The 143,732-nt window shown below is 44.6% G+C and overlaps 3 protein-coding genes across 3 annotated transcripts; all 3 read left to right on the top strand.

Moving 5' to 3' along the window:
- The first annotated feature begins 3,803 nt into the window (after positions 1–3,803).
- Positions 3,804–45,415, top strand: PTP4A2 (protein tyrosine phosphatase 4A2). Its single transcript, XM_030219664.1, has 6 exons — positions 3,804–3,928; positions 30,207–30,840; positions 31,224–31,316; positions 37,754–37,884; positions 38,072–38,146; positions 43,501–45,415. Exons 2-6 carry the CDS (start codon positions 30,745–30,747, stop codon positions 43,610–43,612), a joined length of 507 nt encoding a protein of 168 aa, XP_030075524.1. The 5' UTR covers positions 3,804–3,928; positions 30,207–30,744; the 3' UTR covers positions 43,613–45,415.
- Positions 45,416–53,332: 7,917 nt separating this feature from the next.
- Positions 53,333–97,718, top strand: SPOCD1 (SPOC domain containing 1). Its single transcript, XM_030220014.1, has 13 exons — positions 53,333–54,643; positions 60,113–60,250; positions 60,832–60,952; positions 61,634–61,781; positions 68,979–69,138; positions 69,713–69,829; positions 71,382–71,507; positions 73,210–73,336; positions 74,737–74,860; positions 78,346–78,481; positions 81,188–81,277; positions 83,824–84,010; positions 96,504–97,718. The coding sequence occupies exons 1-13, from the start codon at positions 53,333–53,335 to the stop codon at positions 97,553–97,555; spliced, it is 3,837 nt and encodes a 1,278-aa protein (XP_030075874.1). The 3' UTR covers positions 97,556–97,718.
- An 11,944-nt stretch (positions 97,719–109,662) lies between these two features.
- On the top strand, positions 109,663–116,813 carry LOC115480765 (B9 domain-containing protein 2-like). Its single transcript, XM_030219662.1, has 4 exons — positions 109,663–109,739; positions 110,215–110,306; positions 113,339–113,464; positions 116,306–116,813. Exons 1-4 carry the CDS (start codon positions 109,705–109,707, stop codon positions 116,617–116,619), a joined length of 567 nt encoding a protein of 188 aa, XP_030075522.1. The 5' UTR covers positions 109,663–109,704; the 3' UTR covers positions 116,620–116,813.
- Positions 116,814–143,732: the final 26,919 nt, after the last annotated feature.

Below are 143,732 nucleotides of genomic sequence, written 5' to 3'. Positions count from 1 at the left end.
CATAGAGGGAGTTTTAGGTTTTCTTGGATCTGGAATATATGTAGTTTTGGGGGGTCGATTTGTTTTGGTATTGTTATTCCCAGATTTTTTTGTTGGATCTGGTGTCTTCTTTATTTGTAATGCTAAGGTGTTTGGTGGACCACAAGACATATGATATAACGTAACACATTTGAGTGAAAAAGTATTTCCTCCTATTTGTTTTAAACCATTTCCATGTACAGTAATTTAATTGAGTGTCCCCTGTTTATTGTACTTTTTTATTCACTTTTACCTGTTCTACACCACTCAGGATTTTGTAAACCTCAATCATATCCCCCCTTAGCCATCTCTTTTTCAAGCTGAGGAGCCCTGGGCATATTTTCAAAGCACTTAGCCTTCCAAAGTTCCTTAGAAACCTATGGAACTTTGGAAGGCTAAGTGCTTTGAAAATATGCCTCTTGAAGTAATCTGTTAATGTTTTCCTGCAGTTTGTCACATCCGTGTCATCTGCAAATTTAATCACCTCAGTACAAATCCCTGTGGCACTCCACTATTCACCCTCCTCCATTGAGAAAAATGGCCATTTAACCCTACCCTCTGTTTTCTGTCCAATAACAAATTCTTAATCCACACCAAAACCTTGCCTCCTATCCTATGACTTTTACATTTTCTCAGGAGGCTCTCATGAGAAACATTGTCAAAAGCTTTCTGAAAATCTAGATAGACTACATCAACCGGCTCACCTTTATCCACGTTTATTCACGCCTTAAAAAAATGAAGCAAATCGATGAAGCAAGACTTCCCTTGGCAGAACCTATGCTGACTCTATCCTAATAAACCATGTTTGTCTATGTGTTCCGTCATTTTATTCTTTATAGTCGTTTCAACTATTTTGCCACGGACCGAAGTCAGGCTTGCTGGTCTGTAATTTCCTGCATCTGCCCTGGAACCCTTAAAAAAATTGGTATTACATTGGCCACCCTCCAATCTTTAGGTACAATGGACAATTTTATTGACAGATCACTAACAGCAGTTCAGCAATTTAATGTTTGAGTTCTTCTATTTTTAAAGGTAAAAAATAGAAATAAAACAAAGCAAAGAGAATCAGATGATACTTTTTTTTTTTTTATTGGGCTAATTGAATACACTTTTTGATCAAACTGTTAGTGGGAAGGAGTGCTGTGGCTGGTGCCAGTAGACCTTACCTCCAAGGGGAAGTGTGATTTTAGAATCCCTTTAGTCGTTGCTCCATGAAGCAGCCTGCCATAGGAGAAACTTGGCCATGTTGGGGTATTTTAATAAAGTTTGGTCTTCATCTTTGATCCATTGTCTTCCTCACCTGCTTCTTTTGTGTCAATACTTTTTAATTTTATACACCTATGGAAGTGTCTTTTCATTGTTTTAGTTTGTATTTTTAGGGACTGCATATGTTTCCTCTGTTATCCACTTAACCTTTGGATTATGTGGAATATGAAATGATATAAATATAATAAATGAATGGTGTCTGCAGGTAGTGAGAGGGAGAGAGGGTGTGCTATGGCTGAGAGGTGAGAGATTGAGGTACGATGGGGTGTATATAGAGAATGATTGAGTGAGGGAAGACATGATGTATCTGGGGAGTGGATGAATAAGGGGAAGCACATTGTCTCTGGGCAGTAGGTGATTGAGGGTGCGCTGTGTCTGGAGAGTGGGGGTGGTTGGGTGATGAGGGAGGGCAAGCAAGCTGTGTCCAAGGAATGGGTTGCTGAATGAGGGCATGCTGTGGGAGTGGGATAGTGCATTATGTCCAGGGTGTGGGTGAATAAGGGAGCGCATACTGTTTCTTGGGCACGTGTGGAGGCATATTTTCAAAGCACTTAGTGCTTTGAAAATGAGCCCCCTTGTCAGGGGAGTGGGTGGGTGAGTGTAGGAGAGCCCACTGTGATCAGGGATTAGGTGGATGTGTGAGTGAGGGTGGGATAGTGCATTGTTGTGTCCAGGGTGTGGGAGGGTGAATGTTGGACAGCGCAGTGTGTTGTGGGAGTGGGTGAGCGAGTGTGGGATAGAGCACTGTGTCTGGGTAGTGGGGTGAGTGTGAGACAGGTAGTGGGTAGGTTAGTGTGGGCCAGAGCACTGTGTCCAAGGACTGGGGTGAATGTGGGACGGTTCGCTGTGTCGGTCCAGGAAATGGGTGGGTGAGTATCCAGGTTGTGGATGGGTTAGTGTGGGACAGTTCGCTGTGTCCATGTTGTAGGGGGGTTTGATGTGGGGCAGTACGCTGTGTCTGGGGATTGTGGGATAGAGCACCATGCAGGGAGTGGGGTGAGTGTGGCACAGACTAGTTTGCTGTATCTGGGTAGTAGGTGGGTGAGTGTGGCACAGTTTACTGTACTGGGTGGGCAAGTGCGTGACAGTTCTCTGTCTGGGGAGTGGGGTGAGTGTGGGCCAGAGCACTGTGTCCAAGGACTGGGGTGAATGTGGGACGGTTCGCTGTGTCAGTCCAGGAAATGGGTGGGTGAGTATCCAGGTTGTGGATGGGTTAGTGTGGGACAGTTCGCTGTGTCCATGTTGTAGGGGGGTTTGATGTGGGGCAGTACGCTGTGTCTGGGGATTGTGGGATAGAGCACCATGCAGGGAGTGGGGTGAGTGTGGCACAGACTAGTTTGCTGTATCTGGGTAGTAGGTGGGTGAGTGTGGCACAGTTTACTGTACTGGGTGGGCAAGTGCGTGACAGTTCTCTGTCTGGGGAGTGGGGTGAGTGTGGGACAGAGCACTGTGTCGGTCCAGGAAATGGGTGGGTGAGTATCCAGGTTGTGGATGGGTTAGTGTGGGACAGTTCGCTGTGTCCATGTTGTAGGGGGGTTTGATGTGGGGCAGTACGCTGTGTCTGGGGATTGTGGGATAGAGCACCATGCAGGGAGTGGGGTGAGTGTGGCACAGACTAGTTTGCTGTATCTGGGTAGTAGGTGGGTGAGTGTGGCACAGTTTACTGTACTGGGTGGGCAAGTGCGTGACAGTTCTCTGTCTGGGGAGTGGGGTGAGTGTGGGCCAGAGCACTGTGTCCAAGGACTGGGGTGAATGTGGGACGGTTCGCTGTGTCGGTCCAGGAAATGGGTGGGTGAGTATCCAGGTTGTGGATGGGTTAGTGTGGGACAGTTCGCTGTGTCCATGTTGTAGGGGGGTTTGATGTGGGGCAGTACGCTGTGTCTGGGGATTGTGGGATAGAGCACCATGCAGGGAGTGGGGTGAGTGTGGCACAGACTAGTTTGCTGTATCTGGGTAGTAGGTGGGTGAGTGTGGCACAGTTTACTGTACTGGGTGGGCAAGTGCGTGACAGTTCTCTGTCTGGGGAGTGGGGTGAGTGTGGGACAGAGCACTGTGTCGGTCCAGGAAATGGGTGGGTGAGTATCCAGGTTGTGGATGGGTTAGTGTGGGACAGTTCGCTGTGTCCATGTTGTAGGGGGGTTTGATGTGGGGCAGTACGCTATGTCTGGGGAGTGTGGGATAGAGCACCATGCAGGGAGTGGGGTGAGTGTGGGACAGAGCACTGTGTCCAAAGAATGGGGTCAGGTTACAAAAGTGTGGGCCAGTTCTCTTTGTCTGGGGAAAATGCGGGACAATTGCAGTCCTTCCTTGTGTGGGATCATGGGAGGGCTAGAGCAGAGCAGGGTCCGGGCAGCCAGTGAGTGTAGTAAGAGAGAGCGCGTGAGGGGGCGGAACCGGAAGTGAACGTGTCACAGGGGGCGGTCGGATGATCATAGGGCCGTTGCAGTGCTCGGTGTATCCGGACGGTGGCGCTGTGGCTCAGCCTCCTGTCAGCCTCTCTGGCCTCCACCTCTGCTCTCTTTGTCCCTCCCTCCCTCTCTCTCTCTCCGTCTGTCGGCGGTGCTCGGAGGCGGCAGCGCGGCTCCCCCGGGCCCGTGACCGGAGCGGCCTCCACCCGACGTCAATGAGCAGCCGGCGGCTTCCGGTGAGTACCGGGCCCTGGGGGGAGGGGGAGGGGGAGGAGGTTCGGTGCCGCTGACCCGCCAAGGGAGTTGGGGGGAGGGGCTTGAGGTGCGTCTCCGTCTGGCTCTTTCGGGTCAGGGGGTTGCGAGTGGCGGCCGGGGGGGGGGAGGGAGGGGAGACGGGCCGTTACTTTCCTTCTGTCCGGTAGGTGGGGGCGGGGGGAAAGGACACGGAGCCCCCCCGGACCTATTTCCGGTTTCCAGCAGCAGCAGCAGCATTTCCTGCCTCTTTCAGTGAAAGGTGTTTCGATTCTGCTGCTGTCCACGTTGCCTCTCTCTCTCTCTGTTCCTGCTTTGATCCTCTGCAGGACTGAACTGGTTCAGCCTCTTCTGCAAAGGAGACTCGGCAACCCCAGATGATCATTTGTTCCCCAAAGACAGACTTGACCGTTTTTCGGTATGAACTGGGTTTGCCACTTTAGTCTACTCAAAAAGAATTAACATGTGCATTACTTGGCTACACTCTCGCAGGTGCAGACGCAATAAATATATAGGCACCTTAGAGCAAGAGAAAAGATGTGAAAAACTCAAGAAAAATCCGATATTCCACTCTTTCTCACCCTTTAAATCGTTTTGTTTCACACGTTTTAGTTGTAAAGGATTCTGTATTCACAAAACAGGCCAAAAGTTAAGAAAACATATAGAAAAAACAGCTGTAATTAAACTCGGGAATTAATTGCCAGAGAATGTAGTAAAAGCACTTAGCTTAGCAGGGTTTAAAAAAAAAAAGCATCCTAATAGAAAAGTCCATAAGCCAGTATTAAAATGGGTTTGGGGAAAATCCACAGCTTATTTATAGAATAAGCAGCATAAAATGTGTTGTACTGTTTTGGGATCTTGCCAGGTACGTGTGACCTGGATTGGCCACTGTTGGAAACAGGATGCTGGGCTTGTTGGACCTTTGGTCTGTCCCAGTAAGGCAATACTTATGTACTGCTAATCATTTCTGTAGCGCTACTAGACGTACACCGCTGTACACTGAACATAAGAATCCCTGCTCGACAGAGTTCACAATCTAATCAAAATAGACAAACAACATTATACATCACAATGGAAAGCAAACTAAGTTCATGAAACTTTTTTGTTTGTGAACCAAACTAGGATACTTAAACACAAACAAACAAAAAAACAACCCATCAATCCGGAAATATGGGACTTTTGAAGTAAAAATAGTCAACAGTACTTTGGAACCAACACAAACAGTTTAGCAGATAATTGTGATTTTTAACTCCCTACCAGAACTAATTGCTGCCTTTCTCTTACCTTCTTATTCACTAACACACCAGCCTGCTCTCTCTTTACACTACTGTCTCTGTGCACGTGTACTCTTGTCACAGACTTCATCCATTGCGTGTGTGCCTGCAAGGAACCATACCTCTGCATGCTGTTTTCAGCACTTCTGGGCCTGAAAGAACATGCGGTGGTTTGGCTATATGAGAAAGGTCTGTGTCCAGCCTCAGTGCCATGTGGATGAAAGGTAGGGTTAGGGTGGTTCAGCTCATGGAACCTGTGCAGGCTGGAAGTGAAACACATGGGCAGAGGTAGGAAGTGGGAAAAGGCAAAGAGTGGTGAGGCTGGGCTGGAGAAAGTGGGGAGAGAGAGCGTTCTAAGGTTGGACTGGGAGGGGTCAGGAGAGTACTTGGATGGGACTGAGTTGAGGTAAAGGGAGTGCTAGGGTCTGGCAAGTTGCTTGGGAGAGGAGTAGAGAAGTAGCCTATGGGTTTGTGCAGCAGGCTGAGAATCTGGGGAACTGGGACCTATTGGTTCGCCTTGTGATCCTGGGCAAGTTGCTGAACTCTCCAGGTACAAAAAAAGGTGAGTCCACTAGGGATGTATAATACATGTAAACTTCTTTGCTTGCACCGCAGAAAGGTGAAATATAAAATCCATGAACCTTTACTTTACAGTCTGAGTTGTGCTGGGGAGAGGGGTAGGAGTGGATTGCAGTGTGGAGGGAGAGTGCTGAGCATCTGTAATCCCTAATTCTGTCGGTGTCATGTAGTTTTATGATTCCCTTGTATTTTCTGGTTTTATCATTTCTTGCTGTGACTTAGGCCTGAGGAAGGGAAGATTTACTTTTCTTTAACTTCTTAAAGTTAAGCTTTTACCTTTTTTTATGTATATATTTAATGTTTATGTGCATCATTAGCAGAAATGAACTATTAAAAAATGTTTTTAGTTTGATATCTTAGCTTCTGTAGAACCAGAGTTTTTAAGGTACATTTTCATGTGTTCCAAAATTGTACTTTGAATGGGGTTGCTAATAGCTTGCCTCTTGAATTAAGAAGCAGGTTTCAGATGATATTAAGACTTGAATATTTTTTATCAGGATATGTATTTGTGTCCCAGTAGTTTAATCCAGTTTGTTCATATGACTTTTATTTCTATTCACTTGGGTAAGTTATCACAAAAAACCTGTTGAGGGCAATCTGTATTGTCTCTGCCACCCAGTAACATGTAGGGAGGTTGAATCCGTTTCTCTACTATATATCTTTAATTTTATTTAATGTTTTATGTTCTACTTTTCTGCAAAACTATTCAAAACAGTGAACGGAAAAAGACATTCTAAAGTCATACATTATAATATGTGACATTCTGATGTTGTAAGAGGAAAACCATTGCATAAGAATTTCTGCTTGATGTTGAAATTTGGGGTCACTAACACGCTTATGATTGGTTAGTTTTCTTGTAGCCAAGAACCCCCCCCCCCCCCCCCACTTCCAATGGTATTACATAGAAAATAAGAAAAATGGCATGTGGCCCTACCGTTTTTCTGTTTTGGTTGGTTTCCCCCCACCCCACCCCCATATTCTTTGGCCAGCAATTGGTTGCTTTCTCATTGAGTGATTTTGGGTATGAGGAAAGATGGGAGCTTTTGAGTGCCTGCTATTTCTAAAATTTCTACCAACATGTTAATTCTCAAGCAGTTCTCCCTAGCTAGAATCCAAGTTGTCTTCTCTGACATGTTTGAATATTTCTGTGACTAAGAGTTCTTTCATTTTCTGTTTTCAGTTTTGGCTGCTGTTTGACTAGCAAAATGCAGAAACACAGAACAAATAGTTTTGCTCAGTGTTCACGGAAGGATCTCGGACAATGTTGCTAAAGTAATTTATTGGTATCTAAATTTTTAAAAAATAATAGTAGCAGCAGCAGTAGTAGCACTAACATTTATATACAGAGAGTCTAATAACTTTACATTTCCTGGTTCTGGCTTGCACTGTTCCTGGTCAGGTCATATTTCCTGCCTGTTGGCAGGGCTACAGCAGATCTTGCAGCTTAGAGCTGCTGTTTCCCATTCTTTCCTCCAGGATTATCCTGAGGTTTTCCTGCTCCTTCATTTGTAGGAAGCCTTTGATTTCGGTGTGGGAGATACGTACCTCTGTCTTTGTATTTGCGTCAGTGCAAGTATCTCTAGATCTGTTTCTCCAGTATTACATGCGGTGTGGTTTCACTTTTTGCTGCCTCCTGTTTCTGGCCTCTAGGAATAGGGAAATGCCTGCTGTTCCTGAATGTAACATGGTTGAGCTACGACTGAAAAAAAGGTGTGAACCAAATCCAAACAAATAAGTATTTTTTATTTTCTGAGGGTCTGTGACCAAGGTCAGATATATTGTACTTTCCTTACAAATGTTGGCAGTTATTGATGAAATATATAAGTGAAAATTGAGTTTATCATTTTTGGTGCAAAAATCATTCTTTAAGACAAATCTTCTCAGTCAAATCCTTTTGTGATCAAAAGGCCTTATGTAAATGACATCTTGACTTGATTTGCAATTTCTTATTCTCTGTTTTTTTTTTGTTTTTTTTTTAAATGACAGGCATGAAAATATTGCAGTTTATTCAGATTACAGGGGTTGGGTTGATTTCCTTATATGGTAGATGGGCCTTGCCCAGTGCTTCCCAGGATGTGCAGGGTGGGGTGTGGTGCAGCGTCACCGTTTGCAGATGACAGGGCCTGGAGGCAGGTGTGAATTGCTCCTGACTCCTTTGAGGTACAGGGTAAGTGAGAGTGGGGTTAAGCTTGGGGTCGCTGAGTGGGTGGGGAGGCCCACTAGATTACCAGGGATTTTTTTGGGGGGAGGCTGGAGGGGACTACCAGGGAATTTGTGTGTGGAGGGGGGGGGGGGCAGAGGGCCACTAGACTACCATTTTTTTTTTCATATTAGGAGGGGGGGGGGGGGTTGGTTATGCGGGGGGGTGGGCCGGGTGCCACTAGACCCCAGGGATATGGGGGGGGGGATAAGGGGCTGACGCATGCTGCAACGTGTGTGTGTTTTATTCTTTAATGTTAACTTTTGTGTCAGCGCCTGAGCCAATCACTGCTCTGACACTGACAGGAAAGTTGACATTTAGCGCTGAGTCAGAAGTTACTGCTTTGATTTTAACTCAGCAGTAATTTGCATGCTGATTAGTTTTGAGAATGCTGTGGCTATTTTTTGGCACTAATTTTGCAATAGAGTGAAGACTTTATTGCAAGCCTTTGAACATTGGCCCCTGGGTGACAGTAGGGCAGAGGGGGGAGAGAGATTTGGTGGTGAAGGCTGTGTATTTCTGCCAATGGGCCACATTAAAAGCCTTCTTTACTAAGCTTTCTCTTTTCCCCTGGACAAGGAATGGGGTGAGAGCCTTAGCGAATTAGACTTTAAAGTAGCTGTGGTAGATCTCAGAAGACCTCTCTTCAGTTTCAGTGGAGAGAATGGGGAGGGGGGGGGGGCTCAGCTACTGGCTACTAAATCCATTGAAAATTTGTCAAGGCCTGGTGTATTTTATAAAGTGTGAGTTGTAACTGCCTCAGCCTCTGCTCACTGCTGGTATGGGTGAGATGGCATTACTCACATTCTTCTATCCGTATGTAGTCCTGGCAGTTTTAAAGGAGCCATTCCTTGTCCGCCCTCCAGACTGGTCCAGTTGCTGACACATGGGTTTTGCTCACCCACCGGCAGATGGAGACTGAGAACACAATTTCTGAGATGTGTATAATATGACAGAGACATTCAAATACTTGACTGCCGGGCTTGACAAATCCTGGGTACCTGATTGATGTAGTACCTAGAAATTGCACTTTGGTTTTCTTAATCTTGTGCCTCCATTGTTTTTTTTTTTTTTTTTTTTTTAATCCTGAATTAGTTGCTGCGGAAGATGCAGAAAGTTTCCCCGCAGCCTTTGCTGCATGTCTCTCAGTGGGTTGGAGACGTGGTGCAGGAATCCACCTTGCAATAGGATTTTCTGCACCACACGGCTCAAATGGATTGCGAGCCCTGTGGCACAAAGTGCAGATCCTTGTTTTGTTGGCAGTGGTGCAAATAAGAGAGGTACATCAAGCCTGCAGGCTAGCTGAAGGAGTGCCCGAGAGGTGGGGGTGTCTGGCTTGATATGGGAGAGAGAGAGACTGCCGGGGGGGGGGGGGGGGTTGAAAGAGTACTGGCTAGCGCACAAGGTGCAGGGAATCAATGACAGTGATATGTGAAGCAGACAGTCAGTGGTTGCTGGTTTCTTCTAACAGCACGCTTGTGGGGAGAGGGGTTGGGGAAAGAAAGCATATTAAGGGCCTAATTTATTAAGCTTTGTTTTCCCTATGTGCACAGAACACAAGAACAGCCTTAGGAACACCTCTCCAGCAGCCTGATTTACTATCCAGCTTATTTTCGAAAGAGAAAAACACCTATAGTGCGACCTAAATCGGGAGATAGACGTTTGTCTCGCAAAGGCGCCCAAATCGGTATAATCGAAAAGCCGATTTTGGGCATTTCCAACTGCACTCCGTCGCGGAAACAAATAAAGTTGATGGGGGCGTGTCAGAGGCGTGGTGGAGGCAGAACTGGGGCGTGGTTATCAGCCAAGGAGAGATGGGCGTCTTTAGCTGATAATCAAATAAAAAAGGTGTTTTTACCGCGATTTTGGGTCACTTTTTTTGGACCCTTTTTTTTCACAAACAAGTCCCAAAAAAGTGCTCCAACTGCCCAGATGACCACTGGAGGGAATCGGGGATGACCTTCCTGGACTCCCCCAGTGGTCACTAACCCCCTCCCACCAAAAAAAACCCACTTTACAAACTTTTTTCCATCCTCTATGCCAGCCTCAAATGCTGTACCCACCTCCATGACAACAGAATGTGTTCGATCCTGTCACAGCCTTTCCCTGGGTCAGATGTGGCTCTTGGGTGCAGTACAGGGTCACATCAGCATTGCATTGTGGTGGGTGTAGGGTATTGGGCTCCGTGATTTCATTAGCTTGTGTTACAGTCTCACGATGTTGGTAGTTGGTAGGCTCTTCTCCCATGGTGCTTTTCCCCCTGCCTACTGGGTCAGAGTGTGCCCTGTTGTGTTTCCTGTTGTAGTCCATGCGGTAGTGGCCATTTTTGTAAGCCAGTTTTAGTTCCCTTTCCTGTGTTAGGCACGTTAGACAACTTAGTTCTTCCCTTGAATGTGGCTGAAAGAGGGCATTGTACAGCATTCTGCCAGCTCTGACCTACTGCTCATCTCAGTACAAGGGAGACTCGTTGCCAGTGGGGCACAACCTCTGATCTGCAGTTAACTGTGAGTAAAGGCGGTTATTCCAATAAAGGACGTTTTCGGAGAGATTAGTCTTCAGATGTCAACTGGTGTGCCAATGTTATATAGCAGCAACCAGTCCTAGAGGCCTGCGTGTATGCAGGTCCCTGGAGCACTTTTAGTGGGTACCGCAGTGCACTTCAGCCAGGTGGCCCCAGGCCCATCCCCCCCCACCTGTAACACTTGTGCTGGTAAATGGGAGGCCTCCTAAACCCACTGTACCCACATGTAGGTGCCCCCTTCACCCCTAAGAGCTATGGTAGTGTTGTACATTTGTGGGTTTTGGGGGAGGGGGGTTGGGAGCTCAGCACCCGTGGTAAGGGAGCTATGCATGTGGGAGCTTTTTCTGAAGTCCACCGCACTGACCTAGGGTGCCCAGTTGGTGTCCTGGCATATCAGGGGGGCCAGTGTACTACCAATCCTGGCCCCTCCCACGACCAAATGGCTTGGATTAGGACGTTATTGAGCTGGGCGTTTTTAGTTTCCATTATCGCTAAAAAAAACAAACGCCCAGCTCAAAAACGTCCATTTTTTCGAAAATTCGGTTCGGCCCCACCCCTTCACGGACCCGTTCTCTGAGATAAACGCCCATGGAGATAGGCGTTTCTGTTCGATTATGTCCCTCCATATCTCCCCCCACTTCAGTGGAGGTAAAGTAGAGTAAGAGAGGTCTCAGCCACTAGCTCCTGGATTCAAAGAAAAATTTGTCAAGGTTTGCTTTCATTAGTACATAAGAAGCTTAGTGAAGAAAGAATCTTAGGTCAAGGTAAAGCTGACTTTTCATGGGCTCTGAGGTATAACAGCAGATGGCCCTTCATAATATTTATTTACCAGTAGCTTCTCTATTAACCTTTGTTCAGTGGACTCTTCTGTTTTGACAACTAAAGTTCTGTTCTCTGGAAAGGGATGTTTTTGCCTTAGGAACTGATTAAATAACTTTTGCAATAAGTGATTGGCCTCCGTTTACTAGGCTACATTATTACAATAACACCTGTTATTGGTCATTTAGTGCAAGTTAATTGGCCCTAAGGTATGTTGTAACCTTTACAATTGAAATTCGGAACAAGAGGGCATAGGATGAAGGTGAAAGGGGATAGACTGAGGAAATACTTTGACTGGTGGATGTGTGATGTGGCCTCCTAGTGGAGGTAATAGAGAGAGATGAAGGTTGTTTTTTTTTTTTTTTTTTGGGGGGGGGGGGGGGGGGCGCAAACCTAGCCGGTTAAGCCGATATTCATCAGCTGACTGTTGGTCAGCTTGAGGGTATTTAACCGGCCAGGTGCCGTTCCTGGCCATTTAAATACTTTTGAATATCAGGCGGTTGGTCTTTTCCTGCTGTCATTTTCTCTGTTTCTATACTGCAACTTTTTTTAATGAGCCAGTTAGGTTCAACTGGTGCTAAATGCACAGCAGCTTATTAATATGGGAATGGAGTAACATGGTTTGCTTGGTGTCACTGACCTGCCTTGGTAAGTTCTGTTGTATTGCTAGGGTGCAAGGGAATAGAAATCTCATATGAGAAAAGGCTATAAAGAGATTAGGGCTCTTAGCTTGGAAAAGAGGTGGATGAGGGTGAGATATGATTGTCTACAAAATCCTGAATGATGTAGAATGAGTTGAAATGAATCTTAGGGGACACTCAAAGTTACATGGAAATACTTTTTGAACAAATGCGGGAAATATTTTTTCACTCAACAATAGTTAAGCTCTGGAACTCGTTGCCGGAGGATGTGGTAACAGCAGTTAGCGTATCTGCATTTAAAAAAAGTTTTGGACAAGTTCTTGGAGGAAACGTCCATAATCTGCTATTGAGAGAGACATGGGGAGGCCACTGCTTACCTTGGGTTTGGTAGCATGGAATGTTGCAACTGTTTGGTACTGCCAGTTGTTTCTGACCCGAATTGGCCACTGTTGGAAACAGGATACTGGGCTAGCTGGACCATTGGTTTGACGGTTGACCCAGTATGGCTATTCTTAAGTTCTTATGTCAAATAACATCTGTCACCTTGCATGATGCTTCCTGCATATATCTCGTTCTCAATGAGATGTCTAGAGTTTAGATGTCCACACATTTGCTTGTTTAGTTAGTGTTAGGTTAGCAAATTGTTTAAGGTTATTGTGTTTATTCTGAGTTTCTCCTTACTGCTTGTCTATGTAAATATTGAGGAGCTGAACTGGATGCCAAGAGAGAGATGTCTCCGCTCAGTTTTCAGTTCTCTATCTCCACCTGCTGGTTGATGGACGTAACTATCCCACAGGTTCTGGAATAGTGGGAAGGACTAATGGAAGAAAATTATCAGGTTAGAGCTAATTTACTACTACTACTTATTATTTCTATAACGCTACAAGGCATACGCAGTGCTGTACACCATACACAAAAAAGACAGTCCCTGCTCAAAGAGCTTACAATCTATCTCCATAAATAAAAACAAAATACCTTTGGGTTGGACTAACTTAATACATTTCTTTACTAGCTTTCCACAGGTCAGGAAAGGTATGTTTTCATTAATCATCTGGACATCTTCATCAGTAATTTTCAGTTTGATTTACTAACGTTCTGCACTATATTGGTGTGCATGAACACTATTTTACTTGTGTAATTTTTCCATAGGCCCTGTTTTATGAGTAAAATCTAGTTACTAATAACATATGTTGATGGCTTTTGGTTTGATCTTTCAATATATTGGCTTCACTCTTCACTTGTTTTGGTTAGTTGTTCAGTAGCTTGAAATGCACCAGCACTTGGGTTTTGTTTCAATTAGTAATGCTAGTCTATGGGGCCTATAAAAGAGGGGGGCAGTAGCTTTCTTTGTTCCTCATCCAGAGCCCAGAATGTGGCCTCACTATCATTAGTCCTTTGTTCTACAGCAGAGGCTTTTTTAGGTTGATAAGGAGATATCTTTATTGCATGAGAATTCTCTGTAGTTTATATAATTACCTTGCATCTTCAGAGGGGCATTAAAAGGATTCAGTTCTTGGTCACATGCATCTGTTGCACAATGGAAACCTTTTAAAGGGTAAAGTTCCAGTGGAAAGTGGTAATGACCTTTAAGGTGCGGCAAAGATATATCTTGTATTTAGCTTTCAAATCAGTATTTTACCATCATATACTCCTTGTATTCAGGCAGCACTTTGAAGGCTTGAGTTTGGTTACTGTTTGCATGGTATGGAGGCTTCCATTCTGTATATTCTACTGGGTAAAAGCCAAATTATTTCTGTTTTATTGTGAAACAATGTGACTAAATGAATTATGTTTTAATTGAAACTAATATAACTTTTTTTTTTCAGGTACCTAAGTCTCCAGTTGCTCCAGATTTCACCAGCTGCATAGCCAGGCATTAGGAAACTATCTGGACAGCAACTGAGTGATTTGTTGCAGGGAATTAATTTATTTATTTATTTGTTTGTTTGTTACATTTGTATCTCACATTTTCCCACATATTGTAGGCTCAATGTAGCTTACATAGTACCGGAGAGGCGTTTGCCGGCTCCGATCAGAACAAATACAAAGTGGTGGTGTGGTAGGATAATATATTTCCTAATAGCTCTGGCTTGGACCAATAGAGTAGGGGTGGGCAACCTTTATACACAGAGGGCCGCATATATATCGGTAATTGTTAGCAGCAGCAGATGAATCCAGACTTGTGGGTTATGACCACTTAACAGCAGGTGGAGGTAGAGAGCACTGAACTGAACTCTATCATAAAGGATGGTATTTTCCTTGGCCAGTTAGTATTCTTTCTCCAGCAGGCTGGTGGACGGTCTCTCGCAAGCTTTAGGCTTTATCTGTTGCTTAGCGCCTGTTTTGGGATACCTGATTCAGTTGGGTTGGGGTACAGTCTGAGTTGGTGCTTATTTTTGGGTTACACCTGGTGGTGTCAGGTCCTCCTCTCCCCCTCCTCCTCCTTCACAGAACAAAAGAGATTAAGAACAGGGAAATTTGAGAGGACAAAATCGCAGTTTGACTGCTGCTGCAGCTATAATTGGGAAGGGGAGATTTCTGCCGTGAAACGGCAGGCCTCACTTCTCTCTGGTTTGAGGAGAGTATCCCTTTAAATTTGTAATTTTTGTTGTTGGGCTGCACTCGAGGTTTTTATTCCTGATGGCTGCAGAGTTAGTGGAGCTTCTGTTGCTGTGGGGAGCGGAGAGTGGCATTGGGGCAGTGTCTAGCTGCATGGTGGGTTCCGATATGGCTGTGGTTGAGGCAGTGGCATTGGGGACTTTATTTTCCTATGCAGGAGAAGTGCAGCCGCGTTAATCTCGCCTCCTTAGTGGTGCGCTGACTCCCCCGGCCATCCTGGAAAGCCATGATTCTTTCCCTGGGCCAACGGATTGTCTCAGTTGGCAGCTGCCCCATAGTTTTCTCCATCAGGGCTGAGCTCTCCCGATATGGCTAGTTTTCAAATGGGTTCTGCTGTGCAGGAGCCCTTTTCTTCTGTTTTGTTGCTTCATCAGGCACATCTTGTTAAACAGGCTCATCGACCTGGTTCTCAATCTACTTGTCTTATGGGACAGGGGAACTCGGCTTGTAAAAGAAGGAGGGTGGAGGCCTTGTCTGAAGGGGGCAGTGTCTCCCCTCTTTCTCCTGGACCATCAGAGGGCAATGGTTTGGCTGCCTCCATGTCTTTGCCTTTCCTTGATCCATTGGAAGAAGGACAGATTGTGGCAGATGAGGCTGATAATCCCACAGCTGTCCTGGTTTTTATAAGGAAGAATTGCCTTCCTCTATCACTAAGGCTCCTTGATATTGAGTCCTCTGATAGAGGGGGTGGTGTGGTGTGATGTATTTGCCTCCTAAAGCTATGGGAGGGTGAGTGGGTGGGGGGCTTGGTGGTGTGATGTATTTGCCTCCCAAAGCTATGGGAGTGTGTGGGTGGGTGGGTAGGTAGGGGGCTTGGTGGTGTGATGTATTCGCCTCTCGATGCTAATGGGAGTATGTGTGAGAAAGAGGAGGTTGTGTGATGTATTTGCTTCCTGACGCTATGAGACATTGTGTGGTGTGATGGATTTGCCTTCTGAAGCTATGGGAGTATGTGTGAGAGAGAAGATTGTGTGGCTTGATGCATTCAGGAAAGCCTGGGCCTGTTTATGGCCGTTGCTGATGCTTTCAGCTGATAAGAATGTGTTGTATGTGTGTGAGAGGCTGCCTGGGCAAAGTCACCTTGTGTGGAAGGTATTTGATATACGGAGATAGGGTGAGGTCATGGCGGCACAGGGAAATGAACCCTTTGCTAAAGCAGATAGTTCTGCTCTGGAGCCAGCTAGTTGTGAACTGAACACGAGCTCTCTAGCTGTAGCCTTGTGTGAGGTGTTGCATGCATACAACTGCAAACCAGTAAGAAGCTGTGAGCACAGTGTTAAGGGTTTTGTTATATAAGGGTAAAAGACTCCTTGTGATTAGTCATAGCCCTTAATCACTGAAGACAGATTATTGTACCTCGCAATGACAGACCGGTGTTGGTAATGTGGGGACCAGGGTGTGTATTTGATGACCATGCCTATGAACTATTGCACATTAGAAGGGAATCCAGAATAAAGTGAATCATAGGGGTGGAAATTCCACAGGATCTGGAATCTTTTTGTTAAACTTGGCAATCCTGATGGATCTGTTCCAGGAAGGAATTGGAGAGCTATTGGCTGAAGGCCCAAGCTTATTAGGAGAGGAGGGATAGTTTGAGGATTTGAAACTTAGTTTAAAACAATACAGTAAAAGGAGGTAACTTGGTGTTAAGAATACTATTTGAGTGGGCTTTGAGTGGTGGGGTAGAAAGTTACAAAGTTTTGTTCAGTTTTGGAGTTTGTTTCTGTTATGACTGGGGATGTGTGAGCCCTTGTGCCCCACTGAGCACGTCGAGGATGGAGTGCCACCGCACTCAGGCAGCTAGACAACCCCTAGCTTCACCTGCACTTAGCCACTGTCCTCCAGGAGGTGAGCCCCTGGGTTCAAGCGGCCGGCAGGACTTCCGGAACCGGCGGGGTTGGACGACCACTGACCAGACAGGTGGGCAAATAAACACAGTCCAGGAGCCCGTAAACAGCAGAGTAAAGAATAGTCATAGAACAGTTCAAGGTCAAGGCAGGCAGCAACACAACGCGTAGTCCAGGAACAAACCGAGGTCTGGAACACAGGAACCGAAGACGAGCACCGGCATGGATCTTAAACACAATTGAGGCCGAAGGACTGGAGGTAGGGCTTTAAATAGTGTAGGAATCAATCTCAAACATGTGCAGCTGATCCAAGATGGCTGCCCCATCAGCAGAGATGCCCATCCCAAGATGGCCAACCTATCCTGGAGAAACCACATCCAAGATGGCCGGCAATCTTCGCAGCACCACAACTCGCCGGCGAATCGGCCGCGCAGGCCTGGAGCCAGGTGAGGAACGTAACAGTTTCTTCTCAAGGACATAAAAAGACTCGGTCGTACAGAGGAAAGCGACCCAGATGGCATCAGGTCTGCACCAGAAGACGTATGAGAGCAGACGACTTCAATATGTATATCCTGGAGGAGAGAGGGAGGGAGATATGGTACAAAACAACCTTTACCAAAAACAGAGATTAGATGACATGAAATGAAACTGCTTTGCTTGGAAAGGGTGGTGGATACCTGGAATAGTCTTCCAGGGGAAGTGGTGATATAGAAAACAGTAATAGAATTAAAGGCATGGGACAAACAGGTTCCCTATATGGCATGAAGATGGAATAAAAATACATATTTCCATAAAGTAAAATTTAAAATAAATTTTGCACTTTAAAGAAAAAAAAAAAGACATACGGTGAGTAGACCACTGGGCATCAGCTACAACCCTAAAGACAAGGGAGGGGATGATTCAACCCTGGTGCCTGGAGTTCTGGCCGATACTCTGGTCATAGTTCCCTTATTCCTTTTACCCTTACTTTACTTCAGCCCTATTACTTTTCAGACTGAGTGAGATGGGAATTAGAGGGACAGTATTAAAATGGTTTTCTTCATTCTTAAGTTCAAGAATGGTATAATGTCTAGTGGATGGAAATCATGCTGTGGGGTTCCTCAGGGATCTCTGTTGCCTCCATTTTTTAATGTTCATGTGAGTTACTTGGGAGGATATTTGCAATCCTTAGATTTGTTGTTTGCCCATTCAAAAAATCGTTAGACAAGACTTTTTTTGCACTGATTGAAGAATGGACATTTGCAAATTTTTTAAAAACTTAACACCCAAAAGACTAAATTAGTATGGCTTGGTGACCATCAGAAGGTTAGTTCTGAAATAATTACCCTCTCCTCAGGAATTTCTTTAGAGATCGAAGCTAGTTCTAGAGCGTTAGTAATAACGCTAGACTGTAACCTTACGTATAAACATGAGGTCAGTGTTTCAGTAAGGAAACTTTTTTTCCCGTTTACATAAACTATGGGTCATAAGATCATTATTGAGTCCATCCAGTTTTGGAACACTTGCTCAGGCCAGTCTGATTCCTCTACTTGACTACTGCAATTCATTGTATCATAATATTAGCAAACAGCATTCGAGCTATTTACAGCTTTTGCAGAACACAGCTTCTCGCATGATACATGGTTTGGGCAAATATAATGAGGCTATTCCTTTACTGCAGCAATTACATTGGTTAAGAGTAGAGGCACATATTACATTTAAAATTGCATGTTTAGTTCATACAAGTGTTTACGGGAAGAACTTGATTATGGTGGGCCAACTGTTGCCACCTTTGGGGGTTAGAGGACAATTGAGTTCGAAAAATCTAACACTAGATTTACAAATTGTAAGGAATTTCAAGTTAAAATCAGTCTGGGGACAATTTTTTTTCCTTTCCGGGGTCCTAAGGTTTGGAATTCTATTCCAGTCTCTCTATGGACTATTGCTAACTATAGTTTATTCCGTAAAGTTCTAAAATCACATCTGTTTTAATCTGTTAGATGTTTTGTGTAAAATTGTTGTTCATGGCCAACTAGGATATCTTTTAGATTATAAACTGTCTAAAGCGGTATAGAAGTATCAATATGGAATAGAATAGAATCAACGAGCATGGAGGTGAGCTAGAGAGATGGCATCCACAGCTATTGGAGATGGGAAGGCACCTTGAGAATCGATTGCAGAGATCTAATTTAAGGTTGCAGGAGATCCCACAAACTGTTGTGAAATAAGGGGGTGGGGGAGGTTTGTGTTACTAAGTTCTGAATCATATTAATGCACAATAACACAGTTTAGTAAATCAGACCCTAAATTTTTACCTTGTGGAAATCACTTTAGTCTCCATTGCTAAATGTCACAAGTAGCATCACTGGGAGAAGTGGAATTTGTACCATGCCTGTCCTGGTTCTTGGCTTGCTGCTCTAACCATTGGGCCTTTCCTCCTCTGAAGAGTTAATGTACAAATGGTTAGTCTGCGTTATTTGTCACAGGACATATTTTATGCAGCAGATAATGCTTGTGTGGGCCATTGGCAAATAACTCCCAGGTTTTTAGTGTATTTCAAAAACTTGAGATGCAGCTATTAATTTTGATTTGTCCTCATGTCCATCTGTCATTGGAGCTGACCATGGTGCTGAACAGCAGAGAACCTGGTGGAACTGAGTTGTGGATAAAGGGTTTTTGTCACAGAGAATGAAGGATGGGGGAGACTGAATGAATGTGGATCAGGCAGGGGGGGAGTTTAAGTGTGGATCAGGTTTCCTGTGGGGGAGTGGATGAGGTGGGTGAATCAAAGACAGGTATGGGGGTTTGGATTGACGGTGGGATGTGAGGGATAGGCTGGATTGGTATGCATCTAGGCTGATGGGATGGAGAGATGAAGGGAATTGGATGGGTATGTAGCAGGCTGATGGGGTGGGAGGGGATTGGATGGGTACATAGGCTGATCGAGTGGGAGATAATGGGGGAAGGGGCTTGAAATGAGTGTGGATCAGGCGGTCAAAGGATGGGGGAGAACAAAAGCTAGATAGGGGTGGATCAAGCCGTCTGGTGAGGAAGATTAAAGGATAAGGGAAGTGGGATTGGGATGGGTGTGGTGTACTGGGCTAAATGGAGCATTGGTTTGATCCAGTATGGCTACTCTTATGTATCAGGTTGATGAGGACGAGAGAGATAGGAGAAGTTGGATGAATGTGGATCAGGCTGCAATGGAAATACAACATATATTTACAGTATTAAAAATACCAGGATTTTTTTTTTTTTTTTTTTTGGGGGGGGGGGGGGGGTGATATTCAAAAGTGATTTAGCCAGGCAGGAGAGGCACCTGGCCAGGTAAATCACACCGACTGGGCCAAACCTGGATATTCAGCCATACATACCCCTGGGTGGTGCCACTGAATATTCATGGAGAATACTATCAGGCTTATTTTCGAAAGAGAAGGACGCCCATCTTCCGACACAAATCGGGAGATGGGTGTCCTTCTCTCAGGGTCGCCCAAATCGGCATAATCGAAAGCCGATTTCGGGCGTCCTCAACTGCTTTCCGTCGCGAGGACGTCCAAACTTCGCGGGGGCGTGTTGGCACCGTAGCGAAGGCCGGACTGGGGCGTGATTAAGAGATTGGCGTCCTCAGCCGATAATGGAAAAAAGAAGGGCGTCCCTGACGAGCACTTGGCTGACTTCACTTGGTCCATTTTTTCTTGCGACTAAGCCTCAAAAAGGTGCCCGAACTGACCAGTTGACCACCGGAGGGAATCAAGGATGACCTCCCCTTACTCTCCCAGTGGTCACTAACCCCCTCCCACCCTAAAAAAAAACTTAAACATTTTTTTTTTTTTTTTGCCAGCCTCTATGCTAGCCTCAAATGTCATAACCAGCTCCATGACAGCAGTATGCAGGTCCCTGGAGCAGTTTTAGTGAGTGCAGTGCACTTCAGCCAGGCGGACCCAGGCCCATTCCCCCCCCCCCCACCTGTTACACTTGTGGTAAATGTGAGCCCTCCAAATCCCACCCGAAACCCACTGTACCCACATGTAGGTGCCGCCCTTCACCCCTTAGGGTTATGGTAGTGGTGTACAGTTTTGGGGTGGCTCAGCATCAAAGGTAAGGGAGCTATGCACCTGGGAGCGTTTTCTGAAGTCCACTGCAGTGCCCCCTAGGGTGCCCAGTTGGTGTCCTGGCATGTCAGGGGGACCAGTGCACTATGAATTCTGGCTCCTCCCATGGCCAAAGGGTTTGGATTTGGTGGTTTTTGAGATGTGCGTCCTCGGTTTCCATTATGGCCGAAAACCGGGGACGACTATCTCTAAGGTTGACCATCTCAACATTTAGGTCGACCATCTCTAGGGTCAACCTAAGTGTTGAGATTTGGGCATCCCTGACCGTATTGAAACGAAAGATGGACATTCATCTTGTTTCGATAATACTGGTTTCCCCGCCCCTTCGCGGGGCCATCCTGCGAGGATGCCCTCATGAAAACTTGGATGCCCCGTTCAATTATGCCCCTCCACGACACTCAAGTACCCAGGACAGTCCAGGGTCAGGGCTGGGAGTTGTCTGGATACCACTGATAATATATGTCATGGTACTGAATAACTTATTAATTTAGGACAGCAAAAGGCTTCTGTTGGAATGGGCTGATGATCTGACTAGTTTGCACAGTGCTTTTATTCAGCATCAAAACAATTTTTATAAATTGGTGCCAGAACTCTTGTCATGTCCTTATTACTGAAATTGGGGAGATGAACCCCTTTTTTAAAAAGGTTTATTGAGTGGGCCAATCTCTGTCTTTGTATGCCCCTCAGCTAGTAACTGTAGCTTTAAGGGAATACTCTTCATATTGTTCACAGGTACCTTTTAACTGTGAAGTTTGCACCAGTTTTCAAAGGAAACCACACACGTTCTGCAACTTTGAAAATTGTTAAATGAAAAAAAATAACCAGCAGTCACTTGCACCTGTTTTCTGAGCATGCTTCTGAAAATACACAAAACACATTGTTTCATTCCGTGTTATTACCTTGTCTTTAGGAACATCTCCAGATGATTATGGGAAGGCATGAAATCAAAGGCTGCTATATAACTAAATGCATGCAAAACACCACACAAAGAGCTTATTTCTGTGAGTAAAACTCCACTTTACTCACAGGAATGGTTTTCCCCTGTTCACCTTTTTTATGTTTAAATATCTTTATTTCATTATTCACACAAACAGAACAAATTCTAAAAACAGGAAGTAGGGTACACAACAATAAACAGTTTTGAAAATTTTCTCCCCTCTCCCCCCTTTTTGAGGGGGAAAAATATATATATATGTATAAAAAAGAGAGCACTGAGACCTATGCGCAAGAAAAGAGTCAAATGTGTAGAGTGTTCAGAATAGCTGAACAGACTTGTGGAGACAAGGCATGCAAGTATGGAGTCCACATCTTTAAAAATTGCTTTTTGGCCTTCCGCCACGAATATCCAGAGGAAGGTGCTCCATAGTCAACAAAGTATACATTTGGTTTCTCCACAAAGTCGGTGGTTCACATGAATCCACTGCAGTAAGATACGACGCTTTGCCATGAAAGACGCCTTGTGAAGAAATAAATACCAGACACTCGAGTGCCCTCAACAATGTCCTGCAGTTCATCCAAAAGAGACACCTGTGGAGTTGCAATCCAAGCTAGATGGTAAAGAGAGCTCAAATAGGTCCAGACGTCCTCCCAAAATGAACGCACAGGCACACAGCCCCACGCACAATGTTTATAAGATGCGTCTTGGTCACATTTAAGACAGGACCATCTTGCATGCTCCTGATGGATGAATGTATAGACACATAAGAAATGTATAATGTAATTCCTGTAATTGTGTGCACTCCACCTAGCGTGGGCCCTGTGTTCACCTCTTTGAAAGCATACTTTGGTATTTTAAAACTGTCCATCGAGTGTAATTGTGGTACGTGGTGATCCATCATGTTCGTCTACACTCTGCAAGAGGCAGCGACACATCTATACAATAAGTTTCTACTGACCAAATGATTCTTAACTAGTCTGCGGCTGGTGACACTCGGCATTTTTTAAAACACCGTCGTTGGCTAGATTAGTCCCCAATATTCAGTGCAAGGCTGTATCTGAAAGGGCCCTGACTGCTGGAGCTTATGCTGGTTCTGGCATCTCATACCTGGTGCCTCCCCCAGTCCACTTTTGACATGGGTGGGCAGAGAGTGTATTAAGTGGCACTGCCCAGTTTAGTGCTGCTGAATATCGTTGGTTAGGCGGTTCAGAGTGAGCTTCTCCTGCCTGCTTAAGTCGCTCTGAATGTTGGCTGGTCTACTTGTAGTGCAACAGTTGTTCACAATGATGTCAACATGCTTTTTTTTTCCTTCCGCTGACTGTGTTTAAAGCTTAAACTTTTTCTGGAGTGTGAGCAGTTTAAGAGCTAGGAGCAGATGCGTTCTGATTCCAGCGCTTTTCAAAGCACTATGCTCGGACGGAAGACGACGAGTTAGAGTGGGGATGTAGATATAGTTTTGAAATTTGAAGGGCAAAGGGAAGGTGGATGAAAGTGGCAGGAAAGCAGCGTGATGCTGGATGGACCTGGACTGAGTTTCAGAGCAAGCACATTGGATTTTATTAAACTGTTAGATGTATATTAAATGGTGAGCCTTTGCTTTTTTAACATTCAACATCCCCTAAGTCAGAGACTAGCAAATACAGTTTTTCTTGGTGGCAAAACAAAATGTCTCCCCCTCCTTCTCTCCCACAAGCTGACAGTGCTCCTTTTCATGCAGGCAGGAAACACATTTCGGCTCTGGGAGACCTTCCACATCTCATGTCTTTCAGTTTGCCTGCGGTTGACGTTTTCTGACAGGGCCATGATGTGCTGTGCTAGAGATGCTCGTTACAGTTTGAATCTTCTTTTGGAAACTTGCATTATACATACGATTAAATTGTAATTCAGTTTAGCTTGAATATCTAGCAGTGATGGAAAAATCCAAAATGTAGCACCTACTGATAATTGCAGCCAGTGCCATAAGAGTAGTAGAGAGAGAGAAGAAAAAGTGGTGAGGGTGGAAGAGCAGAGCAATGACTGACAAACCCAGGGCTTTTTTTTGTGCCGGTACACACCGGTACGGCATGCCGGCACCTTTTTTTCCCCGGCGAGTCCTGCGCCCTTCCTCTCACTCCCCTACTTACTGTTTTTTTTTTTTTTACAGACTCAGCAGCGCGAACGGTGCAGCGATTGAGAGAGGCTGGCAGCGTCGGACCTTCCCTCTGCCAGTCCCGCCTACTTTGTTTCAACTTCCTGTTTCTGCATAGGCGGGACTCGCAGAGGGAAGCTCCGACGCTGCCAGCCTCTCTCAATCGCTGCACCGTTCACGCTGTTGAGTCCGACGATGGCAGCCTTTATCGCTTCACTGGCTGGCAGGCAGGCACTGGAGAAGGAAGATGGGCTGTGGGAAGAAGAATCGCTGGATATGGATGGGAGAGTAGGGGAGAGAGGAGAAGCGCTGGACATGGATGGGAGGACACGGAAGAGAATTGCTGGACATGGAGGGGAAGGCAGGGGAGAGAGGAGAAATGCTGGAAATGGATGGAGAGGAGAGCAGGAGATAGAGGAGAATTGCTGGACATGGATGGACGGGTTGGCGGGGAGAGAGGAGAAATGATGGACTTGGATGGAGAAGAGAGAATTATTGCTTTATATGGATACAGGGGAGGGAAGAAGGGAGAAATGCTTCCTAATTCTCTTCTCCTTAGCACTGTGTAGAAGTTAGGAATTTGAGCTGCTTGATTTCAGAAGTTAATGTAGGGGCTCATTTTTGAAAAACACGAAGGTCCAAAAAGTGGCAGATGTTTTTTTTTTTTTTTTTGCCAAAACGTCCAAATTGCTATTTTCGTAACCCATTTCAAGACCGTTTTTCTATGCAGTTCATCTGCAGCGCGTCCAAATCACAAGTGTTGGGGGGTGGGATTTGGGCATTCCCAAAACTTGGTTGTTTTTCTTCCATAATGGAACAAAGCAAAAATGTCCAGGTCTAAAAGATGTTTTGGTCTAGACCTGGTTCAATTACAACTAAATCACAAAAAAGTGCTCTAAATGACCAGATGACCACTGGAGAGATCAAGGCATGACCCCCTTACTTCCCCAGTGGTCAATGACCCCCTCCCATCACCCAAAAATGTGAAATAAACAGTACACATCAGCCTCTAACACCTTCAGATGTTATGACCAGTCCTGTTAGAGCATCAAGCAGGTCCCTGGAGCACCTAGTGGTTGGTGCAGTGGACTGTAGAGAAGAGGACCCAGGCCTATAACCCACTCGAACTGGTACACTTGTGGTGGAATGTATGAGCCCTAAAAAATGCTAAATGCCTACTGTTGGACCGCTAGATGACCGAGGAGTAAAAGGGGCGATCAGGGAAGACAAAGCTGTAGCGGAGAGATTAAATTATTTTCTTTGATCTTCACCGAGGAAGATTTGGGTGGGATACCGGTGTCGGAGAAACTTAATGAATTCTCTGTAAACTTGGAGGATGTAATGGGGCAGTTCTACAAACTGAAGAGTAGCAAATCTCCTGGACCGGATGGTATTCATCCCAGAGTACTGATAGAACTGAAGAATGAGCTTGCAGGGCTACTGTTAGTAATATGTAATTTATCCTTAAAATCGAGTGTGGTACCAGAAGATTGGAGGGTGGCCAATGTAACGCCCATTTTTAAAAAAGGTTCCAGAGGAGATCTGGGAAATTATAGATGGGTGAGTCTGATGTCGGTGCCGGGCAAAATGGTATTATTAAGAACAAAATTACAGAGCATATTCAAAAGCATGGATTAATGAGACAAAGTCAACATGGATTTAGTGAAGGGAAATCTTGCCTCACCAATCTACTACATTTCTTTGAAGGGGTGAACAAACATGTGGATGTGATGAAACTACAATGTAGTAAATTTAAAACGAACCAGAGAAAATGTTTATTCACTCAACGTGTAATTAAACTCTGGAATTCGTTGCCAGAGAATTTGGTAAAGGCGGTTATCTTAGCGGAGATTAAAAAAGGTTTGGACGGCTTCCGAAAGGAAAAGTCCATAGATCATTATTAAATGGACTTGGGGAAAATCCACTATTTCTGGGATAAGCAGTATACAATGTTTTTTTTACTTTTTTGGGATCTTGCCAGGTATTTGTGACCTGGATTGGCCACTGTTGGAAACAGGATGCTGGGCTTGACGGCCCTAGAATCTTGCTGCTCTTTGGGGTTCTACATGGGATGTTGCTACTCTTTGGGTTTCTGCCAGATACTTGTGACCTGGATTGGCCACTGTTGGAAACAGGATGCTGGGCTTGACGGCCCTAGAATCTTGCTGCTCTTTGGGGTTCTACATGGGATGTTGCTACTCTTTGGGTTTCTGCCAGGTACTTGTGACCTGGATTGGCCACTGTTGGAAACAGGATGCTGGGCTTGATGGACCTTTGGTCTGTCCCAGTATGGCAATACTTATGTACTTGGGATTCCGAATGGAATCTTGCTACTCTTTGGGGTTCTACATGGGATGTTGCTACACTTTGAAATTCTGCATGGAATCTTGTTATTCTTTAGAATTCTAGAATCTTGCTGCTCTTTGGGGTTCTGCCAGGTACTTGTGACCTGGATTGGCCACTGTTGGAAACAGGATGCTGGGCTTGATGGACCTTTTGTGTTTCTCAGTATGGCAATACTTATGTACTTATGTACCCACATATAGATGACACCTCAGCCATTGAGGGCTATTGTAGTGATGTACAGGTGGGTATAGTAGTTTTTTTGGAGGGCTGCCCATACAGTATAAGGGGGTAACAGTGAGATATGTACCTGGGCCCTTTTATGTGAAGTCCACTGCAGCGACCCGTAGGGTGCCCCACTGCTCAGCTGGGGTTGTCTGTGTGGCCAGTCTACTATGAATGATGGCGCTACATGTTTCCCAGTGTCTTGATTTAGACGTCTATTGAAAATGCCCCTCTTTTTCAAAGGTCATGATAACCTTTGCTTTGTACAGAATCTGTTGTATATAAATCTGGGTGAAGATTGCTTATCTGTTTTCATATTGGTGTGTGTTTAATTTGTTATTACCCCCTTTGTTAGAAAGATAAATTAGGCAGCTGATTGACTGAAAGTGTGGTGAATGTGTGGAACAGCTTCCCAGCAGATCTGGTGGAAATGAGGAGAATATCTGAATTCCAGGATGCCTGGCACATACACAGAGGATCTCTGAGGGAGAGGAAGGGGTTGTACAGCTTTGTATTTGGTATGGATGGTCTAAATACTGAAATATGTAATGTGCTGGGTCAAGCCTTCCATCTGGAGGCAGGACTGTTAAAGTGGACCTCAAGTTTCATGTGAAAACCAGCCATAGTCTTTGAATTCACCCTACTGAAATTAATCAGAATCCAGTTTATGAAAAATTGAACAGCATTGCAATATACAGGCATACAGTGGGGGAAATAAGTATTTGATCCCTTGCTGATTTTGTAAGTTTGCCCACTGACAAAGACATGAGCAGCCCATAATTGAAGGGTAGGTTATTGGTAACAGTGAGAGATAGCACATCACAAATTAAATCCGGAAAATCACATTGTGGAAAGTATATGAATTTATTTGCATTCTGCAGAGGGAAATAAGTATTTGATCCCTCTGGCAAACAAGACCTAATACTTGGTGGCAAAACCCTTGTTGGCAAGCACAGCGGTCAGACGTCTTCTGTAGTTGATGATGAGGTTTGCACACATGTCAGGAGGAATTTTGGTCCACTCCTCTTTGCAGATCATCTCTAAATCATTAAGAGTTCTGGGCTGTCGCTTGGCAACTCGCAGCTTCAGCTCCCTCCATAAGTTTTCAATGGGATTAAGGTCTGGTGACTGGCTAGGCCACTCCATGACCCTAATGTGCTTCTTCCTGAGCCACTCCTTTGTTGCCTTGGCTGTATGTTTTGGGTCATTGTCGTGCTGGAAGACCCAGCCACGACCCATTTTTAAGGCCCTGGCGGAGGGAAGGAGGTTGTCACTCAGAATTGTACGGTACATGGCCCCATCCATTCTCCCATTGATGCGGTGAAGTAGTCCTGTGCCCTTAGCAGAGAAACACCCCCAAAACATAACATTTCCACCTCCATGCTTGACAGTGGGGACGGTGTTCTTTGGGTCATAGGCAGCATTTCTCTTCCTCCAAACACGGCGAGTTGAGTTCATGCCAAAGAGCTCAATTTTTGTCTCATCTGACCACAGCACCTTCTCCCAATCACTCTCGGCATCATCCAGGTGTTCACTGGCAAACTTCAGACGGGCCGTCACATGTGCCTTCCGGAGCAGGGGGACCTTGCGGGCACTGCAGGATTGCAATCCGTTATGTCGTAATGTGTTACCAATGGTTTTCGTGGTGACAGTGGTCCCAGCTGCCTTGAGATCATTGACAAGTTCCCCCCTTGTAGTTGTAGGCTGATTTCTAACCTTCCTCATGATCAAGGATACCCCACGAGGTGAGATTTTGCGTGGAGCCCCAGATCTTTGTCGATTGACAGTCATTTTGTACTTCTTCCATTTTCTTACTATGGCACCAACAGTTGTCTCCTTCTCGCCCAGCGTCTTACTGATGGTTTTGTAGCCCATTCCAGCCTTGTGCAGGTGTATGATCTTGTCCCTGACATCCTTAGACAGCTCCTTGCTCTTGGCCATTTTGTAGAGGTTAGAGTCTGACTGATTCACTGAGTCTGTGAACAGGTGTCTTTCATACAGGTGACCATTGCCGACAGCTGTCTGTCATGCAGGTAACGAGTTGATTTGGAGCATCTACCTGGTCTGTAGGGGCCAGATCGCTTACTGGTTGGTGGGGGATCAAATACTTATTTCCCTCTGCAGAATGCAAATAAATTCATATACTTTCCACAATGTGATTTTCCGGATTTAATTTGTGATGTGCTATCTCTCACTGTTACCAATAACCTACCCTTCAATTATGGGCTGCTCATGTCTTTGTCAGTGGGCAAACTTACAAAATCAGCAAGGGATCAAATACTTATTTCCCCCACTGTATGTGTAATTTTGATTACCAGATTTTATATGTTGTTGAAGAGTTTCTAAGTACTTCCTGTAGAGCCAAGCTTTTACCCATGAGCTCTTTATAAAGGTCTGGTTTTTAATAGAACTACAGAAAATGACAGCTCACAAAGACCGTATGGCCTGTCAATATGAAGTGTATTTCAAATTTGTTGAAAAGCAGTACTAAATGCACTAAATTAAAAATCCAAAGTTGCAGTGAGTAAATATCAGTTTTAGAAGGACTGCGTTCCTTTAAGAGTTGATGATGCTTAAGTTCAAACATCTCTCCCAGCTGTGCTGCCTTCAGTCTGTTTGCTTTTGAGTTCTTGCACAAGAGTCAGAGCAGGCTCTTTCCTTCCATAACTTACCAGGTGTAAAGATTACTGTGGGCAATTCCTTGCCAGGCCTCCAGTGTTGAAGATAGGGATATTTGATATTTTGCACAAAGGTCAGTATTGAAACACAGTTAGATCGGCATCACAACCTCATGTGAGGGAGTGGGTGGTACATGGCTGGGTTTCCGTAGGTTCACTCCTTTTCTGAGGCTGAAGTTGAACCACCTTATGCCGAGTCACAGGGGTGTGGGGCTGAGGCAGGGAGGAGGTTAAACGCCCTAAAGCAGAACAATTCACCAAGGGCCCCAAGTCAAGAGGTCTCTAAGGAAGTGGCAACTGGGTGGGAAACTGTAGGCAGTCCAGTCAGCCTCCAGGAGTTAATGGTACAAGGTAGGAGAGAATCTTCCAGTGTACTGCTCAAGTGTACAAGTTTGGGGTATGTTCAGAAAGGACCTGAGATGGCATTTGTTGTCACATTGTTCAGGCCTGGCTAGGAACCAGCTCTTATGAAGAGTATAGACTGGGACTATTTTGTGAGAGAGAGGATGAAGCCTGTGACGTAACGGAGCTGACTGCAGTCTTTATGACGTACACGAATAAGTACTTTTGACTTTTACCCGGAACTGTGTGAGTCTGCCACATTTGTGTGAGGTCCTGCATCCAGCCACACTCACAAATTTCCTGATACAGCCATTCTAGAAAGAGAACTCGTGAGTCATCGGTGTAGTTGCAGTTGAACCCCTTTGCTGGAACCACCAGTATAATCCCTCTGTCCGGAATCCGTGACATTTACTCCTTGCACATATTTCAGCACTTTTCCAACCCACACACCACCATGATTGCACTGCCCCTACTTTCATGAAGGGGGATGTCCCAACGTTTGAGCCCCCATTTCTGGAACTGCAACAGGTGGGTTGATTGGGAAATTGAACCACAGACATTCATGTATACATACGCAAGAAATTCAGGGGTCCCTGGTCTACTCCATGGTGTAGTCCAAATGCTGCCTCCATTTCAGAAACTGAGATTAACACCTTCTAGTCCTGTGACTTGCAGGGCTTTTACCACTGTGAAAACCTTTGTTAAGAATACTTAATGGGAGAGGGAGAGCAAAGCCTGGCGCTTTTTAGGGATGCGAGTATTGGAAAATAGTATCTTGACCGATGCTTGGTATCATTGAGGCTCTGCTTCCTTACCTGTCAGTGATTGAAGAAACCAGTATTTATACTGAGCACATTAATGTGTCATAGAGTAGGGGCAACTCAAGATCTTTTCAAAGCATGAATCATTATATGAGTTACATGTACTGTATATCTACAGGGTATGAAATAATATTTGCACAAGCAGTGTGTGCCTCATAGCTTGTACTGATGCAACTTTTTTTTTTTCTGCCCTTTAGGATTCCTGTTGGAATATCTGTCGCACATTTATGGCGATTTTGAGCATCAGGGCAGATTTCTGCCAAGCACAGCACAGCATTGTGGCTGATAAGTGAGCTCAGGGGTCCCACGTGCCATTATTTCTCTGCCTTGAAGTTATCTCAGCGCATCAGAAGCCCTGTCAAATATCTGACGTTTTATATATTCATTTTCCCCTCTTTTGTATTTTTGGAATATTTTCCTGATTTTTTTTTTCTAAAGCTAATTAAGCATCAGGAATCGAGAGTGGAGATCTGCTATGCACTTTTTGTTGTCTCCACAGTGCCTCCCTGTTGCTCAGTCCTGCGTGCTGTAGGATTTTCAGGATCTGACAGATAATATCTACTACATTTGAGAAGTAAAAGTGGAGGTAGATCCTTTCCTAAAACCGGTCCACCCATTTGTGAAGCAAGTGAACAGAAGACAGCAGGAGGGGAAAGAGATTTTGATGTTCTCTGTTGTGAAATTTTTTGAAAGGTTTTTGATTTTCCACCTTCCTTTTTTCCCCCATTTGCCATTATGAATCGCCCAGCTCCAGTGGAGATCACTTGCGAAAGCATGAGGTTTCTAATTACCCACAATCCAACCAATGCCACGCTCAGTAAGTTCACAGAGGTAAGTGTTGCACAAGCAGCTTGGGAAGGGGGCATATAAAAATTGAAAACGAGGTGATCCGAGTGTTCAGAGAAACGTGCTCTGCAGTTCTGTTCCGCGTTTGGTGCACACAATACTGTGTAAGGCAGTGGGTGTAGTTATAAAGTGTTTGCCTCAAAATGTTTCCAGCCAGAGGTGAACTTGAGGTTTTGCAACTCTGCACTTTATTACTTAGCTTGTATGCTGGGATCCTTTCATTCTAATCTAGTAAAAGGAACCTTGCATTTTCATGGCTTTAAGAGTTTAATTTTATAATTATAAATCCATGTCTGCTTTTCTCTCCAACCCCTCAAAAAAAGACAGAGCTGCTGATTTTTGTGTGTGTCCTTATTTTTTTTTTCTAGGAGCTGAAGAAGTATGGAGTGACTACTTTGGTGCGAGTTTGCGATTCTACGTATGATAAAGCACCTGTTGAACAGGAAGGAATCCAGGTTCTTGTGAGTGTCAGCACCGACAGTGGAGTCTTGTGCCATCTTGGCACAACTGTTCTCTCATCTGACTCATTGTCCCAATGACTCTTCAGACAGGATGCTTTTGATAGCAACTTCTGTGGTTTTGGGGAAGACATCTTTAGTAGAAATCCTGTGCACTGCACTTGCAGTCAGGGCCGGTCTTAGGGTGAGGCGACCGCACTCAAGGGGGCCCTGCGCGGCGCACCTGAACTTGCCCCGCCCGCCCGAGCTCCAGTTCCCCCTCCCTCTGATTTTTAAAAGTTTACCTCGTCGACGTCGGGTTACAGCGGCCCGCAGGTAGCAGCAACAGTGAAAAGCGTGCGAGCTGCTCGGCGCTTCGGGAGCCTTCCTTTCCCTCTTTCAGCTCTGGTCCCGCCCTCGCGGAGCTGGGAGGGAGTGGGAGCCCTGGAGCTGGGGGGCCCTGGAGCTCGGAGGGGATGGCCCGGGAGCTCGGAGGGAGGGGTGGCCGCCCTGGAGCTCAGAGGGAGGGGTGGCTGGCCCTGGAGCTAGGGTGGGGCTAGGATGGGGCCTCATCAAATTGGTCTGCATAGGGCCCCGCACTTGCTAAGACCGGCCCTGCTTGCAGTGACTGGTATAAATGGAATAATTCTGCTAGGGTGACAGGATTCTCCTGCTTCCATGCCCTGTTGCTCATTCCGGCTATGAGCTGAGGTGGAAAGAAATGCACTAACCAGGATTGATATAATACTTTGGAATGTAGTACAGTTTTACAAAGAAGTAAGCTGGCATGCTTAGCATAGTCTTTGTGGGACTGGCTGTAATGGCAGAGGTTACCTATTAAGCCATCAGACATGGCAGTGTCCCTGTGGTGGAACCTGATAGCATGACATACAGTATGGGTGCAGAGTGCTGGAAAATTCGTTATAGCCCATTTTGAAGAAGGATTGATAGGCTGAGGTTTGCAGGGAAGGTAGATTACCAGAAGAAACTAGGCTAGGATTTAGAGTACAGAACGCAATGCCTGGGATTGAGGCCAGCTCTTTAAATAGTTCTAAAGCACCCTGAAAGGCACATGATGGCTCAGATGCTTTGATCACATCATTCTGTCTTGTCTCACATAGGCACAGTACCAATAGCTATCGCCCAACCTCAGTGAAAATGCATCACAGGACTGCTATTTATAGAAAGCATACCATCCTAAACTCTACAGATTAAGGAAGAAGATAAGTGAGACAGCAGTAATAACAAAAGTAATAATGCTTATAAACATTGATTCATAGGAGTGATAGGAGTGATAGGAGTGTACTACCGTCCGCCTGGCCAGGACGAACAGACGGATGCGGAAATGTTAAAGGAAATCAGGGACGCAAACAAACTGGGCAACACAATAATAATGGGGGATTTCAATTACCCGCATATAGACTGGGTTAATGTAACATCTGTACACGCAAGGGACATAAGATTTCTTGATGAAATCAAGGACAGCTTCATGGAACAGCTAGTTCAGGAGCCGACAAGAGAAGGAAAAATACTAGACTTAGTCCTTAGTGGTGCTCATGATCTAGTGCAGGGGGTAACGATACGAGGGCCGCTTGATAACAGTGATCATAATATGATCGGTTTTGATATTGGCATTGAAGGAAGTGAAACTAGGAAATCAAGTACGCTAGCGTTTAACTATAGAAAAGGTGATTACGACAAAATGAGAAAAATGGTGAAAAAAAGACTGAAAGGAGCAGCTCGCAGAGTAAAAAACTTGCATCAGGCGTGGATGCTGTTTAAAAACACCATCCTGGAGGTTCAGGACAATATATTCCACGTATTAGAAAAAAGGGAAAAAAGACTAAACGTCAGCCGGCGTGGCTAAACAGTAAGATAAAGGAAATCATTAGAGCCAAAAAACAATCCTTCAGAAAGTGGAGAAGAGAACCAACTGAAAGTAACAGGATAGATCATAAGGAATGCCAAGCCAAATGCAAAGCGGAGATAAGGAGGGCAAAAAAGGACTTTGAGAAGAAATTAGCGTTGGAAGCAAAAATACATAGTAAAAACTTTTTAGATACATTAAAAGCAGGAAACCGGCCAAAGAGTCGGTTGGGCCGCTGGACGAAAATGGTGTTAAAGGGGCGATCAAGGAGGACAAAGCCGTAGCGGAGAAATTAAATGAATTCTTTGCTTCGGTCTTCACCGAGGAGGATTTGGGGGGGACACCGGTGCCGGAAAGAATATTTGAAGCGGGGGAGTCAGAGAAACTAAACAAATTCTCTGTAACCTTGGAGGATGTAATGGGTCAGTTCAGCAAGCTGAAGAGTAGTAAATCACCGGGACCTGATGGTATTCATCCCAGAGTATTAATAGAACTAAAAAATGAACTTGCGGAGCTACTGTTAGAAATATGCAATCTGTCCCTAAAATCGAGTGTAATACCGGAAGACTGGAGGGTAGCCAATGTTACTCCGATTTTTAAGAAAGGTTCCAGAGGAGATCCGGGAAATTATAGACCGGTGAGTCTGACGTCGGTGCCGGGCAAGATGGTGGAGGCTATTATTAAGAATAAAATTGCAGAGCATATACAAAAACATGGACTGATGAGACAAAGTCAGCACGGATTTAGTGAAGGGAAGTCTTGCCTCACCAATCTAATGCATTTTTTTTTGAGGGGGTAAGCAAACATGTGGACAATGGGGAGCCGGTTGATATTGTATATCTGGATTTTCAGAAGGCGTTTGACAAAGTGCCGCACGAAAGACTCCTGAAGAAATTGCAGAGTCATGGAATCGGAGGTAGGGTATTATTATGGATTAAGAACTGGTTGAAAGATAGGAAGCAGAGAGTAGGATTGCGTGGCCAGTATTCTCAGTGGAGGAGGGTAGTTAGTGGGGTCCCGCAGGGGTCTGTGCTGGGTCCGTTGCTTTTTAATGTATTTATAAATGACCTAGAGATGGGAATAACTAGTGAGGTAATTAAATTCGCCGATGACACAAAATTATTCAGGGTCGTCAAGTCGCAGGAGGAATGTGAACGATTACAGGAGGACCTTGCGAGACTGGGAGAATGGGCGTGCAAGTGGCAGATGAAGTTCAATGTTGACAAGTGCAAAGTGATGCATGTGGGTAAGAGGAACCCGAATTATAGCTACGTCTTGCAAGGTTCCGCGTTAGGAGTTACGGATCAAGAAAGGGATCTGGGTGTCGTCGTCGATGATACGCTGAAACCTTCTGCTCAGTGTGCTGCTGCGGCTAGGAAAGCGAATAGAATGTTGGGTGTTATTAGGAAGGGTATGGAGTCCAGGTGTGCGGATGTTATAATGCCGTTGTATCGCTCCATGGTGCGACCGCAGCTGGAGTATTGTGTTCAGTACTGGTCTCCGTATCTCAAAAAGATATAGTAGAATTGGAAAAGGTACAGCGAAGGGCGACGAAAATGATAGTGGGGATGGGACGACTTTCCTATGAAGAGAGGCTGAGAAGGCTAGGGCTTTTCAGCTTGGAGAAGAGACGGCTGAGGGGAGATATGATAGAAGTGTATAAAATATTGAGTGGAATGGATCGGGTGGATGTGAAGCGACTGTTCACGCTATCCAAAAATACTAGGACTAGAGGGCATGAGTTGAAGCTACAGTGTGGTAAATTTAAAACGAATCGGAGAAAATTTTTCTTCACCCAACGTGTAATTAGACTCTGGAATTCATTGCCGGAGAACGTGGTACGGGCGGTTAGCTTGACGGAGTTTAAAAAGGGGTTAGATAGATTCCTAAAGGACAAGTCCATAGACCGCTATTAAATGGACTGGAAAAATTCCTCATTTTTAGGTATAACTTGTCTGGAATGTTTTTACGTTTGGGGAGCGTGCCAGGTGCCCTTGACCTGGATTGGCCACTGTCGGTGACAGGATGCTGGGCTAGATGGACCTTTGGTCTTTCCCAGTATGGCACTACTTATGTACTTATGTACTTATTTTATCATTCTTTTATTCCTAAGGACTGTGTAAAGTTTTTCAAAGGTCCTGCTTAACTGTTTTCACCATTTTGAGCCTAGTAAATAAGGGACACTGGGCAGATTCCCTTTGGAGTCTCATGCCATGTCTCAGGCATTAAGAGAACTCAAATGACAGATGGACAAATCTAGAGAACAGAGTTTCTAGAAATACAACTTGACCATAATTAAAGTTTGCTCTTTTATTTTAAAATGTGTGTAATAAGCTAAAGTATTAGGATGAGAAGAAATGTAGCTTTTCTTGTGGAGGTCTTGGTAAGAGCTTGAATGATGGTGACAAGGCCTGGAATGATTCTCTGCATCTGGCCCTTTCTGTTAATCGCACAAAAAGATGCAGAGCATATGTTAGACAGTTTGGTTGAAAGATAATGTCTGTCTTGAGCTTAACTGTCTTTTCAGTTACCTGGAAATCAGGAATGGGTTGTGGTTATTCTGAGGAAACTTTCAGCGTCATTTTCCAAGTAATATATCCCTTCTGTACAGGAAAGGAAGTGAGCAGTACAAGCCCTGGTTCATAATTATTAATCTAGCAGAGCCGTCTAATGTTCAGATTACCAATTTGCCTATTTCTTGTTTCTTTTCTTGCCACTTCAATCCTGCTCTTAAGTTTCCATAATTCTCCGTGTTTCAGCATGAAGGTCTTGTCTTCCTGGTGAAATACTAGCAAGAATAGTCATTTCAGGTCTAAGTAGGGCTTTCCTTGTTAAGGGTTAGGAATTGAAAAATAGGACTATATGATCAGTTTTCCTAGTAGTGGGAGGTGAACACTAGGATACCTCAAGGATCTCTACTGGGACTGGTTTTAATATTAACAAATGATTTACCATCGGAAGTCACGTGATGCCGTGGAATAGAGTGGTAGCTGTTAGGCTTAGCTTCTCTGAACCCTCCACTTAAGCTTGCTAATTAGCAACTCCCCCACAGTTTTGGACACCCCAGAGATATACCTGATTGGCTAACAGACTGGGGTCTGTAAAACGAAATTTGTTGGTTACCAACTGCAAAGATGACCACTAAGTCGACGAACAAAGAGAAGGTGCGTGACGCTGGTTCCAAGATGGCGGATGCAGGAGGCCCAGCCAGTCTCTTGGTGTGCTCACTCTGGACGGCAGAATTAACAGCTGAGATCATGGCTGTGATGGAAGCAGTGATAAAGAAGCTCCAACAGCGTTACGATATTGCCGAAGCACATGGAGCTGGAAGGAGATCTCCAACTTCTTGTGGGGAAGTGTAGGTTAAGAAAGGTGCGGGCTGATCTTTTAGCATTTCTGGGTGGTAGGTCTGCGAGGTCCAGCATGTAAGTCAGGGCATCTCCGTAAATGATTTTATGAACAATGGTGCATATCTTGAACGTGATGTGTTGTGTATGTTGCCCTACTCCAATGAAGGGGAAAAAAACACAGAATAGGGCTTAGGACTAAGAGAGATTCCATGAAACTAAGAGGTAGCAGATTTTTTAAAATATTGGAAAAAGTATTTTGTTTCCAAAGGAACAATTAAGCTGTTTGTTTTATGCCAAAGGATGAGCTCAAGGCTAGTAGTTTGAAATGAGTTTCTGGCGTCCAGGTTCATTCACAATAGTTAGCTGGATAGTCTTGGACAATCATCGCTTCTTTCTTCTGGAAAGATGGGGGTGGGTGGGAGGAATCTCCCTGCTAGGATTCACTCGCTCTTCATGGGCTTGATGGATCATTGATTTGACTCAGCTTGGCACTTCTGTTCATATTTTGAAAAGAGAGCAGAAAAGATGGAAAATGAGTGACACTGAGTGAATTACAGGTTCTAAGCATGTGACAGTGGCGTTGCTGCTGATTGGGTCCTAAGGAGCTTAGCCGAGATTGGGTGGCAGAGCCGGTGGTGGGAGGCGGGGCTGGTGGTTGGGAGGCGGGGATAGTGCTGGGCAGACTTACACAGTCTGTGCCCTGAAAAGGACAGGTACAAATCAAAGTAGGGTATACACAAAAAGTAGCACATATGAGTTTATCTTGTAGGGCAGACTGGATGGACCATGCAGGTCTTTTTCTGCCGTCATTTACTATGTTACTATGTTGTGAATTACAGTAATGGGGCTAATGCAGCTTGGGTGATGCCCTGGTCAGAGCAGGAAGGCTTCGAGTGATGTCCTGTCTTGCTGGGTCATTTTCTCAATCCCCAGTTGATTTGTTCAGTGGGACTTTGTTCACAACTGCAGTGTTGTTGCTGTAATTGGAAGTTACAATTTTTTCTTCCTTATGGACAGCAGTTTGCTTATCAAACTTCTCGTAACAAAGCTTAAGCATGGCTTAAGTTTCAACCTTTCCATTAAAATATTTTTCATATACAACTAGGTTAATTGGTTCTTTCCTTTGTGTAACTGATGAAGTTTTACAAAGAGCCGGAGATTTGATGAAGGGGAGGAGGGACACAGTATTTACTTTTTTTTTTTAATGTTGAAAACAGACAGTAATGCTCTTTTTCACCCCAAAGGACTGGCCCTTTGATGATGGAGCCCCACCCCCAACTCAAATAGTCGATGACTGGCTAAACCTCTTGAAAACCAAATTTCGTGAAGAGCCAGGATGCTGCATTGCCGTGCACTGCGTGGCGGGCTTGGGCAGGTGAGTGCTTTACTAGCTGTGTAGGTTATAGTAACGGGGTACCCGTGCTCCTTTTGTCTTTAGATTTTTTTTTACATTTACTCTAATTGCTGTGTCCATAAATTGATACGTGGATGCAGTAGTCCTCTGATGTTTGTTCTTTATTCATGACAGACTTCTTAATAAATACAACCTGGTTCTTTTCTAGGGCTCCAGTACTGGTTGCACTTGCTCTCATTGAGAGTGGCATGAAGTATGAGGATGCAGTCCAGTTTATAAGACAGTAAGTATAGGGAATCATTAACACACACTAATTCTTCCCTTAACCTCCCTCCCCCCCCCCCTCACATCCTTTGAGGAATGCAGTAAAACAGGCTGCTGGTCAGGCTTGTTAAACTGCTTATGACTTTCCTCCAAGCACTGCCAAACCCTGTAATGGGAAACATAAAATGCATGCGTAGGAGGCTGAGAACAAGTAATTTCTTTAGACAACATTTTCTTGGCTTAGTAGGGAGTAAAGCAGAGTTGCTTACCTGTAACAGGTTCTCCATTTGACACACCTGTGGGTAATGTCATCTGATAGTGCCAATGTAAAAAAAAGTTCAGAAAGACAAGAGCCTTTTCAAACACCCACAGTGCCTGCTTTTCGTCTCTGTCCACGACAGAGCTCTAGAAGCAACTCCCCCAGGAGAAGGGGTGGGTACGCGTGTTTGATTTATCTTACTCTTTGCAGAGAATCCGCATGACAGGGAAGTGAGTCTGCTTTCTCCATTGACAAGCAGGATGAAATCGGTCACACTAACGGCGAGTGCCAAGCCAATGTCCTTGTTATACAGGGAAGACTTGGAGAAGAAAACAGGAGGCAGGTTGTTGGTTGACAATTAAAGAATCCTTGTAGCATCACCTGGCCAAAGGGAACTGTCTTAGAAAGGCTGTCCAGGCAGTAGAATTCAGTAAGTATGGATCAAGGACCAGGCTGCTACATTGCAGATTTTCTGGTTTGGCGTGGAGTATATACATGGGCAGCTGAAGACTCCATAGATCTCATCTGGTGTGCTTTTACTGAATCTTCAAGACATAAACCCACTAGGGAATAGCAGTGTGAAATGTAGCCTACTAGCTAGCTGGACAAGGTGTCCTTGGACCCAGCTTATTCTGATCCACTTCAAACTGGAGCATCAAAAATGCTGAGAGGACATCTAGTTAAGGATGTGTCCTGTGTGAAGTTGTCCGGTGTTTGCATGCAGTTTTGAGAAGAACAGAGGCACAGTGCAATGGAGTGGTTGATACGGAACTTGGAGACCATTTCTGGCAAAAACTTAGGATAAGTTCAGAAACCGTTTGTTTTGGGGAAGAACTGTAGGTACAGAGACGAGGCCCTGAAGCCTACTCATTTATCAGGCTGATATAAAGAAAGCTAATAAAGGAATTAGCTGTTAAAACCAAGATGCAACAAAATGCACAATACCTTAAGAGTAAAAAGTTAGCTCACTGGTTTGGTCCAGCTGTGAAATGATGAGCAGTGCGTGTGATGGAATAAATTTATAATACCAATAATATGTGCATTTGGCATTCTCGCATCTGTGCACAGCACTGTAAGCAACTACAACACTTCTCCATGTCCAAATACAAACGTTGCACAAAATATTAATTCTGCTGCCAACACACGCCCAACATACTAGAATGTACACCTCCATGGCAGTTGGCGTGCTCTCTGTGTTTGCACGCATTTTCTTTCCATACAATTTGTTTACTGCATCAGCTGTTAAAAAAAATGTTTTTTGCCCATGTAGGTTAGGAAACTGTGCTGGACTTCAGTGCACAGCTCTTAACACACAGCTTATTACATCGACTCCTGGGTCTTTACTTGCATTCTTCTTGCTGCTGAGGAACGGTTATCACCCTATCAAGTTTTGCGGTTTGTGTTTGGGAGTTACATGCTATTACTTGTCTCCTTAATTCTCTCAGAGTCCGCTGCTTTCTCTCTTCCCTCATATTGTGGTTTAGGAGACTTTAATGCCATGGATAAGTTTTGCTATTTGTAGAAGGCATTGCTGTGTATCTTTTAGGTTTGCTTTGGCATGTGATATTAAAATTCATTAAAACCAAAGGAAGAAACACGCAGAGCATGGCTTCCAACCTCTCTGTGCACTCGTGTGTGTGTGACTCGGAGGAAAGGGGGTGGGTTGGAAGGATGGTAGTTTAGGGCATGTAGGGGGTCCGGGGGAGTGGGGTGCTGACTTGGAGAAGCTGTTCCAGCTTTATCTAAGTTTCTATGTTGCAAAAGCTGGAACTGCTTCTCCAGCAGCGGTGCATTCAGCTATTTTTCAGGAAGCTTATCAAATTCAGTGCATCTTTTCTACAGGTTTTCTCTTGTGCCATATGTGATCACATTCTATTAAATTTTGAGAGAGTTACTTTGCCCCCAACAAGATAGATGATCTCAACCCCTTATGTATAATTATTTCCAACTTCTGGTGGCTCAGATAGGAGAAAAGGTAAAAAAAGAAACAAAAAAAACAGCTTTGTGGGCGGCTGAGAGGGATGAAGGTCGACATTCTATGGGATAGAAGAAGAATACGCACTGGGTATGTATCTGGGCACCAGCACAGCCAAACCAGGACTGAAGGAACAAAACAGTCTGCGGACAGAATCCCCCGCACTCTTGACTTTCTGAGCTCTGAGACAGCGGGATCTGTAGCGGCTTTTGTGGCTGACTCATCTTGCTCGTCAATGGAGAAATATTGCTAACATCTCCATGTGTAATGACTCCACACTCTGCAGACGTCAGTCACCAGTTTCTGTACATTTGAAATAAGGCAGTGATTGACAGTCTTGCCAGCAGCTCTGCTCCCAGCACTCGGTGTGTTACCAGAGAACACAGACAAAACCCAGAAATGTATTAGTACAGTGCAGGATAAGTATTCTATTATGTTTCGTCATATATGAGGCGTTTGTGAACTTTGAGCAGCTAAGGAAAATAAGCAGATCGAATTGATTTCTCACTCATTGCGAGGAGATGTAGACGGTCACTTTGGTGGGGTTTGGGAAAGGCGACAGTGTTAGAGTGCTGGAGAGCACAGGAAAGAGCCATCTTCCTTCTACAAAACATGTGTAGGAGCATTGATAGGAGCACTCAGCGCTGCATGGATGCATGTAAGAAAGTCTCCCCGGTCTGGCTGGAATACACAGATCAGACAGAGTTTTAGTAATCCTTTAACTATTACAATACAAATGGAAGAATCGGAGTTTTTGTACTCAAAATCCCCCGTTTTTGTGATTTGGTAGGCAGGATTTTACAGTGCTGAGCAATGTGTATCTGCTCAGGAAAACTTTTCCAGGGTATGTGGTGCCACCAAGCAGAATGTGTGGAGTGTGGACAGGTAGGATCAACTTGCCTTATGGATGTCACAAGGAGGGGTGTAAAGAGGAGAATGGAGCTGTAGAACTGAAGGCAGTTGTAAGTGAGTTAACATAAAGGAAGGTAAGTCATGCAGCTGAATTTTGAGTAGGGTAACGCATTTGAGGAGCCAGGGAGGTGATGCAAGAGTAAATGATATATAAATGTTATTTATTTATTCAGAAAAGAAGAGTGGACTGGAGAAAGAAATTGCAGTGTTTTAGATGTGTGCAGAAAAGGAAGGCGAGAGAAGTTGAAGGTGACACCACAGTTCCCCTGAAATAGGAAAATATGGGAGGAGGAGACTGAGTTTAGGAGTGAAGATAAGAATTTTTGTCTTCAACCTTTTATGTTTAAGGTGGCAGTGGGACATCCAAGCAGCTATGTCAGATAAGCTGAGATGGGACTGATCCAGGTGAAAATACTGTTGCCAGAGAGAGAGCAAACTGGGCAGCACTGGCATGAAGGTGGTATTGAATTCCATTGGAGAACGTCCAAGCCCCCAGAAAATGAGTGTAAAAAGAGAAGAGGGTCCATTACGCTTTCCAGAAATACTAGGACTAGGGGGCATGCGATGAAGCTACAATGTAGTAAATTTATGTTTACAATTTTTTATTGACGAATAAACATATCAAAAAGTTGTCCAACATCTGTCATGCCTTACATAATAGAGATATCTTAATACAGTCATATAATATTTCCAATGACATCCTAGGTTGTCAAACTGTACATTCCCCCCCCTTCCCCTCCTCCCCGTCTCTAAACATTATTCATACATGTGTGTGTGCTAATTCCCATATAGTACTCCCCTATGTGGTCTTTATTTAGTAACCTGATCATAACATGTTTAGAATGAGGCTCCTGCCTCTCCAATGTAGTAAATTTAAAACGAATCTGAGAAACTTTTTCTTCACTCAACGTGTAATGGGGCTCTGGAATTTGTTGCCAGAGAACGTGGTAGGGGTGGTTAGCTTAGTGGAGTTAAAAAAAAAAAAAAAAAAAAGGTTTGGTCGGCTTCCTAAAGGAAAAGTCCATAGACCATTATTAAATGGAGTTGGGAAAATCCACTATTTCTGGGATAAGCAGTATAAAATGTTTTCTACTTTTTTGGGATTTTGCCAGGTATTTGTGATCTGGATTGGCCACTGTTGGAAACAGGATGCTGGGGTTGATGGACCTTTGGTCTTTCCCAGTATGGCAATACTTATGTACTTATGTAACAGAGCCCTGGGGCACACCAGCTGATGTAGTGGTGGAGAAAGATAAGAGATCCAAAATAGAACGGAGTCCTAGAATTCAAGTGAGGATAATGTCAAAAGATAGATGAGGAGGTCGACGACTGAGTAGTGACCTCTGGCATGAGCTATGGAGAGGTTGATGAAAAATTTGGCAACAGTAGAAGCCAGACCGTAGTGAATCAAAAATTTAAGAAAGTCAAGGCACCAGAGGTAAACAACTTGTTCCAGTGGTTTGAGTGTGAATAGGAGGGAGAAGGCTTGATGGTTAGCATGGCAAGTAGAGTCTGGTGGAGGCTTTTTGAAGAAAAATGTGATAAAAACATGTTTGAGGGCAGCAGGAATGGTTGCAGTAGAGAATGATAGACTGGACCTATGAGCGAGAACTGAGGACCTGGGTAGACAAGGCCCCTGAGTGGGAATGGAAGCTGAGCACTTTCTGTCGCTGTGACTTCAGAAACGCAAGAAAGGATAGCAGAAGGAGAATCCAGGATAGATCTTGTAAACTTTGCCGTGAAAGAAGTTGGCCAGTAACTGGATAGAGAGTAAAGGGGGGAGGCAGGAGAAGGCAGTGGTTTGAGGAGAGAGGCAAATACAGTATAAAGGCATCTGTCAGATGGACACAGTATGCTTGTTCAGTGAGGGAACTGCAGACAGGGGTACCGAGCAGAGCAGGTACAAGAATGTAGGAATGAAGTGTTGGGGGTGAGGCAAGGTTTGGTACACATTATGGGGGGGGGGGGGGGGGGGGGGGGGGGCGCTAGTGTTCTTAACATTGATGTCTGGTGGTGATGGCAGCCTCTTGTTAAAGTCTGTGAAAGGTAAAGTATGGGATTGAGCAGAGGAGAAGTTTCTGCATGAAGTGAGGTTTTCAAGAGAGGGACCTAAAGCAGCTTTAGCAGGCAGCACGCGTGCCCTGTCAAAAGTTTTAAGCTAGAACTGCAGGGATAAGTAACAGCTACTGCAAAGAGCAATAAGTCTGCTATTTGTATGTGATTTCAGGAAGCGGAGAGGAGCCTTCAATTCCAAACAGCTGCTGTACCTTGAGAAATACCGACCCAAGATGCGACTGCGCTTCAAAGACACCAATGGCAGCCACTGCTGCATCCAGTAGAAAGGAGCAAAAAGCAAAGGCTGGCTTTAACCTGGCATCTTTTTTTTGTTTGTCTGTTTTTATCTTTTAGCACCTGGAAATGTGAATCAGATCCAAATGCATTGTAAAATTGGTGGTGGAGTCAGGGCTTGCCATCTTCTGTCTCACAGACAGCATTAACATTTAGAGGAATCAACAGCCAAATGGGAAAGAGGAAAAAAAGAAATAAAATAAGTGTTATGGATGTGCTGTGGTAAAGGACTGTTTGCATCTAATGTCACTGTGGACACCACATTGTGTTTAAAAATGGAATTAGATATGTTGGATCTCAGGGTGACAGAGCAAGAAGTGAAGGGGGGAAACTCGCATGACACATGGATCCATGGTCTGGCTCCATCCAGCACAAAAACCTCCCTAGAAATGAAAGAAAAAGGAGCCGTCTGCTGTGTGTAATGTGGCAGCAGCCTTAAGCCTGAATAGGCATTTCTCCCCCGAATCCGATGTGTCTCTTATCTAAAGAATCACTGCCCAACATGTTTGTACCAGCTAAAACCTTTGAAATAGTCTAGTTGGTTTTGATGATATAGGCATACGTGTGGTTCCTGGGGGAGAGCAAGTCCTTCCTTCCCCACACTTGCATGTGGGAGAATGTGTGTTTCAGGGGTGAATAGGGCTGGGATTGCTCAAAATTAAAAAGGCACAAAACTGTCCAGCCTCTTTACAGTGAAAAACATCTTTTTAACTTGCTGAACTTACAGCACTGGCCTGATTGTGCTGCGAGAACTCCTGCAGCAGTGTACGAAGTGTGCATTGCCATCCTGCTGTCCCTCGCACCTCCTCTTACTGTCCTAGAATGAAATGAAACTAAACAAATTCCATCCCAGTGCTCTAGTTTCACATCATGACGTGTTTGCGTATTTTTTAAACTAAATTGTAAAGCAACTTTTTTGCTCCCTGATGGATGTGGAGGTCTGTCATTAGGGATCCTTGACCCAGGCCCTCGCCACCAGATTGCAGGAAGATCGTGTCCATTAAGGACTATTTCTTACCTAGTCTATATTAGAGGACATGGGGTGTGTCTTGCTTGGACACACGCTGGCTTCTTGGTACACTTGTAGTTAGTCCCGGGTGTTCAGTTTGTGTAGATTCTCCAGCAGCCAAGAGCCGTGTGGATCTCTGATGCCTCCTTATCTCCTCTGTGTTAGGTATAAGCATCAGGAAACTGTCAACAGCACATGCATTTCAGGGTTCATGCAGCTTCAACTGACTTTTTGTTTAAATCTGATACAAATTATTTGTACTTTGTTTTTTTCATACTGTAAGAACAGGTTGCTGGCATTCTCCTTGTGAGGCCAAACTTTGGGAAGTGCTTTGCTTATCGCAAGAGCTACATTCACGTGATCGAACTGACGTCCCAGCTCTGTTCATTTTGAAGAGTGCTACAGAAGGATCTGATTGTATAGCCAGACCTGTTCTTTTTATGCCTTCCTCATTTTAACATGTACGAGAATTAGGTTTTTTTTGTTCTTTAGATGCAGGAATCAAAAACAGTTGATACCACTGTCTGTTTTTTTTTTAAGACAGGCAGTATATATCAAAAACAAGCTTCCCACCTGCAAACTCATGTTCAGAAAACTGTTTTGAAAACTGGACTATTGTTGGTTTTACAAAAGGAAAGTTGTTACTGTTTGAAGTATTGAAGCTGGCTTGGCAGATAGTGAAATAAATGTCAGGTTTAAACAGATATGCAGCCCAAGAATAAAATACCAAACAAACCCTGAAACCTTTCAAAGAATAACATTAAAATATTTTACACAAAACCTGTCTAACTCTGCTTCATTTGCTGTGTTGTACCTTTAAAGGGATGCATTGCTTTGTGGTCTTGTCTGTACTGCTCTGTCAACTGTATTCACCAGAGAGCATGGAAGTTACCAGATCTCCCCTTTGGTGAAGTTTTCATCCAGGAAGCTCGCGTGCTGGTTCCTCCTTACCCCCACCCATACCTATGGACTCTGGGTGCTAGGGAGGGAAGCTTTTAAATGAATTTTGTCTCTGCCCCATATAAAGAAAGCACTACTGATGCTTTTAGATAGATCTGGTTCAAATCATTTGAAGTAACCTTACACTGCATTGCTGTTCCTTATTCCATGCTAGAGCTATGGGAGGCCAATATATGTAGGAGTGATGACATTTGCCTGATGGGGGAATTTCTCTACTGCCGTTAAGGATTATATTGTTTGTGATTGTGTATTTCTAATGCCTCCATGTAGTGTGGGGTATGTTTTGTATTTTAATGGTTTCAAAATTCGCCTAATTTTTCAATGAGTTATAAGGGCCTTTGTTTTTATATTAAACCAGCTGCTATGTAATGGCACAGTCTCATTAATAGCAGCAGCAGAGCCAGCCACATTGCTTTCATCAGTTAGGGATATGTATTCAAAATGGTTTAACTAGGCAAGAGTGACTCTTAAGGTTGGACCTGGAGGGTTAAGTGACTTGCTCAAGGTTGAAGGAGCTGCAGTAGGATTTGAATTGGGCTTTCCTGGTTCTCAGGCGTACTCTTGTACTAAAGAATTCAAATAAAGGCATAACCCTGAATAAAAAGCCTGATGGGCTAAAATTAGGATTTTTCATGTTATGTTTCACAAAGTAAGCTATACATTCTCATTGCCCACAACTCAGTGGACACTTAGGCTACTCCCTCTATTGATTAGTGTAGTGCACGAATGTGAGCCTCTTTCCAAAACTTGTGGACAGGTTCCAGGTACAGAATGTTGTGCCAAGGCTGGGCACTAGCTTTCCCTGGCAGGCTCATGTTACCAAGCCACTTTGGAAATTTCACTGGCTCCCTGTTAACAGCAACAGTTAAATTGAAGATGCTTAGTTTGTTAAAGGTCATGAGGTGTTATAAAGCATGTGGAGAACATATTAGAATGTAAGAAACCAACCTGGAGCACTACAGCTTTATTGCAATTCTATGAGGTACATAAGCTATCTTTCACCTATAAGTGTTTCCATACTGAAGCAGACCAAAGGTCCATCAAGCTCAGTATCCCGTTTCTAGTAGTGGCCAGGTCAGTCCTTGATGTGCAAGAACTGTTCTTGCTCATCGGAAATGACTACGACAATTGTTCACATGTGTAGAAGATTTATTTTATTTTTATTACATTTGTACCCCATGCTTTCCCACTCATGGCAGGCTCAATGCGGATTACATGGGGCAATGGAGGGTTAAGTGACTTGCCCAGAGTCACAAGGAGCTGCCTGTGCCTGAAGTGGGAATCGAACTCAGTTCCCCAGGACCAAAGTCCACCACCCTAACCACTAGGCCACTCCTCCACTGTACTCAGCCAAGAATTCCCCTTCTGTTTTTGTTCTTACAAATATCAGCAAAATCTTTGTTACTGAGCTGGCTAGCTCTCAAGCTGCAGAAGCTCACCCATCTGTGTCTGGAACCTGGATTGGCTTTGGCCTTCTTAAGGCTTGGTCGTTTGCTTCCTTCAGCTCTGTTGCTTATCAGCAATAAGATGCAGAGAGCATGTCTATAATCAGAGTTCCTGCAGGTGCTCAGCTCTTGGTGAGGCTGTGTATGTGCAAAGACAATATTGCTGAGCAGATCTGTAAACCAACACATCGGATTAACCTAGGCATTCTTAAAACACATACAATAGAAAGGCTGTGGAGTCAAAAAGCAGCACAAGATGAGACGTAGCTGGTGGATGGATTGCTGTGCAGCTCTGAGGGGGAGAGAAAGGAAGAATACACATTGCTTGCCCATAGAAGGTGGAAGCCATAGTGCAGACAGTGTGGATGAAGATAACACCCTGCTGTAGATAAAGGCTGCTGCTGACTTGTTCATGGACTCCTTGCAGTAGGAGATAAACTACAAATGCTAGTGAATAAGTTTGAAGATGACCATAATTAAGTGGACTCCTGCAAGGAGATAATGTACTGCAAATTTGAGAGATAGGGCTCATATTCCACACAAGAGTGAGGGTTATCTCTTGCTATATGTGCAAAACAAACCCATTTGAAGACAAGGCTGTTTACAATAGTCTAATTAAGCCTCACTAGATTTGTTATATTACCCCAAACATTGCATTCTATATTAGCCAGTTTATGTTTTCAGATACTGAGAAATACACTGCCTTGAGTGAATTCCTTCAAAACAGCAGTAACTAAATCCTAATAAATACAAATACAGCATAAATTAATTTGCCAGCTTAGCTCTAACCAAAGACATTTATTAATGGCCCATAAAGTGCAAATGCAGGCATCCAGGTCATTGCAGATGAGGAACAGCTTGCCTTTCAAAGGCAGTGGGCATGACCAAGGCTTTGGTAAAAGTAGTTAGCTTAAGAAGGTTTAAAAAAGGTGTGGACATTTTCCTAAAAGTCCATAAACCATTATTAAGATGAACTTGAGAAAATTCACTGTGTACTTATGGGATAAGCAGCATAAAATCTGTTTTACTGTTCTGGGATCTTGCCAGGTACTTGTAACCTGGATTGGTCACTGTAGGAAAGAGGATACTGGGCTTGATGAACGGTTAGTCTGTCCCAGTATGGTAACGCTTATGTTCTTCAGTGGAGAGTAGAGAACAATAACACACATAAATCATATATTCAGTTTTGTTTTGTGTCCATCACTTTGTAAAATAAGTGGTTTATATTTATGTTAAGTAAAACAAACGACACCTTCCTCTGGATTCTATATGGGTTGCCCAAAGTTGTGGATGTCAGATCTGTGCCTAATGAATGAGGATTTAGGTGTGGAACTACCCCACACCCTATTTGCACCTCCAAATGGTTGTAGCCATGGGAGGGGTATAGGCAGATCATGGGAGGGGCCTTCCCAGGAGTTACCACTTGCCTGACGTAAATGCTGGCACCCAGTGGAGAGCGTTATTGGTCCCGACCTGAACCCACCATTAAAGTTGGTGTATTTTGTGCAAAGTAACCTGTCCTAGGACTAGCCCTGGGCAAACGGTGGTTACAGTGCTATGAATATCCACAGAGATTTAACTTTTTGTAATCTTCCCTGGATAAGATTGAAAATGATGGTAAAGTACTGAATAATTCACATAAAAGAAAGAAAAGTTTGGTAAAAACAAACTACTGTCCTGGTCCTCACATCCAATACTGAATAATTCATATAAAAAAAAGGAGAAAAGTTTTGTTAACCCCCCCCCCCCCCCCCAACAAATTACTGTTCTAGTCCTCACACCCAGTCCCCCAAGAGCAGCAGGACAGGCTCTCAACAAGAAAGAAGCTGCAACATCTAATATTCTTCTGGACAAATGACCACTGGAAACAATATTGAGCATATGGTCCTTGGCCATCATCTATGGCCTTGATGCTCAAAACCTAATGCCGGCGTTAGAGACAATTAGCGCCGGACTAGTGCGCAGAATGTTCAGAGGGCTCTAATGCAGAAAACAACGTGCATGCCAGAGATGCCCGCAAATTGTATTTAAATGTACGCAAACGGATGTTGATGAGGTCATTTGGTATTCCTTCATAATGGTCAGAGAACAGTGCAGAAACAAATGCTGCCCTTAATGCTGGAAACTTACCGCCAGCTCTGGGGTGGCAATGAAGGTTTTGTAGGAAGCCCATGAAGCCTATAAACGCAGATAGTGAGAAACAAATGTGTGTGAGTCTGAGCAAAACCGCAAGTGAAAGCACACATTACCCCGTTTTTCTGCAGTTAAAAGTGAGCCTCTCCAGTGAAAACAATTTTTGAGAAGCTTATATTTAAAGGTGCAGAAGAATGGCACGATGGGAGCTTGCATGTCCGGTTTTGCCTGGGCATGCTCACGAGAGCTGCGTTTACCACAAAACTCTTGTGCCCGTGTTCCTCCCCCTAGTTTTTGGTTTCATAGTACCCATATTTCCTTTCTGCCCTGTTCTTGTGCTATGGGGTTTGTGTTGTTGGCTTTAGTGCTGCACTTTTAAGCATTGGGGCCTAATGCAGCCTTCACTGCCAGATTTACATTACATTAGGACTTCCACCCCGCTTATACCTAAATAGTTATAAGTAGATTACAATAAAGCAGTGGCGTAGCCAAGGGTGGGCTGGGGTGGGCCCAGGCCCACCCACTTTAGGTTCAGGCCCACCAAGTAGCAGCATACCTATAATGTGGCTGGCAGGGACCCCAAGCCCCACCAGCCCAAAACTCCCAACATCTTTTTGCTGCCGGTGAAAATCTGGTATTTAAAAGGTATACGGGGGAGGGGATGTTTGAAAGACCATATGGTATGCAGGCGAGAGAGGGAGAAACCAAATCACTTGTAGGACAAGGCGGAGTGCTGCCCACCCACCTTGGGTCCAGGCCCACCCAAACTTGGGTGTCTGGCTACGCCCCTGCAATAAAGATTATTTCTTTGCACAAAATACACCAACTTTAATGGTGGGTTCAGGTCGGGACCAATAACGCTCTCCACTGGGTGCCAGCATTTACGTCAGGCAAGTGGTAACTCCTGGGAAGGCCCCTCCCATGATCTGCCTATACCTCTTCCATGGCTACAACCATTAAAGTTGGTGTATTTTGTGCAAAGTAACCTGTCCTAGGACTAGCCCTGGGCAAACGGTGGTTCCAGTGCTATGAATATCCACAGAGATTTAACTTTTTGTAATCTTCCCTGGATAAGATTGAAAATGATGGTAAAGTACTGAATAATTCACATAAAAGAGAAAAGTTTGGTAAAAACAAACTATTGTCCTGGTCCTCACATCCAATACTGAATAATTCATATAATCTGGGAGCTACATGACATCAGAGTGACATTCAACATGATTTGAAAACATATCTATGAAGTAATAAAAGTTTTTATCTGCTTTCTAAAAGCTAAATAAGTAAAGGAAACTCTCACGATGTTGTTTCCCCTCCATGCTTGGCAGCTTGCTATGAAAATAAAGAATCAACTTAATTTTTTCCTTCACAGAAGGAAAACTATCATTCTAAACCTTTCAGGTTTTTTTTTTTTTAGTTTCTAGCAGTACTGGACAGAGAAAGGTGCTCATACATATATCCTGGAGCTAAGCCATACAGAATTTTCTAAAGAAAACAAAAAAATGTAAAATAAACTTTGGCTTCAATAGGAAGCCAATGCAAAATGATGTAATAGTCTGAAATGCTGTATTCTGGATCGTTTGCAGCCTCTTTGACACACTATTGCAATAATCCAATATTGAAAGGATCAAAACCTGAGTTAATAGTCTGAACTGATCAAAGGGGGAAAAATAGGCACACCCTATGAAGTTTCCCTACAAGATTAAAAGATTTTTTCGTTACAAAATGAAGATGAGCGTCAAAGTTTGATCAATAAAAAACTGCCAATATCTTTGCAGTTGATGAGAGAATATAATTATGTTGCCCTATAGAATGTGAAGTGCAATTAGGATCAGGATTGTCATCAATAAAAAGCGTCGAAGTTTAGCTGATGCCATGGGGGAAGGAGTCAAAATGTATTTAACCCCCAAGAACACATAAGTACATAAGCAATGTCCAGCATCCTGTCCACGACTGTCCATTTAGTAGCGGTTTATGGACTTGTCCTTTAGGAAACCGTCTAACTAACCCCTTTTTAAACGCACCACTAAGTGAGCTGCTAAGAGCTACTAGATCTCTCCTTACGTACATGCCACGCCTCCTGTATGCTCTCTCTGCATGCAACCAGGTGGTCTCTCCGGTGCTACTCGACCTCTCTATACTGCTCTATCTACCCACCTCAGGGCTCGCCATTGCTCTCTTTGCACCTGCTCTGCACGCTGCTCTCTCTCTCTTTCTGCACGTGCTCCTCCTCGCTGCTCTCTTTGCACGTGCTCTGCTCTCCCTCCGCACATGCGCTCCTCCACCGCTTTCTCGGCACGTGCTCTCCTAGAGCCCCGCCCTGCGACTTGACGCATGCGCAGACGGAAGGCGGGAAGGAAGGGACGGGCGTGGGGTGGTGTGGGGCCTTGTTTCAGCCGGTGGTAGGTGAGTGGGAGCGGCCCGGAAGGGGGGATGCAGCGCGGTCAGAGTAAGAGCAGCTCAGCCTTTTGTTGTGAAGAGGAGACTTGTCTGTCTTGGGTTTTCCTTTTCATCCGTCAATATGCGGGGGGGGGGAGGATACAGGGTGCAGGTGGTGGATGGAGGGCTCAGAGACACCCTATTACTGTTCTCCGAAGATTCAGTCACACTGGTCTTTTCCTTTCAGGGTGTCACGTGCTCCGTCCGCTCTGAGCCTCAAGTACTTGCTTTTCATCTTGGTATGGACTTCTCTAGGCAAGCTGGGTGGTTCGCCTGGGTAAAGGGTAGATGAGGGCAGAGCTGGTGGTTGGGAGGCGGGGCTAGTGCTGGGCAGACTTATACGGTCTGTGCCGGGGCTGGTGGTTGGGAGGCGGGAGGCGGGACTAGTGCTGGGCAGACTTATATATACTGTCTGTGCCAGAGCAGGTGGTGGGAGGCAGGGCTGGTGGTTGGGAGGCGGGGATAGGGCTGGCCAGACTTATATGGTCTGTGCCAGAGCTGGTGGTGGGAGGCGGGGTTGGTGATTGGGAGGCGGGGATAGGGCTGGCCAGACTTATACGGTCTGTGCCCTGAAGAGGACAGTACAAATAAAAAAGTAGCACATATGAATTTATCTTCTTGGGCAGACTGGATGGACCGTGCAGGTCTTTTTCTGCCGTCATCTACTATGTTACTATGAGGGAGTATGTGGAAGCAGAAAGTGCTGGGTTCATCTGCAAAGTGTAATCTTTGGAAAGTGCTGTGTGTTTTCTAACATTATCCTTCTTTTCCTTCACTTTGTTAGCATTTTTTTTGGCCAATGATTTGGACTTTAAAGGGCATTGGTCGTAGATTGTTCAAGCAGGTTGTAGAAGGCTTCACAAAAGAAAATGAGAAGGAAACAGAAAACTACGAAGACGAGCCCGGATTACTCGACTAGTCCTCAGTCTAAGGAGACCGAGTTAGCTAGTGAAATGACATCAGATCTAGAGCACAAGCCAGTGTTACACAATTTTGAAGCATCGATGGAAACAAACAGTAGTGACATTTCTCAAATGCAGAATACTGGTATGGTGAGTGGACCTCCAGTGTGCAAAACCTCACCAATAAGAAAAGGGACAAGGCGAATGAAAAATGGAAAAGGTACATCCGTGCCATGCCTATCTTTGTCTCCGAATAGCATAAAGACCAGAGGCCCCAAAAGATCTTGTGTCTTTAGAAACCATAATGCAACCCTGGAAAGTCAGGTGAAGGTGAAAGGAGATGGAACACAACATATTGGGCTTTGTGCTGGTGCGACTGCCATCATCTCAGTATTAGAAAAAAAATCTATCACATTTGTTTCTAATGTGGATTCAAATCAAAACATGCTATCAGGCGAGAAGTGCAATGAGTCAAAGCCTAATATGTCTGGTGCAGGTTCTGAAATCAGATCTATAAAGAAAGAGCAGAGTGAGGTACCTCTAGGGACTTATGAAGACAATCAAGTTATGGTGAAGAGCTGTAGAGAAAACGAGTCTGAAAACACTGCACATTCAATAGAGACAACTTGCATGTCTTCTGAAAAAAGCTGCAAAACTGAGAGAGAAATACAGTCAGCCAGTCAAAAGGATAGAAAAGAATCACATCCAAATGAAGCTATAACTGGGAAGGGAAATCTGGCAGATACATTTCCAGAACAGCACTGTGACATACTTCCTCATGCGATATGTACACATCTTGTTGAAAGTTGTGGGAACATTATAAAGATGGAAAATTTGGAGCTGTTGGGGATAGAGGGGATACCTGCTAATACAGAAACCAAGAACATCAATCATTCAAAAGAAGGCAACACACCTAAAAGAGTACTTGAGCTGAAGCCGTCCCAGCAGACAGAATCCTGCAACCAAGTGAAAGGTCTTTCAGAAGAATTTTCAGATACAGCTCAGCAAAGTGTTCTTTATAGGTTTTCACATTTTCTTGGAGTTGATCCATCTGATGATGCTTGTCCCATTTTATCCAAGATACAAGATGATGTAGGAGCACAAAAGTTAGACTTGGTCTCTCCAATTGAAAAGAATGAAAAACAGTCCCTTCCCAGCAGCAATATGAAGATAAATAAGCAAAAGAAACAAATAGATAAAGGGACAGTGTGGAGTGCTGCACCAGAACATCAGTTTCCAGAAGGGCTTGAATCAGACAGTCTGGGAGACTTCCCCTCTTGTAGCATTCTGTTAAGGGAAAATAGCCAGGATCCCACCCTTAATATGAGCTCTGTGCAACCAGTAGTAACTGCAGCGGATTCAGTAGCAGAGAGTGAAACTGTATCCAACAAAGAATCTAGTGCCAGAAAAAAGTCAGTCTTTTGTCCACCCATGTGTTTTGACCCTTTTGTCTGTATGTTTCCACTGAACAAGATCGAGTCTGGAACCGGGAAACTTAATTGCAATGAATCTGCAGTAGAAAGACCTAAGATAACAGAGGCTGAACTGCCCAAACAGATACCAAATCTAGAGGCAAATCATTTGCAACCCTCTCTTCAGAGCCTATCAGGTTGTAGGGTGCTTGGCTCAGCTTCATTGGAAGAAGCCACCCAGAAGCAGCCAGATGCCAAAGAACAGGATGCATCAGATAACCAAGCAGACGGAGTGAGTGGTGACAGTTCTGATTCCTGGTGTTTGACAGACATTACTCAGAATTTGCAGGTTATAGATGTGGGGGACCAAGTCTCTCAGAATGGTGATAGTGCTGTGCATCATCTGCTCTCTAGCAACCCAGAGTTGGTGCAGGCTAATGAGTCTGGAAGAGCCACTAGTAGAAATGGCCTGTACACGGTGCCTGCTGAGACGGGGAATGTATCTCTAGAAGTAGCTGATACCGAGGAAGCCCATGCAGATGTGGAAATGTTTCTCAGTTTCATGTCCCTGGGAAGTGACAACACAACAGGGGAGACTGGAGACAGTGAGATACAGGAAGCGTTAACACTGGGTCTTCTGAAGCAGCAGACCAGGGATGGAAATGTCTTTAATGTAGGAGAAACATGGATGACCAATATAGTCAAAGACACAGATGGTGCACAGGTATGTCTGCAACTTTTCTGCTGTTGTTTTCCTTCAAATATGCACATAGGGAATTCAGTGGGATGCAGATTTATTTATTTATTTGTTACATTTGTATCCCACATTTTCCCACATATTTGCAGGCTTAATGTGGCTTACATAATACCGTGAAGGCATTCGCCAATTCCGGTACGGGATTAGTACAAAATGTTGTATTGGGATAGGGAAGATGTTTATACTTTTTTATTTTATTTTATTCTTTTTTATTTTATATGAAGATGTTCATACTTTTTTATTTTTTTTTATGATACAGATTTTTAAATCAAGAAAAGGTAAACTGTTGTTTCACTACATGTAAGCAAGCAAATAAAAATTCAGAGGAAATACTCCAGAGCCCAGCAATGGCAAAACAATTCTATAACTGTGTGCACTCACTTACACACAACTAGGCACACCTTTATATGCGAATATGTTTATTGATTTCAAATAAATACAAAAACAGAAGGTGCAACAAACATCAATAGACCCAACCAAAACACCTTTACAAGTGCTGTTAGAGTCCAGTTCTCAGATCCTACACGGGCCAGAAAGGAAATAAGTGACAACAGAGGAATATTTATATCCAGGTTTAACATACCATTGAATTACACAAATCCCAATCTGGGTTAGTGAAGAAACAAAAGCAATGGAGGAGGAACCCTTATCAAAAGGAAAGTTGCACATTTTCTGTTCAGCATTCACGAGTCAGGTATAGGAGTTTGCTTCTCCCCTTTCTCAGAAACCCAGTTGCATTTGTGCTTTCTCCACATTCTGTTAGAAATATAAATCTGGGACATTAGAGTACGGAAAGTTGCACATTTTCTGTTCAGCATTCACGAGTCAGGCATAGGAGTTTGCTTCTCCCCTTTCTCAGAAACCCAGTTGCATTTGTGCTTTCTCCACATTCTGTTAGAAATATAAATCTGGGACATTAGAGTACGGAAAGTTGCACATTTTCTGTTCAGCATTCACGAGTCAGGCATAGGAGTTTGCTTCTCCCCTTTCTCAGAAACCCAGTTGCATTTGTGCTTTCTCCACATTCTGTTAGAAATATAAATCTGGGACATTAGAGTAACCTGTGTAACTTTGTAAGTCTATGTGCTTTGAAAATGAGTGTCTCTATTAATTTTGCTTCGTGACACAAGTATTCCCAGCTAGGAGTGTTCAGTTGGAACTCTGAAGAAAGTGATGCATAAGACAGTAGAACGATGAATTGGCTACACCCAGTCTGCCCTGTTATGAAGGTGATAGCAGTATGTGAGCATGGCACCAGTCTAATATGGTTCCCCATTTCAGTATCTTAGTTTTGTTTTTTTAATTTCAGTATATTTATCACTTTTAACCATGCAACCACAGTAACAAAAACAGTGTAAGAGCTTAATGTGCCAAGCATATTACAATCATCCTTTCTCAGAAAGCAATCAATGCAAGAAACTCTGTTCCCTGAGTGACTTATTTTTAGAAAAATAGTAGCTGCAAGGCACATTTGATTGTGGACTTCTTACAGTCTATGTGAGGTTGGTTTGCTTTATAGTTATGTAACTGTAACAGTGCAAAAGTATTTTTCTTGTACAGTAAGATAAATAGCTTGCTATAGATATAGTAGCTTTGTTCATTGATGTACTTCTGGAGGTTTTATTAAATATTAATAGTTGCATTTTTTTCATATCAAAGGATGAAGAGGGACCTTTTGCCCATCAACCTTTTGGTGTCAAGCTTGTGTATTATGTATGTTTCCAGTTTCTGTTACTCCTCATTTTCTCATTTGAATTTTGCATTTATTATGAAACTTTTGTTAGTGATTTAGTGGGGGATGCTGTCTGTTTTCATTCTCCTCTACAGGCATATTGCTGGAGCTCAGTTTATACCTCTGTTTTCTTGAAAGTGGGGATGGGGTGCCCTGCTGCAGATTCCTTTCTTGCTAGTATTTATTTATTTATTGCATTTGTATCCCACATTTTCCCACCTATTTGCAGGCTCAATGTGGCTTACATAGTATTGCACTTGGAAATATGATAGAGGACAGCAGATACATTGTCAGGGTTACTGAGTGGCCACAGTGGTGGTGGGAAGTTGGAGAGAAGAGTTAGGAAGAGGGTTTGGTTGGTACTACAGTCTGTTTCTGTAGGTACCCTGTAAATTATGTGTACATGTTCCTTCTTTGATCAGCTACACTGTGAGCCCTTGCCCATGGGCAAGGAAGAGAAGAGGATATTAAGAATCACTTGGCAACAGGCACACAAATGCCTTTTCTCAATTTTGTGGCCTGCAAAATGTATACGTTTTGGCCATATAAATCACTATAAAGACAAAACATATACAGTTTAAATGGAGCAGCATGTGGGGTGAGCTTTGAGTAAAGCAAACTGTTCTACAGTTAACAGTAGTATTATCTCCTACCTATAATGAAGTGATGATGCATGAATAGATATAACTTTGTATGGCTCAGATATCCCTACAAAGTAAAAAATGTGTATTGCACTGAAACTGCTTCTGAGCATATATATAAGTTTATATGTGGATCATATTCAGAAAATTATATGACTAATGCCATGCTGAAAATTTGCCTTGTGCTTTTTTTTTTTTCATTACCTGGGTTAGGAATGGTCAAAATAAGGTTGTGATTTTTTCTCACCTGTAGGTTGAATATGGTCAGAGGAAGATTGCATTTTCTGCATCTACAAGCAGGATCCATACAGCCACACAAGTGATGATGTCAATAGCAGTGTTGTGCTAGTTACTCTTCAAAAGTAATTAATTACTGCTCAGCTTAAAGTAATTAGTTATGGTAGTTAAATTACTGATTTAGGAAAGTAGTTGATTACTAATTACAATTACCTGCTTAGATTAACTAATTGCTTTTTCTTTATTGATGCCACATCCAAGAATACTTATGGGAGAAGCATTATGGTATTGCAAAGAGGTAAAATATCCATTTTATACGTAACCTCAATGTGAATAATTGCATAACCTCATCTCTTGATGCTTATTTCAAGGAGGTTTGACCAACGGCACAGGAACCTTCCAACCGTGTTCCTACTAATGAGGTGGTGTATCAGTATCACATTATCATGAGGGACTGGAGGATTCTGCAAGACCCCTGTCCGCCTTTCATGATTAAAAATATGATATTGATGTCTCACCTCTGCAGCTTAGAGGGAATGTTGCATCACCTGAGGTCTCTCCTGAACTGTGCTTATCAGTCTCTTCCCTCCTATCTGGTACATCTCCTTTGGATTCTACATCTTAAGGGCATCACTGCACTTCTTCACATTAAATTTTAACTGCCAGAGCTTAGATAATTCTAATTTTTGTAGTTTAGTTTAGCTTATTTATATTTGATATACCGCTTTTGCTGGCACGCAGATCAAAGCGGTTTACGTAAAATAAAATACAAATTAGAAGAAGAAAGAAAGGAACTACATTAATGACAGGAAAGCAATAACATCCATATAAGGAGAAAGAGAGATAATATTGGAAAAGGGGTTAGGAGGAAGGAAGGGAGGAAGGGAGATCTCATTTCATGTTTTCTACTCTTTCTGTGATGTCCACTTTGTTGGATATCTTTGTGTCATCCTAGGAATGACAAACTTTTCCTTCTAAGCCTTCAGCAATGTCACTTAGAAATATATTAAATGGAATCTTGTTTCCATCATGTATCTGCTCTTGGTCCCTCAGCTATATGGTGAGCCGTATTGTAGAAAATCTTTAGCATCATATCTATGTTAGTTGAATGTTCTAATGCTGCTTATTAGGTGTATCATTAGTAGTATGCTAAGATTGTAGTATATTTCTGATATTTGGACCTGGATTGGCCACTGTCGGTGACAGGATGCTGGGCTAGATGGACCTTTGGTCTTTCCCAGTATGGCACTACTTATGTACTTATGAATTCCAGTGCTGTTGTGTGTATATTTTTGATACTGTTTCACGGTAGTTCTATTATTAGGTTTCGATTTACTGTTTTTAATTTTACCTCATATATTGTATTTAGTTTATTCTTGATTATTTTACTATTGTTATGCTGTTAACAAAATTGTAAGTTTTATGTTAAACTGTATCTGTTGTACACTGCCTTGGGTGAATCTCTTCATAAAGGCGGTTAATAAATCTCAGTAAATAAATCAGTCCCAGGTCCGATTCCTGAGGCACTCTTTTACTCACCTTCCTTACCTCTGAGCAAACTTCACCGCCACCCTCTATGATCTAACCAGTTTCCATTCCAGTTCACCACTTTTGGTCCTAACTTCAGCCCACTCAGCTTATTTAGGAGCCTCCTGTGAGGAACCATATCAAAGGTTTTGTAGAAATCCAAGTAGTGCATGTCCTTTGTCCAGTTCTCTGGTCTCCTAGTCAAAGAAATCAATCAGATTCATTTGGAAGGATTTTCCTTTGGTAAAACCATGCGGTCTCAGATCTTGCAACCCATTGGATTCTAGGAAGTTCATTATCCTTTCCTTTAGAAGCATCTCCATCACTTTTCCAGCAACCAAAATGAGGCTTACTGGACTGTAGTTTTCTACTTCTTTCCAATGCCTAGTTTTGTGAAGTAGGGACCACATTCACTTGTCTCCAATACCAACCTCTCCTGACTAAGAAACTATTACATCCCTGGGAGGTCCCACCATCATTTTTCTGAGTTCCTTCAATATTCTGGGATGTGTTCCATTCGGCTCGTTGACTTTGTCCACCTTTTTACACAAGGGGATCAACTCTCTAAGCAAACAAGCGTGAACTATGTCAGATTAGGTATGACATTGTATTGTCTTCTGTTATTGTCAGGTAGATATTCCATCTCACACTAGAATAAAGGACACCAACTGTGAGCACCAGAAGCTTCCAATGCCCATTTGAGGATGTCAGCCCTTTTGGAAATAATGCAAGGCAGTGACCTGATTGTCTTTTCACACAGTCACCAAGCATTACTGTCTCAATGAGTCTTCATGGAAGGATAGTGCTTTCCTCCAAGCTACTTTTAGAACCTGTTTGCAAGATAATGGGTTTTTGCACTTCAATTTTATCCACCCTCATCAGTACCCTTCAGTTGCATCATCTTTGGCAACTTTCAGCACTGAAGTCACTGCTTATTTGGCTGCATAGATCCTGTTTGTCAACAGAGAAAGCTTGCTTACCTATAACAGGGGTTTTCCATAGAAAGCCAGATCATTTAGCCTCACAATCCCTTCCATCAACCTCTTGTCTGAAGTGCATATTAGCTGTGTACAAATTGAAGGACAGAGGAAACATATACATACCCATGAAAATCATCCAGGATTTTTGGACTCTGGAGAGCAAATTCGTCTGAGATTCAGTACAGTGACTTCACCATCTGTGCGACTCCATGATGTTGCTGTCTGTTGAGAGCCCTTGTTACAAGTAAGGAACTCTGCTTTATTCTTTTGTTGGAGTACATTGCATTGTATATTAAATATATTTTTCTCTTCTCTGCAGAGTCTGGTTGGAGCAGTTTGTAGACTCCATGGAGCCATTACACTAGGACAGCAAAAGCTGTGCAGGTTGGAAGAACTGGAAGCAGTGTCACATGAGAATGAATCTGATCTAGACGCACAGACTCCTTACTTGGATGAGGTAGGCGTAGATCCCTTGCTGCCTTTTTTCTGGATCTTATCCTGCTTACCTATAACAGAGGTTCTTCACAGAGAGCAGGATAAATCTGTCATACAGTAAGAGATGCATATATTCAGGAAAACCTTGTTCTGTAGGATGACTTGTACGGCTGAGTTATCCAGCTATTATGAAGAACCCCTGCTACCAGTAAGAAGCTTTGCCTTCTGTCTCGCTGCACCCTACGCCTGGAATAAACTTCCTGAGCCCCTACGTCTTGCCCCATCCTTGACCACCTTTAAATCTAGACTGAAAGCCCACCTCTTTAACATTGCTTTTGACTCGTAACCACTTGTAACCACTCGCCTCCACCTACCCTCCTCTCCTCCTTCCTGTACACATTAATTGATTTGATTTGCTTACTTTATTTTTTGTCTATTAGATTGTAAGCTCTTTGAGCAGGGACTGTCTTTCTTCTATGTTTGTGTAGCACTATAGAAATGCTAAATAGTAGTAGTAGTAATATGTAGTTGCTTACAAAGTAAAGTTATTTTCCTTTCTTTTGTTTTTCTTATTGACATCGTTCATTGTCACTGTGAAACTAGGCGAGTGAAGGCTGTGATTCCATCTCTTGCAATAAGAAAGCAAAGCTGCTCCTGAGGCCATATGGTGCTAGCTTGTTATTTAAAACGACAGTGAAGTCAGCCCTGGACACTGAGACACAACGTAAGTGATGCTAGGTTTGATAGCCCCCCCTTAGAGGTGCATACACAATACATATAGAGAGAACACCAGAGCTCTGCCTTATAGCACCCTGTATAGCAGCCTCGCTCTCAGTAATGTGTGTCTCAGATGGATGGTAATCCCTGTACAGCTTGCTGGTGTTGGCTCCTGGCCTTATCAACGGGCTCAGTTAAGCTTGGGGTTGAGCTGTGGCTGTCTTGGGCTTTAGGTTACACCTGGTGGTGCCAGGTCCCTTCCCCGCCACCGCTTCATCTGCTCTATTTTTCCTTGAGTAGGATTTATTCTCACAGTCTCTCTCCTGCCTCTTAACAAAAAAAAAATTTGTTTGCAACTGCAGTTAAAAAAAAAAAGAAACAAGGAAAAGAACACAGAGTGTGACAGACTTTTCCGCAGCCTGTTGTCTATTTCCTTGCAGTTGTCTCTTGTTTGGTTCAGCATCTTGATTGCTTTTGGAGGCAGGAGAGTTGTTTGTGTTCCTTTTGGTCTATACTGCTTTGTTATTCAACATAGTGAGAGTGAGGCTGCTGTATGGCAGAGCTCTGGTGTTCTTTCTATCGCCGCCTGCTGGTAGATGGGTATAACTCGCAAGTCTCTGGATTAATCTGCTAGGACTAATGGAAAGAAAATTATAGGTAAGAACTAATTTTTCCATCTTGTTTCAAGGTATTGCAAAGAAGAAAAAGGAGACAGGAGAGGAAAAAAGGATGCCTAGAAGGAGTTGTTTTTCCTCACCCAAGGTGGTTCCAGTGCTGACTGAAGAGCAGTTGCGAGAGACAGCTGTTCAGACACTGTACGATATCCTGCTGAAAAGGTGTGGGGGCTCAGTGTCCAGTGCTAACTACAACATTTCACATCTGTATTTTTACCTAGTAAGGACCAGGTATCCCATCCACTCTGCCCAGTTGTTGTCCTCTCTGGTTTCCTACCACTTTGAATGGATGAGCATATAAATTCTCAACCAACGCCAGCTCTTTTCTGTGACGTCTCGATCCTGTTCCTAGCATCACTCCGTAGTCTGAATTTGCTTATTGATGCAAGGGTTGTAACCATAGCTACTTCATGCAGGTTTTCTCGGCTTTTTATGGTTTATGTTAGGGTTGTAACCATGGTAGTTCCGTGTTAATTTGTTCTTCTTGTAAATATAATACAGCCATAGCTACTCTGTGCAGGTTTCCATGGCCTTTTTAAAAACTTAATGTTGTAGTTCACCTGTCTCTGCCCATTGACTTATCTTCTATTTGTTCCCTAAAGTTTAGTGACAGCTCAGGACCCATCCCATTTTTTAAACTATTACCAACTATCAGCCCTTGTGTGAAACATATTAAATTTGTTATGACTTTGGTTGCCATACATCTGACATCCTTTCCATAAAGAAATGTTTTCTCATATCTCCTTTAACCCTTCCTCCCTGCAGCGTTATCTTGACCCCTGTGGTGAATTTCATCACCCTTAGCATTGGTGGCTAGTGCTCCTGTTGGTAAGACAGTTTGCTAGAGCTTTTACTCATGTTTCAATTGGATGGTGAGCTCATTGACACATTATCTCTTACGAGCATTTGATGTTAGTTTAGCCACATATGTGGCATTCACGTTGACACAGCGTTTTTTGAAGAATTTATGTGTAGACTCCTGATGCAGGTCCTATAGCCAAAACATGGCCATGTTGAGTTGTTGAAGATTTGGAATAAAGACCTTTATGCTTTTCCATTGCCTCCACTGTGTTTTGTCCTTCTTATTGGTTGATTGTGGAGTGTGGTTCTTCTCTGGTTTTATATCGACTGTCAGCTTTCCATATTTTGTCCAAGCTTGTTGGAGGGGATCGTCAGGGTTGATGTCCACTCGATGTACTAGGCACGGGGAGGGGGTACCAACATGCCTCATAAGAGGACAAGATTCATTGTTTCCTGGTACTGCTATAGTAGCTGAAGCTAATCCTCCCTGAGGGGTAGTGGATGACTGGTCTGGGTGTCTGTTCATTAATATAGTTACTCATTTGATACATTATTGAATTTGATTATTTTTTTTTTTTAGCTGTCTTTTATTATTTTTTTTATGTTGTTTGTATGTGCTTTCCTATCAAGCTTTTGGAGTTCTTTTCTTGTTTTAATAATAATTTTTTATATTGTTCACTGCTGTTTCCTTGTATAAAGTTAAGTTAAACTATAAATTGTAAACTACCTCCTTTTTTCCCTTTTTACTTACACAACTAAGCATGCTATTATTTTTTTTTTTTGTCTATTTGCTTTGTTACAGTGGTTAGCTGTCCTGAATTTATCTGAGATTATTTCTCAAATAAATTCAACATAACCAGCCAGGTACACAGTGGGAGATGAAGGCCAAGGTGGTGGCCAGAGTCAGGAGGATGTGGGGGTTGGTGGCATAAGAAGAGGCATAATCAGCAGAAAACAGGAAATGACAATGCCTCTATGTTACCCTCCAAAATTGGTATTCTATCCAATATGAGTTTTTTCTAGATTGCTGTTACTGTCGACAACTGGTCATCCATTCAGCATCCAGCTTTCTAGGGGAACACAGATCCTGTTTACTGAGTCTGAGAGGGTCAGGGCCTCAGTACCTTTGGTCAAATATGGGAAGAGGGAGAGATTTTTCCTTTTATTGATCTGCGAGAATAGTTTGGGCTCCCCCCTCACTATCACTTTCATTACCAGCGGGTACGGGACTACCTTCAACGTAGGGCATGGAGTGAATTGGGCCTTGTAGAGACAGCATTGGAGCGGTTGCTGGGAGGGGGTGGGGGTAGGGGCAGCGTGTCCTGTCTTTATACTGCCTTGCTGTCTTGTACAATGCCTCTTTTATCTTACACACAAAAATGGAAACGGGACATTAGGGAAACCTTTGATCCAAAGCGGTGGAAGCGTAATATACGGTATCTATTAAAAGTTTATGTTGCCAGCTCATTGACTGAAAAACGATTATAAAATTCTTTACCGTTGTTATTATACACCTGCTCGGTTAAAAAAGATGCATGGAAGGGGCGCAAATCTTTGTTGGAGAAACTGTGGCAATGTGGGGACTACGTATCATGTATGGTGGACTTGTCCTAAAGTGCAGCTTTTTTGGACAGATGTTTTGAACACTCTTAGACATATTATGGAGGTGACCTACCCTCTCAAGGCGGAGTGTTGCCTGTTACATTTCAGACCTTTAGGGGTCAAACCAGAAGTGCATAAGTTGACGACAAGCTACTTTGTTGCTGCCAGAACTGTGCTAACGGCAGCATGGAAGTCAGTGACTCCATCACCAGCTGTGGTATTGTGCAAGATGGATTATATTCATCAGATGACTCAACTAACTGCTATACTGGTCAACTGATTCTGTTTCATCGTGTCTGGGACCCTTATTTGGCTTGGAAAGCGGGTAGAGATGCTCTGATTGATAATGCTCATGGCTCCCATGTAGAGTCAGAGGGTTGAACTTCTTTTTCCAGTCTTCACTCCATGGCTTATCTTCTGGATATGTTTTTTTTTTTTTTGGGGGGGGGGCGTTCTGTGGGGTCTTGGCTCTTTCATTTTGTAGAAATTATACTGCTATGCTGTAGTGTTGATGCCTTGCTGACAGTGTTGAAACTTGTTGAAACTTACCAATAAAACTTTTTTTACAAAAAAATGGTGAAGAAGAGACATAGCAGAAAACAGAAGTGACAATGCCTCTATGTAGATTGTTGATTAAGAAGAGGCATAACCAGTAGAAAACAGATGTGACAATGCCTCTATGTAAGTTGTTGGTGAAGGAGAATCATAACCAGCAGAAAACAGGAAGTGACAATGCTTCTATATGTAGGTTGTTGATTGTGTTTGGTTCTGGAGTCCATATCTCAGGAAGGACAAAGAGAGGCTAGAGGCAGTTCAGGATTAAGCGACCAAATTAGTGAGGAGTCTGCACCAAATACCATTTGAAATGAGGCTAAAGGACCTAATTAGGTATGCTGTAGAGGAGATGACAGTCGGGTGAAATATGATAGAGGCATTTAAATACTTAAATGTTATTGATTTATTTAAACAACAGAGAAGTTGTAGAAGTAGAGGATGTCATGTGAAGCTCAAACACTATAAAGAAGCATAGCCTAGTGGTGAGAGCACCAGGCCGAGAACCAGGGAAGCCAGGGTTGAAATCCTGCTAATACTCCTTGGGCAAGTCACTTCACTCTTCATTGCCTCACGTACAAACTTGGGACCTTGTTTACTTAACATGCATTAATGAGTTAAGCATCTATTTACTTGTTTATTTATGTTGATATACCACCTTAACTGTCAAGCAGAGCAAAGCAGGTTACAGTACTTAAAAAAACATTAAAAAGTAACATAGAAGAACTACAATAATTGACAGGAAAGATAATACATACATACTCTCATAAGTAAAAACATTAAAACACAATTATACATACGTGGCAGCGTTTTTTGATGACACTCCATCCAGTGGCACGCAAACGACTAACTTTCTCACCGGACTAGACTCATGATAAAGGTTATCAGAAATGGGAAGGGGGGAGGGAAGGGGAAGGGGAACTGGGTGGGGGGGAAATTGTTGTAAATGATGACATGAATCTGCAGTATTTGTATTTGTTTCTTTTCTGGTTCAATAAAATGTTTTAAATATAAAAAAAAAAACCACAATTATACCAAGTAACGTCAGTACAGTTTACTCTTTACTCTCCTGGGCACAAGATGCCCAATGTGCCTTCTTAATTGCTAGTATAAGCTTGTTGAAATAACCACACTTTCAACAAGGCTTTGAATTTTGTTATGCTAAGTTCACCACGTAAAAACAGAGGTTCAAAGATAAGAAAACACAAAGAATAAAGCACTCGGATGAGTAGATTCCAGTTGGGCCAAATGTGATTCTGACAGGACCATACGGTGATCATTTATAGCCCGCAGAACCTGTACAGATGAATAGGGAATTGTTAATGATAGTAAGTAATGTGGTGCACCTTGACAGAAAGCCTTAAAACCCAATAGCTTTAAATTTAATACGGTAGGAAATTGGTTGCCAGTGATGATCTTGTAAAGCAGGTGTGACATGGTCAGATTTTTGTAAGTGACAGAGAAGACAGATAGCTGTGTTCTGTAATGTCTGAAGTCTTGTAAGCAAAAATTTAGAAATATCTAAGTAGATAATATTGCAGTAATCCAACCGTGTCATGAAAAGAGAGAGAATTAAGGAGTGAAAGGTGTCATGGTTTAAGAAGGCCGAACTGATCTCAGTTGTCGGAGTAGAAAGAACTGCGATCAACACAAAGCAGAAACCTGTGGCTCAGATGAAAGACTAGAGTCAATTAGCTGTAACACTAACTTTTGATCTACAAATTGACTTAGCTGCAGAAAACAACTTTTTTCACTACTTTTGAGATAAAACACAAATTTGATACGGATCTATAATTATTTGGGAGAGATGGATCCAAAGTTTGTGTTGCTTAGCTTGATAATGCATGTTAGTAAATGAGGTTCTTCGATTGTAAGTCCTCTGTAGATAGGGAAATGCATGCTGTACTGAATTACTCCTGGGGAAATTCTGCCTAACTGTGCAGTAGTGTTTCTGATTTAGTGGATATTGCTTCTCAGTGGAGAAAGCTTACTTTACTTTGCAGTATTTGATGTTTTGCTTCACCTAGAACTCGAAGCGAATTACAGGGTAAAATACAATACACTCCATTAATTGCTTATTTCAGCTACTTATTCAGCTCAATAAAACATTTCCTAAAAAAGCATGCCTTTGGCAACTAATTCCATAGTTTAGGCACTTGTATTGTAACCTTACTTGGTATTTCCAGAAGACCCTGTGAAGCAGGCCTAAGGTGTCCATTCGGGTTATATTTCTTTAGTAAGTCCAATAAATATACTGGACCCTCTGACCATAAATGCAGTGGTTCCCAAACCTTGTCCTGGAGGCACCTTTCAGTCAGGTTTTCGGGATATCCAGAATGAATATTCATGAGAGAGATTTGCCTGCCATGGAGGCAGTGCATACAAATCTCTCTCATGAATATTCATTATGGATACATTGAAACCCTGACTGACTGTGGGGCCTCCAGGCCCAGGTTTGAGAATCACTGCCATAATGCATTATGTACCAAGCATAATAATTTGAAAGAAATATGCCACTGTATAGATACCTGTAACAATGGTTCACCATAGACAGGGGAGTGCAGCCACATTTTACCCATCCTCCTTCCCCTCCCTATTTAAGACATAGACTGAGGTGAAAGGGGATGAGTCTTGATTAGTGCAGGAGTAGCCCATGCATACACAGAAGCTTTTTAAATTGAGAAATACCTGAATTTGAGGAGAGCACTACACACAGCGTGGCTGCATCTATGGAAAACCCCCGTTATAGGTCACTTTCTTGAAGGACAAGTTGAACAGAGCTGCTAGTAATACGGTTAGCAAGCTCATTTAATATCCAGTAGTGTACACCATCAGTTCTCATCCTTAATCATTCTGGTTTGTGTCAGTACTTCAAGTTCCCCTCCTTGGTAATTGGGTTTATAATCATTTCACATTTATCAATGCCATTTCTCACCTTAGATCCTTCCTCTTCCCTCAGGTAAGGATCAAGAGAGCTTTTTAAAATTTCTGCTTACTAGCAGATGTTCTCGTCACAAATCTTAGCTTCCCTCTTTATCTTATCTATTTTCCTTTTTAAAAAGTATTTACTTTGTCTCTTTGTTGTCATCTCTTTTTATCAATTGGGCATTTTTCTTCAGCGTTTGGGTCGGTGCCCTGCTAATTATCCTCCGTGCTTTATTTTGCTGATAGAAATCAATGGCAAACCACCCTGCTGTAGTCTGCCAAGAAACCATCATGCAAATGGCAGCCTCCTTAAGTCGTTCACAACTTGGTACTTGTGTACAGGGAGCTACTTTTACCTGCCACTCTGTCTTATCTGTCTACTAGTAAAAAAGCCCCGTTTCTGATGCAAATGAAACGGGGGCTAGCAAGGTTTTCTTCTGTGTGCATGTGGGAGTGTGTGTGTCCCTGCCCTCTCTGCCCTCTCTCCCCTCCCCCCTCTGAGTCCTTCATTGTTACAGAGCGATTTGATTTCCTGCTTTGCTGTTTTCCTTCACTGTTTGTGTTAGAGAGAGAGCGAGGGCGGGGCAGACACTCATGGGGAAACCGGATATCGCTCCCCCTTCACACTTCCGGCTGGAGGCTTCATAGAACGTTGGTGTTGTCTTTTATATATAGAGATATGTTCCACCTCTGCTTATACCTTGTGCTGTCTTATCAAGATGTTTTAATGTGTATTGTGTTGACACTGTAAGTAATATGTTATGCTATACTGTGTACTGTTACTTGAATATGGTTACTGCTGTGATTGTTTATTGCCTAAGTTTGGCTTATTCTTGCTATACAATGCCGTGGGTGAATTTCTACAAAAAGGTGTCAAATAAATAGATAAAATAAAGTAAATCTCTGAAGACAAATCTCCGAAGACTTATTTCTTCAACAAGGCCTACAATGAGAACCTACAGCCCCACTAATCCACTTCACCAACCCATTCAGTTATGAAAGCCCACCTTCTATAAATACCCTAATAAATCCCTTCCTTCTTCTTTCTTCCCTTAATTAATCTCTACACAATACTAACTATACTTGATATACTGGAACAACTATGTTAACAAACTCTGTAAGCCACATTGAGCCTGCAAATAGGTGGGAAAATGTGGGATACAAATGCAATAAAATAAATAAATAAATTGTGCCTGCCCATGGCTTCTGGGATTTTTTGAAATCCTGAATGCTAATTTCTTCGCTTTTACTATTTCTATAATATCCATTGAGAAACATATTAGTGTCTTTTCTCTTTTCCATTAGGAGAGGAGATTGAAAGGGAGAATGACTCTAACAATCTTATTTGCTACTCCTGGGAGGTGTGGAGGAAATAGGATGAGAACTATTATGTCACATTTGTGTAATGAATTACAAGAAGTCTTGACTCGGCTGAATGAGTGGCCTTGCTAAATGTTGCTGCTCTGATTGTATTTCTAGGGTTCAGGAGTCCCCAGACCTGGATGTACAGGAAGAGACAGTCAGGATGGTGGCAGGGAATGTGGAGAGGGAGATGTTTGCACTCTTTCCTTCCAGTGACCTGCGCTACAGGAACAAATATCGCAGTCTTCTTTTTAACTTGCGAGATCCAAAAAACACGGTGAGGAGCTTTGGAAAAAAGGCACACACCTGCAGCAGTACATCTGCAATGCTGTAACAGGCTGGAAACATGTAGCCCAGTGTGCATACTGGGACATGGACTACACAAACAGCTGATTATCTTGGACATGAGGTGTGGTGTGGTGACTTCCATTAGCTTGTATTGCGGGAGAGTTCCTGTATGATTTTGTGGAAGCAGGCTCTGGAATTTTGCTGCCTACTAACTGAGGGCTCTATTGCTACTCCACATCATTTTTTGACAATTAAAATTGATTGTAGTTTCTCTCCTGTCCAGAGGTTGGAAGGGAAGGGTCATCTGAGGTTTAACCGTGCTGTGCCTTGTCTTACTAGTAGAGATCAGTTTGCTAGGCTGTGATTGTTATCCCTCTAATTAGAAGCTCTGCAAATAAAGGGAGACTGAGCATTGCAGAGATGTTTGATAGGAAACTAAGAGGCATATTTTAGTGAGGGAATGTGACAGAGTGAGGACTGGGATGTCTAGTGTGTGATAGTGTCTTTGACCTCTTGTAGCAGTAGTCAAGACTGGAGGCCATAAAGTCTGTGTTCTGTTTCAGCATCTCTTCCGGCAGGTGGTCCTGGGGGAGATTACACCACAATGTTTAGTCCTCATGAGCCCCATTGAATTGGCACCCCAGGAGCTGGCAGAGTGGAGAAACAAAGAGAATAAGCGTGTAAGTAAACTGTTATTCTGCATATATCGTCCTTGCTGATGCCAGGCAGTACTGACATGTGCAGTGTGGAGAAAGGAAGAAAGGACTGTGGGATTGTTATTTCTTACATACATTCTGCAATTTGTGTGCAGCTGTGTTTAGCAAGAGTTCTTCTTGCATTTTTTCAGAGTTTTATTATCATCATCTTGTTCCCTCTCTCTTTATTGCCCCGCCCCTCCCTCTGGGAACCATCATGCAGATTTTTTCACTTAATCCATTTCATTCTCTCACCTTAAGAACTATCAGTTCTACACTAATGTAATTGTAAGAACAGTACTTAGGCCAGTTTTTCTCTTATAAGTTGTGAGTATAATTTCAGCTTCATAGTTCAGACCAGAAAAGAAACACTTATTTTTGTATCCATAACATTTTTATTAAGAAAAATTGAATAATACAATAATAATAATAGAACCACTTGCAAATATAACGTTTAAGATTCTGGAGTTATCAAATAAAAAATCTCCTTCCCTTACTATTCCCACCCATCCCCATAACTCCCCCTTAACCCTCTCCACCCCTCCAAAAGTGGCACACACCAAGTGGCAAATGCCCTAGAACAGTGGTTCCCAAACATTGTCCTAGAGGCACCCCAGCCAGACAGGTTTTCAGGATACCTACAATGAGTATTCATGAGCGAGATTTGCATGCACTGATGCCACTGCATGCAGATCTATCTCATGAATATTCATTGTGGATATATTGAAAACCTGACTGGCTGGGGTGCCACCAGGACCAGGTTTGGAAACCACTGCCCTAGAATCTAACCTGCTCCCCCATATCCCCTTATCCCAACTTCCTGAACCATATGTAAAAGATGAGACCATTCCTCTTGTGAAGAAAGGGTCATAATGATTAAGCATTTTAGCAATAAGCTTCTCCATTTCCCCCACAATGTTCAATTTCAGCAGCCAGTTTCTAACTGTGGGTCCAGAAATTTGCTTGCAATAAACTGCAACTACATTTTTAGCAGCAGAAAGACTCATTCTCTTCAGGCACTGTTGACACTTTAAACCCTGTTTATTCCCCAAGCCCAATAAACACCACTTTGGGTCCATCAAAAAAGCACTTCCCAGACTGTTAAGGATTGTTAGTGATGATAAGTAATGCGATAATCGCTGTGTAACAGCAGCCCAAAACAGTTTTTATCCTCTTGCATGTCCACCAAATATGAAAGAAAGTTCTACCTTCAATACTACATCTCCAACATAGGCTGAATGAGGAAACATTTTCTGTAGTCTCTCAGGGGTGTAGAAAAGAAACACTTTTTATCAAAAATAAAGAGTAGATACCCTTAGCATCACTCCAGACCAGTCCAAACGTGTGGATATATGCACTGTTACATGCATACGGTTACAGAGAACCACTGGCTTGAAACCATGTAAGTATCCTGTGCGGTTCCCAACCAGCTGGTGGTTCTCAGTCTCTGGCAATATGTCCCATTGCCTAATGCATGGTAACGCAGTAGCCCCTTTTAGTAAATCTATCCCATTGTGATCCTTCCTTACTTCTCTAGGCTCTGGAGATAATAGAGAAGGAACAGCAGCAGACTCAGAAGAGCCAAGTCATTAAACTCACACACAAAGGTTTAATTGAGATAGAGCAAGCCCCAGATCAGACCTTCACTCTGGAAGATTTGGCGGTGAGTGACAGCCAGAAGCTTACCAGGTGGAAATATCTTTCTTACAAATTGCTGTAGCTTAGTGTTTGCTTCACGCTGAAATATTTGGCAGGGATTGAGAATCAGAGACATACAAGGGTGGAATTACCTTTCATGTGGAATCACTATAGCTTAGTGTTTGTATTTTGGGTTTGGCAGTTTTCTCCTTTTACAGTTTATTTGGAGCTAGGAATGGGGTCTACCATTTTGAGCATGGATTACTTCATCTGTTTCATACCCCTTCCAAGTCACCTAACCCAGGGGCTGATGCTCAGAGGTTCAGAGTAGAGTCCTCCCTCTGCTGTGAGCATAATGCAAAAAAATAGCCACAGCATGCTTGAACTAGTGAGCACGCAAATTACTATCATTTTAAAATTGCGGCAGTAATCTGCGGCTTAGCGCTAAAGGTCAACTTTCCTGTCAGTGCCCGAGATATTTAAAACAAAACAAAACAGATTGCCAGCCCAGCCCCCCTCTCCCGATATGACATATTCCCCGGGCGGTCTAATGGCCCCAAGCCCCCCACCCATGCAAACAAACACAGACATTCATGGAACAGTAGTATATCCCTCCCCATAGGCCCTGCCCAGTGCATTGCAGATGCACTGCATGGGGCAGTGTTCTGTTTTGAAGATGACAGCACCCAGAGTCAGGAGCGAGTATACCCCTCTTTCAGGGGCCTTGGGTTGGGGTGGCGGGGTGGATGGGCACTAGACTACTAGGGAATTTTTTTATGGGAGTGGGGGGAGGGAGACCACTACACCACCAGGGATTTCCTTGGGTGGTTGGGAGGGGGAGAGGTCAGATGGAAATATTTTTTATTTAATATTGGGAAGGAGAGAGGGTGGGGTTGGGAGGGGAGGGGGCAGGAAACAGTCTGGGGATGGGTAGTTGGGTTGGAGGGAGAGAAGGGGTGCTGATAGACACTTGCTCCTTTCAGCCAACCCTTCAAGGTTGCCCTGGACCTGGCATAAAATTTCCCATGCTAAACACGCATGAGAAACTTTTTGTGCTTGGCTGTGGAGTGCATAATAACCACATTACCAATCATTTAAATGTATTTTAATGCAGTCTGTGGTATTGGTTTCAGCAACTGAGCTGAGACCATTTGTGCATTCCCTGCATAATAATGTGCGTGCAAACCCGGTGTTAACCGCATTTTAATGCCGGCAGTAGTTTTGAGCATCAGCTTCCCAGTCACTGCAGTGATAATCCTCAGCTGGAGGCCCGGCTCCAATGTTCCTTCAAGAACCCTATAAGCATGAGTCATAAATGCCAACTGCTAGGCATCATCATTACATGAAGACTGTTCCCCCCAATATTCAAAACCATTTAATCGGCCAGGAACGGCACCTGGCTGGTTAAATGGTACATAGCTGGTTATCTGGCGATATTCAGGGGGGAGATAACTGGCTATCTCCCACTGAATATTGCTGGTTAGGAACTAGCAGATAGCTGATTATATTGTGTTACTGGCTATCCGTTGATTTTTAAAGCCGGTTTAGCACCATATTTGGCCGTTTGAAAACGAGGGATATCTTTGGCTGGTTTAAAGATAACCAGCTAGCGCTGAATATCGGCTTAGCCGGTTATCTTTAAATCGGCCAAAAATAAACTGGATATTCAATGCTGTGTGTGAAAGAAACATACTACTCAGCCAGTAATCACAGATTTGTCTCTGCAGGGCTCAGTGTTACATGAGAGCAGAGTCTTGGGTGTAGAGGCAGAGAGCCAGTGTGCTTCTGACCCAAGGAGCAGTACAGTTCAACACGAGAGTCATCTGCTGGACTCTGACTGTCTCATCTGCCCTGGTAAGACATGGACCATGGAGGGAGACCAGAATACTTGGCCTGAACATTGCACAGTGTTTACAGAATGCTACAAAATTAATTTGTAATTAATATAATTGCTCTAGTACATCAGAATTTATTTTTCAGATGAATTTCAGTTTCGGTTTCAGATTTGGCACTGAAGCAGACCCGAAATCTGGGTTTTTTTTTGTTACATTTGTACCCCGCGCTTTCCCACTCATGGCAGGCTCAATGCGGCTTACATGGGGCAATGGAGGGTTAAGTGACTTGCCCAGAGTCACAAGGAGCTGCCTGTGCCTGAATTGGGAATCGAACTCAGTTCCCCAGGATCAAAGTCCACCACCCTAACCACTAGGCCACTCCTCCAGGTTTCGTCTGAAAATGCCTGTGCATTTTTGGTGAAATCGAAACTGTAGCCTCGCCCCCTGCTGCCGCAAGCCATCTTCCCCTTGAACCTGCCTTCTCCCCTCTGACAGCAAACCCGTTCCTCCTTCCAGGATGCCTACCAGCTCTACCCCTCCCCCAGGCCCTTCCTGGGCCTACCTTTTAAAAGCCATGGTGGTCTAGTGGCCTCTTCGGGGCAGGAGCATCCCGAGTTGCTCCTCCTCCCCTACTGGCTGTGTTGTGAAAATGGCAGCCACAGCTTCCTGTGGCAGCCTTATGGGACTGCTGTAGGAGGTCACAGCTGCCATTTTGGAATTGGGAATGGTTATCAAAAACATACAGATTACATTAAAAAATAATAAAAAGGACATTCCGATATTCCACAATAAAATTAGCCTTCAAAATTGCTGAGAAATGTACACATAATTCTGAGGTCTAAAATGCCAGACCAAACAAATGTGTTTTTAACAATTTTTAAAGTTAAGCCTAAATCTGTGTGTTAGCCCAGGTGGTATAATAATTCCTAATAAACCATAGGCTACTCCTCCATTCTGGAAGACGTGTACTGTGTCTATTCTCAAGTGTTATACTACATGCAGAATCTGGCTTCTTAGTATTTCCAGTTCAGTTTATATCTGCATATTTCTGTATCTCATTTGTTGTCATTTATTTCTGTAATTGGTAAGTATCTATCTGTGTCCTGTTTGTGGGATCAAGATAGGACATTCTGCTAGCGTGCTGCTTCAATACAAGGAATTGATAACTATCTAGTTTTTTTACAGTCTGTACATCCTGTTAGCTCTGGATCCTTGCATACTAAGCTTGAGGGGCACTGAGAATGCCAGCAATGAGAGGGATGATTCAACATGCAGAGCTGGGCCCTTACACAATACTTGTAATAAATGAGAGGACACCTGGATTTACCTTTTCAATTCATGTCCAAGAAACTAGAAGAAGGTGTATTCTAAATTTTGTTTCTGGATAGAGTCATGTCTAACATACTCATCTCTTCTCAGGGCAGATTTCCCCACATATCCAACAAAGAAATAAAGGCAGATCAAGGCGGAAGATGGCTGCCACTCTGAGGAGAATCTCTACCTCCCCTGATCCAAAGAGGAGAGAAGCCCGGATCAGTGACAGGTCTGAGTCACAGTAGTTACTAGAAACTATCGTAAGATGAGGCTACTGTACTGTTCTATGGCAGAAAGTTTTTCATGTTTTCTGCGTTTTTCTCTCCGATGGAAAGTTTCACATTAGGAAGGAGATGGGTTGAAAAGATAAGCTGAAAAATCTACAGGGTAGTTTCTTTTCGTCTACCAGACCAGTCCAGAACGGATTGATTGGGGCCTACTCTCTGCAGAGTGGTGGTCTGGCATCTAGGTGCAGTGGAAGTGATGGATCCTAATCACGGCACCAGCAGAGTGAACCAAGCAGTGTCCCCATTGTGGGGGTTGTCGTAGTAGTGGAGGTGCTTGTGGCACTTGCTGGGGGATAGCACTGTGAAAGACCCAGAAGTGGGTTTTGCTGCCCATTTCATGGATGCAGAGCCTCTGGGAGCATGGGCAGGTTGTGCAGGCTGTGGCCATTGGGAAAGACCAAAAATGAGGAATAGGGCACCGTTTTGTCTTTCTCTTGTTCCAAGGCATCAGCCTTCATTGCACTACTCTGCCTAGAGAATGGCCAATCGATCAGTTCTGGACTGGTCTGACTGGACTCAAGTAAAGAAAATTAGCAGGTAAGGCCACATTCCATCCAGTAGCCACAAATAACTATGGTTTCACTAGCTCCTGATAGCAGGACAGAAGTACAGCAGTGAAATGTGTAGGAAAATTAAAAACAGACTGTGATTGCAGATAAAGATCGCAGGGCTCATCTTTCCACACAGCAAAGGCTATCCAGCTTTCAGTTTTGCCCTCACTTCCTCATATCTGTGGATCTTCTGTGTCTGTCAAGAGTTTTCTTGATCTCTCTCTCAGGGCCAGTGTTAGACAAACAGGGACCTAGGACAGAAACTGCGAAGAGGGCCCTGAAGCTCAGCTTCAGACTAGGCCTCCTTTAGCATGCTGTCCTGGGCCCCTCTGGTGTAGGGACCCAAGGCAGTTGCCTTGGTTATCACCTCCTAACGTAAGCCTTTTTTTCTTTTGGCAAACGGAGGAGTCAGCCATTCAAGTGAATGACATGTTCAAAGTGCACTGACAGACTAACTGTCTTGGGTTTTTCTGAACATGTTTGGGAATTCATGTTTAGTTATTACCTCACAAGATTCTTAAGTGCCTTTTTAACCATTAGGCTACTCCTTCTCTTCATTCTTGAGGTTCGATTCGTACTGTAGCTCCTTTTGACTTTGTGCAAGTCACTGCCCAAGGTACAAAAAATAAATGCCGGTGGATCATTTCCTTCTGTTATTCTTTTCTTTCTTTTTTTTTGTATCAGTGGTCCCAATTTTCAGACCACTGTCTCCCGCGGTCTTCGCTGAACCTGGATATTCAATGGTGGGCCGTTTCCGGTGACCTGCATTGAATATCCGGGTTTTTTTTTTTGGCTGAAGATAACCAGTTATGTCAATATTCAGACATAGTTGGTTATCTTTAAACTGGACAAAGATATACCAGGGTTTGACATGGGGATCCCAGTCCCTGCCAGCAGAAGACGTTTTCTTCGTCCAGCGCTGACCTGACTACCTGCCCCTATGGCTGCTTTTCCTCTCAAGGCATGCTCGGTTTCAAAACTGAGCATGCGCACCTGAGAGGAAAGCAGCCGCTCAGCGATGGGCAGAAGAGCAATGCTGGATGAAGTTCCGGGTCCTCCCCAGCCTCCAAGGGGGGGGCCTGGTGCCAGAGTTTTCTCTCTCCTACTCCTGTCTGGACGCAGTCACTCGGGTCCCATCAGGAGCAGGAGAGAGAGAGAGAGACCCTGGCGTCAGGCCCCCCTTGGAGGCCCGGGCACTGGGGGGTTTTGCCCCCTCTGCCCTCCTCTTGGCAGCCCTGCCATAGCGCATATTTTAAGGGACAGAATTGGTAACTCTTTTGCTCTCTAATTGTATTTCCAATTTAATTTCCCCTACGTCTCTCTCTGCCATATGTAGTACTATGACAGGTTTGGAACTGCGCCTGCAAATTCTCTTTTTTTGCCACAATATGTTCTCTGCAACCCATGGTCTATGTTTCCCCCATAGGTACTTAAATAGATCCCTTTCTAACCTTTTTAGAACTATCTGAGGGAAATCACATCGGTAGAGTATGAAACAAAAACAAGATTCAAGGTGGTATATTCCTTTTTATGATGGCTATTCTCCCCCACAACGATTTATACCACCTTTTCCATTGTCCCAAATCTCCTGTTTCTTAATTTTGTATTATTGTAAACTGCTTTGATATTTGACTTATGTAAGGCAATATAATAAATTTTATAAACTGTAAACTAAACTATAAACTATAATTTCTGGCATAAAGTTGGGTTAAATCCTTACCTGCACCCCAAGTATTGACTTGTCCTCCAGGCCATTTAAATGGAAAGATCTTGATCAGCCTTCCTTCGTCTATATCTCTGTGAAGATGCGCCAGATCATATCAATCCTAGCATAGGTCTGTCATGCAGGGGAGTATAGGTAGAATTTCTCTGGGCTTTATGCTGCAGTCTGCACACATCAGTGGATGTGAAGCGACTGTTCACGCTATCCAAAAATACTAGGACTAGAGGGCATGAGTTGAAGCTACAGTGTGGTAAATTTAAAACGAATCGGAGAAAATCTTTCTTCACCCAACGTGTAATTAGACTCTGGAATTCGTTGCCGGAGAACGTGGTACGGGCGGTTAGCTTGACGGAGTTTAAAAAGGGGTTAGATAGATTCCTAAAGGACAAGTCCATAGACCGCTATTAAATGGACTTGGAAAAATTCCGCATTTTTAGGTATAACTTGTCTGGAATGTTTTTACGTTTGGGGAGCGTGCCAGGTGCCCTTGACCTGGATTGGCCACTGTCGGTGACAGGATGCTGGGCTAGATGGACCTTTGGTCTTTCCCAGTATGGCACTACTTATGTACTTATGTACTTATGTACTTAGTCCCAGTTCTTCATAAGCTGCTTCAACTTCTCCTTTTGTGTATGACTTCGATTCCCTCCTCAAAAAAAAAAAAAGATCTTCTGGATCATTTCTATCCTCTTTTTATTCTTAGTGAGATAGTGTCCAAAACTGGATATAGTACACCAACTAAGAATTTAAATTTTGGTCTGGGTTGCCCTGAGGATTCAAAACACTTATGAAAATAGGGCAACCTGACCTGTACCCCTTATGTAGCTGATTGTTGATGGGGAAGGTGTATTTGCTTACCTGTAACAGAAGTTCTCTGTAGACAGCAAGATAAATTAGCCACACAAACCCATCCGCCTTCCCCAAAAGTTCATTTCTGGTAAGAAAGTATTCGCATGGGAACTCCTCCATATGTTCAGAAAATCCCTCTAGGTTTTTCTGAGCTTTGTGAGAGCTAGCTCATGTTGGTGGTGTTGTATATTATTGTAACTCACTGTGGTCTACAGAGAACCTTCTTCTCCTCCTGTTACTGTTTTGGCATCTACTGGAAGGCTGTTCCACATAGAAAATATGTTTATTTGTTTGTCTGTTTCAGAGTTGCTCCCCGAACAGGCATCCAACAAAAGCTGCAGGTGGCAGCACTCTGGGAAGGCTTCATCCAGATGTTCAGCATTAAGAAGTTTGGGGTGAAAGCATATCTTGTTTCAGGCTGTGATAGTCTCCTCTGTCAGGTGCTTCAATCTTTTTTTTTTTTTTTAAAGATTGTCTTGTATTTATCTAATCTAATCTAAATTTTCTTTACTGCTTTTTCCCCAGAAGGGTCCAAAACAGTTTACAAAAATATTGGAACTACAAAATTACACAATATAATTTAAGAAAATTATTAAAACAATTAAAAAAATGACTAGCATTAAGTCAAAAGTTTTGAAATAATTCAGTTTTAAGACTCTTATGAAAAGCATAATAAGAAGGCTTCTGTCTCGCAGCAAGAGATAAATTGTTCCATGTTTCAACTCTCTTATAGGAAAATGACGACACTTAACATCTTTTTATATCTTACAGCTTTAAAAGAAGGAAAAATCATTATGCGAGTAGTTTTCTTCTCTAAACGGAGGATACTGAATTAGATCAATTAAACCTTCAAGAGCTAGACTGTATAAGATTTTAAACATCAAACATGCCAGTTTATGCTTTATGGACTCAATTCTGTACATGGGTGTAAAAAATGCACGCTAAGCGCTATTCTATAAATGGCACTCAAGGTTGGACACTGTTTACTGAATAGCACTTGGTGCTGGGATCTGTGCCAAAATTTGGGCGTGAGGGTTTACACCGACTGAGCTCTGGTATAAATCCCCACGCCTAAATTAGGTGCAGATCCCTCTGAAATCTATAGCACTGTGCGCAAATCCTAGAAACCCCTACCAGCAAAGATATGATACCTAGTGGGGGTGGTTGATGGAGAGGGAGAAGAAGTACGTCCCCCCAGTCTATCTCTGTGCCCCCCCCCCCAATAGGTTGCTGGCTATGCCTTTCTTTAATTGTGCAATTAATGGCAATTCAAATTTTTAGATGTCAGGAAGTATTTTTTCACGGAGAGGGTGGTGGACGCTTGGAATGCCCTCCCACGGGAGGTGGTGGAGATGAAAATGGTAACGGAGTTCAAACATGCGTGGGATATGCATAGAGGAATCCTGTGCAGAAGGAATGGATCCTCAGAAGCTTAGCTGAAATTGGGTGGCGGAGCAGTTGGGGGGAAGAGGGGGTGGTGGTTGGGAGGCGAGGATAGGGGAGGGCAGACTTATACGGTCTGTACCAGAGCCGCTGATGGGAGAGGGGGTGGTGGTTGGGAGGTGAGGATAGGGGAGGGCAGACTTATACGGTCTGTACCAGAGTCGCTGATGGGAGGCGGGACTGGTGGTTGGGAGGCGGGAAATACTGCTGGGCAGACTTATATGGTCTGTGCCCTGAAAAGGACAGGTACAAATTCAAGGTAAGGTATACACATATGAGTTTGTCTTGGGCAGACTGGATGGACCATGCAGGTCTTTTTCTGCCGTCATCTACTATGTTACTATGTTACTATGTAACCCTAGTTAAATAAAATGGGGGATAAGGGGGAGCCCTGAGATACACCACACAGAGGACACTAAAAACAAAAAAGTCTACTTTTTTTTTTACAGTATAAGGTATGAGGGAGCACAATCAGCCAGTGCCCTCTGACAGTGTGGAGCCAAAAGCACATTTGATTTAAAGAAAACATCTTTCTGTTTATTCTGATAGGTGCTTTCTCTAGGTTTTCAGGGAAGGAACTGTGTAAGACATGGAGGGTCCTGGGCACTTTCATTATTCTATTTACAATATTATGTTACAATGATGCCTTATATTTTTGATATAAATTGCTTTTGGTCCACATTTAGGGAACAAGATGGCATATAATTATAGGACAGAACAGAGCAGAGAACCAAAAGGGTACCTGGGATTTGTGTGCTTTGTTTGCTGTTGACTTAATTTTATGATACTATCCAAACTCTGGGTGTCCTTAAAGGATCGGTTTCAATAATCGTGCTCAACAACTCAACCAGAAACCTTGCTACTAAATCAAAAAAACAAAAAAAAAAAGTAGAAAATAAAAACAATAATTAAATTAAATAATGTGCTCAGTTTTTTTTGGTGTGTTAAAGTGTCTCAAGGTTTTGAGAAGCATTTATACACAGTTCTCACATCATCGCACGTCCTACCACCAGCCAGATATTAATATTAAAATTATATCAAGATGAAACACCTATTAAATGTTTAAAGTCACTTAGCTTAGGTGCTGGTGCGAACAAAACTGTAAATGTTCATAGAGTATCTTCTCAAAACAGCGCCCCAGTCATATCTCAGTTCATGGACGCTGATCTAAAACAGAGGCTCCAATAACACCTTTTCTTCTCAGTTCATGTGATGTGAATATCTTAATTCCCTGTTCCCAACATAGGCCATGTTTCGCCATTAAACTGGCGTCATCAGGGGAACTAAATTATACAGCAAAAACAGGTCAGGAATCCATCCGACCCGGAGAAAGACCAGCTAATGTTTTTTTTATTTAGTAGCAAGGTTTCTGGTTGAGTTGTTGACTTAATTTTATGGCCAGATCATAAAAAGTTTTTTATACAACTAACACTGGTGGTTTAGAGTTTTGTTGAGCAGACAGATACTAAGTGGCAGTGCAGAGGTCATGCTCTTCCCTTGTCCTCAAACAGACAGAGCTAGCACTGGAGTACATGTTGTTGTGGTCCCTGAAAAGATAAAAATGCAACCACAGTATCAACATCAAAAGGGTTAATTACTTAAAGCTAGGATGGTGTGAGATACTTGATGTGTCTTCATTCCCACATATCAAAAAGAGTGGAGCTGAGTAATTGTATCAGCATTTTCTGTGGGCTTCTCTGCAGGCTTTGCCAACGGTGATTGAGTCCCGGGGCTGTATTCTTCCTGAAACTGTCTGGGAGTACGTGGATCACATCTGGCCAGCTGAATCCAAGGTATCTCATATTCTGAGTTTTGCCGTTTCTACATGTAATGAAACAGCACAAATCCTTTCAACCATGTGCATCATGGGCGTTTTTCCAAAAACTCTTTTACCCAGATTAATATTTGATATGTGTCATGGTGGCAGCCCTGCTTGATATAACTTTTGTACATAAGTACGTAAGTAATGCCATACTGGGAAAGACCGAAGGTCCATCGAGCCCAGCATCCTGTCCCCGACAGCGGCCAATCCAGGTCAAGGGCATCTGGCAAGCTATCCAAACGTACAAACATTTATACAAGTTATTCCCGAAATTGTGCATTTTCCCCCAAGTCCATTTAGTAGCGGTTTATGGTCTAGGGTATTTTACTTAAAAAATAGATGTTTAATCCTTGTGTTCAAAAATCCCTGGTATTTTGTAAAAGGCAGAGTTTTTCAATAAAATATTTAGGGCTCTGTTTACTAAGCAGTGTTATAAGTGCATTAACGTTTTTGACGCATGTTAGCCATGAAGGCGCTTTAACCATGTACGTGCCTACAATATCCCTATAGGCACCTACATGCTAAGTATAGGCGCACTAAAAACACTAATGCACCTTAATAAACAGGGCCGTTATAACACTGCCAAAATTATGTATTTGGTGGCCTGCATGTAACAAGGTGCCATTTTACAAAGGAAAATATTCAGATAAAAGGGAATTATTTGGGGCTTTGCATATGTAAATTATGTCACTTAAACACGTGAAGGGCAATTTTTTTTCTATAACTGGTGGCTGCATTTCCGTGCCTCTTGTGGTAATTGTAGCCCTGTGTGTAACTGCTGGCATTCTGTAAAGGCGCACGCTAACTGGCATAAGGGCCCTTTTAGAAAGCAGTGGTAGAGCTACTGCTGCTTTGTCTTGTGCCAGTATGGCACTACTGCCAGCTCACTGTGGGAGCTGGTGGTAGTTCTGACCCCATTGCACGCCATTTCCGGTGCGCCAGAAATTATTTTTAATTTTTTTCTGCCGGAGGCTTACCCAGCTAGGTTAGCATGGCAGCCCCTACTGCCTTCTTAAAAGGAGGCGGTAAGGGCTCCCAAGAAAATGGCTACGCGGCAAGTATACACTTACTGCACAGCCATTTCTGTTTTTTTTCACTAAAATCCTTCTGTGGTAAAAGAGGCCTCAGTGCGTGGCAAATCCATTTACTAAGGACACCGCAGCGTAGTAAAAGGGCCATAAAATGCGTAAGTGTAATGGGGCATCTGGGATGGGCAATGCTGCTATTTACACATGTAGCACACGGAATATTGTAATCTGCACTTGCTCTTGCCGTATTTAGACATCCGCAGTTATGCCAGATCTATGGCTGGTGTAACAGCAGGTGCGATTCCGGGTTACACTAGTATTCTCTAATGGAATCTGGGCACATAAAGCATTGGGACGCTTAAAAGGAGGCACATGAATGCCAAAAATCTGCCTAAGTGTTGTTTTTTTTTAATACGCACATATCTTACATTGCACAGATTTGACAGATGGGCGTACACATAGGCAGGACTCACAACTATGCCCGTATCTCTGGCATTTAGGCACTTATACCCAGTTACTTGAGTATTCCATAGAGGAAAATGGGTGCCTAAGCACCCTGTTATAGAATTATCCCTATAGGAGGAGGTACAAACGTTTACATACCGATTACGCCTGTGAATGTTTAGCATACAGGCATGTACATGCATCTGCCTAAGTTTTTCTGTAAATGCATTATATTTTACATAGTGTGCATTTTATAGGCAGGTATACACACAGGCAGAGAATTTGCAGGATTCACATTTAAGACATATAACTTACGGATTATTGCGAGTTCTGTGCATGTCTCTGGCACTGAAGTACAAGCACTTGAACCAGCTCTGTGGCTGACAAAAGTGCTGGTGCTTAAATTATGGATATATATCTGACTCATTTCAGTAGTATTCTATAAAGGAAAGAAGGCATTTATATATGTGTATGTGTGTGTATATATATATATATATATATATATATATATATATATGCATTATTATTATTAAATTACCATTGTCAAGGCTGAGCCACATCTGCATTTAAATGCAACGGGGGCAAATGTGGAACAGTTTTTAAGAAAGACATATAAAAGTTTATTTTATTTTATTTTTAATGCGTTTACATTATTTACAAGTCATATACAAACTTGAACAGGCAATACGGACCTTTAAATTAAAGTTATAACAATATACCTATGAAAGAAAAATATTTTTATCCTCTTTAGACCACGAAAGGAGGGCCACATGAGAGAAAATACAAGGAGAAATCCTAAAGTAAATACTAAAATAACATAGCTTAGCACTCATCTATCCATGCTAGTGGAGGAGTGGCCTTGTATGAAACAGTGCTCTAGCAGTGACTTTGTATAGTGTAAGTTAAATTAGTGGCCTTGTGTGGTGTAGTGCTTTGGCAGCAATTTTGTGTAGCGTGTATTCTGTGCACCTAGTAGCTTGTTATTGTGTGGTCCTGCTGTCTTGTGTCTGTCACTCCTTCCTGTTTTGCTCCTATGCTCATGCAGGCTATGGGCTTGATCCGGTTCAATAGCACCAGCAGCAGGGATTCCCAGGCATACACCATGTTGTATTCATACTTGAACAGCAAGCAGCGATATGGTGCAGTGAACAGCAACAAGATGGAGGTGTACATTATACCTCTACCAGCCTTCCAACCAGTCCCATCTAAACTGCGCTCACTTGGTGGTCCAGGTATGTACAGTGTGTTTTCTAGATAGAGGCCCATATACAAAATGTAACCATTTTGTTCTCTATAGAGTTGCACTCGTAGCTGTCTGTGAGAGCAGTAGCCAGCTTCCCTTCAGGCCTTGCAGTTCACATCTTAGACTGATAATTAATTTTCAAAGAAAATGCCTTATGAAAACCCACCTGCATGTTTAGAATACTCTCTTTGTTTCTGCCTGCATTGAAACAGGTGCAAAGTACATTTGGAGATAAGAAAATGAAATTTGCATGTGTACTCAATCTGTCCCTTTTTCCAGTGCTGGTGAAGGTACACATCCTGTAGTTTCACCCTCAGATAGGGGTAATAATTAAAGGCAGTTTTATGCAGGTATATAAAACTTTGATTATTGGCTCTTCTGGACAGAGATGCACATCTTGTGTCATTAAAAGGTCTTTCTTTTACTATATTTATTAGATTTGTACCCCACATTAATCCGAGTCCTATGTGCTTTTATAAAATAGGATCCCAGATCCAACCCCAGGAGTGCACCAAGCTGCATAAAATTATCCTTCTATTTCTGTTTTCACTCTTGAATGCATAAGTTAAATGGATAGTGACCAAATAATGCTGCTCTCTGTATAACTTTTTTCTCTGTCTGAAGCCCACCCAAACCCCTTCCCCCCCTATGGGCAGATACATTTTGACCATATAGAAATGTGTATGAACAAAATGTATCAGTTTAAGTGCTGGATAAAATGAAAAAACACTAATTAGTTCAGCATTTGATGCTAACCGTATAAGTAACATAGTAGCATAACATAAGAATATAAGTAATGCCATACTGGGACAGACCAAAGGTACAGCAAGCCCAGTATCCTATTTCCAGCAGTGGCCAGTCCAGGTCACAAGTACCTGGCAAGATCCCAGAACAGTAAACAGATTTTTTCCTTAGCATCCCTCCGGACCGGCCCAGGAATGGACTGATGGGTTGTGCACGTCTACCAGCAGGAGGAGACTGAGAAAAAAACTTTGACTAGATAGCCAATAAGAGCCCTGGTCATGTGACCCTAGCCTCAGTATTTTCTCAGTCTCCCAGCAGGTAGGAAGTGAGCCTATTAGTCTCTTTCTAAATATTTAGTTGTTTTATTATTATATCTTTCTCTGTGCCACAGGAATTCTTTGAGGCTGGTTAGGTTTGGTCAGCTGATTAGCTAAGCCTCAGGGGGTATACTCGGGTGCCCCGGGTCACTCCCCCTATTCCTCCCCATCTCCCTTCTATTCTACTAATCTCTAAGGGAAGGGTTCCTCTTTTGGTTAGCAAAGAGGTCTTACCTTTGGGAGAGGCAGCCAGATTAAAGTATATAAACTCTGTTTTCCCCATTGTTTTAACGAGCACAGCTCTGTTTAAGTTTTGGGGTGTCTGTCTTGTGTGTCTCTTTAAAAAAAAAAAAAACAAAAAAAAAAAAACAAAGAGCACAAGTTTGGTTTTGGTATTGTGCTTAGTTTTCATTTCGCTAGGTTATTATTACTAGCACTGCAGAACGGAGTGGTTTTTTATAAGGTTTAAATATTAACTGGATTGGATTTAGGCGCGAACCGCGTACGCGCGTGCACGCGCGTCCCGCCATGTCTGAGAAACTTAAACGATGCGCTGTTTGCCAGCGTCGGGGGGTTTCCTCTACGGGCGCATGTAAATATTGTACCTCGCCAGGAGCAGCGTCCTCGTCTGTTTTGCCTACGACGTCGGCCTCTCTGTTGGCGGTATCGGGTCCCTCGCCGTCGCGGTCCTCGTCTGCAGCTCCTGAGGAGTCAGGCGCGCCTCCGGAGGCCGTCCCGGCGAATTTGGCGCGAACGGCGGCCATTTTGATTCCTACTCCGTCTTCTCCTTCGCGTATTCAGCAGCCTGCGGCCCTAGGTCTTTCAGATGCTGATACGTTGAATTCAGGAGCTCTGGTGCAATCTGGGGCCACTCAGGCAGGGGGTTTTCCTCCTGAGTTTGTGATCCAGATGTACCAGGCATTTTTGATGCACAGAGGCGATACAGGAGCTGGGACAGCAGATGCTGTCACACCTACACCTCCACCTCCTAAAAAAGTTAGGGAACATGTGTTCCATGGGGATTTTTGGGCTGATCACGATCAGGAGATGCCCTATCTGGAAGAGGAGGAAGATTTTGGAGACAATGCCTGTACTGATCCTGATTTTTCGCTCTCAGATCCGGAGGCGGCAGCTTTTGCTCAGGGGGATGATCCCGCCATGGCTAGGATTTTTCACAAAGATGACTTGCAGGAGCTCATCTCTATGGTCTCCTCTACTTTGAATTTTGAAGATGTTGCGCCGGTTTCACAAACCCGTAAGGTAGACTTCTTGATTAAGGGGTCTAGATCCGCGCCCAAAACTTTTCCCATGCATCAGGACATTTGGGATGTTATTAAAGCGCAATGGGAGGTTCCAGATGCAGCTTTCCGTCCGACTAGATCTATGTCTCGGCTCTATCAGATTCCAGAAACAGATAAAGCTATGCTTAAGGTGCCGGTCGTGGATGCAGTGGTGTCGGCGGTGACTAAGCGGAATACGGTTCCCGTGGATGGAGGCACGGCTCTTCGGGATGTTCAGGACAGAAGACTAGATTCTCTGCTCAGGAATAGTTTTGATGTTTCCTCCTTGGCAGTTCAGGCTGCCATTTGTGGTTCCTTGGTGGCTAGAGCTTGCTTTAGGTGGGCAGAGAGAGTCCTGGACAGGACTTCGGATGATCTTCATTCCATCGATGTTGACGTAGCTAGAATTGAGACAGGGGCGGCTTTTCTGGCTGATGCCCTCTATGATTTACTGCGAGCATCTTCTAAGTCTTTGGCTTTGGGGGTCGCTGCTCGCAGATCTCTGTGGTTGAAAGGTTGGTCGGCGGATGCGGCCTCCAAGTCAAAGTTGAGCAAGTTTCCTTTTAAAGGTTCTTTCTTGTTTGGAGAAGAATTGGATAAGTTGGTTAATTCCTTGGGTGATGCTAAGGTTCCTCGCCTTCCGCAAGATAGACCTCGTCTGTCTACTCGGGGTTCTTTGTTTGGTAGGAGTTCTGGGAGAGGTTTCCGGAAGTTTCAGGCTGGTCGAGGTTTTCAGCCTCAGAGGTCTAGGTTTGGCAATAGGATTCAGTCCTTTCGGGGTTCTCGCAGAGGAGCAGGTTTCTCCAATCCAGGCTTTCGATCCCAGAGTCGTCCGTCCCAATGAAGGTGCGGGGGCCTCTCCTCTGGTCCCTGTCGGAGCTCGTCTTTCTCAGTTCTATCAGAGGTGGGCCCACATTACTTCAGATCAGTGGGTCTTGGAAGTTGTTCGAGACGGTTATGCCTTAGAGTTCGCAAGACCTATTTCAGACGCCTTTCTGGAGTCTCCCTGCCGCTCTCCTCTCAAGGCGAGGGTGGTTCGGGACACTCTACAGAGGCTCTTAGATCTTCAGGCTATCTCTCCAGTCCCTCCTTCCGAGTACAGGCAAGGCCGGTATTCCATTTATTTTGTAGTTCCAAAGAAGGAAGATGCCTTCCGACCTATCTTAGATCTCAAAGCGGTCAATCGCGCTCTCAGAGTCACAAGCTTTCGTATGGAGACACTGCGGTCAGTCATAGTGGCAGTGCGCCAGGACGAGTATTTGACAGCGTTAGATCTCACAGAGGCCTATTTACATATTCCTATTCGTCCAGCTCACCACAAGTTCTTGCGTTTTGCAATTCTAGGGCGGCATTACCAGTTTCGAGCATTGCCCTTCGGTCTTGCTACGGCTCCGCGCACATTTACCAAAGTCATGGTCGTGGTTGCAGCGGCCCTCAGAAAAGAAGGGATTCTTGTCCATCCATACCTAGACGACTGGTTAATCAGAGCGAAGTCTCATCAGGAAAGTTGTCAAGTCACAGGTCGAGTGATGCAGTTTTTGCAGTCTCTAGGTTGGGTGGTAAATGTAGCCAAGAGTCGGTTAGTTCCTTCTCAGTCTCTGGAGTATTTGGGAGTTGTATTCGACACAGCGCGGGGCCGAGTCTTTCTGCCGCAGGCCAGGATTATAAAGCTTCAGGTCCAGATAAGGGAGTTACTTCAGCACCACCATCCATGTGCTCGGGATTATCTTCAGGTGCTCGGTTCCATGGCAGCCACTATAGAGGCAGTACCCTGGGCCAGGCTTCATATGAGGCCTCTTCAGTGGTCCCTTCTCTCCCGGTGGTCCTCTCAGAGGGATTCTCTACTCATGCGACTACCTCTCCGCAACCGAGAACGCAGCTCCCTGTTCTGGTGGCTGCGGATGAAGAATCTGACGGTAGGAATGCCTTTGGAGTCTCCTCGGTGGATACCGTTAACAACAGATGCCAGTCTCCGAGGCTGGGGAGCGCATTGTCTAGGCAAGTGGACTCAGGGTCTCTGGTCTCAACTGGAAGCCATTCAATCAATCAACTTTTTGGAGACCAGGGCGATTCGGTTGGCTCTGCAACACTTCAGTTCTCTTCTGGTAGGCAAAGCGGTGCGGGTCCTTTCCGACAATGCCTCGGCAGTGGCCTATGTCAACCGCCAGGGAGGAACGAGATGCCGACTATTGTGTCGGGAGGCGGAGAGTCTCCTTTCCTGGGCGGAAGTTCATCTAACGGCCATTTCAGCATCCCACGTAGCAGGGGTAGAGAACGTTCAAGCCGACTTCCTCAGTCGCCACACTCTCGATCCGGGAGAATGGGCTCTCAGCGCTCAGGCGTTTCAGGTTATAGTGGAGCGCTGGGGCACTCCAGTTCTCGATCTTTTTGCCACCAGTCTCAACTCAAAGGTCCCTCGGTTCTTCAGTCGAAGAAGGGATGTAAGAGCGGCAGGGGTAGACGCTCTCTTACAACAGTGGCCCCCCGACCTTCTTTATGCGTTTCCTCCTTGGCCGCTCATAGGTCGTCTCCTGCAGAAAATCGAGGAACACAGAGGACCGGTAATTCTGGTGGCACCGGACTGGCCTCGGCGTCCTTGGTACGCGGATCTGCAACGCCTGTCGGTGGCGCCTCCTTTTCGACTCCCGGTGCACAAGGCTCTGTTGGTACAAGGGCCAGTCCCACATCCAGATCCGGCTCGATTTTGTCTTACGGCTTGGCTCTTGAACGAGCCCGTTTAGCTAAGCGGGGTTTTTCGCAATCAGTGATTTCCACCATGCTTCGTTCTCGTCGCCGTTCCACCTCTCTGAACTATATTCGCACTTGGAGAATTTTTGAGGCTTGGTGTGTAGAGGCTGACATTCGTCCATTCGGCGCGTCAGTGGCTCAGATGTTAGATTTTTTACAGCGAGGGTTTGATAAAGGGCTGTCTCTTTCTTCTCTTAAGGTGCAAGCGGCAGCTCTTTCCTGTTTCAGAGGTAGGATTAGGGGTAGATCTTTTGCTACGCTGCCCGATGTAGTACGTTTTTTGAAGGGAGTCAGTCTTCTTCGTCCTCCGGTTAGGTCAGTGTTCCCATCTTGGGATCTTAATCTGGTCCTTTCGTCTTTGACAAAACCTCCTTTTGAGCCTTTGCGTGCATGTTCGTTGAAGGATTTGACTCTTAAGACAGTGTTTTTGGTGGCTATTGCCTCGGCTAGGAGAGTCTCGGAGTTGCAAGCTTTCTCATGTAGATCTCCATTTCTGCAATTTTCAAAGGAACGAGTGGTTCTTCGTCCGGTGCCTTCCTTTTTGCCTAAGGTACTGTCTCGATTTCATCTGTCCCAGTCAGTGTTTCTGCCGGTTCTAGGATCGGCCTCAGGGACGCAGGAACAGAGACGGTTGCATACTCTGGATGTTAAGAGGGTGCTTAAACGGTATCTCGCAGTTACTGAGGATTTCCGTCGCACAGACCGTCTTTTCCTTCTGTTGGCCGGTCACCGTAAGGGCTTGTCGGCGTCTAAGCCCACGTTATCTAGGTGGATCAAAGAGATGATAGCGTCAGCCTACCTTTTGGCAGGTAAGGCAGTCCCGGACTCGGTTAAAGCTCATTCAACTAGAGGGCAGGCAGCGTCCTGGGCCGAGTGTTCCTTGGTTCCGCCAGCGGAGATTTGTAAGGCAGCTACGTGGTCTTCTCTCCACTCCTTTTCTAAGCATTACAGGCTTGATGTTCAATGTCGGCAAGAGGCGGTCTTTGCGTCGCGGGTAATCTCAGCAGGTTTGCTGGGGTCCCTCCCGTAGGACTACTGCTTTGTTACGTCCCATCAGTCCATTCCTGGGCCGGTCCGGAGGGATGCTAAGGAAGGAGAAATTAGACCTTACCTGCTAATTTGCTTTCCTTTAATCCCTCCGGACCGGCCCAGGCCCCTCCCGTGTGATATATTTTCTGTCTAGTTCTCTATGTTCCATGGTTTGCAGAGATGTGTTCAGTTCTTTGTTTGTTGAGCTGTTTTGTTTGCAAGTTAAACCATAAATAAATGGGTAAAAAAAAACAAAAAAAAAAAAAAAACACAGTTTCTATTGTGGCCATACCGCTGCTCTGGTAAGGGTATGTGGTGAGCCATTATAGTTTAGGCCATACCGCTGCTCTGGTAAGGGTATGTGGTGAGCCATTATACTTTGGCCATACCGATGCCCTGGTTAGGGTACTTGGTGAGCCATTATGATAAGGCCATACCGATTCTCTGGTTAGAGTTTTCGGTGAGCCATTATGACAAGGCCATACCGCTGCTCTGGTGAGAGTTGTCGGTGAGCCTTTGAGCACGTCTTCAACAGTGCTCCCTGGTTGCTTGAATTCCTTGGGGCACAGACTGTTCTTCTTCTTTCTGCTTTGTTATTTAAATACTGAGGCTAGGGTCACATGACCAGGGCTCTTATTGGCTATCTAGTCAAAGTTTTTTTCTCAGTCTCCTCCTGCTGGTAGACGTGCACAACCCATCAGTCCATTCCTGGGCCGGTCCGGAGGGATTAAAGGAAAGCAAATTAGCAGGTAAGGTCTAATTTCTCCATTTTGCTTATCCTAGAATAAGCAGTGGATTTTTCCATCTTAATAATGGCTTGTGGACTTTTCTTTTAGGAAATTAACCAAATCTTTTTTAAACCCCGCTAAGCTAACTGCTTTTACCACAATCTCTGGCAACAAATTCCAGTGTTTAATTACTTGTTGAGTGAAGAAATATTTTCTCTGATTTGTTTTAAATATACTACTTAGCTTCATTGTGTGCTCCCTAGTCCTAGTATTTTTGGAAAGAATAATCAAATGATTCACGTCCACCCATTCCATTCCACTCACTATTTTATGGACCTATATCATATCTCCCCTCAGCTGAAGAGCCCTAGCTGTTTAGCCTTTCCTCTTAGGGACATTCTCACATCCCCTTTATCATTTTCAACACCACCTTTTCTAATTCCGCTATTTCTTTTTTGAGATGTGGTGACCAGAATTGTACACATGTTCGAGGTGAGATTACACCATTTATCAATACAAAGACATTATAACATTCTCATTTTTGTTTTCCATTCCTTTCCTAATAATTACTAACATTCTATTTGCTTTCTTAGCCCTTGCTGCACACTGAGCAGAGGGTTTCAGTGAATCATCAACGATGACACCTAGATCTTCCTGGGTGGCAACTCCTAGTGTGGAACCTTCCATCACATAGCTATAGTTTGGGTTTTTCTTTCCTATATGCATCACTTGGCACTTGCTCACATTAGATGTCTTCTGCCATTTGGATGCCCAGTCTCCCGGTCTCGTAAGGTCTTCTTGCAATTTTTCACAATCCACTTGTGATTTAACAACTTTGAAAAACTTTGTGTCATTGGCAAGTTTAATTACCTCACTAGTTATTTCCATCTCTAGATCATTCATAAATATGTTAAAAAGCAGCGGTCCCAGTACAAACCCCTGGGAAACCCTACTATCTACTTCTGACCATTTCACCCTACTGTCTTTTTTCTCTCTTTTAAACAGTTCTTAATCCACAATAGGACACTACCTGTTCCATAATTTTCTAATTTCCTCAGGAGCCATTTATGCCTTTTGAAAATCCAGACACACAGTATTGACTGACTCACCTTTATTCACGTATTTATTTACCCCTTCAAAGAAACGTAGTAGATTGGTGAGGCAAGATTTCCCATGACTAAATGTATGGTGGCTTTTCCGAAGTCCTGTCCAGGACTCTCTCTGCCCACCTAAAGCAAGCTCTAGCCACCAAGGAACCACAAATGGCAGCCTGCACCACCAAGGAAGAAACATCAAAACTATTCCTGAGCAGAGAATCTAGTCTTCTGTCCTGAACATCCCAAAGAGCTGTGCCTCCATCCACGGGAACCGTATTCCGCTTAGTAACCACCGACATCACTGCATCCACGACCAGCACCTTAAGCATAGCTTTATCCGTTTCTGGAATCTGATAGAGACAAGACATAGATCTAGTCGGACGAAAAGCTGCATCTGGAACCTACCATTGCGCTTTAATAACATCCCAAATGTCCTGATGCATGGGAAAAGTTTTGGGCGCGGATCTAGACCCCTTAATCAAGAAGTCTACCTTACGGGTTTGAGAAACCGGCGTAAGATCTTCAAAATTCAAAGTAGAGGAGACCATAGAAATGAGCTCCTGCAAGTCATCTTTGTGAAAAATCCTAGCCACGGAAGGATCATTCCCCTGGGCAAAAGCTGCAGCCTCCGGAGCTGTGAGAGAAAATCAGGATCAGTACAGGCATTGTCTTCAAAATCTTCCTCCTCTTCCAGATAGGGCATCTCCTGATCGCGATCGGACCAAAAATTCCCGCGGAAAACATCTTCCCTAACTTTTTTAGGAGGTGGAGGTGTAGGTCTGACAGCATCTGCTGTCCCAGCTCCTGCATCGCCTCTCTGCATCAAAAACGCCTGGTACAGCTGGAGCACAAACTCAGGAGGAAAACCCCCTGCCTGAGCGGCCCCAGATTGCACCAGAGCTCCCGAATTCAAAGTATCAGCATCTGATAGACTTAGGGCCGTAGGCTGCTGAATACGCGAAGGAGAAGACGGAGTAGGAATCAAAATGGCCGCCGTTCGCGCCAAATTCGCCGGGGCGGCCTCCGGAGGCGCGCCTGACTCCTCAGGAGCTGCAGACGAGGACCGCGACTGCGAGGGACCCGATACTGACAACAGAGAGGCCGACGTCGTAGGTAAAACAGACACACAATACAGACACCCCAAAACGTAAACAGAGCTGCCTGCTCGTTAAATCAATGGGGAAACAGTGCTTATATAGTTTAATCTGGCTGCCTCTCCCAAAGGTAAGACCTCTTTGCTAACCAAAAGAGGAACCCTTCCCTTAGAGATTACTAGAATAGAAGGGAGATGGGGAGGAAGAGGGGGAGTGACCTGGGGCACCCGAGTATACACCCCTGAGGCTTAGCTAATAAGCTGACCAAACCTAACCAGCCTCAAAGAATTCCTGTGGCACAGAGAAAGATATAATAATAAAAAAACTAGAAATTTAGAAAGAGAGACTAATGGGCTCACTTCCTACCTGCTGGGAGACTGAGAAAATACTGAGGCTAGGGTCACATGACCAGGGCTCTTATTGGCTACCTAGAGTCAAAGTTTTTTTCTCAGTCTCCACCTGCTGGTAGACGTGCACAACCCATCAGTCCAATCCTGGGCCGGTCCGGAGGGATTAAAGGAAAGCAAATTAGCAGGTAAGGTCTAATTTCTCCTTAATCCACGTGTTTGTATGTGCTCAGTACCATTTTGCTGGGCACTGACAATCAGCAAAATTTCCCGGATCACCTCTGCAACCCTTACATTGGCCACCCTTCAATCTTCCGGTACCATTCTTGATTTTAAAGAAAATTACATATTACTGACAATAGCTCTTCAAGTTCATTTTTGAGTTCTTTCAGTACTCTGGGATGTATACCGTCTGGTCCAGGCAATTTACTACTCTTTAGTATATCAAATTATCCCATTACATCTTCCAGGTTTACAAACATTTGTTTCAGTTTCTCTGACTCATCATCATTGAATACCATTTCTAGTACTGGTATCTCTCCCACATAATAGATTCTGGCAGATGAAAACCTACACAGTCCATCTAATCTGCTCAATATGGTGTCCAGAAGACGTGGAACCTGTACATCTTCATGATTAAACTTTAGCATCATAAACGGGGCAGTTGGCAGCTTTCCCCCTTGTCAACCTCATATAGGCAATTATATGATGCAATCTTTAAACATAATGTCTCGATACTGTTGTTTTGAACTCTAAGAATGTCTTCCCTTCCCCCACCACTAGCTAGCATCATTTATTCGCTAATATTAACTCTATGATTCTACCCTTCCCCCTATAGAGATATGCATCACCTGCAGTCATAACAAATGCTTGAATGTGATATGTGATAAGTACTTTTCATTATTGCCTCTAATGTATGGCATGGTTATCCAAAGACATTTGCAGGAACTGAGGTGCCTCAATATAATTACAAAGAAAGGGTTACTTCACACAGAAAAGCCATTTTAATGAAGAGTAGTTTATTTAACAAACAAGGGCCCTGTTTACTAAGGTGCACTAACATTTTTAGCACGCACTAAACGCTAGAGACACCCATATATTCCTATGGGTGTCTCTAGCGTTAACTCACGTTAAAAACCCTAGCTTCCTTAGCATCCCTCCGGACCGGCCCAGGATTGGACTGATGGGTTGTGCACGCCTACCGCCGGTCCGGAGGGATTAAAGGAAAGCAAATTAGCAGGTAAGGTCTAATTTCTCCTTGTCTATAGCGTGGTTTAGTAAACAGGGCCCTTATTTTGTATAAAATTCCTTAAACACACCAAAGAGCTTACTTTCGAAACATATGGATGTCTCAAGATGCCCAAATGGGTGTCTTTATTTATTTATTTATTTGTTACATTTGTATCCCACATTATCCCACCTCTTTGCAGGCTCAATGTGGCTTACAATTCGTCATGGATACTGAAATAGAAGAGAGTATACATTTGGTTTTACAGAGTGTTTTGGGTTACATGAAGGTGAAATACATGATAGTGTAAGAGCAAAAGGCATTATAAGATAATGCTGGATGTATTAAGGGTTGTACAGTTACATGTGTTGCTCATTGTGATATGTCTTGTCAAAGAGATAAGTTTTTAATGCTTTACGGAAGTTGGTCAATTCATAGACCGTTTTCAGGTGACGTGGCAGCGCGTTCCAGAACTGCTTGAAACATCTAAATTCAGATTTTGAAAAGGCAGAAAAGAGATGTTGAACACTGCAGTACATCCAAATAGCAGGGGTGTTGTGGACATGTTTTGAACAGGACTAGGGAAGGCCCAAAATCAGGACTTCCAATAGCAAATACCAAATGGGAAGAAATGTCCTAAGTTAGACCTGTTTCAGTCATGTCCAGGGTAGAAAAAGGTTCTCTGATTGAGCAGCTGACCACTGGAGGATTAAGGCATGACACCTCCTTAATCCCCCAGTGGTTGTTGTCCCCCCTCCTCCCCGTCCCCTAAAGGTGAAACTGAAAAGGGGATACCAGGCTCTCTGACAACTTTAGGTATTGTGGACATTCTTAGCAAAGCAGGAAGCAAGACTGAGGAGTAGCCTAGTGGTTAGTGTAGTGGACTTTAAACTGAGGACCCAGGTTCCAATCCCACTTTAACGCTTTTTTGTTTTTTTAATTGTGAGCCCTCCAGAAACAGAAAAATACCTATTCCGCCTAAATCTATAAGCTACCTTCAAGCCTGAAGGCTGTTGTAGTGGTGTACATTCAGGTACAGTATATATTTTTTCTGTTCTTGGAGGGCTTACAGTTAGAAAATAAGAGTTACAGTGGGATTTTAACCTGGGTCCCTTAGTTTAAAGTCCACTGCACTAACCACTGCATGGCCATTCTTCTAAGTTTGATTCCAGACAGACGTCCTTGCCCATGAGTTTTTGCTGTTCATATGTTGGACTTTCCAGTTTGTAAAATGGCTGGACATCCTCAGCACACGGATGTCTTTCTTACGTATTTTCAAACAGGAAATCCTAACATATTTCTTGCTGGAAAATACATGTGGGATGGACATCCATTTTGGATGTTATGAGCCCTTTTAAACTGGTGCATTAGCAGAAGTCTTCCCTGTTAAGGTTGACGTCACTGGAAGGGATTTCATCAGCATTTCTGGGGGAGGAATATTAGTCCTCTCTCTCTATCTAGTATCTAGTTATTAATTTGTACAGCGCTGCGTAACCCTAGTAGCGCTCTAGAAATGTTAAGTAGTAGTAGTACTAGTTTTGCTTGTGTTTTGTAGGCATATTAATTCCCAGTTGTATAAAACTTTAATTGTATCATAGGCCTCCTTATGTATCATGCTTTTTCTCTCCTTCACTGGTTGAATGATTATTATTTTTGTAAACCTCTTAGATATATTAGTTTTATTTGCAGTGTATTAAATAAAATTGAAATGGGAATAACATCTGAGCTTTGGGTTGCAGCTGTAAGGGGCCTTTTAGCACTGCTCACCTTGGCTCTGAGGTGACACAGACAGTGTGAGGAGGATGCTGAGGGGGTTGGAGTAATCCCTCTGTCAGAAATCTGACTCATAGCCTGCTTTTTTCTTGACTAGGACTGGAAGCAACACACAGTAGCCTATTGCTTGCTCTTATCCTGCCTCAAAGCTCCCCCATGGCTCCTGCTGCAAACAGTAGTGTGTCTGATAAGCTGAGAAAGAGAAAGGCTGTCATGTTTCAAGAGCAGATGATGGGGAAACATCAGGTCTCATTTCCTGTGCAGGGATTTGAAAACAACAGACGGAAACAAATGTTACAAACACAGTTCTCCTGTGCACCTCAAAGTCATTTTCCTGGCTCTGGGGACTTCTGTCCAAGGATAGGAACCCAAGATGAAGAGCCCCTTCAGCTTGGGGAGCAAGATGCATCCATGGACTGCTTGGATGAGATCCTATGGGATTTAGTTAGTGAGCAGAGAGTGACTGGAAAGGAGGAGGAACCCTGCCATACTGAGGTCTTTTCTGGTGCTGTCTCTCCTAACATGGAGACAGTCCGTGAATTCTCTGCCCTTTTTTCAAATCCTGAACAGCAACTGGCCAGCGAGAGTGTAGCAGAGGACACCAGCAGATCAAGCTTACATGATGTGCTGCAGTCACTTGGCAGTAGCCTCCTGCTGATGGGCCAGCAGTATGGCTTTCCACCTGAAGAAGCACCAGAGGCACCACAAAGTATGAGGCTCGAGGGACCACCACCAGTGCCCTCCAGCTGCAGTTTGCCAGGGATGCTGCCTTCACTCCCTGTGAATCTCTTAGACTGTAATAATTATACATTCACGGATCCTCTCCAGTTGAATGATTTATTGCATTATTTCAGCTACCTGGATACTGTGCCCTCTCACTGTTTCCCAGAAACACCTGCCTCAGTGTACCCTGCTTCACACCAGCCTTCATCCACTGTGCTTCCTCTTTCTCAGCACCATGGAGGTAACGAAGTAGCAGCTGTGTCTCTCATACAGAGTCTGTATAGTCTGAACTCTCAGATTCCTCATCATCCTTTTAGGTTTCAATCCCTACATGATTCTGCTGCTGTGCAGGGAATTATTGCAGGGCCAGCTTGTATTCCAGGAGGACTGTGGCCTCCCACAGCTCCTTCACAAGAGAGACCGTAGCCTTATATGCAAACTCTTCTGTACTGCTCAGCTGGAGAGGCATCCATTAATCTCTGTAACTACGCAATGCATAGCTGAGCTACTCTCCAACACCAGGTACACATGAAGTGCTCTGTATGTCTCATATTCCTCTGTTAATAAACTCCATGTGTACTTTTACCACCCCCCCCCCCCCCCCCCCACAAAGCTGTGCGGCAATTCCGACATAGCCCAACTTTGAATGAGCTGTGTCGGCATTACTGCACCAGCAGCTGCCAGTGCGGCTTTGTAAAAAAGGGGAGGGGGGTTAGTTATTAATAGTATTATCAAAATTATACGGCATGTTATGTTTTATTCTTTTTTTTTTTTTTTAATTTGGGTATCACCCTTTCTATTTTTCATAGCTTGGAAGTTTTATTTCCAGTCCCCAAGTGCCTTAATTGCTTGCATTCCAGGATTCACTTAAAGCTGCAGGGAAAAGATTACTGTCTGAGTATGGTAAAATACCAGCAGCCTGCTTGTTTCCTGTAAACCCTCCAAGCAGGCCACAGATTTTCAACAGAGCTGAAATTGTCAGACTTGAGAGGTGCTGGTAAGGAGTGACAAGGCCTTGCAGGTTGGACTGCTTTTTCTCTTGCCATTTTGGTTTGAGATGAGATCCTCATTGGTTCCAGGGAAAGGAAAGTTTCAGATAACCCTGCTCCATGCTGTGTGGAATTATCATTGTTTGTGGCTCTGGAAGTTACATGTTTCCAGATAGTAGGTTTATTTCTGTATTAGGATTCATTCACACACTGGTATGCAGAGTGTGATGGAAGAACAGTCCTGGTCCTTGTACTTGTTATTTGATTGCTTATATAGCTCTGTAATTCAGATAAATGTTGCTGTGTAGATAGTACTGAGTAATAAAGGCTATTTTGAATACTGGAAAGTTGTCTGTTTTTGAAAACATATGATGTACAATATGCCTGTAAGTTTTTTTTTCCTTAAGGTTTGTGTGGGAGAGGAAGAGATTGTGGTACCTTTTGTCCATGTTCTCCCTGAGATGCTCATTTCCAAAGCCTTCTCCCACTACTAAGAGATGAAACTGCTCAGTCCTGTAGTGAACATTTATTTTTTATTATGATTTATTTAACCACATTTTTGAAAAACAGTTCACCCAAGGTGGTATAAAGCAAGTTAAACAGGAGTCAGTAACAAACTGTGATTGGGCAGTGGTATAAAGTGCTAGGGATATTAAGTAGGCCAGGGGGGGAGGGGATCAGAAGAGGGGGCTGATTGGGGGGGGGGGGGGGGGGATCAGAAGGTGGAGCAACCTCAACTCTCCCCTGCTGCTACTCGGAGGTTAACTGGGCACTGGCCAGTATTCAGACCAGTGCCTGGTTAACTTCACTGTATACAATTAGGACAGCCCTTTTTCTGTCCCAACTTTATGCAGTTACCTAACTAGTTAGTAGATTAAATATCGCTGCTAACCAACTACGTTACCACTTCTTCCCCGGCCTGCTCCTAAACTTGCCGGAAAGGGACGGTCAGGTAGTGGGAATATTAAGCAGTACTGTCTGGTTAAGTGCTGCTGAATATTCCTTCTTAGCTCCCAGGAGCTTGTCCTGAACATTTAAATTGCTTTGAATATTTACTTCTACCTTGTCATCAGCAGCACATGAATCCAGAGACATGGTTAAGACCATCTTCCAGCAGGTGGAGATAGAGGCAGGGGCAGACTGCCCGAGGGCCTAGGGCTGTATGGGGGGGGGGGGGGGGGGGGGCAGTGCTTCCCTCCCATGTCACCAGTGTTTGACTTCATTCTCTCTCCTCCGGAACTGGGACTGGGATGCCCCTGTCTCCTCCCTTTCCTGTGCTCCCATCCCTGAACCCCCCTTCACAGGTGGGGGCACTGGCAGCTAAATTGGCCATCTGCTGCTGACCCTGGAACTTCCCTCTGCTGTGGCCCACCCCCTTTTGATGTCACTTCCTTCTTCCACAAGCGCAGGCCGTGGCAAAGGGAAGTTCCAGTGTCAGCGGCAGACAGCTGATTTAACTGCAGGACCAAAAGAAAAGGTCAGTGGCAGGGGAAAAGGGGCAGCAGGAATTGGGGGGCGGCAGCTGTGGGGCTCAATAGTCCTCATTGTCCAGGGTCCCTCACCACTTTCTGCCCCTGGATAGAGGACACTGAGTGGACTCTCCAGCTTATAATCGAACGAGAATAACGCCCAAGTTCCGACCTAAATCGGGAGATGGGCGTTCTTCTCACAAAAACAAATAAAGCGGTATAATCGAAAGCCGAACTTTGGACGCTTTCAACTGCACTCCGTCGCGGATGCGGACAAAGTTGACGGGGGCGTATCGAAGGCGTGTCGAAGGCGGAACTGGGGCGTGGTTATCGGGCGAACAGAGATGGGCGCCCTTCGCCGATAATGGAACAGTTTTGAGCTAGAATTTAGGACACTTTTCCTGGACCCTGTTTTTTGACGAATAAGGCCCCCAAAAGTGCCCTAAATGACCAGATGACCCCCAGAGGGAGTCGGGGATGACCTCCCCTGACTCCCCCAGTGGTCACTAACCCCCTCCCACCACAACAAATGATGTTTCACAACTTTTTACTTTCACCCTCAAATGTCATACCCTCCTCCCAAGCAGCAGTATGCAGGTCCCTGGAGCAGTTGTTAGGGGGTGCAGTGGACATCAGGCAGGTGGACCCAGGCCCATCCCCCCCCCTACCTGTTACAATTGTGCTGCTTAATGCTACTAGTCGTCCAACCCCCCCAAACCCACTGTACCCACATGTAGGTGCCCCCCTTCACCTCTTAGGGCTATAGTAATGATGTAGACTTGTGGGCAGTGGGTTTTGAGGGGGATTTGGGGGGCTCAACACCCAAGGGAAGGGTGCTATGCACCTGGGAGCTCTTTTACCTTTTATTTGGTTTTTGTAAAAGTGCCCCCTAGGGTGCCCGGTTGGTGTCCTGGCATGTGAGGGGGACCAGTGCACTATGAATCCTGGCCCCTCCCACGAACAAATGCCTTGGATTTATTCGTTTTTGAGCTGGGCGATTTCATATTCCATTATCGCTGAAAAGCAAAAACGCCCAGCTCACACCTTGACGAATAAAACATGGGCGTCTTTTTCTTTTAAAAAATACGATCCGCCCCGCCCCTTCACGGACCCGTTCTCGGAGATAAACGCCCATGGAGATAGGCATTTCTGTTCCATTATGCCCCTCTCTGTCTTATAGGACAGTATGCTCCTTGGTCAGCCAGTATACCTTTATCTCTAGCAGATAGTGCATAGTCTCTCACCAGTGCCTGGTTTCATCTGCGTGTAGCTCCTGTGTTGGGTTTCCTAGTCCAGTTGAGCAGGGGGTTGTTTGGGCTGCCAGTGGTGCCTCCTCTTGGGGTGCCAGTTCCCTCCTGTCAGTTCCTCTTCCTTTCTTCTCCTTCCTCACAGGATTAGAAGAAAAAAAAAAAAAGGCGTTCGAGAGCAAACAGTTTAAAGCTGTTTTGGCTTTATTTAGAAGACTGTGCAGAGATCTGACAGACCTGGTGTGGACAGCAATTTGGGGGTGTATACTGTTATTAAATTTTCCTGTCGCATCGGGTTTTACTAACGGTTTTATTTTTAGTTCGTTGTTAATGGTAGCTGAAGCAGTAAAGCGTTGCTCTTGCTGTGTGGCATGAAGAGCAGCATCAGGGCAGTGTGTTCAGTGTTTTTTGGTTCCCTTAGTCAGATGGTGTGTCGGGACTCGCTAGGCCGTTGGGTTCCTGCTCAGCGAAATCGGCCACAAGGTCTCAGGGTTCTTCTGCCTCTTCAGCTATAGCGGCCGGTGTGAGTAGGATCCTCCCTGCTTGTTCAGAGACCAGTTTCCCATTGGCTCTGTTGGCTGCTAAGGAGGAGGAATACCATTTTTTCTTGAATTTGTCCAGCTGCTGCACCAAGTTTATCTTCTGACTTGCTCTCATTCTGGTTCTCTGCCTCAGCAAGCTTTTCAGCCTCTGCAGTCAAGTGCTTTCTCTAAGCACAGGAGGATAGACAGTGTGGCTGATGTGGCATCTGGTTCTCTTCCATCTCCTCCTCCTTCTGAGAGTGGTTTCTCTGTAGCTTCTTTCTGTTCTGCTATGTCAGATTTATTGGAGGAGGGAGAGCTTTTACCTGATGACGCTGATGACCCTGCGGTGGTCCGTATGTTTCATAAGGAAAAGCTTCCTTCATTTATAACTAAAGCAGGGCTGCCGAGAGACAGAGCTGGGCCCGGATCAGGGCCGCTGCTCCCCCACTCGGGCCGCAGCTGCCACCTCCCTCAGGCTACCCCCACCCCCTTTACCTTCCTGCATTTGCTTCTCCCTTGGTCTGTCACTTTCCTGTTCCTGTGTGCTGGGACCCGTTTTATCGCATTAATCACCCGGGTCCTGACACACAGGAGCAGGAGACAGACTGACCAAGGGAGCAGGACTTTCTGCCTGCCTCGGAAGCCTTGCCATCACTGGGCCTGGGAAATCTTGCCCTCTCAGCAGCTCTGAACTAAAGCCTTGGAAGTTCTCAGTATCTGTACCCCTTCTTCAGCCTTGGAAGTTCTCAGTATCTCTACCCCTTCTTCTCAACCGTCAGTTGTTACTTCCAATCTTATGATGGCAAGCACTAAGAAGCCTCCCAAGGCCTTCCCGGTGCATGAGGCAATGCAGGAGCTCATTTCAACGCAGTGAACCACTCCGGATGCTGGTCTCAAGGTGGCCAGAGCTATGGCTTGTCTTTACTCCATCTCTCCTGATGAGCTGGATAAGCTTCAGTTACTCAATGTAGATGCCTTAGTTGTTGTGGTTACAAAGAAGATGGCCCTTCCGGTAGAAGGAGGGATTTATCTTAAGGATGTTCAGGACATAAAGCTGGAATCTGCCTTGAAGACTTTGTTCAAGGACTCGGCTCTGTGTGGCCAGCAGTCTGTGGTTCTTGTGCAGCCCAGGGCTTGCCTTAGTTGGATTCAGAAAACCCTCAAGCAGTTTTTCTAGTGGCAATTTCTTCTGTTTGGCAAATTTTGGAGCTTCAGGCACTTTCCTGTTGGGACCCATTCCTCAGTTTCACTGAGGTGGGTGTGTCCATTCGCCCGGTCCTTTCCTTTCTATCTAAAGTAGTGCCTTTTTTCCATCTGAATCAACCTCAGTTTCTTCCCTCTTTTAGGAAGGAAGACTATGTTCTCCTCTGGGACCTGGAGGTTACCAGTGAGTTGTCTCACTCTGATCACCTCTTCATCCTACTGGCTGGTCCGAATTGGGAAGGTGCAGCGTCAGGGGCAACGATTGCTTGGCGGATTATAGAAGCTATTGCTTTGGCTTATCTGCTGTCAGGGAAGCAGCTTCTGAATTCTCTCAAGGCTCATTCCACCAGAGCGATTTCGACATCCAGGGCGGAATCTAAGGCTTATTCTCTTGAAAAAATATGGAGATCGGCTACATGGTCTCTTTGCATACCTTCTCCAATCATTATCATTTGGATGTTGTGGCTTGATCAGAGGCATCTTTTGGGGCATAAGTGCTTTCCACAGGGGTTTCCGATTCCCATCCTATTTGAGGACTGCTTTGCTACATGTCACAAGTCTCTGGAGTCATTTGCTGCTGATGACAAGGAAGGAAAAATTATGTCTTATCTGATAATTTTCTTTCCTTTAGTCACAGCAGATGAATCCAGAACTCTGCCCTTATTATGCTGCTTTCTTACAGGTTTGTGAGTTTTAGGATATAAGTGGTTGTTGTTTATGTCTCAATTTTGTGAGGAAGGAGCATTGTATATATGTTGCCTGATTCTTCTGCTTTGTTACGAGAAATACTGGCTGACCAAGGAGCATACCGTCCTATAAGACAGTTCAGCTCAGTGTCCTCTATCGTCACATGCTGGTAGATGGTCATAACTGTAAGTCTTTGGATTCATCTGCTGCGACTAGAGGAAAGAAAATTATCAGGTAAGCTGAAGGCGTGTCGTAAATTCCTGTCCAGGGGTGCTTGCGATAGTTTTGATGTTGCATCCAGGGCTGCCGCTCAAGGTATAGTGATGCACAGTGGTGCAATATCTGATTGGTGCCCTGATAAAGCTTTGTTCTTCTGCTGTCTGTGCTGTATTCAGGCTTTTCATGTACCAGTGCTCTGCTTGCATGGGGCTCTGAGGAGCAGCAGCAGTTGAGCTGTCCATGCTGTATTCATACTCTTTGGCATACACTAACATGCACTAGTGAGCACCATCTGCCACTGCACCCATGGTATTCCTACAAGCTCAGCAGCAGACAGCACATATCAATGCATGTTAGCATGCACCAGAGTAGTCAACATGCCCTTGCATGTAACTAGCAATCTTTTACAGTGTATTTGCCCAAATAGCCCTGCAAAGTACACAGCTCTGTCAGTCACACCAGTGTTTGCAGGGCAAACAGTACTGGGGATGGCATCATTTCTGAGGCGCCAGCCACCGCATCATCACAGGGGCTAGCCGATAATATTCAGTGGCATTTAACCGGCTAAGTACCGCTGGATATTGAGGTTAGCACCAAACACAAAGCCAGCTCTGTTGGGGGCATTCGGGGGTGGTTTCTAACAATAATAGAACCAAGGGACACAAGATGAAATTAGAATGTGGTAGGTTTAAAACAAATCGGAGAAAGTTTTTCTTTACTCAGCGCGTAGTTAGACTCTGGAACTCATTGCCAGAGAAGGTAGTGATGGCAGCTGGCCTTGCTGAGTTTAAAGGGGGTCTGGACAGATTCCTGAAGGAAAAGTACATTGATCATTATTAAATTTGGGGTTTTTGCCAGGTTCTTGGGGCCTGGATTGGCCGCTGTCGGAGACAGAGTGCTGGGCTTGATGGACCTTTGGTCTTTTCCCAGTGTGGCAGTGCTTCTGTGCTTATGAGTCAGCACTTGGCCGCTTAAGTGCTGATAGTCTGCCCTTAAACTGCTAGGCTTACTGCATAAATGGGACTAAAAAATAATATGTCCTATTTTTATGCGGTAACCCATGGCCATTTAAGGGCTGAATATCAGGTTAAGTGGCCATGTCCCTGATGCCTTTAAGCATGCTGTAGTCACCCCGCTCCTCAAAAAACCTTCTCTGGATCCTACCTCTCCTTCCAACTATCACCCCATCTCCCTCCTTCCTTTCTTATCCAAGTTACTAGAACGTGCTGTCCACCGTCGCTGCCTCGATTTTCTTTCTTCTCAACCTATTCTTGATCCGCTCCAATCTGGTTTTCGTCCCCTTCATTCAACTGAAACAGCGCTTACTAAAGAAAAAACATAAAAGATCTTCTGACAGCCACCCAATTTAAAACACAAGCTCCCAACACAGACTCAAAAAGAAGAGAGTGGCACACATCCTTGCAACATATCCAGCTGCAAACTATGCCAAAACATTTCACTGGACCCCACGGTCATTCACAAAGGAAAAATATTCAACATTAAGGAATCCTTCACATGCTCATCTTCCAATGTGGTATATACAGTGGGGGAAATAAGTATTTGATCCCTTGCTGATTTTGTAAGTTTGCCCACTGACAAAGACATGAGCAGCCCATAATTGAAGGGTAGGTTATTGGTAACAGTGAGAGATAGCACATCACAAATTAAATCCGGAAAATCACATTGTGGAAAGTATATGAATTTATTTGCATTCTGCAGAGGGAAATAAGTATTTAATCCCTCTGGCAAACAAGACCTAATACTTGGTGGCAAAACCCTTGTTGGCAAGCACAGCGGTCAGACGTCTTCTGTAGTTGATGATGAGGATTGCACACATGTCAGGAGGAATTTTGGTCCACTCCTCTTTGCAGATCATCTCTAAATCATTAAGAGTTCTGGGCTGTCGCTTGGCAACTCGCAGCTTCAGCTCCCTCCATAAGTTTTCAATGGGATTAAGGTCTGGTGACTGGCTAGGCCACTCCATGACCCTAATGTGCTTCTTCCTGAGCCACTCCTTTGTTGCCTTGGCTGTATGTTTTGGGTCATTGTCGTGCTGGAAGACCCAGCCACGACCCATTTTTAAGGCCCTGGCGGAGGGAAGGAGGTTGTCACTCAGAATTGTACGGTACATGGCCCCATCCATTCTCCCATTGATGCGGTGAAGTAGTCCTGTGCCCTTAGCAGAGAAACACCCCCAAAACATAACATTTCCACCTCCATGCTTGACAGTGGGGACGGTGTTCTTTGGGTCATAGGCAGCATTTCTCTTCCTCCAAACACGGCGAGTTGAGTTCATGCCAAAGAGCTCAATTTTTGTCTCATCTGACCACAGCACCTTCTCCCAATCACTCTCGGCATCATCCAGGTGTTCACTGGCAAACTTCAGACGGGCCGTCACATGTGCCTTCTGGAGCAGGGGGACCTTGCGGGCACTGCAGGATTGCAATCCGTTATGTCGTAATGTGTTACCAATGGTTTTCGTGGTGACAGTGGTCCCAGCTGCCTTGAGATCATTGACAAGTTCCCCCCTTGTAGTTGTAGGCTGATTTCTAACCTTCCTCATGATCAAGGATACCCCACGAGGTGAGATTTTGCGTGGAGCCCCAGATCTTTGTCGATTGACAGTCATTTTGTACTTCTTCCATTTTCTTACTATGGCACCAACAGTTGTCTCCTTCTCGCCCAGCGTCTTACTGATGGTTTTGTAGCCCATTCCAGCCTTGTGCAGGTGTATGATCTTGTCCCTGACATCCTTAGACAGCTCCTTGCTCTTGGCCATTTTGTAGAGGTTAGAGTCTGACTGATTCACTGAGTCTGTGGACAGGTGTCTTTCATACAGGTGACCATTGCCGACAGCTGTCTGTCATGCAGGTAACGAGTTGATTTGGAGCATCTACCTGGTCTGTAGGGGCCAGATCTCTTACTGGTTGGTGGGGGATCAAATACTTATTTCCCTCTGCAGAATGCAAATAAATTCATATACTTTCCACAATGTGATTTTCCGGATTTAATTTGTGATGTGCTATCTCTCACTGTTACCAATAACCTACCCTTCAATTATGGGCTGCTCATGTCTTTGTCAGTGGGCAAACTTACAAAATCAGCAAGGGATCAAATACTTATTTCCCCCACTGTATCATTCAGTGTAAAAAATGCAATGAAGGGTGGTGCTACATAGGAGAAACAAGTCAGATGCTAAAGAAGAGATTTAATTTACATAGACATCATTAGAAAAATGGCAATACCAACAAGGATGTCACCTCTGTGGGGCAGCACTTTACAAAACCAGAACACTGTACCAGTGATTTTATGGTAAGAATACTGAAAGGGAACTTTAAAAACAATACAGGAACGTAAGACCTGCTGGGGGGGGGTGTCGCGCGCCTCTCGGTTCCGCTCATTCCGTGCTCCCTCTGCCCCGGAACAGGAAGTAACCTGTTCCGGGGCAGAGGGAGCACGGAACGAGCAGAGCCGACAGGCACACGCGGGCGGGCGGGCGGGCGGGCGGGCCCCCCCCCCCCCCCCGGGGCGGACCACACCGCACCCACCGCCCTCCCCCCTTGGTACGCCGCTGCTGCTTTGTCACCCTTTTATCACCGTGCACCTTTCCCTGTCCCTCATCCACCCAGCTCTCCCTGTCTCTCACCTAAACCACCCTCATCCCATTCTTCTAGCTTCCGCAGATCTTTTTTCATGTTTTCCACTCCCTCAGGAGTGGAATATAAATGTATTCTGTTATATTCTTATAATATTCAAGAGTATAACAGAATAAATATTAAATGTATCTGTCACCCTGCAATGAATTTGCTAACAAAACTATGTAAGCCACATTGAGCCTGCAAATAGGTGGGATAATGTGGGATACAAATGCAATAAATAAATCTTCTACTATAATAAAACTCACCCTCAACGTTCTGAGGACACTGACGTCAGTGAAGCCAAGCCCTGACTTCCTTCAAAAAGGTTCGAAGGTTCGTGGTGGTGAAGCCACCAAAATTGCTCCGGGCCCTGCCCTCGAGGGCGGAGCAATGGCAGAACAACGAAGGGGTTGGCAGGGAGGAAGGCGGGGGGGGGGGGGGGAATCGCTCCGGGCCCCGCCCTTGCGTCAAACGTCATGACGTTGGGGGCGGAGCAGTGGCAGAACAACAAAGGGGTTGGCCAGGGAGGGAGGGGGGTGTTGGCGACGAAAACCTTGCTAGCACCCGTTTCATTTGCTCTGAAACGGGCCTCAGTGTTGCCAGGTGGGCGGTTTTACCGCCCAATTGGGCGGTTTTCCGCGAGACGCCGCGGGAAATTTTTGCCCGCGGCGGGTTGCGGTTTTTTGGGCTGCTTTTTGGTCTTTTGGGCTGTTTTTTTGGGCGTTTTTTTCTGCCGCGGGGGGCGGGGTTAGTGACGTTTTGGGCGGGGCCGATGATGGAGGAGGCGGGGCCGATGACGGGGGAGGCGGGGGCTGATGACGGTGGGGGCGGGGTTGATGACGGCGGGGCGGGGGTGATGACGTGGGGGTGGGGGTGTCAGGGGCGGGGTTTGAGTTTGGTTTGGATTTAGGCTGGTTTGGGTGGGAAAAAAATTTTCCACCTGGCAACCCTGACGGGCCTCTTTTACTAGTAAATTCATAATACTCTCCCCCATAATGTACATGATTATGTCCAATAAAAAAAAAGGTATCACCTTATTTTCTTTTCCATGTTTTATTTTGTTCTATTTGTAAAGACACTGAGGCCCCAGAGGCAGAGCCCACCACCAACTTCCTGCCTCTCATCCCACCCCTTAACCAATAAATTCCCCCCCCCTCCCACCAGTGTTGCCAGGTGGGCGGTTTTCCGCGACCCGCCGCGGGAAATTTTTGCCCGCGGCGGGTTGCGGTTTTTTGGGCTTCTTTTTTGTCTTTTGGGCGGTTTTTTAGGCCGTGGGGGGCGGGGTTAGTGACATTTTGGGCGTGGTTAGTGACGTTCTGGGCGGGGCCGATGACGGCGGGGTTGATGATGGCGGGGGTGGGGTTTGAGTTTGGGCGGGTTTTGGGCTGGATTTAGGCTGGTTTGGGTGGGAAAAATTTTTCCCATCTGGCAACCCTGCCTCCCACCCTGGCTTTTTTTCATTGCCTCCAGAGGTTGTTAAATCCAAAGAGCTTAAATCTTTCCCCACCCAAAGGAGCCCAAAACCCACACAAAGTTATTAAACTTGCCTTAAAATATTTTCCCCTTCCTTTTTCTAGGGAAAACAGCCCTCTCTTACCCACAAACAGGGCAGGGTTTCCTCTCACTCTGAAGACTAAACCCGCTCTGCCCAACTGTCAGCATCGCCGTATCCCAGGTTACCGGACCTTGGCTTGGGTTCCAAACCCCACCCGGCCAATCAGGGACTCCCCAAAAAATTCCGGGTTTTTTTTTCCTTGTACGGTTTGGAATGTTCAAACCCCAACCGACATTTCCATTTTACTTTTATTTTTCCCATTGATTTTAATGGGAAATTGCAAAAATATAAATTTAAAAGTCATTTTTCACCCAAAATGTCCCCAATTCCACCCCAAACTCAAGCACAACCCCCTCCGCTGCCCTATAAACTTAGTTTTCAAATGTACCCATGTTTTATGTCCGCCCAACTATTTTCTACCAAAGGACCCCTAAAAAAATCCCCAAATTAAACCTGTATCAAAAATTAAATCAGCTCCGCCACCTCGAATTTACTAATTTTAACCCTTTTCAAACCTCTATTTTGACCCCATTTAAAATAATTAAACCCCAAAACCAACTCACCAGAAAAATCACTAAAAATTCCCCGACAAACCCCTGATTTTTTAAAAAAAATAAAAAACCCCGATTTATACATTTTAAAAATAAGCAAAATACAATTTTGGCTCCAAAACCCCCCTTTCCTGAACGCTGATTTTCTTCTCACACGAAGACCCCCGAAGTCCCGTCGCAAAAATTCAAACCGGGCCCCAAAATTTAGGCCCAGGCTTCGGCCTTCCCGGAGCTCTTCCCGCAAAGCGCGCCCCCGATTTGTGCATGTGGCCGTGCGCGGTGCGCGCACGGACACACGCACCCGCGCCAACTTCCTCCTTCTCCCGGGCCACGCAAACACCACACCAAGTTAAACCCCGCCCCCGACTTCATCAACCCCAGCCCTTGATTGGCTTGCGTGGTGGTTCCCATAGCAACAGAGGCAGCGCGCGGGGATTAAGCAAGGAGGAGGTTGCCAAGGACAGGAGATTTACTAAGTGCTTGTGAAGATCGTATGTGCAGGTCCCGGTCCCGGTCCGGGGACACCGGGTACGTAGGAAGTGACGCATGGCCCCCCCTTCCTCCTCGGTAGCGTCGCCGCTAGGCCCGAGGGGAGGGGAAATGTTTTTCTTTTCAGTTTGGAGTGACTGTCATTTTTTCTTTATTACTTATGCAGGTGTCAATGTATTTACTCCCTCTTTAAGCAGTTTCTTGAAATTCATGCTGGAGGGGTGTGTGCCAGAGACTAGTGCACCCCAATGCACCTTGATAGGCCCTCCTGCATTTGCCAAATGCACATTTAGGGTTACTAAGTGGTTCCAGATTGGCCTGATAAGGTTGAGCCAGTCTTGGTTTTACTGCAGTGATTTATAGTTTTACTTGGGGACTTTGGAAATGGGGTAAAGCTAGGAGTGGTTCAGTCTTCAGTGCCATCTGGGCTGCCAAGCTAAAGGGAAGCTTGTTACTCCTAGGTTTTAACTTTTTACACAGTGCATTGTTATTCGTTGTTCTTATTTTCTTTCAGGGCTATGGCAGAAGTCCACATTATTGGGCAGATCACGGGGGCAACTGGCTTCCCCCAGCATAGCCTCTTCTGCAAATGGGGGATCCATGCAGGTCAGAGTCAAATTCTCTTTTGGAAACATTTATCTAATCTTTTTTTTAACTCAAATATTTTATTGACAGTTTCTTTTTCAATAACAGAAAAAAGGAGGAAAAACCCCATTGTAGAGAACAATGGGCAATATAGAATCCAAAACCAAACACGTTCTCTAGACCTACAGTAAGGGAAGAGGTACATCAAACATAACCAGCTAATCCTGTATATAGTAATTCTCACCTCCAACGTTCTGACGCTGCCTGGGACTGTGGCTCACTCGCATGTGGTCTGCTACCTGCGGTAGATAACACTGACGTCATACATCCCTTCGAGTCTGCTGCTTTCCCTTCTGTTTGCTCTGACTCTGGTCCCGCCCTTGCGGAAACAGGAAATGAGGGCGGGACCAGAGCGAAGAGAAGGAAAGGCAGTAGACTCGCTGATCCTGCTCGCTTTTCAATGCTGCCGACAGGACCCCAGTAAGAGAGGGGGTTTGGCGATTTTAGAGGGGGGGACTGGCACTCGGAGGGAGGACAGAGAGAAGGAGAATGACAGAGGGAGGGAGGAAGCCATGGAAATCAGAGGGCAGGAAAGAGGGTCGTGGGACTTGGAGGGTACAGAGGGAGAGAGCGAGAGGGGGTGGGGGAGGAAAATCGTGCTAGCGCCCATTTCCTTTTGTACTGAAACGGGCCTTTTTTTTACTAGTGATTAAATAACAGAAAGGAAGATGCGAAGAGTCCATAGGTAAATTTCCAGAGGCTTCCAAATTATACAGGTCTTGTGGTATCCGTTTTTTTTTTTTCTGAAGCGGACCGTTCAGATTCTGTATTGGGAAATAACAGCGTTTTAGAAAGTACATCACTGGTGGTGTTAGCATTTTAGAATAGGATCTGCTGATGTACAATCTGTTTCAAAACGCATGAGTAATGGCCATCCGTGTTCAGGTTATGTTCAGCATGACCACTCATTTTACAATATGAAACATCCAAATTTATGACTGGGGTAAAAACAAGGGATATGGATGTTCCTATGCTGCTGCAATGATGTACGTGTTATAAAACAACATAGACCTCCATGTGGAGTGGAGTAGTAGCTTAATGGTTAGAGCAGCGAGCTGAGAACCAGGGGCTCCTGTTCAGATCCCACTGCAGCTAATTGTGACTTATTTTAAATTGTGAGCCCTCCAGGCCCAGTGACAGAAAATACCTACTATTCATAGAGACTGGAAGGCTCCTAGCCAATGTCAGAATAGCTGTAGAGAAGACAAAATGTTGGAAATCTAGTGACTTGAAGGCTTATTTTCAAAAGAGAAGGGCACCCATCTTTCGACACAAATCGGAAGATGGGCGTCCTTCACACAGGATCGCCCAAATCGGTATAATCGAAAACCGATTTTGGGCGTCCTCAGCTGCTTTCCATTGTGGGGACGACCAAAGTTCACGGGGGTGTCAGAAGCATAGCGAAGGCGAGACTGGGGCGTGCTTAACACATGGGTGGCCAGCAATACTGTCCTTAATTTCTTCCATGCCTGCATTTAATTTGGCTAGTTTATCACCAAGGAGTTGTAAGGATCCAGCAGGTTGAGGAGCTCATCTCTGATCAGGAGGACCTCATGGCCACGACGGAGGGTCGAGTGGAGGATCAGGAGAACTGCAGCTGCCGAAATAACCTTCGGATCATCGGAATTCCTGAGGCTGTCACGGATACAGAACTGAGGACTTTGGTGAAGCAATGGCTTCCGAGACAATTGGGGCTTCCTGCAGAGGCCAGCCCGGTTCAAGTGGAGCGGGTGCACCGGATCGGGGTGCGGAGGGACGACAACAGAAGACCGCGGTCATGAGTACAAAATTAACCTTTTTGCGGATGACATGCTAGTATTCCTGGGTCAGGCATCTCGGGGGGGGGGGGGGGATCCCTCTCTTGATAGATCTTGTTCAGAAATTTGGTTCATTTTCGGGGCTCAAGATCAATTTTGAGAAATCAGAAGCGTTAGCGCTGTCTACTAATTGTGGTCGACGGGTCCAATGAAATAAATAAAAAAAATACAATTAAAAAAAATTGAACCCAGTTCTAGAACAGGAATTCAGATTACTGGATCTAGTAAGATTGACTTCCACTACATCTTTCTTTCCTTCATGTCCCAAGATATGTCATCTGCCATAAAACATGTAAGTGATACCTGGTAGCCATATAATAATCAGTGTTTAAGAGAAATATAGACTACTCTGCTCAGCTGGTCCCTTCTGACTTCCTCCACATTGGACAATCGCGGCTCCTCCCCTCTCCCTGACGTTTCCCTACTCCACCTCCACATTGGGCACTCGTGGCTCCTCCCCTCTCGCTGACATCACGATTATCTACATGATTGACACCGCCACCGGATATCTACTCCATGAGGGACACCACCACCGGAAGCCACCAGGCAGCCTCAGAACGTTGGAGGTGAGCTTTATTATAGTAGATAGCAGAATACATTTATAACATTCTCCCAGAAACCATAATGTACATAACATTCCATCCCCATAAGCAAAACAGCCACAACACATAAACACATATGCAGCGCAAACCCCTGAACTCGGGGCCTCTGATATCCTTCCTGACCTACACTGTATAACATACTTAAACCTATTCCTGGCAAAGAGGTACCTTTCCTCAGGTTCATGTTAACTGAGGCACAAAAGAGTAGGGAACTCTGAAGGAGTTGGTTTTTTTTTATTGTCATCTGCTGTGATAACTGAGGAGAAGAGCTGTTAATAACATATGGAAATAATAAATGGAACAATGTATTGATAGGCCTTATACCTCGAGAGGCTTTACAGAAGTAACAGAGCAGTGCGTTCCAGTATCAGTGACGCCTAGACATTCCCTGACCTGAGTTTAAGGTCTCTGTTTACAGAATTAAGCTACTGTCCCCACATGCAGAGCTGTTTAATAACCCAAAGCCTTTGTTTAATTTCCTGACAGTGATGGAGAACAGTGTGTTGGGATGCAGGCATGCTGTACCGTTCACTCTGCAGGGGGTTGGGAGCTGACCTCTTTGTTTGTTCTTCAGGTAGTGCTTGGAAGTTATTGTCTGGGGTGGCGGAAGGACAGACCCAAGTCGACAATCCCCAAAACGAAGAGATGGCTTTCTGGTCCCATCCCATCGACATACACTTTGCCACGAAAGGCTTGCAAGGTAAAAATGTTTGTGGCCTGTTTGTATCGCTCTGATGGTTACCGGGAATTGGAGGAATGTCGAAGAGGGTGGTATTCTGCTCTCTAGGAGCTGTGAACCCCTTGTACTGACTGCCTGAGTAACCCCAGAATGGAGACGTAGGGAGTTAGGGAAAACCCAGCATGTGGCACCAGAACAAAACCCTTAATTAAAGAGTAACTAATTCTTAAACTAATTTAATTTTCTGAAGATGAGTGCATATATTCTACATTACATGTGTGCAGCAAATCATTCCATGAGAACTGCTCCTGTAAAAAAAGAGAATGCGAGGAGAAGGATCATACAGGTCATTAGCAGATCACATAACCACTGATACAGACCGCCTTGGTTCACCAAGCTGTCCCATACATGCGGTGTGAGGGGGCCTTTTATTAAAGGTTAGCTTGAGTAATCTTCAGCAGGTCCTATTTTATTCCTATGGGCCCTTCTGCAGATAACTGGAGCTGATCTTTTGTAAAAGACTCCCTAAATTAGCTAATGCAAATGTTGCCTGCCTGCTGGACTGATTTTTGTGATGGTTCATCAACAGTATTAAATATTGTTAATTAAATATTTTTTTTATAATACACGTGTTTTGATAATAATCTTCCATATTCTGGATAATGTGGTTTCTTGCAGTGAGACTTTTAAGCCAGGTGTGCTTGCTCCTGCCCTTACTGGTGATATTTTCGGGCATTCACCACCTTAGGAAATAATTTTGCCATATTTTCCTTTTGAGCCTCCCTCCTTCCAGTTTCACACCATGGCTTTTGTCCTTGAACTGCGTCTTGTACGGAAAATCCTGCCCGACAGATATTTGAATGTTTGTCACATACTCCCATTTCTTTTCATTTCTCCAGCAAGCACAGGGTTTAGTATTTTAAGCCTTCCTGAGTAATTATGAATAATTTCTATAGTGCTGCTAAATGTGTCCAACAGTTAGACACACAATCCTTGCTCTGTGGAGTTTTCAGTAGGGTGGAGCATCCAGGACTTTTTTCATGTCATTTTTGTTTGGATTTTTTTCTTTAATTTCTAACAAATGTTAAGTTTGCCCCTCTTCTTCAAAGTGCACATGATGAGGGAAATTCAGTAAATGGCGCCCCAAGTTAGGCACTGGGATGATGTGCGTTAAGCTACTATTCTGTAAATGGCGCAGAACGACCTATACAGAATACTAGCTTGCTGCACATTTCACAACTAACTTTGGGTGAAAGCACTTAAAAGCCGGTGCCCAAATAATAGTAGTTGGCGCGCAAATGCAGGTATTCTATAACATTGAACCTAATTTCTGAGAATGCTACTGCCCCTTTGGAGCTACACGCTATGAAATTTCCAAAAATACTAGGAGTAGGGGACACGCAGTGAAGCTACAAAGTAGTAAATTTTAAAACGAATTGGAGAAAATATTTCTTCACTGAATGTGTAATTAAACTCTGGAATTCGTTGCCAGAGAATGTAGTAAAAGCAGTTAGCTTAGCAGGGTTTAAAAAAAAGGTTTGGATGGCTTCCTAAAAGAAAAGTCCATAAGCCATTATTAAAACGGACCTGGGGGAAATCCACTGCTTATTTCTAGGATAAGCAGCATAAAATATATTGTACTTTTTTGGGATCTTGTCAGGTACTTGTGACCTTGATTGGCCACTATTGGAAACAGGAGACTGGGCTTGATGGACCTTCGGTCTGTCCCAGTATGGCAGTACTTATGTTTTTATGTTATGCTATAGAATAGGGTATAGGTCAGATCAGTGTGTAATTCCTAATTATTGCTAATTAAGTGCTTATTAATGCCACTAAGTGTTGGCGCTTAATTAGCTAATTAGTTTACATGTAGATCTGTGCTTCACACCCAAAATTGCACCCCCAACTCTGGGCAACCTCTAGAGAGTTTGGCATTATATACACGTAGTGTGCCCTCTACATCCCTAGCTTATAATGTGGTCAAGGCACACAGATGACAAATACGAAGTTCAGGAGCTTTATTGTAGAAAAGTAGTTGAAATGAACAATGCCGTAATTGGGGGTTTAAGTTGGTGTTCTAGTCAGAATTCAAATGCAGTCGTGGAAGGGCCCAGCTGCAGAAACTCAGGAAAACTCCTTCTTATACAGGTGCGGGACCCTGTATTGCTTTAGCAACCCTTCCCTGTCCTCTCGGTAACCTGTTTTTAAAAATTATTATTATTTTATTTATACATCAGGGTGAAAGGAGCAACCCAAACAAGTATACAGCCAACTTAGTGATTTCCCAGTAGGCAGTGGTCACAGATCTTCAACTCAGAAAAAAAACTGTACAACTATGCACAGTCCATAATGAAATCAACCGGTCCCCTGGTGTACTTGCATCCTGCTGAACTTTTTATGAGTACCCCTCCCTTCCAGAAATCCTCCACAACATCCGATCAGCAGATACATGCCCTCCCATCCACACCCTTGCAGTTTCTCACAACTAGCGCTTAAAGGCTTGCATGGGCTTCCTTCTACTTCCAAGAACAATCAAATCTGGCAGATTTTGCAGAAATAATCATGAGAAAAGCATGAGAATCATGGAAAATTCTCTCTTCCAATACCTTAATTCCTGCTCTGACCTGACATTATTTTTTTACAGCGGTAAAGCATTTTTGTTTAGGGTTCTGTTTTCTCAGCATTGGGGAACTGTGTGCGCTAAGGCCTGGCACGTGCATTGTTTGCCGCTCTAGACCCTTCTGAACATTCTGCGCAGGTAAATGCAGATGCTAGAGCCCGCATTTACTATTGAGCATCGGGGCCTGACTGTGCAAATACAGGATTTTAGACTGAAAGGTTTTCATTCTCGCACTCTCCTAGGTTGGCCCAAGTTGCACCTGCAGGTTTGGCATCAAGACTCCTTTGGCCGCCTTGAGCTATATGGCTACGGCTTCTGCCACGTGCCCTCCAGCCCTGGCTTCCACCAGTTGGAGTGTGTGACCTGGCGCCCTCAGGGCTCCTGGCAAGAGCAGCTGTCCCAGCTGTTTGTCGGAGGTGGGCCTCAGCTGAAGAACAGTGACCTGATCTATAGTGGGGCTGACCGTTACCGTCTGCGGACCACTGCCATGGGAAAGATACACCTGCAGCTGGGGATCCTACTGCGCCACTTTGACCGCTATGGAGTGGAGTGCTGAGACGCGGACACATTCTGGAATCATCCTGTAGTGCTGTGCCACACCCTCTCCACTAATAATTTTTAAGAACTTTTTTTATTGAAATATATTCAAATTCAGTCCTGCTACAGCGATGTGTGTGTTGTCGAAGATGGCACAACTAGAGAATGACACGGGGACAGGGAACCGCGGTAACCGCGGGATGGAGACGGGGACAGAGCTTGTGAGGACGAGGCAGGGACAGGGGTGGGGATGGGGCAGGGACAGAGCCCACATGGACAGGGGACAAACTTTGTCCCCGTGTCATTTTCTACTTTGAAGCTTGTTAATGAACTGGACTGTTATGTTTAAGTGATGCCTACAAAGATATTTTGATTTTTTTTTGGAAAAACAAGCAAACATACTGGCCACAACTAGCAAAATTTGCATGGGGGATCCTGTACATCCTGTTACCAGCACATCTTCTAAGAAGACAACTTCTATTCCAGGAAGGACTGTGGAAGACAGGAGAGCTAGATTGAATCCTGAGATTGTTGATGGTTTCTTATTTATCCACAGATTAAAAAACCGTAACAGTGCTTCATAGGGCATATTTTTCCCCTCTAGGGCATATAGAATGGGTTGTATTTATACCCCTGGACATTTTAACAGTGTGAATTAGGATTCCCTGGTGTAATAGAAATCAGCTATTGTTGGGGTTGGAAGGGTAGAGGGTGGTGGTAGGAAGGAGGATTATTATAGCTGCTCGTTGTTACTATTGTTCTCTATTTGTAATTTATACACAACAGTTGCAAAGCATATTGTTCCTTTTTATACTTTAATAAAAAGAGTTAAATAAATAATCATAAGTGTTTGAGGCTTTAGCAGATGAGGTCAGAGGGGACAGGGACAGGGCCTGCGGGGACGGGGCAGGGATAGAGACAAACTTTGTCCCCGTGTCATTCTCTTGGCACAACTGCTGCATGACAGGTCTGAAAGAAATTGGGGAAAAACATTATCTAAATGCTAGAATTTATCTACAACAGGAGGGGAAGTGAGGAGTTGTACACACAGCCTAAACCACTCTGCCAGTTAGTGGTTAACTACCTGAACCCAGGGTAAAATTACTGTACGTGATCTGTTATGGTTTATTTTTATTTTTGTTACATTTGTACCCTGCGCTTTCCCACTCATGACAGGCTCAATGCGGCTTACATGGGGCAATGGAGGGTTAAGTGACTTGCCCAGAGTCACAAGGAGCTGCCTGTGCCTGAAGTTCCTCAGTTCCCCAGGACCAAAGTCCACCACCCTAACCACTAGGCCACTCCTCCACTGTTGCTACTATTTGAGATTCTACATGGAATGTTGCTATTCCACTAGCGAAGTCGGCCCTTGCAGATCACCAATGTGGCCGCGCAGGCTTCTGCTTCTGTGAGTCTGACATCCTGCACGTACAGAAGCCTGCGCAGCCTTCTACATGGAATGTTGCTAGTGGAATAGCGGAAGACAACCCCTGAGGAAAGCCTGCTGGCTGAAACACGGACCGTGTAGGGTCCTATTAAACTTTTCTGGCGCTCTAACTCCCTTGTTTTTTGGTCTGTTTTGGGTTGTCTTCCGCCTTTTTTTGTGTTTTGTTTTGTCTTCACGGGAGATTTGGACTTCTCTTTTTGTATGCTAGTGGAATAGCAACATTCCATGTAGAATCTCCAATAGTATCTATTTTATTTTTGTTATATTTGTACCCCGCGCTTTCCCACTCATGGCAGGCTCAATGTGGCTTACATGGGGCAATGGAGGGTTAAGTGACTTGCCCAGAGTCACAAGGAGCTGCGTGTGCCTGAAGTGGGAATCAAACTCAGTTCCTCAGGACCAAAGCCCACCACTTAACCACTAGGCCACTCCTCCACTGTTGCTACTATTTGAGATTCTACATGGAATGTTGGTATTCCACTAGCAACATTCCATGTAGAAGTCGGCCCTTGCAGATCACCAATGTGCCCGCGCAGGCTTCTGCTTCTGTGAGTCTGACGTCCTGCACGTACGTGCAGGACGTCAGACTCACAGAAACAGAAGCCTGCGCAGCCTCATGGAATGTTGTTAGTGGAATAGCAACATTCCATGTAGAATCTCCAATAGTATCTATTTTATTTTTGTTACATTTGTACCCTGCGCTTTCCCACTCATGGCAGGCTAAATGCGTCTTGCATGGGGCAATGGAGGGTTAAGTGACTTGCCCAGAGTCACAAGGAGCTGCCTGTGCCTGAAGTGGGAATTGAACTCAGTTCCTCAGGACCAAAGTCCACCACCCTAACCACTAGGCCACTCCTCCACATACTACTACAAATCATTTTCTACCTGTAAAAGGTAAGAAACCATTAGACCCTCTCCTTTTGGGGGGCTTTTCTGTACTGTTCCTGGTATGGAAGGCAGCAGCCGTGACTGGGAAGTACCCTGATGACAACTGTAGATGAAGCAACACCCAGATAACAGCAGGGCTTCCTAAACCTGCCCACATGACCCCGTTAGATAAACTTACATACATAACATTTCCATATGCAGGGTCTGTAATCTCATTTACATTCACTGTATGTGTTCTGAAAACTGATCTGGTTGTGGGGTTACCAGGAGAGGTTTGGGACGCAACTGGAGGCTTCTATATTGACCCTGACCACCTTGGCATATCTTCAGAATCAAGCAAAAGGCTGAACCAGGTTGCTGTTCCCTTGCTGATAACATTAAATATGTGTCGGTCTGCGTCCGCTTTGGAGCTGGGGCTCCAAGAGAACCTCACAGTGGTTGCACTCGTTCCTGTGAGACAGCCGGATAGCAGCTCACTGCTGTTCCCTCATGCGTTACTCATTACGTCAGCTGAGATCATGTGTAAAATGAATATGTTTGCAATTTATAACCATGTACCAGTGAGATTGGCCTGGTAATTTAGCACCAATTAATGTGCCCTCGTTTCACGCTCCTGGGTCACCGTTTGTCCTTTTCCAGGAAAACCTGTTTGCAAACAACATAACACAGTTCCCAGGGCTTGGACTTTAATTGGTGCAAGCAGGGCGAGAAAGTAATTGGTTATGACACGTGTAAGGAGACAGTCTCTGGCCTAGGGTTTGAGGACCTGGTGGCCACCTCCTTAGCACTTTGGCTTCTGGTTTTAATTTAGGAGTTTATTTTGTATTCCTTTTAGTTTTGTATAAATACATCAACCTGGTGGTTTGGGGTTTTTTCCAGAGCTGGTGTAAGGAGGAGGTGCTGTTGAGAAGTGATGGATGTAAGTTAACCTAAATGGGGAGGGGGCTGAGGGAGTACTGAGGTGTGGGAAAACGGTAACGGAGTTCAAACATGCGTGGGATATGCATAGAGGAATCCTGTGCAGAAGGAATGGATCCTCAGAAGCTTAGCCAAAATTGGGTGGCGGAGCAGGTGGGGGAAGAGGGGGTGGTGGTTGGGAGGCGAGGATAGGGGAGGGCAGACTTATACGGTCTGTACCAGAGCCGGTGATGGGAGGCGGGACTGGTGGTTGGGAGGCGGGAAATACTGCTGGGCAGACTTGTACGGTCTGTGCCCTGAAAAAGGCAGGTACAAATCAAGGTAAGGTATACACATATGAGTTTGTCTTGGGCAGACTGGATGGACCATGCAGGTCTTTTTCTGCCGTCATCTACTATGTTATGTTATTTTTCCAGTGTTCATTGGTTAAACACTGCTTTCTGCCTGGGTGCTTTATCAGTGTTTATACTTTCAAGCTTAAAAACAGGTGCCCTACTTGCAGTGTTTCAGTGCTTATAGAGTCCCTGCCCCTGTTATTGGGAGAAGGCACAAAGCAACGCCTGCTGTTACAATTGTTATGCTAGCTCGTTACAGTACACTTTTTCTTTTGCTGTGACTTGTAAAAATCTAGTTATGTTTGTCTGATGCCATCTAGTGCCTTTTAATTTCTGTGCATCAGCTATGTTTTCTGAACCATTTCTGGTAACCCTCATTCCTGTGCTAGAGATTAGCAGCTGGTTAGTGTGGTAGCTTGATAACTGTTCACAGGACAGGACCTACTCAGTAATTGTATCACAGTAGGTTCTGTGCCCTTCCCTGGAAACACAGCTTAGTTAAGGGGAGGAGGCAGGGGAGGAGGGAAGGAGATGCAGACTACTCCGGCACTGGCATTTAGAAACCCTGCTGAAATAAAATATCTGAAAGTCTGCCCCTTGCCTTTTCCAGCCTGTGTTGTGCACATGATGCATCCCAGCAGCATGGAGTGAGTTAGAAGGGTCCTTAGGAGGTGACAGGCCAGGCCTTAGCCAGCGACTGCAGCAGGGTCCATGGAAAGAAGGTTTGTCAGGTCTCTCCAGCCTGTGCTGACCTGAAAATGGAGCTGCATTACTGATAGGTGCAAGCAATTCAGGAAATATTAAAGGAGCAGAGAAAGGCCTTAGTTCATTGATACAATGGGAAAGAAACCAGTCTTTTAATTAGATGGCTGCTTGCAGTCTTTTAAAGGAAAACACAACCTGATTCTTGTCACTTATTTTCTTCATGTCATAACTTGGTTTGAAAAGATCTTGTTTTGTCACTAGCAGTAAACTTCAACAGTCAGCCACAGACATGGTTATTATCCGCTAAGACACTTTCAAGGTTTGTTGGCAGCATTGAACAGAGCCAGCATCCTGAAGGAAACATGATTGTTGTAGAGAAGATACTTCTTTCACTGGGAGGCTTTTGCTAAACCAACCTCTCTTCCCCCATTCTCTGTCGCTGTGGATAACACTCTCATCTTCCCTGTCTCATCAGCTTGTAACCTTGGGGTCATCTTTGACTCCTGTCTCTCTTCTCAGCACATATTCAACAGACTGCTAAAACCTGTCGTTTCTTTCTCTATAAAATTGCCAAAATTTGTCCTTTCCTTTCTGAGTACGCTCCAGAACCCTTCTCCAGACTTTTATCACCTCTCGATTAGACTATTGCAACTTGCTTCTCACAGGTCTCCCACTAAGCCATCTCTCCCCCTTTCAATCTGTTCAAAACTTTGCTGCACGACTTATATTCCGCCAGTGTCGCTAAGCTCATATTAGCCCTCTCCTCAAGTCACTTGATTGGCTCCCTATCCGTTTCCACATACAGTTCAAACTCCTCTTATTGACTTACAAGTGCATTCACTCTGCAGCTCCACTCTCCACTCTTGTCTGTCCCTACACTCCTCCCCGGGAACTCCGTTCACTGGGTAAAATCTGCACCCTTCTCCTCCACTGCTAATTCCAGTGTCGCGTGCTCGAGGACCTTGGCATGCTGTCAGGCTTCTTCCCCGGGAGCACTGGGTTCGTGAGCCCATGGGCCACTACCGTGGAGCGGCAGTGGCAGGCAAGATCACCTCCAAGGTAGAGATGAGACAAAACTGGACCAGAACCCCGGACTGGAGTTCTACACCGGAATACACGGAACTGGAACGCACCGGACGGGTGCGCACTGGAGTGGAGCCCACTGGACTGGAACACACTGGAGGGCCCCACAGGACTGGAACATACAGGAGTGAAACCCGCTGGACTGGAACACACTGGACCTAGGCTTCACCTACGCTTGACCACCTTTCCCCGAGAGTTGAGCCCTCAGGTTCTGGCAGCCGGTAGGACTTACAGGAAAACCCGGAACTGGAACTTGCAAGCAGGAACAGCAGGAATGAAGATCCAGGAGTGCCCCCTGGCACCTAGGCGCAGGCAGGGCCGACAGGCAGGGACTGTCCGGGTTCTGGCAGTCGGCAGGTTTAAACACAATGACTAGTAAACTGTACCTAGGCTAATAGAAACGCTATACCCAGGCAAACCAGTCATACACAAGAAACATACACAGAGCACACTCAGGAGACTTGAAAGCTATACACCAGCTAACAACCAAGCTGTGCCCAAGCTAACAAGTCATGCACTGGAAACAAACACAGAGCACTAGCAAAGCTATACACAGGCTAACAAGCCACACGGTGCCTAAGCTGGCTAGTCTAAACAAACACAGAGCACTAGCAAAGCTGTAAACAGGCTAACAAGCCACACGGTGCCTAAGCTGGCTAGTCTAAACAAACACAGAGCACTAGCAAAGCTATACACAGGCTAACAAGCCACACGGTGCCTAAGCTGGCTAGTCTAAGCAAACACAGAGCACTAGCAAAGCTATACACAGGCTAACAAGCCTCACGGTGCCTAAGCTATCTAGTCAAACATAGAAACTCACAAAGAGCAAACACTGAAACAGTGTACAGAACACTCTATACACCAGGGCCCTAGATGAACAATGCAAAGGCCAGGGCTGTAGTCTCTAAGTGATTAATAAAGCCCTTCCACACCACAGACACAGCTGCAGCAATCACCTTGCATCCAAACAGAGGCTTGACACACAGAGCAGTCAGCCCAGCGGGAGCCATCTTGAATACTGGCATAGAGGAGTCGGCGGCAGCCATCTTGGAAAAGGCATAGCCCACACAGGTGAGGTTCAGTAGGGCAATCAGCACACAGAGCCAGAGAGAAACTAAGACAGAGACAGAGACAAGCAGAAGCCAGCACAGTCACTGACTCCCAGAAACAGGGTAAGTCTGAGGGTGGTCACGGCCACAGACGTAACATCCAGACTCTGTTCCTTTTATCTTGCTGCACCATATGCCTGGAATAAAGTTCCTGAGCCGGTCCGTCAAGCTCCATCTCTGGCCGTCTTCAAATCTAGGCTAAAAGCCCACCTTTTTGATGCTACTTTTTAACTCTCACTTGTTCAATACCTATGCTTTAACATTCCCACCTTAGTAATTCCCTTAGCCCTTATTTGTCTGTCTGAATTAGATTGTAAGCTCTGTGGAGCAGGGACTGTCTCTTCATGTCCAGTGTACAGCGCTGCGTATGTCTAATAGCACTATAGAAATGTTAAGTAGTAGGCAGTAGTAGAAAATGTTTCCAGCTGCCGTGTAATGTGGCCTCTGGGCGCTGTAGGCTGCTGCTCCCCGTAAGCATCAGACCAGATGGGTGCTGCACAGTTCAGCGGACAGATTTCAGATGCAGGAGCTGAGAAAGTTACACAAGTAGCAGGAGGGCTTGGGTTTTTTTTTTAATAGCTGCTATGAAAAAAAAATTGATTTCTGAGCAACTCAGGCTGGTAGCTTCTATTTGCTTCTTGTGGCGAGAGCTATCTCAGCAACTGCATTCCCTGTGAAATCCCCTTAGCTGTGGTATCGGATGGAATTAGCTGCATTGCATTTTCATTACCTCTCGCCTTGACTACTGCAACTTACTCCTCACCGGCCTCCCACTTAGCCACCTATCCCCCCTTCAATCTGTTCAGAACTCTGCTGCACGTCTCAAATTCCGCCAGAACCGATATACTCATATCACCCCTCTCCTCAGGTCACTTCACTGGCTTCCAATCAGATACCGCATTCAATTCAAGCTTCTCCTTCTTACCTACAAATGCACTCAGTCTGCTGCCCCTCACTACCTCTCTACCCTCATCTCCCCTTACGTTCCCGCCCGTAACTTCAGTTCACAGGACAAATCCCTCCTCTCAGTACCCTTCTCCACCACCGCCAACTCCAGGCTCCGCTCATTCTGCCTCGCCTCACCCTATGCTTGGAACAACCTTCCTGAACCCATACGCCAAGCCCCCTCCCTGCCCATCTTCAAGTCTTTGCTTAAAGCCCACCTCTTCAATGCTGCGTTCGGCACCTAACTCTTACCTTTCAGGAAATCCTGACTGCCCCAACTTGACTGCCCCTATCAGACTGACTGTTCATGTGTCCTTTAGATTGTAAGCTCTTTGAGCAGGGACTGTCCTTCTATGTTAAATTGTACAGCGCTGCGTAACCCTAGTAGCGCTTTAGAAATGTTAAGTAGTAGTAGATTTGTCCGCTTGTTATAGCTTCATTTTGAGCAGTAACACTTAAGTTCCAGGCCTCCATTTCCACCATCTTTCTCTCTGTAACTTTCCACTGGTCACTTTGTCCCTCCCAGAGGGACTTGTAATTGTGGTTTATGGCAATGGAGCATGCTGCGTGCTATGATACTGTCTTCAGTGAGGCCAAGGTTAGGGCCTGCTGGCTGAGTGCTGTGTGCAGCCCAATGCATTATCTATTTACACCCGCAGTCCAAGTTTCCTACAGCCATTGAGGGTGGATTCTGCATCATGTTTGTATAAATTGGCATAATTTTGCATATTAATAATATAATTTTATATTATGAAAAAGTAAAGTTATTTTCCAATCTTGACTGTGTGATAGTGTAACTTACCCTTTTTGATATGGATAAAAAATGGTCAAAGGGGATGGGAAGAGAAAAAGGGAGAGAGGCATATGCTGGGCCAGCCATGGGAAGAGGAAAGAGAGGGGTAAAAGGTTATAACCCCTCCTGTTCTCTCTCCCGTGCCATACGCCTGACTTAAGGCTCTCTTGCTCGCCTGGATCAGTTCAGTTTGCAGGGACATTGCAGTGGCTGCAGCCTGCTGCCTGACTACTCACAGTTATGGTACAGCATCATGGAAGCCTAGAGACCCTACTTCTCTGGGCCCAATATTCAAAAAAGCTGAACTACTAAATCTGACTTATTTTCAGTCATGGAGAAGCCCAAGGTTTCAGCTGAAAATTAATCTTAATTTAGTTGAGCTTTAAAGTTATGAGGCCAGTATTCAACAGGACCTAGGCAAGTAGGAGGGGCTTCTCAAATAAGGGGTCCTTTTTTTTTTTTTTTAACTAACCTGCTGTAAAAAGTGGGCTTAGTGTGCAGCTCCTTGTGATTCTACTACTACTACTACTTAACATTTCTAGAGCGCTTTACAAATCAACAAAGAAGGACGGTCCCTGCTCAGAGGAGCTTACAATCTAAAGGACGAAATGTCAAGTTGATGCAGTCTAGATTTCTTGAGTAGAGGTGTGGTGGTTAGGTGCCGAAGGCGACATTGAAGAGGTGGGCTTTGAGCAATGATTTGAAGATGGGCAGGTAGGGGGCCTGGCGAATGGGCTCAAGGAGTTTGTTCCACGCATGGGGTGAGGCGAGGCAGAAAGGGTGGAGCCTGGAGTTGGCGGTGGTGGAGAAGGGTACTGAAAGGAGGGATTTGTCTTGAGAGCGGTGGTTACGGGTAGGAATGTAAGGGGAGATGAGGGTAGAGAGGTAAGGAGGGGCTGTAGATCGAGTGCATTTGTAGGTTAGTAGGAGAAGCTTGAACTGTATGAGGTACCTGATCGGAAGCCAGTGAAGTGACCTGAGGAGAGGCGTGATATGAGTATATCTGTCCAGGCGGAAGATAAGATGTGCAGCAGAGTTCTGAATGGACTGAAGGGGGGATAGATGGCTGAGTGGGAGGCCAGTGAGGAGTAGGTTGCAGTAGTCAAGGCGAGAGGTAATGAGAGAGTGGATGAGAGTTCGGGTGGTGTGCTCAGAGAGGAAAGGGCGAATTTTGCTAATGTTATAGAGGAAGAAGCGACAGGTCTTGGCTATCTGCTGGATATGCGCAGAGAAGGAGAGGGAGGAGTCGAAGATGACACCGAGGTTGCGGGCAGATGAGATGGGGACGATGAGGGTGTTATCAACTGAGATAGAGAGTGGAGGGAGAGGAGAAGTGGGTTTGGTGGGAAGACAAGAAGTTCGGTTTTGGCCATGTTCAGTTTCAGGTGGCGGTTGGACATCCAGGCAGCAATATCGGATAAGCAGGCCGATACTTTGGCCTGTGTTTCCGCAGTGATGTCTGGTGTGGAGAGATAAAGCTGGGTGTCGTCAGCATAAAGATGATAGTGGAAGCCATGAGATGAGATCAGGGATCCCAGGGAAGAGGTGTAGATTGAAAAAAGAAGGGGTCCAAGGACAAATCCCTGAGGGACTCCAACAGAGAGCGGGATAGGGGTGGAGGACGAACCATGAGAGTGTACTCTGAAGGTACGATGGGAGAGATAAGAGGAGAACCAGGAGAGGACAGAGTCCTGGAATCCAATAGAGGACAGTGTGTCAAGAAGTAAGTTATGATTGACAGTGTCAAAAGTGGCGGATAGGTCGAGGAGGATGAGGATGGAGTAGTGACCTTTGGATTTGGCGAGGAATAGGTCATTGCAGACTTTAGATAGTGCTGTTTCTGTCGAGTGCAGGGGGCGAAAGCCGGATTGAAGCGGATCGAGGATGGCATGAGAGGAGAGAAAATCGAGGCAGCGGCTGTGAAAGGCGCGTTCAAGTGTCTTGGAGAGGAAAGATAGGAGGGAAATGGGGTGGTAGTTGGAGGGACAGGTAGGGTCAAGTGATGGTTTTTTGAGAAGAGGTGTGACTACGGCATGCTTGAAGGTGTCCGGGACAGTTGCAGTGGAGAGAGAGAGGTTGAGGATATGACAGATGGTGGGGGTGATAGTAGGAGTGATGGTGATAAGTAGGTTGGTGGGGATGGGGTCTGAGGAACAGGTGGTGGATTTCGAGATGGAGAGGAGATGGGCGGTTTCCTCTTCGGTGATATCAGGAAAAGAGGAGGAGGAGGAGGCCTGGGTAGGTTGGTTGAGAGAGTGGGTTATAGGATGAAGAGGAGGAGAAGGTTTGGTGGCGAATTCGAGGTTGATCTTCTGGACCTTGTCACGGAAGTAGTCAGCCAGTGATTGAGGAGAGAGTGAGGGGGGTGGGTGGGAGCGGAGGGCACTTTGAGGAGGGAATTGAGGGTGGCGAAGAGACGACGAGGGTTAGAGCTGAGACTCTGGGCAAGTCACTTAACCCTCCATTGCCCCTGGTACAAAATAAGTACCTGAATATATGTAAACCGCTTTGAATGTAGTTGCAAAAAAAAAAAAAAACTCAGAAAGGCGGTATATCAAGTCCCATTTCCCTTTACCTTATGCAGTTTTTCCCCCATGTACTAAGGCCATTTTTACTGCAGCAGTAAAATAGCCACATGCTAATGTTGCCATTAGCATGCAGCCGTTTAAAAAAAAAATTACCGTACAATCATACACTCAAATTACCGAAAAGTTCAAACACCAGCCACAACCGAAGGATGGGTGTGTCTGCAAAGTGGAAGCTGGTTATCTGCTGTCATCTACTATGTTACTGTGCAGATTAAAGAGGTGCCAGTAGATGGCAGCAGAGGACCAGTTTTCAGGTGTTTGTATTTTTAGCAGAGCTGCGGTTGCTGCAATGGTCTGTACCGCAGTGTTTCCTATATACCAGTGATGGCGAACCTATGGCACACGTCTCTATCCTCCAGGAGTCTTTAGGACCGGACCTAGGCCCAGATGCACAAAACCTAACGAGCCCACAACTTGCGTTTTAAACTGGTTCCAGCCAGTTTAAAACGCAAGTAGTTCACCCCGGGCATGCACTAAGGGCATTTTCCCTGCCACGGTAGCAGGCAACGAAAACGGAATGCAAATGATTGAAAAGCTATTATAATGAGATGCACTACCGTTTTTCCGATTCCCTTACCGTAGGAACCCTAACGAGATGTCTGACCTCTTGTTAGGGCTCCTGTGAGGGAATCGGAAAGGAAAAGGGACCCCAAAAAAGGTAAAAAAGAAAAAAAAAAAAGCAGGGAGCGCATGTGAGGGGCATCCTTTAAGGACGTACTCTCCCTGCACTTCTGAGAGACGTCTTTTTTTTTAGCTCTGCCGGCGCTGGTGTTTTTTCCCCCCTTCTATTTTGTCTTCGCCGCCCCTCCACAGCAAAACATTTATGTTTTCCTGGTTGCCGGAGAATCGGGACGTCCCTTTAGATTAGGCTCCTCTTCCTGGTCTCTTCAGCCAATCAGAGCGCGTTTCGCTGACAACAGCCAGCTAAGCCCGCTTTGATTGACTGAAGAGACCAGGAAGAGGAGCCTAATCTAAAGGGACGTCCCGATTCTCCGGCTCAGGTACCGAAGGACTAGAGAATGCAAGTGAGCTACAACGAGTAGCTCATTTGCATTCCCTATCGTTGATGCATTCCCGTTCCCTACCGATTCGCTATGGAATCGGTAGGGAACGGGAATTACCAATGTCTTTAATGCATCTGGGCCCTAGTTCCCTAGCAGAGGAACTAAAACATAGTGACCTCCCAGTGAGTGAAGGGAATACCATCCCATAATCCAACTCTGCTGAAAGAATAATGCTGTAAGTCATTTCTATGTTCCTAGAGGACATAGAGCCTGTCTCGGGGAATTTTATGTTATAGGAGATCTGAAAACCTTTCAAAGGTTTTCCCGATTCATATGGAAGCATCTTCTGCTCTAATGGGTCTGCAGGATGTTCCATGTCTCAACCTTGGGTCTTCAGCCAGTGGTGTGCAATGCCTATGAGTCCAACAGAGTTACGATTTAACTTTCTTGAATGTCCTTAAGGAACAAGTGCAAGCTGCACATCTGAAGATATGTTTAGGCAAAAGGCATAACACTGGTAGTGTTGTCCAGAAGCTCTTTTGGGGTTGGCAAATTGATCTTTTAATACAGTTCAAGATGCATCTCAGTGGTCTTCCTTATTTTAGCCATGTTATTAGGAAAAGTTCTGGAGGTCCTGGTAACGGTTTTGGGGCCAAGCCTTTGACTACTACTACTATTAAACATTTCTATAGCGCTACTAGACTTACGCTGCGCTGTACAAATTAACATGAAAAGACAGTCCCTGCTCAACAGACCTTACAATCTAAATTGGACAGACGAACAGACAGCTAGGGGTGGGGAAATTGCAGTGGTAGGGGTGATAAGTGAGGGTGTTGAGTAAGAGAGTCATGGTTAGGAGTCGAAAGCAGTAGCAAAGAGGTGGGCTTTAAGCCTAGACTTGAAGACAGCCAGAGACTGAGCCTGACGTACTGGCTCAGGGAGTCTATTCCAGGTGGGGAAAATGCAGTGGTAGGGGTGATAAGTGAGGGTGTTGAGTAAGAGAGTCATGGTTAGGAGTCGAAAGCAGTAGCAAAGAGGTGGGCTTTAAGCCTAGACTTGAAGACAGCCAGAGACTGAGCCTGACGTACTGGCTCAGGGAGTCTATTCCAGGCATAGGGAGCAGCGAGATAGAAGGAACGGAGCCGGGAGTTAACAGTGGGGGAGAAGGGGGTCGACAGGAGACATTTACCCAGCGAACGGAGTTTTGGGGGTTTTTTCCCCCCAAGCAGAACTAAATTTTGCCAAACTGAAGGATTCAGAATGAGCTGTTCATTTTCCTTCAAGTACGCCAGATGTCTTTTGAGAACAACATAGGGGAAACATCAAGGACCTTGAATCTCTGCTGTCCTATGACGTCCTAAAGATGCCCTGTGACTTCCTCAAAGGGGCAAATAAGCTCATTTCTGGCCAGTGGGTCTTGTATGTAATAAAGCATAGCTGAAAGTTGGAGTTATTGCATCCTCTCACAGATTCTTTCTGGGTTTTCCATATCTTCCCCCACCAAAGTAGCAACTACATGCTACACTTTTCTTCCCCTCCCTTAAAAAGAAAAAAAAAAACGTTCTTGTCAACTTGGAACCCTTATATAGATTCCCTCAGTCATAGGGTTAGGAGTTTTATCTTGAGCACATTGTAAATTTGAGTGGGAGTGGAGGATTCGTGTCCCTCGGCTAGCAGGGGTCTTCAATTTATTTATTTGTTCTTTGGTGGGAGAATATGAGAAGGATAGTATTCATTACTGTACTGTACTGGCTATCTTTTCTTCCATTTGTATCTTTGCTTTCCTGACAGCTTTTCAAGCTATTTTTGTCTGTCTTCCTGTTTCTGGGTCATCTTGTAACGTATGAAGACTAACCTTTTTTTCTCTTACCTTTTCAGCTACTACATTTGAGAACCAAAGCGTCCATCTTTTCCTCTTACTTTTTACATACTTTTCTAACATGAAGGTTTGTCGCCTTTAAAAGAGCTCCTTTCAGTTTTGCCCACTGTTGTTCTACTTCCTTCAGCTCTTCCCATCCAACTAACTCTTCATTGAGATAGCCCCCCGTCTTGGCAAAGTTAGTTCTGTTGAAGTCTAGAACCTTCAATCTTGAATAAACCCTCTCCTCATGTGTCTTAATATTGAACGCAGCATCTGGTGATAGATGCCAAATAATCACCTGCCGTAACATCAGAAACACCCTCCCCGTTTGTAAGCACCAGGTCTAGAATAGCTTCATTCCACATACTACTACTACTACTTAGCATTTCTATAGCGCTGCCAGGGTTACGCTGTCCCTGCTCAAGAGAGCTTACAATCTAAAGGATGGGTTCCATTACCGACTGCTGGAACAATTCTTCCTGTAGAGAATCCAAGATACCTTTGCTTCTAGATGACCTCACAGCAGGAACTCCCCAATCAACGTTTGGCATATTACATAAGTACATAAGTAATGCCATACTGGGAAAAGACCAAGGGTCCATCGAGCCCAGCATCTTGTCCACGACAGCGGCCAATCCAGGCCAAGGGCACCTGGCGAGCTTCCCAAACGTACAAACATTCTATACATGTTATTCCTGGGATTTTGGATTTTTCCAAGTCCGTTTAGTAGCGGTTTATGGACTTGTCCTTTAGGAAACCGTCCAACCCCTTTTTAAACTCTGCTAAGCTAACCGCCCTCACCACATTTTCCGGCAATGAATTCCAGAGTTTAATTACACGTTGGGTGAAGAAATATTTTCTCCGATTTGTTTTAAATTTACTACACTGTAGTTTAATCGCATGCCCCCTAGTCCTAGTATTTTTGGAAAGCGTGAACAGATGCTTCACATCCACCTATTCCACTCCACTCATTATTTTATATACCTCTATCATGTCTCCCCTCAGCCGTCTCTTCTCCAAGCTGAATAGCCCTAGCCTCCTTAGTCTTTCTTCATAGGGAAGTCGTCCCATCCCCGCTATCATTTTAGTCGCCCTTCGCTGCACCTTTTCCAATTCTACTATATCTTTCTTGAGATGCGGCGACCAGAATTGAACACAATACTCAAGGTGCGGTCGCACCATGGAGCGATACATCGGCATTATAACATCCTCACACCTGTTTTCCATACCTTTCCTAATAATACCCAACATTCTATTCGCTTTCCTAGCTGCAGCAGCACACTGAGCAGAAGGTTTCAGCGTGTTATCGACGACGACGACACCCAGATCCCTTTCTTGGTCCGTAACTCCTAACGTGGAACCTTGCATGACGTAGCTATAATTCGGGTTCTTTTTTCCCACATGCATCACCTTGCACTTGCTCACATTAAACGTCATCTGCCATTTAGCCGCCCAGTCTCTCAGTCTCGTAAGGTCCTCTTGTAATTTTTCATAATCCTGTCGCAAGTTAACGACTTTGAATAACTTTGTGTCATCAGCAAATTTAATTACCTCGCTAGTTACTCCCATCTCTAAATCATTTATAAATATATTAAAAAGCAGCGGTCCTAGCACAGACCCCTGAGGAACCCCACTAACTACCCTTCTCCATTGTGAATACTGCCCATTTAACCCCACTCTCTGATTCCTATCCTTCAACCAGTTTTTAATCCACAATAGGACATTTCCTCCTATCCCATGACCCTCCAATTTTCTCTGTAGCCTTTCATGAGGTACCTTTTCAAACGCCTTTTGAAAATCCAGATACACAATATCAACCGTCTCCCCTTTGTCCACATGTTTGTTTACTCCTTCAAAGAATTTAAGTAAATTGGTCAGGCAAGATTTCCCTACACAAAAGCCGTGCTGACTCGGTCTCAGTAATCCATGTCCTCGGATGTGCTCTGTAATTTTGTTTTTAATAATAGCCTCTACCATTTTCCCTGGCACCGACGTCAGACTCATCGGTCTATAATTTCCCGGATCTCCCCTGGAGCCTTTTTAAAAAATGGGCGTTACATTGGCCACCCTCCAATCTTCCGGTACCACGCTCGATTTTAAGGATAAGTTGCATATCACTAGCAGTAGCTCCGCAAGCTCATTTTTTAGTTCTATCAGTACTCCAGGAGATTTGCTACTCTTCAGTTTGCCGAACTGCCCCATTACGTCCTCCAGGTTTACCGTGAAGTCGTGGTCATCCCCTCCCTCCCTCCCTCCGAGTTTGAGGGCCTCCCTCCCCCCTCCCTCCAAGTTCCAGGGTCTCCCCCTCCTTCCCTCCGAGTTCCAGGGTCTCTCCCTCCCTCCGAGTTCCAGGGTCTCCCTCCCTCCCTCCGAGTTCCAGGGTCTCCCCTCCCTCCGAGTTCCACGGTCTCCTCCCCTCCCTCCCTCCGAGTTCCAGGGTCTCCCCCCCTCCCTCCCTCTGAGTTCCAGGGTCTCCCCTCCCTCCCTCCCTCCGAGTTCCAGGGTCTCCCCTCCCTCCCTCCCTCCCTCCGAGTTCCAGGGTCTCCCCTCCCTCCTAACCCTTATTCACTTGTTCAGAACCCTTATTTTATCATCCTCACTTTAATATTCCCTTATCTCTTGTTTGTCCTGTTTGTCTGTCCTAATTAGATTGTAAGAGCAGGGACTGTCTCTTCATGTTCAAGTGTACAGCGCTGCGTACGTCTAGTAGCGCTTTAGAAATGATAAATAGTAGTAACTCCACTGCTTACCTTCCTTTCCTCCAAGCGGATTCCATTTACCACCACCCTCTGCCACCTGTTGGTCAACCAGTTTCCTATCCAGTTCACCACTTTCGGTCCTAAGTTCAAACCTTTCAGCTTATTCACGAGTCTTCTGTGGGGGACCGTATCAAAGTAGATTACCTCTAGCGCACGTCCTTCATCCAGTTCTTTAGTCACCCAATCAAAGAAGTCAACTGTACACTGTAAACTTGATAGAATTCACATTCACATTATATAGATTCATGTCCACTTTATATAGGGTCTTCAGTGTAATGTTCCTCTGGTCTCACTGTCTCAGAAAATACAATTTTCATACAACAGAGGCTTTGCTCCTTTTTAAAAACTCCTGGCCCAGCCTAGCCAAGAAGAAGCAGCAACGCTAAAAACCATTGCTTCTTCTCCTGGGAGTTTACGAAGGAACAAAGAGCTTAAATATCCAGTCTTGATTATCTTGTTTGGAAAAGTGGAAAGATTGTATGAACTCAGCGGTAATGTTTCTGAACCACTGCTTTGTTTTCTTATTTCTTTGTTTCTTTTTTTCAAAGTGACAGTTTGATGGAGAGAAAAAAGGAGGCGTCTGGCAGGAATTATAACCAGGCGTGAAAAGAGGGAGCTCTTGGAGGTTGTTGAATAATTACAGACATGGAGTTGCTTGATGTCATTGTGGTGAACTTGGCTTCATCAAAGCTGAAAATATAGAATTCTGTTCCTTCGAGTGCTGCTGGGACTTCAAAGGGTAATAGGAGGAACACAAAGGAAATTTCAGCCTGACAGAGATCAGTTGTGAGAGTCATACACGGCATTTCCCATCACTGTACTGTCTCAGGGCACATTGCACCTGATTCAGTAGAGGGGCTTCCTGAAGACTGCGTTTGGAGTTCGTGCCTTTCAGTCTGGCTTTTGTGCATGTACAGCACCAACTTTTTATGGGGTCTTGAGTCATCTGTGCCATCGTGCCTTTTTTGATTTTTTTGTCATTACAGATTGTCTATAGAGGGTTTCCCATTACTTAAGCATTAAATCCCCTAATTCTATAAACTAGCGTGTAAAATAGCGCCTAACGTAACTCTTGAAGTGGATGCTAATTGGCTTTAACTGCCAATAATGACCCTTAAGTGGGGTTAATTTGCAGTTTTGTACATTACTATCTGTAGGCGCTATTCTATAAATATAGTGACTTAGTTCTGTAGGGTGTAACTGCAAAGGGGGGCCTGGGAGGGTCAGGGTCATGTCAGGCACTTATGCATTAAGCTTAAAGAATAGTGTCAGGTATTGGGCAACTGACAGTATTTAGGTACAAGTGCAAAACCTATTATGGATCCAACTTCTCCTTCTTAGGCAGCCAACTCTGGAATGCCCTCCCCAGACCCATCCGATCAATCAGTGACTATCTACCCTTCCGGAAATCACTAAAAACCCATCTGTTCAAGCAAGCCTACCCAAATGAACCATTCTAATCCTAAGATCCCTTCTACCCAATACACATCCAGAAGACAACGACTCAGACTATATCTCCCTCCTAATTTCCCTATACTTTTCCCTGTCCCATCCCTCTCCTGCACCCTCTACCCCTCCTGCAATGCTCATCTACCTCTTGCTCGTACCTCTCCTACTCCCCTCACCCTTCCCCATCTTTACCTACCTATCTCTTTTATTATTCTGCTATTAACCTATATTTTCTCTATCAATACTCTCTAATCCATATTATTATGTAAGCTGCATTGAACCTGTTTTAAGTGGGAAAGCACGGGGTACAAATGTAATAATAATAATAAGATTTACATCAGCCTTTTATTAATTTATTGATTTGTTACATTTGTAACCCACATTTTCCCACCTATTTGTAGGCTCAATGTGGCTTACATAGTACCGGAGGGCGTTTGCAGACTCCGGTGAGATCAAATACAAAGTGACGTTCTTGTGCCTAATCTAAAACAGCTTCAGTGTCCACTTTTACCCTTCTAGAAAATACTTGCTTAGTGCTCATATTTTTTCTGCCTAACTTTTATTTTATGTATTTGTTGCATTTGTAGCCCACATTTTCCCACCAATTTGCAGGCTCAATGTGGCTTACATTAATGCCGTAATGGTGATCGCCATTTCCGGATAGAGAATTACAAGTGATATTGTTTTAAGGCGCATTACTGGTAAAGTAGAGTACAAAGTGGTATTACATTGAAGTTCCTGAATGATAGAGTGAAATATAAAGTAAGTTAGATAGTCAACTATAGAAAGTTCAATCCGGCATGAGAAATAAAGTGGTAGTGCGTATTGCGTAGCTTTCATTAGTAGCAGCAAGATTATCAGACTAAAGAGTTCGGTTTAGTCAAGTTCATGTAAGTATACTTGTCTAGTATTTGGATGGGTCATTATGGTATGCCTTCTTGAACAGGTTGGTTTTCAGTTGTTTTCGGGAGATTGCTAGGTCGTGCGTTGTTTTTATGGCCTTTGGTAGTGCGTTTCACAGTTGCTGGATGCATATGTGGATTTGTATTTAAGTCCTTTGCAGCTGGGGTAGTGGAGATTCAAGAATGTGTGTGCTGGTCTTTTTGTGTTCCTAGTTGGTAGGTCTGTGAAGTCTGACATGTACATCGGGGCTTCACCGTGAACAATTTTGTGGACCAGGGTGCAAACTTTGAATGCAATTTGTTCTTTTAGTGGGAGCCAGTGTAGTTTTTCTCTTAAGGGTTTGGCACTTTTATATTTTGTTTTTCCAAATATGAGTCTGGCTGCTGTGTTTTGGGCAGTTCGTAGTTTCTTAATGATTTGTTCTTTGCATTCGGCGTAGATGGCATTGCAGTAATCTAGGTGGCTTAGCACCATTGATTGTACCAGGCTTTGGAATATTTCCCTTGGGAAGAAAGGTTTTATTCTTTTAAGTTTCCACATTGAGCGGAACATTTTCTTTGCTGTGTTTTGGCGCCCTTTCTTGACTTTACCACTGAAAATCATTGCTGGCCACCCCAGTGCTGTCCGGAGACTGTCTGGGCAGTCCAGGAATGAAGCGAAGGTTGGAGCCGGGAGTTACCTGGTTAGCGACCAAGTATATCACTGGTACCTAGATAAATGCTGGTGGCCGCTTTATACCTGGTTATCCAGTGTTGCTATCCGGTTATAGCCTGGCACTGAATATTCAGGTATAGCAGCCCATGTCAGCCAGCATTTAAGATAATAACCCACCACTGTGGCTAATATTTATTTATTTGCATTTGTATCCCACATTCCCCCACCTATTTGCAGGCTCAATGTGGCTTACATAGATTTGTTAGCTTTGTAAAATCAGGATATCAGATACAGTTAGTAATGTGGAGCGATTGAGGAAGGGAAGAGTGAAGAGTTAGGGTATTTATAAAGGTGGGTGTTCGTAGATGAGTGATTGGTGAGGTGACTCAGTGAGGTTGTATGTTCTCGTTGTAGGTCTTGTTGAAGAGGAATGTTTTCAGAGATTTTTGAAAGATAGTTGTGTCTTTGATTGCTTTCAGGTCAGTAGGTAATGCATTCCATAACTGCGTGCTCTTGTTTTTTTACAGTTCAAGCGTAGTTTTCAAAACAACAAAAGTATTTGGAAAGTTGGTGGGTGCTTTAATCCACCAACAGGAACAGTTCTCAGAGTATTTATGCACGTCACCTTTGAGAATTATCAAGGGGGAGAAATACCTGCAGAGATTCTCTGGCTACTTTCACTTTCAGACAACACAGCCAGCATTGAAATTGTGAAACAGGCCTTGCTCTTTCACTGCTTGTCCTGGCTAACCCTCTGCTCAATGCAGGCCCATGTATTATAGAACGATGTGGGTAATGTTCAGCCAGATGGTTTACCCACATACATGGCTCTTGATAACTGTCTCAAAAAAGATACAGCAAAAGTAGAAAAGGTTCAAAGAACGGCGACCAAAATGATAAATGGGGATGAAACTCCTCTCATATGAGGAAAGGCTAAAGAGGTTAGGGCTCTTCAGCTTGGAAAAGAGATGGCTGAGGGGGGGGGGGGGGGGGGTATGATTGAGGTCTGCAAAATCCTGAGTGGTGTAGAACGAATAGAAGTAAATCGATTTTTTACTCATTCCAAAAGTACAAAGACTAGGAGGAGACACTCAAGGAAATTACATGGAAATACTTTTAAAACAAATAGGAGGATATATTTTTTCATCCAAAGAATAGTTAAACTCTGGAACTCTTTGCCAGAGAATGTAATCAATAGAAATAAAACAAAATAAAACATGGAAAAGAAAATAAGATGATACCTTTTTTATTGGACATAACTTAATACATTTCTTGATTAGCTTTCGAAGGTTGCCCAATGTAGTAACAGTGGTTAGCGTATCTGGGTTTAAAAAAGGTTTGGACAAGTTCCTGGAGGAAAAGTCCATAGTGTGCTACTGAGACAGACATGGGGAAGCAACTGCTTGCCCTGGAATTGGTGGTATGGAGTGTTGCCATGATTTGGGTTTCTGCCAGGTACTTGAGACCTGGCTTGGCCACTGTTGGAAACAGGATACTGGGCTAGATGGACCATCGGTCTGACCCAGTACGGCTATTCTTATGTTCTTATGAGGGTGGATAATTTTCAAACAGCCCATTTAACCAGGATAAGTAGCCATTCAGACAGTGTGCTTTGTTTTCTATGAATACACAAAGCAAGTTTAATATTTAAAAGGGTAGGGGGTCGATATTCAAAGCGATTTAACCTGCCAGAAATGTCTCCTGGCCAGTTAAAATGCCTGTTTAACTGCTAATTTTCAGCAGCATACCTCGGCGGGAGGGGGGGGTCCAGAGCCCAAGGTGGGAGAGGCACATTTTAGCCCAGCTCCCCCAGATGCCGACCCCACCCCCACCCACTGCCACCAGGACGTGCAGGACATCAGGACTCACAGCACAGATCAGCGAAGTAAACGAACACGCTGGTGTTACATTCTGTTACACTCCTACCTGGCTGCTCCTGGCGGCGGCCATCTTGGAAGGTTCAGTTAAGGGGTGGCCATCTTGAGAGGTGCATTTGATCATTCCCTGAGGACGGCCATCTTGGAAGGTTCAGTTGAGGGGTGGCCATCTTGAGAGGGACATTTGATCAGTCTCTGAGGACGGCCATCTTGGAGTTGGGCAGCCCCAGGAAGGAAGTCCATATTTGGGCTTGAGGACATTTCTGGTGGGGGCAGCCATCTTGAAGACAGCTGTGCCAGGGATCTCCTGATGAGAGGCCTATTTAAGAACTGAACACGGGCCTCAGTTTGCTTCGGCTTCTAGTGCTTAGAGGTCGTGGTCTATGTCTGTGTTCTACAGCCGGCTATCTTTGTTCCTGTGATTCCTGTGTACCAGACCCTGGATTGTTGCCTGACTATGTGCTGTGTTGCTGCCTGCCTAGACCTCGGACTGTTTCTCTGACTATTCGCTGCGCTGCTGATTCCTTTGCTCCTGGACTGTGTCTGCTCTCCCTGCCTGTTGGGTCAGTGGCCATACAACCCCGCCGGTTCCGGAAGTCCTGGTGGCCGCCTGCACCTGGGGGCTCAACTCCCGGGGAACAGTGGTCGCTTCCCAGGTGAAGCTAGGGGTTGTCTGGCTGCCTGACCGAGTGCAGTGTCACTCCATCTTCGCTGTGCTCAGTCGGGGCACAAGGGCTCACATTCCCAGACATAACAGCTGGAGACCGGCACTGAAGAAGACTAAGGCTGGCAGGGGTTGGGGACCCCCGCCAGCAAAGGTACCTTGTGGAGGAAGTGGGGTCAAAAGTGGTGGGGGAGGGTCAGTGGGGGGGGGGGTAAAAAGTGGAGGGGGCCCGGACTAAACCTGTGGGGGCCCATGCCCCCGTGGCCCCACCTAGCTACGCCCCTGGTTAGCGCAGAACTGAAACCTGGCTTTAAATATTTTGACAATCACAGGACATGTCCCTACCCTGAGGGGGCTACTAGAGGGTGTTCTCATACTGAAAGCCCTGTAAAATACCAGTGAAATGCTAGAAAGGAGTCACTAGAGGGAACTCCAGCAAAGGCCAGGCATATAGGGGTTGGAAAGGACCCATAGCAGGAGATTCCCCTTTAAGAGAAAAGGCACTCAGGAGAGGGTTCTGGACTCTTCCAGAGCTAGGAGGAGGGGCCCAGAAGGGGAGTGGTGGTCTATTAGCAGCCCTATATAAAGAGCACCTTCCAGGAGGAGAGAAAAAGGAAGGGGGATCGCCAGGAAGAAAGAAGGATGCCAAGTGACTTGTAAGCAGACTACCAAGGTGGGCTGAAAACCCTGGGGATCTGACCCCAAAGAAAAGTTCCATAAGGAATGACAGGGAAGGACACCAGAGAGAAAAAGAGTATCAGGTGGGGCTGAAAACCCCGGGGCATGGTTCCCAAAGGAAAAGGATCACTAAAGGACAAAGAAGGTACTTATCTTGAAATTGTGATGATGAAGCAAATAACTGTTATTTATTAAGAACTGGACTAATAGCTGGGAGGGGGAGGAGGTGGAGGACAGGACTTTAAGGTTAGAGTGAAAATAAGTCCTGTCCAAGGTGTGGTGGCTGTTCTAAACTGAGTTACAGGTTCCCTATAAAGTGGGCTCAGCTGAAGGAGTTGATGAACTGTTTGTTGAAAGAATTCCCTGCTTGCAGGATTAAGGAATATTAAGAGAAGTGGAATTTGCCTAAGTGGCTAATTTGCATATTGTGGTGAAGCCTACTAGTACAATGTTGTGTCCCCTAGAAAAGGTGCCATGAGAGTGAGTCACAAGTGTACAGAAACAGCAACCTATTACCAAGGGAAACCTCAAAAGGAGGGGGATTAGGAACAGGGTGGCTGATAACTGAGGAGCAGTCACCCAGAGTGTAAGGAGGACCCCTGTACCTAAGATTGAAGATATAAGCATCTATAGCTACAAGCTGTTTTGGGGAGCTTTTTTAGAAGCAAAGCTTTTGTGATGGTTCTGTAAACATCCTAAGTGAGTTTGGAGGTTTTGATTGAAGGGCAGAAGTCCCAGGTTGACTGATGCCTCCACAGAAGTTGTTTCAGGAGCCCTACCACTGTGGGAGGAGGTATTGCAAGTGCACCTTCGGTTAGAGAGAATCTACACAAGATTGTCATCACACAAGCTATAGTCAAGTTTATGGTGAACTGGGGAACTCCATTTATAGCTTTGTCTGTCTGAGGTAACCGGATCCCAAATGTAATCTCCATTGAGAAAGGAGATCAGGTGGAGTGGGCCCTTGGTTACAAGGGGCTCATCACAATATTCAGCACTTAACTGGCTAGTTTAACTGCATAAATAGGATGCATAAAAGTCAGTTCTATTTTTATGCGTTAACCCATAGCTGGTTACGTGATGAACATTGCAGTTAACCAGCTATGCGTTAGTTGGCTCCGTAAACCTGGAAATTCAGTGCCGAAGTCTGGACACGGCCTAGCATTGAATATCCAGGTTTAACTGCTGGAAGCTGAATATAAGCTCTGTAATGTCCATCTATGCATTTGTACAGGATTATTCTGGGATGGGTGGTGGAATGATCCTAACAGGAGAGTTTGTAACTATTAAAATCTCAGGGGGAGTCCTTGGATATGAGAGAATTGGTATGTATGTGTGTGGGGGGGGGGGGGGGGGGGAGCATCCAAGGCTGATAGCTTGCCTAGGGCATCCAGTATCCTTGCGTTGGCTCATTCCTCCCTGTTTTTAAAAGTACATCAAAACTCTGCTCTGAAAGGTGGTGCAGCCTGAGGAGGATGGGTAACATTTTGAGATACTTGCTAGTGGATTCGTAGAGTTCTAATAAGACTGACATAAAAGGATTATTTTTTGCTTTCCTTGAAATTACTGCTATTGAGGATGATGGACTATTGGCCAAGTGGAAGCAATTGAAAGTCTGAGGGGTATATTAATAGAGCAATAATAATTGTCTAACATAAGAGTCTCATTGCAAAAACATTTTTTGAAGACATCAACTTTTAAGTAAATTAATGAAGGAAATTTGATGAGAAAATTAAGGACTCTATAAAATGTAAATGCTTGAATAGGGAACAAAATGTCTATATTGAGAATCGTAATCGCTGTAAAATTTTGCTTATAAATATGCCCCTTCCTGTTCTGGTGAATAATTTTTTGAAGATTGCTTCAGGTGATGAAGCTGTTATAATTGGGAATAGCTGTTGATTTACATTCATGTGTCATATTATTTGCTCTCAGTTAATCATATTTTTACACTTCTCTTAGCAATTAGTTTGAATTAAGCCATGGTTGGTGACCATAAAGTGACTTGACTTGTAAGTGGAGTTTGCTAACCCATTTCTATTAGAACACAAGCAATGAAAAAACCACTTGGTGCTTTGTGTGTTACCTAATAAGTGGAGATTTCATTGATTGCCTGTAGTGAACCCCTTCAGTGGTTGGTGGCATAATAACCACAGACCCCAGTTTCCTGCAGTAGATTTTTCAAGATTCTGTGACAGAGCTTTAGAAATTCTATGGCAATTGTGTGGTCATAAATTTACACATTTTCATATGTTTCTGAAGTTTATGAAAATGTTATTTTCTAGTTTTTCTCCTGAATCATTCATTTCTTTGATTTTTTTTTTTTTTTGCAGTAAAAAACTTTAGTGATTGGTGCTGGGAAGACTGAATAAAGGAAGGAAAGGGATCTGAGAGATGTGGAAAGAGGGGGTCTCAGAGAAAGGTAATGTGAAGGGGAGGGGGAATCGAGAAGAAGGAAAGGAGAGATGATTCCAGGTCAGGGAGGGAGACTAGGGATCAAGACAGAGTGGAACCTTCCCTCACACCCTACAGACCCTCTGATCCCCTCATTTTCTCCTCGCTGCCTCACCTTCAATCCCCAGACACAGCCCAGGGCACCTTCAATCTTCCCTCTCCCTGTTTCTCCTTTTATCCCCTACGGTACTCTTAGTCACCCCACTCTCTTTCACTTAGTCTGATCCCTTTCATACAACTTTGGATCCTGTCAGTGACTCTCTACATCCCCTCACTCACTCTCCCTCTCCCCTCAGCACAACCTAGAGCCACTCAAGTCCAATCCTCTCACTTGTGCCTCCTGTACATTCTTTCACTCATGCTCTGTTACCTTGCGCCTCCCATAAACCTCTCACTCACTCTCCTTCCCTTTTCCCTATGTACTCACTCACTATTCTGCAGCTTACCCTCTTATTCCCTTACTCATGCTCCTTCCATCGTGTCGGAAGGGAGGAGGGGGACAGCAGCAGTGCAGCACCTCTGCCTGCATCCTTTCCCTCACTGTGTGGGATTGGGGTCCTGTTTGAACCCTGAAATACATTGTAGTGCTCTACAGTTCTAAGTAAGACACTTGAGGCTGTTGGAAGAGGAGACATGACCAGTTATTCTCGTTCTCAAAGGTGAGATTAGCATAAGATGGGGAGGAGGAAGAGAGGCGATGTCTGCTGATGTTTCTGCCACTGCTACACTTTAGCCCCCTGGTCTTCTGAGGGAACAGAGAATTTTATAGCCTTACCTGTGGTCATGGAATCATGGGGGTCCTGGGATGTAGCCTATCAGGGGGCTGAGACCAGTATTTTCAGACTAATTACAGGTTCTAATGAAATTTAATGTTGCTAATGCAAGCACTGGTTGATGCAAATTATAAAGATAGCATATGGAGAGAACTTTTCCCAGGCAATTAAGAGGTAAAATGGCCTTACTGAAAATGTATTACAAGGATTGTAACTTGTTCAACTACTGGAGCACTTAAAGCAATGTAATGAATATGTAGCACGTACTACAGATTGTAAAGCAATTAACTAGGGAAATTCAGAAAGATTAAGGCCATAGAGGAAAAGCTAAATTAATACTCTGCTTTGGGCTTCACCATGGAGGATATTGGGGAGACACCCACAATGGAGATATTCTTTGTAAGTGATGATTTAGAAGAACTGAAACAAATCAATATGAATCTGGAAGAGGTACAAAGGCAAATTTACAAATCAAACAGTAGCAAAGTACTGGGACCTGATGGTATTCACCCCAGGGTTCTAAAGGAATTCAAACATAAAACTGCAGACCTGTTATTGGTTATATGTAAGATGTAGGGAGTCAACTCTACCTTTGTACCTGAAAGTTGGAGAGTAGCCAAAGCATGGCAAATTTTCAAAACGTCTCCAGGTGTGACCCAAGTAAGCGACCAATGACCCTGAAATCAGTGTCACATAAAATGGTGGAAGCTATTAAGTAGAAAATTATTGGTCACATGGAGAAACGTAATTTACTGCATAATACACCCAGGACAAGAATCTTGGGGTCATTGTGGATAATAAGTTGAAATCCTTGGCTCTGTGTGATAGAGGTCAAAAATGCAACTAGATTTTTAGGAATGATTTGTAAAGGAATAAAGAATAAAATACACAATATCAGAATGCCCTGCATAGATCTATGGTGTGATTACACCTGGGTGTCACATCTGTGGTCGTGACCCCTCACAGCCTCTCCCTGATTTCTGGGGGTCAGCTTCTAAGCTGGCTTCTGAGTTCTGCCTATCCTATCTGGAGTAGTTCTGTCTTTGGGAAGATCTGTTTCAGTTTCCTATCTCTGGCAGCCGTCATCTGGGTTGGATCAATGGCGGCAGCCATCTTGGATAGCTCAAGGGGTACAGCCATCTTGGATAGATCATATCATAGGAAGCCATCTTAGAGTAACGAGGACAGGAAGGAAGCCCATATTTGGTCCTTAGAGATCTCCTGTGGGAACAGCCTCCATAGTTA

This window comes from Microcaecilia unicolor, chromosome 11 (genome assembly GCF_901765095.1).
Source record: "Microcaecilia unicolor chromosome 11, aMicUni1.1, whole genome shotgun sequence".
NCBI lineage: Eukaryota > Metazoa > Chordata > Amphibia > Gymnophiona > Siphonopidae > Microcaecilia > Microcaecilia unicolor.
This window is presented reverse-complemented; position numbering and strand designations above follow the sequence as displayed.

What these genes read in the sequence shown, in the direction of transcription:
- PTP4A2 (XM_030219664.1), top strand. Translation starts at nt 30,745, where the DNA reads ATGAATCGCCCAGCTCCAGTGGAGATCACTTGCGAAAGCATGAGGTTT. An exon ending in AGGAAGGAATCCAGGTTCTT is followed by an intron (nt 31,317 to 37,753) that starts GTGAGTGTCAGC and finishes TTCACCCCAAAG; the next exon opens with GACTGGCCCTTTGATGATGG. An exon ending in TGCGTGGCGGGCTTGGGCAG is followed by an intron (nt 37,885 to 38,071) that starts GTGAGTGCTTTA and finishes GTTCTTTTCTAG; the next exon opens with GGCTCCAGTACTGGTTGCAC.
- SPOCD1 (XM_030220014.1), top strand. Translation starts at nt 53,333, where the DNA reads ATGGAAAATTTGGAGCTGTTGGGGATAGAGGGGATACCTGCTAATACA. An exon ending in CCTGGACACTGAGACACAAC is followed by an intron (nt 60,953 to 61,633) that starts GTAAGTGATGCT and finishes TCTTGTTTCAAG; the next exon opens with GTATTGCAAAGAAGAAAAAG. An exon ending in TCTGGCCAGCTGAATCCAAG is followed by an intron (nt 81,278 to 83,823) that starts GTATCTCATATT and finishes ATGCTCATGCAG; the next exon opens with GCTATGGGCTTGATCCGGTT.
- LOC115480765 (XM_030219662.1), top strand. Translation starts at nt 109,705, where the DNA reads ATGTGCAGGTCCCGGTCCCGGTCCGGGGACACCGG. An exon ending in TCCCGGTCCGGGGACACCGG is followed by an intron (nt 109,740 to 110,214) that starts GTACGTAGGAAG and finishes ATTTTCTTTCAG; the next exon opens with GGCTATGGCAGAAGTCCACA. An exon ending in CAAATGGGGGATCCATGCAG is followed by an intron (nt 110,307 to 113,338) that starts GTCAGAGTCAAA and finishes TTTGTTCTTCAG; the next exon opens with GTAGTGCTTGGAAGTTATTG.